Source organism: Chelonia mydas, chromosome 4 (assembly GCF_015237465.2).
Source record: "Chelonia mydas isolate rCheMyd1 chromosome 4, rCheMyd1.pri.v2, whole genome shotgun sequence".
Taxonomy (NCBI): Eukaryota; Metazoa; Chordata; order Testudines; family Cheloniidae; genus Chelonia; species Chelonia mydas.
The window spans coordinates 91,332,625-91,476,803 of NC_057852.1; the positions used below are offsets into that span (position 1 = coordinate 91,332,625).

The 144,179-nt window shown below is 41.2% G+C and overlaps 4 protein-coding genes and 1 long non-coding RNA gene across 14 annotated transcripts in view; 2 read left to right on the plus strand and 3 right to left on the minus strand.

Annotated features, from left to right (window-relative positions):
- Positions 1 to 1,105: 1,105 nt before the first annotated feature.
- CWH43 (cell wall biogenesis 43 C-terminal homolog) lies at positions 1,106 to 12,295 on the minus strand. The gene is made up of 6 exons (XM_037898575.2): positions 12,214 to 12,295; positions 11,544 to 11,679; positions 6,116 to 6,260; positions 5,403 to 5,464; positions 4,087 to 4,242; positions 1,106 to 1,291 (listed from the first exon to the last, which is right to left on the minus strand). Exons 1-6 carry the CDS (start codon positions 12,293 to 12,295, stop codon positions 1,195 to 1,197), a joined length of 678 nt encoding a protein of 225 aa, XP_037754503.1. The 3' UTR covers positions 1,106 to 1,194.
- Positions 12,296 to 15,904: 3,609 nt separating this feature from the next.
- On the minus strand, positions 15,905 to 19,231 carry LOC119566000. Its single transcript, XR_005225004.2, has 3 exons — positions 19,109 to 19,231; positions 16,975 to 17,054; positions 15,905 to 16,630 (listed from the first exon to the last, which is right to left on the minus strand). It is a non-coding gene; the product is annotated as an uncharacterized LOC119566000 (long non-coding RNA).
- A 22,055-nt stretch (positions 19,232 to 41,286) lies between these two features.
- Positions 41,287 to 62,820, plus strand: OCIAD2 (OCIA domain containing 2). Of its 4 annotated transcripts, none has more exons than XM_043544394.1 (8): positions 41,306 to 41,714; positions 45,946 to 46,094; positions 51,158 to 51,254; positions 52,112 to 52,165; positions 54,922 to 54,969; positions 57,308 to 57,413; positions 58,990 to 59,077; positions 60,835 to 61,045. In XM_043544394.1, exons 2-7 carry the CDS (start codon positions 46,035 to 46,037, stop codon positions 59,069 to 59,071), a joined length of 447 nt encoding a protein of 148 aa, XP_043400329.1. In that variant the 5' UTR covers positions 41,306 to 41,714; positions 45,946 to 46,034; the 3' UTR covers positions 59,072 to 59,077; positions 60,835 to 61,045. The 4 variants fall into 4 exon arrangements, with proteins under 4 accessions (XP_037753739.1, XP_027689064.1, XP_043400329.1 ...); XM_007071031.4 differs by having other exon boundaries at positions 41,308 to 41,599; XM_037897811.2 differs by lacking the exon at positions 57,308 to 57,413 and having other exon boundaries at positions 41,287 to 41,714; positions 60,835 to 62,820.
- A 3,218-nt stretch (positions 62,821 to 66,038) lies between these two features.
- Positions 66,039 to 93,115, minus strand: OCIAD1 (OCIA domain containing 1). Of its 6 annotated transcripts, none has more exons than XM_027833202.3 (8): positions 92,807 to 93,115; positions 90,735 to 90,819; positions 87,270 to 87,323; positions 84,286 to 84,333; positions 76,270 to 76,399; positions 73,674 to 73,879; positions 70,246 to 70,398; positions 66,039 to 66,217 (listed from the first exon to the last, which is right to left on the minus strand). In XM_027833202.3, exons 1-8 carry the CDS (start codon positions 92,867 to 92,869, stop codon positions 66,180 to 66,182), a joined length of 777 nt encoding a protein of 258 aa, XP_027689003.2. In that variant the 5' UTR covers positions 92,870 to 93,115; the 3' UTR covers positions 66,039 to 66,179. The 6 variants fall into 6 exon arrangements, with proteins under 6 accessions (XP_027689003.2, XP_037753734.1, XP_027689002.2 ...); XM_037897806.2 differs by having other exon boundaries at positions 70,246 to 70,380; positions 92,807 to 93,082; XM_027833201.3 differs by having other exon boundaries at positions 92,852 to 93,072.
- Positions 93,116 to 107,133: 14,018 nt separating this feature from the next.
- The window catches only part of FRYL (FRY like transcription coactivator), a 387,869-nt gene continuing 350,823 nt past the window's right edge, over positions 107,134 to 144,179 (plus strand). The window contains exons 1-2 of one of the 2 annotated variants that reach the window (XM_037897819.2): positions 107,134 to 107,338; positions 131,772 to 131,985. The gene's annotated coding sequence lies outside the window, so the exon portion shown is untranslated. Of the gene's footprint in view, positions 107,365 to 131,771; positions 131,986 to 144,179 lie in introns of both variants that reach the window. The other variant, XM_037897820.2, reaches the window with a different exon arrangement.

Sequence of the window (144,179 nt, forward strand, 5' to 3'; positions counted from 1 at the left end):
CAGTGGAATTTGGAAATAAGGTGAACACAGGGCCAGCCTTACGGGTGGGCGCTGTGGTCAAGAAGCAAGGAGTGGGGTGGACTTAGGGTATGAGGCCACAGAAGGGAGCTCAGGGCAATGCAGAGGGAGGCAGCGGGATCTCAGGGAAATGGGGGGCAGGGGGAGAATTCCTCCACCACTTTGGCCTTGCCCCCTCCCCCACTTTTACAAAGGTTCCAGCATCTTTGCCAAGCCTTCCCCTCTCAATGATTTCCAAATAGGTCTCCAGGTGCATCCACAAATGCTACACCTTATCCAGCATACTGTTGCCTGATAGGGTCACAGCACACTCTACACAAGCCCAAGCAGCCACATCGACCTGCCTAGCGGACATCTCATGGCAAGATATCTGTCATGCAGCAATGTGGCACTCTATACACACGTTCACGTCGCACTATGCCATCGCCCAGGCAACAACAGCAGACCATGTCAGGCTACACATTTCATTCTTCTCACATCCTTGGACCCACTTCCATGCTGCTCACTGCTCACCCACATTTGGAATACATGTAGGAACCACCACTCTCAGAAGAGGAGGACGTTACACACCTGTAACTGGAGGTTCTTTGAGATGCTCAGTTGGTGAAAAAGAAGCATAAACTAGCTTCATCCCTCTTGCTCATGATTCTCTCAGCGCAGGGAAGTCATTAGGAGGTACAGAGCTGGCATACCCACCCTCCCTGAATCCCCCAATGCAGGGGGCATGTCAGGACAGGGGGATATATTCAACTGGCAATTAGTCTCTTGAGAACCATTACCAGCTAGTGCAAGAAAAAAACGCATCAGGGGAAATGAAGGACCCATAACCAGTTCCCTGACAGCCACCATGCTCTGCTTTGATGAGCGTAAAGCAGAGAATCTGGCCTACATGTTATCCACTTAATGGACAAACTTGTCATTATAAAATCTAAAAAACCTTCCCTCCCTCCCACATTACTGACTATTTTGATTGGTAATGTCTTTCTTTAAAAAATTAAGAGAGTGAACCCTAAAGAAAAAGTTTTACAATTTCATAAGTTATTAGTCATCACATATTGCAAGACATCAACAATATTATGTAGCCTGGAAGATGCTCAGTCTCTAAAAGGTGTAGTTTTGGTTGCTTGGCAGTTTGATTTAAATCTACAGACCTCTCTTTCTGGTCACACTGATGTGTTATTTCCTCATTCTAGTCTGTTTAAAATACTTGGGGGTATTCATATGGAAATGATGAATATGTTCGTAGTTGTGTCCATCTTTGTAGGATCCAAACCTAAGAAAAAATAATTAACAAAGTAAAATCATTACAATGTAACAACAATGAATTAACCCATGCAATTAAATCACACAATTTTATAGTGTAATTAACATTTAATCTGAACAATTGTTTTTAAACTAGGCTTCATTTTAAAGTAGACTTGTTGAGAATACTTTTTTTTTTTAAAGTAAAGATGGGAGAAAAAAAGCAAGAATGTCTGAAAGGCAAATTACACAGAATGACAGGTCTGAAGCAAAAATAGAAAGTTCCATTTAGGAAAATAAAAAGTTTAGTCTATTACAGCAATATGTAGCAAAATAGACAAAATAGACAAAAGTCTATTTGTATCAGAATCAGCAGCTACATCCTGGTAAAGTAAATAATAATTACCTATATGCTCTAGTTATGAAGGAGTGAGTATAACAAACACATTTAAATATGCAGCATAAATGATTACATGATGGCCCAATACGATGGATATTCCATAAATGGAACTTCAGTTGAATGAGAGTTGCACAGATGCAGTGAACTCCTGGCCCCATTGAAATCAATGGGAGTTTTGCCGTTGACTTTAATGAAGACAGGATTTCACCTGTGTAGTGCCTGAAGGCTCAGACCCACTGTTTGTCCAGATTCCCTACTCTTAAAATTATGCCAAAAAGCTGTAAGCCCTAGATGAATGGAGAGAAGTATATTGCACATCACACTTAAACATGTAGCTTTTAATTACTGCTTGACTATTACTGAGGTTTTCTTTTACAAAAAGATCAGCATTGTTTATTAACAATGTCAGCATTAGCTAGACATATAAAAACAACAGAAAATTTCCTTTTAAAAATTATAGCTAAAAGGTAAAGCTTGTTCTTGGGAGCTGTCATTTTCCTGCTTTCAGGTAGGAGCAAAAGAAATTAGAACAGGAAGAAACTCATCTGCACTGAAATAAATGGACAAAGATCAGGACTTTGAATATGGATTTTAGGTAAGTTTCAACACATGGGACAGATTGTGGAAATCTTCAATCACATGCATAATCCAACTGACATCAATACCTAAAAAACAAATACTGAAATTTACCTCGTGAAACTTAAGAACTTCTCCCACTGATTTCAGCGCAGAACAAATTTCCTTTTTATCCTTATTTCTCTTACTTCCTGTGTATTAGCAGGAAAACTGCACCATCTGCTCCAAAAACTCGTTTTCTGTAACTTGTTCTGTTATGACTACATACTATTTTAGACAGATGAAACATTTAGAAATCTGTATGTAGTGCCTGTTTCACATTTATATTGTATTTTATAAAGCACTACATAAAATGTCGTCCTGAGAGGTGCGGAGGAACATGCAACTCACATTGACTTTAAAAGGAGTCATGAATTAATCCACACGTCACCAATGTGAGGTAGGTATCTTCACTTCACAGAGCTGTACACTGGGGTACAGAAAGGCTAAATAACTCAAGGCATATGGCAAATCAGTGGAAGAAATTAATTAGAAATAAGGGGCTCTGGCCTCCTAAACTTGTGCTCAGTCCAGCAGGCCATGTTGCCTCCCCTGTTATATTTATAAAGCTCAGTTTTGTTCCTGTGACCGAAAGCCCCCCTGTATTCCCCCCATACACTACTGTAATAATCTTTGTATAAAATATGCCTTGTTAGATATTATTTGAAAACTAATAACTTGCTGGTCAATAATATCATGGTAAAATATGTGTAGCAACATTAAATGCAAAGTTTTGAAATCCCCCTGCATGATGTTCTTAGCACATGTTCAAAATCACACACACCTACCCAGACAGAAGTATCCTGGATGAAATGTGTATTTACCTCAATTTACATATAAATAGTAAACAGGGTCCTTGAGACAGTAGGGGGAGGAGATGGCAGGAGACAGAGTAAACTTATGTTTCAGCAAACACAGGTGAGAAGAAAGAACATGGAGTCTCCTTCACCAGACTCCAGATCATTTCTTTACTCTTTGAATAAACCATTCTTTGAGGGGTAACTCTCAGAAGAATCCACTTCAAGGGTTAACTGAACTATAAAAGAAAGGGGGAAGAAAACCCAAGCGATTCGTCTCTCTCTCTCCCCTAAGAAGACAAAGGAACCAGCCCTTTGACTTTGAGGGGTGACCCTGACCAGAAAATTTGGTCAGCCGCATGCCTGGAAACATATGGTAAGGATTTTACCTTGAACCAAGTCTAGCGTGTTTAAGTTTTAGCTACTAGAAAGGGTTTTATCTTTAAACCATTTCTAACTTTAATACTTTATACTTATATTCGCTTAACACCTCTCTTTGTAGTTAAATAAACTTCTTGTATTTTTAATCTAATCCAATGTTATGTTTAAACTGAACTGTTTGGTAACTCCAGTTAAAGCAGCAAACTGTTGAATACAGGGGGAACAGACCTTTAATTACTTAATTGTCCAGAAGAGAGTAGGACAATGCAGAATACAGATTTTAAGGAAATTTGGGGTGGGGAGTGTGTTAGGGTCATCCTGAAAGGCTGGTGGAAGCCAGAGAGTGACTGGAACATTGCCGACAGGCTGCTGGGGTCCGAGCTGCTGAACCAGGGTTGCAGCTACAATCAGACACTCAGGGTGTAACATGCTGTTAGGCTGTTTGTGAGTGGCCCTGGTTGGGAGCTACAACAGTAAAGCCCTGTCAGGCACCCAAGGTTGCAGAACAGGCGGTGAAACCCCTCACTGGTCTGGAATACACCCTGGAATGTGACAGTTCCTCAAGTTTTCCCTTTTTGGTAATACAAATAAATAAATAATGATCATCTTCAAATATTTTTCTTATACGCTGACCTTGGGTTGAAATGGATGTCCTCAGGAACTTGGCTGGGGTCAATGATGATTTTGTCATTGTCAACGTAACTATCCAAGTCATCTGGGATCCTAAATTTGGCCATCTGAACTTCTGAATCACTTAGGCCAGCATGAGAAATGCGGACATAACCCAACCTATCACATCCAAACACAGAATTACTTTGAAGAAATAGCTCAAAGTCAGATCATCACATTAAAGCCTTTTTAAATCAGTGTCTTTAATAGTTATTTTAACCCACTAATATAATTCTTTTCAATTCTATAGCACCTTTCATCCAAAGATCTCAAAGCACTCTACAAACATAAGCTTCACAACACAATTTTGCACATGGAAAAACTGAGAAACAGTGTAAGTGCCTGAGATCACACAGCAAGTCAGATGTAGGACCAGGAATATTATTTAGAAAGCATTATGTTGTAGTTTACAATCATTAGAATATATTGGTATGTCTCAACAACTTTTTTCAATTAAACCATTTTGAAAGTTTCCAATAAACATTCAGGGAAAATGACTGAACTTTAAAATACAGGCGTAATAATAAAAGTTGTGTTATAAATGGCATCTCACTCAATACAGCTTTTCTCTGTGTGTATTCAGTCTCCTTATGGACAATATAGTTTACTACTTTTTATTCCTGTTAACACTGCAGACTCTACACTGCTATGTTAGAGTGAGCTGGAGTCTATTCTGGCTCATGAATCACCAACAGAATTATTTACTAGAGGCTCAATCCTGCAAGGTGCTAAGCATCCAGTCCTGGTCCAGCAAAGCACTTAGCATGTGGTTAACTTTAAGCACGAGTATTCTCATTAATGTCAATGCAAAGCTTTGCTGGACAGGGGCCAGAGTGCCCTACACCTCACAAGATCAAGCCCCAGGAAGATATTTCAGAATTTGTATCACTGGTGGTGATGAGTGATCAAGAATTCCAGGATGAGATTGCCAAACTGGGATTTAGGAAAATGGTCTTTACGTATTAACCAAGCAGATTTGACCTGAAGTCTTAGAAACACAAAGATGGAGCCCCATGATGTCATTTTTACAGAGTAACTTTACAAAGTAGAATCACACTAAGTCTGACATCCACTTATCAGGTTCCATATTACTTCATGTTATACCTGACTGCCTGCATGTAATTTAGTAGTTTGCCTTCAGCCAGTCAGAAAGTTTGATGTAAATTAAAGACAAGAAGTAAGCTCTTCCATTCAGAGGAGTTATACAGGCTTCTGTCATGAGATCTAAAAGTGATAATGGTAACATATCTAAAACGAGTAAATTATCCATTTTGACATACCATATTAGTCCATGATACATGATATAATCACACCACCTGTCATTATCCTTACTGTCAACATCCTATGGGGGAAAAATAAAGCAAACATGACAAGGTTTCTTCAAAGATGGACCTCAGGTCAGGGCATGTCTACACTAGGGGCACTACAGCTTCTTCCTACACTGACAGTGCAGATGCTTCCTACATTGACAGAAGGTGTTTTTTCCATCAATGTAGGTAGTCCAAGAACATGAGCAGCACTAGCTAGGTCGACAGAAGAATTCTTCCATCAATCTACCTGCGTCTACACCGGGGGTTAGGTAGACATAATTACAGTGCTCAAGGGTATAAATTTTTCACACCCCTGAGCAACGTAGCTAGGTTGATCGAAATTTTAAATGTAAACCAGGCCTCAGTAACAGAATCTGCATGTGGACACAGAACAAGGAAATGATTTGCTTGAGATGTAGTCAAAAGTTGCAAAGGAAACAGAATCCTGATGTTAGATCCAGGCAGGTAAGTAAAGGAAGACTGATTTTTTTAAAGGCATTTTATTTCTAAAATAATAGTTCATAACAGATAATTGAAAAATGGAACAGATTTTAAAACAAGTTGTTTTTTAAAAAGTATGTGTATTTTTAACCCTATAATCTGTGTAGGTTACTCATTTGGAATATTAAATTAATCTTTTCTAAATTAGTTAATTGTTATAGTTAGTAGTAGTTCTATATTACCTTAACATTACCATTTTCAATTACTTCTATGTAACCTCTGGATCCAGGAGCTGAAGTGATATATCCTAGAAACACAAGCTGTCGCGAGCTATTCTTCAACAGGTTTGAAATAGCAATAGCCTGGAGCTTCCTGTCCAAGACATCTCTGAAAGAAGTGGGAAACCATTACAAAAACATTTTTTTTTTAAAGGATCAGAAAAGATTCTCACTGATACAAACACAGAAAACCATGGGTTATGCAGTGGAAAACAGTGTGTGAAAGTTTACAAAAATAGGATGCTTTTTAAACTTTTGAAATGTTTGACCTCTGGTGCAAATTAGCTGCAAATAAGAGCTTCTTTCTCCTCAACACACTCCATGAATAGCTTGTTCTACGTTTTTATACTGAGCTCTAATCACCATGAATTTCTCATCTGAGTATCTTCTGCAGTTAAGACTTTGGGTCTGTCTAAATTATAAGTTTAACTGTGCCAGCATATAACAGTGTGGCACATTTTGGAACGTCCACATTCTAACTTGACCTTTTAATTGTACTATGGACAGGACAACCAGATCCTAGCATTGCATTACAGAATCATGATAAAACCTAGATAATGTAATAATTTCTCTAACACCATTCAAAAACGGTGTCCCACAAATATTACCAACAAAAATGGTGCTGGAACATGTACTGATTTAACAAAATTGATTTAAAGACTGATTTTAATTCAAACAATGCAGGTTGTGTGCATAGACAACACCAGAAAATCATTATTTTCCTGTATGCTTGTATTGTAGAGCCTTGCACTGGTACTGCTGGACAGATGCAGGTCAAAAGGCTTTATGCCAGAATATACCTTCCCAGTGCTCTTCTTGTATTTACTGAATTTCTAAATATACCTTCCCAGTTCTCTTACTGTATTTACTGGGTTTCTAAATGACTCCAATAAAAGTATCACTGATCCAAGTACTGTAGTTGGTTTGCTTCCTCCTACAGCTAATACACACTTAACACAAGCCAAACAAAAAAGACCTGCACTGATATAATCCCAATTTTTTAAAAATAATCCTTTATTAATTTAAAAGTTATGGTTTCTGATTACTGTTCCCCACTTTCAAAAGCAGCAATAAAATTACATTTTTAATTAACCCATTATAAAGCCTCCATTATGAATATGAATTCTCATAATTAGTCTCAAAACACAATTTACTTTGCACCTGCTTCCTTAGCAAGCTGACAATAGCACTATAAACTGATAAACAGAGCAATGCTTGATATGGGATGATCTTGTGCCCCTTCTCCAAAGGATCTGGTGCTTGGGTGGGTTGAAAAAGCAAGTTCCTCCCTCAAAGGAGGCTCTTGGCTTCCGAGACTTTTAGTTGCACTCAGGTCATGTTTTCAAACCTTTCTTTGTATCCATGAAGGCTAGAATTTTTTTTCCTTAAGTGAAAGCTGAGATCCCAATAATCACTTGACTCCTGGAGCTAGGGCTTTTAAGAAAAAAATCCATCAACTATCACAAGACTTGAGAAATTTGCAAGAATTGGTAACACTAGTATTCGCCCCTAAATACATGGAAAGCTGGGCTGGAGGCTTTAGGTCACTAGAGGAACACTGCTGAAGGGGAGGGCAGAATGGCCAGGGAGGAACACTGCTGGAGGGAACTTTAGGCTGGTCAGTAGGTAGGAATGCTAGCACTAAGCACTGAGCTCCTTCCATTCCCCATGCACAGCTACCAGGTGGGCTGCTTGTTTCTATTCTTTTTCAATTCAAATGAACCGGCCTCCAGGAGGTGTTTCCCAGGCCCAGAAACAGCGCTCAACCACGTCAAGGTGATGTGTGACTGTTGCCAGCAATTGCAAATTGCTCCATTCTATGTCTTCCATCAGGGCTGCTTGCATGGCAATGTTCTGCACAGCAGCTCCTGTATCGGCTGTGTAAATACTGCAGGATAAGGCACGAGGTGCTTGTAATGCTCACAACAGTGTACAGCTGAGCGGGGTCCGTGCTTCTCGTGCTATGGTGTCCGCGCAGGTAGGAGGTAAGCGCATCATGGAAGGCTAATGCCATGTTCCCATAACCACCCATGTCAGTGTTTTGGTTCCATAAGGCATTGCAAGCCCAAGCCAAAATTCCACTCAGCTATGTGCACTGTGGGATAGCTACCCACCGTGCAGTGCTCAGTGAGTCAATACAAGCCCTGCTAGTGAGGACGCACTCTGCCGACACAATGAGCGTAGTGTAGACACGCAAGATCAATTTGCTTAAATCGGAGGCTCGATGTTGCCTTAGCTTTCTAGTGTAGTCATGGACTGAGAGAAACACAGGTGCTTCCCCCTCTCCATGGCCAGTTCCTCCCACTCCCTTCTTGTTGGAATGTGCTTCTCCTCCCTTCTCTGCTACCCTGACAGCCAGATTCTTTGGGGGTGGGGACACAAAGTTGGACAGAAAAATGGAAGTGACTGGGCTGCCTGCTTTAAGCTGTCTTTTAGAGGCCAAATTGGGAGCCGTTTCAGACCAATTCAGTTTAATTAGTAAGACAGTTTCCAAGAAATACAGCTAACTGGGAATGAAGCTTCTGAGGTGGGAAAGGGGTGAGGGGGAACGTAATGGGTGGGCAGAAGGAAGCAAACTGATCATTTTAAACTACCTCCCACATGCCTCTGGATCCTGGCCATTCTTTAAACAGGTGGTTATGGCCAGACACTTTCAACTTGCTTTCTAACATGATTATAATACTTAGGGAGTTTATGGAATTGCCACCAGTAATTGCTTCCTGCTCCAGTACGACTCACATTTTCTGTGCTCTTATCCTGTGATCTCCTCAGGACAGAATCCTGTTTTTAGCATGGCCCATTCATTAGTTTAAAGTGCCAAGTACACCTTACAGCACTATGAATAACGTCTAAACACAGAGTAAACTGGAAGCTGCTTAGCTGTCTCTTCTAGGTTTTATGCCAAAGGCCCCCAAACTGGAAGAACATTTGGGGGAGGGGGGGACGCACAGCTCCCATGGGGGGCGGGGAGGGAGCACCACCTAGCTCTGCTCCTGGCCCTGACCTCACTAACAAACTCCAGCTGTTTTCAGAAGCTTTTTTGCATATTATATTCCTTAACTGAATGTATAGTTATCTCTGCATAAGTTACAGTAATTAAGAGATAAATCCCAAAATCTAATAATTGGGATCTTAATATTAGATACTGTGGAGAATAAAGCAAAATGAGTTATAGCGACTTAAAAGATTCACAAAACCTGCCCAACTATTAACATACATTACACAGCCATAACCAAGACATTCCAGGAAAGATTGAGAAAGACAATATATTTGTTAATCCCCTCAAGCTTTTGATTTATCAGCCCAGTTCTTCATTTCAGAAGCAGGAGGTCACATTTCACACCTCCAGTTTTAGCTGTCCAGTAAAGGTACTGAACTTGTTTTTTTCTTGCTGTTTATGCAATGTGTCTTAGAAGTCTCAGAATTGCTCTCTTTCAGTACAGAGGGGAAAAAAATAACACCCTACACTTAGGCCCTATAACTTCTTACCAAGCCACAATTTATGCCATCTACCTGTACCTGAGTCTATCCTCCCTGATGGAACATAATGGAACTCTACTGAGAGGGAGGAGGCTGAGGTGAAGGGGAGGAATCTGATATAGTTTCAAAGCCAATCTTGACTCTGTAGACGAGAGGTGGGCAAACTACGGTCTGTGGGCCACATCCGACCCACAGGATCGTCCTGCCCAGCCCCTGAGCTCCCAGCCGGGGAGGCTAGCCCCCCTCCCCAACAGCCATGCCGCTGCATGGGCAGTGCTCTGGCCTGCCACTCCTACTGGGCAGCGTGGGGAGCGCGGCTGCCTCTGGCTCGATTGCGCAGCTTCAAGCTCCTGCTGCTGGTAAGGGGGCGGGGAGCAGGGGGTTCTGGGGGACAGTCAGGGAGCAGTGGCGGTTCGATGGGGCAGAGGTTCTGGGGGGGCGGTCCAGGGATGGGGAACAGGGAGGGTTGGGAGTGGCAGTCCCGGGGGGCCTGTCAGGGGGCAGGGGTGTGGATAGGGATTGGGAGGAGCAGTCAGGGGACAGGGAGCAGGAGGGTTGGATAAGGGGGTGGGATCCCGGGGGGCAGTTAGGGGCCCTGGGTCCCGGGAGGTGGCGGTCAGGGACAAGGAGCAGAGGGCGGTTGGATTTATTCTTTTACGTAAAGACTGTCCGGTTTGGTCAATGTACATGGCAGAGGAGCATTGCTGGCACATGATGGCATATATCACATTGGTAGATGTGCAGGTGAATGAGCCTCTCATAGTGTGGCTGATGTGATTAGGCCCTATGATGGTGTCCCCTGAATAGATATGTGGACACAGTTGGCATCATGTGCCAGCAATGCCCCTCTGCCATGTACATTGGCCAAACCGGACAGTCTCTACGTAAAAGCATAAATGGACACAAATCAGACGTCGAGAATTATAACATTCAAAAACCAGTCGGAGAACACTTCTATCTCTCTGGTCACTCGGTTACAGAATAAAAGTCGCAATTCTTCAACAAAAAAACTTCAGAAACAGACTCCAATGAGAGACTGCTGAATTGGAATTAATTTGCAAACTGGACACCATTACATTAGGCTTGAATAAAGACTGTGAGTGGATGTGTCATTACACAAAGTAAAACTATTTCCCCATGTTTATTTTCCTCCCCTACTATTCCTCACACGTTCTTGTCAACTGCTGGAAATGGCCCACCTTGATTATCATTACCAAAGGTTTTTTTTCTCTCCTGCTGGTAATAGCTCACCTTATCTGATCACTCTTGTTACAGTGTGTATGGTAACACCCATTGTTTCATGTTCTCTGTGTATATAAAATCTCCCCACTGTATTTTCCACTGCATGCATCTGATGAAGTGAGCTGTAGCTCACAAAAGCTTATGCTCAAATAAATTTGTTAGTCTCTAAGGTGCCACAAGTACTCCTTTTCTTTTTGCGGATACAGAGTAATACGGCTGCTACTCTGAAACAATTTAGACTGTACTTACACCTGAATCCCAAATTCCCCAAGGCCAGAACGTACTGAAGAGAAACACCAGCTAGCTATAGTGTTTGGAGCACGGCTCTTCTCAGTCTAGCCAGACTACAAACCAGTAGTAATTCCCTTCATTTCGCTGCAGGGTAGAAGAATCTGGAGGGCAGACTTTGAAGATTGGCCTTTTCTAAACTGGCATCTTCTTTGCTGCATTCTGTAGCTAGGAACTTGGCATACACTGTTCTCAAAGTCTGCTGTCCAGCTTCCCTGATTTTACCAAGGTTCTGAGCGTCCCTCATCCACCTTTGGAAAAATAAGGGCTGTATTGTACATTAAGTTGCTAAGAACTTTTATAATTAAAGCTTGTCACATTTTAATTCATATTTTTAAAAATCCGTGTCTTTCCACACCGTCTGTTTCCAGAGATAACTCACCCCGACACGTGATCCCTTGTGCTTGGACCAAAATTGGTGTAAAAACCCAGTTTTTCTCCTAACCACATGGTTGGATCAATGTTCCCAATGAATGGCTTAGAGGTATCACTCTCCAGAATGGTAATAAAATCTGCACCTGGGAGACAAATTTTTGAAAAACTATAACTATCAAAAAGACCGAAAGTTATTCTTCTGATCACACAGAATGGATGCAGCTCCCTCTAGCACCAGTCAGTGCCAATTCTACATTGACCAGAGATTGGTCCATCCATTGGTTGTGTATGCTGTTTCTGAAGTGCTCCCAGCCCTTCCTAACCTAAGACCCCTCAGTATGGAACCCTTACACCAATAATTCAGCCCATTCCACAAAAGTGTTTGTTAATAGTGTACCTGAAGTCTCTCCTGCACCCCCACAAGATAGAATTGCAGCCTTACTTCAAGAACACTTTTAGAGCGATTTATTTAGTACAATAAAAATATGAGTGAAGGACTTGGTGGCTCAGAGGATTTGAATGGGACACAGAACTCTTCCTTTCTAGGGATCAGCTCAAATGCAGCTCACACAGGTAATGACTGAAATGGATATTATTTGATGACTGTTGATCTATGTAAAGTAAGCTAGTCTGGGTCCTGTTCAGAAGAGACAAGTGTTCACTTCACAAAAACTCACCATCACGTTCAGCACTTTTATTGGCTGTCTCATCAGAGACAAGAAATGAATGAACACAGCAACTGAGCTGCTCATTCACCATTAGAAATGTCCCCTTAAGGTCAAGGTTGAGGCATGTTGATAGCTGACAATGTGGGAGAAGTTTGCTCTTCCCTTAGACATGATGTTTTTATTCTATGATTCTCATAAAAATGAGGTAATTTTAATCAGAAACAAAGCAATGCTTGCTCCTTTCTCAAAGGGTGGAATCTCAAATTGCTACACTTCAATTATTAGTGAATTTATGAATTTCCTAGAAAGCCATGCAATATTTATATAAAACATAGAATTCTGTAATTTTATATTAAACCTATGTCACCAGTAGATAGAGATGTAGATTTCTTAATCTAAGGTTTGTCTTGAAATTTCTTACTACGGTTTTTGACTTCTGAATTGCTTCTTTTGGAAATAAGCATTTCATTAGCACAAAGAAACTTTCAAAGGAAAATAAGTAAATTACTGATCCTGTCATTTGTGCTTTTGGTTCATGAAGGCTTCAGTTGATGGGTTTTAATGTGCATGAGAAATAAATACTTTCAATATATTTCTTATATAGATACTTTCAGGTTAAAAACATGGGCTACACTGTTCTATCTGAAGGGAAAAAAACCACTAAGAGGACAGAGAGTAGCCCAACTTTCAACTCCTGGAGTTCTGAATTGGTTTTTTTAGAGGGTGGGGGTTGCCTACTGAATGGGCCAAGGTGTCAGCTCCCTAAACACGAAACCATCAGGGCACTTGAGGAGGTCAGAGCCGTCTGTGCAGTAGTCCAGTGCCTCTCGTTGCTTCCTAACCCCCATGTCATACGTCAGCATGACATGCTGCGTCAGTGCCTGCAAAAACTGCTCATTGACATGGAGACAACCCCTGCTCAGGGGAACAACTGGTTCCCTTAGTAGAAGGGGAACACACAAACCATAATGTTAACCCCAACATCACTCCTTCCTAGTGCCCTTTGTGCACCTGCAGAGGAGCTTGTCTGAGAACAATGTTACAAAGCCTCCCACCACACTCCAGTGCCACCTGATCTTGGCCCCTTCCATTCATGAGAGCAGTAGGGACAATCCAGACACATACATAGTGCTAGAAAAGCAAATTTCCTTGCTCATATATGTTAAAAACAACACCTGAGAGTATAAAATCAAGTATATTTTAATAAGAATTTCTCTCTCATACCACTATTTATAATGTTAACGTTATACATTTCTCAGCTTTTACAATGCAAATAGATGAATTCATTTTTCAAGTTTATAATTCATAGCTAGCCATTTCATTTTCAGGTGCTCAAGAAACGCACAATGCTGCACTATTTTGCTTGCAGACATTGTAAGGGAATGTTTATTTTAAAACTGTTTCCATTGAAATTAAAAACAATGGAGAAGTTAAAAAAACAAACTAAATATGGAGCCAAGTTTATCCGAAAGAGTCTTTAAACTTAAACTTTCTTTCAGTAAATGTACCAAATATTTTGCTTTGCAGTGTTGTTGTAGCCATGTTGGTCACAGGATACCAGAGAGACAAAGTGGGTGAGGTAATATCTTTAATTGGACCAACCTTTGTCGGGGAAAGAGACAAGCTTTTGAGGTTACAAAGAGCTCTACTTCAGGTCTGGGAAAGGTACATAGAATGTCACAGCTACATAGAAGGTGGAACAGATTGTTAAGCATAAGGAGCTCCACATGTTGCAAGAGGCCATTCAAGGTGAAGTGCGCAGTTAACACCTCTGCAGTCGTAGGACAAGAAGGGCTAGTGGGTTACAGAGTCATTCAATAAAGACAATCGATTTACAGCTCATTACAACAATTTTTTTTAGTGATTAACGAAGTGACGAATTTAAGCTCTCAGGCTCATCTTTTGGAAGAATTGTGCAGGCTTCCTTTGTGCAGGTCAGATATGGAGTGACTGACTTGTGAAAAGTGGCCTCTTAGTCCTCATCCTCAAAGGAAACCTGCACATAGATTCATAGATATTAAGGTCAGAAGGGACCATTATGATCATCTAGTCTGACCTCCTGCACAATGCAGGCCACAGAATCTCACCCACCCACTCCTGCGATGAACCTCTCACCTATGTCTGAGCTATTGAAGTCCTCAAATCATGGTTTAAAGACTTCAAGGAGCAGAGAATGCTCCTAACACAGGTAAGTAGATCACAGAGGTCTGTAGGTATTATTAATAGCACATTATTTCCACAGATAGAGAAAATCAGGAAGTCATGACATTTAAAATGTACCCACACAAATAAGGCAGGCAAATGAATAAGAAGGGAGGAGGGGTTACTCTCTCCCAATTCATGATGTGTCGTAAACCTGGATAAATACCACAAAAAAAGTTACCGACAGACATTCACTCACATTTTAGTGTATTTGCATAACCTTTATTCACACCCTTTTTTGTATTTGCCATCTGTAACTATTCTAATGAAAACTAGTAGGAACAGTTGTCATAAAAGCAAGTTTTGAGTAAATATTTCAGAATAGTCATAGAAAGCAAATTTCTAATTGATAATTGCAATTATTCACACCAGAAACTTGATTTTATAACATTCATCCAATCATGGAACAAAAGCATGTCATGTAATGTGTCCAATCAAAACAGCTCTAATTTAAAACTGAACCTATTGAATACTCAAAGCAAAACTAACATTTGTAAGTAAACTGCATGCTGAAATATGTTAGCATAAAACAATCTCTCTCACCTGAAGCTGTCACCGCAACACCCAGCTCTTTGGCCAGATAGGAAGCTCAGATCCCACCCACCCCCTTTTTAAAAAAAAAAAAAATCAAATCTCCTTAATGAATCGAGAAGGGATGCTTCTAATTCAGAATAGTTTGTCAGAAAGGCTCCATTCAGAGTGACATAGTAACAAGGTGGTTTGTCCCATTAAGAGTCAGAGGGCCTGGGGCCAGCAAGTCCTGTTCAGTTATCGGACGCAGCTGGGAAGGGATCAGGTGATTCCTATAAGAGCTTAAGGGGGGGCTGCAGGAAGCAGGGTGGCTCCTGTGTTCTGAATAGAGTTCAAGTGCAGCATTAGTCCTTCCTGGGCTGGGGAGACAACACAGCAGCCCTACAGTGACCAACCTGTTGTCATGTATCAGTGAATTTGTGGGGTAAGAGTCCCATGATCTTTTCAAAAGCTGGTTCTCCTTCATGGCAGCACAACAGGCCTGTCACTGTACCAGCTTCAGCTTTGATTTTCACTGTAGTTACCCTATACTGCTACGCATACTAGCAATGGAGCATTCCTCACTGCAACATCAGCCCAGTGACAAGTCATGGTTACGACAGCATTTCAAACAAGAAGCATGTGACTGCTTTTCAGATCAAGGATTTAATTCCAGCTAATAAAGAACTTAATACCAACTCAGCTGTTCCAGTTTTAAACAAAATGCTTGTTAGGTGGGTAAATCCTATAGTCTAATCAAAGCACTCCATTTCTGAACTGAAGACGGTAACCCTTATTCAGGACCAAGTGGAATAAAAATTTGGTACTGCTCACGAAGCGGGATGTATGAAGCTTGGAAATGAATCTGATGCAACGTCATACACACTTCAACACTGCTCAGCTCAACAAAATTTGAACAGACTCTACTATGACTCAGCCAAGTTACAGGCACTGAGTTTAGAGTCTCCAACCTGCTGGGTCCAAAACCACTTGCATGCGTCACTATCACACGTTCTTAGGTCATGAACACATGGGCAACTATTTGCATCAACATCAGTGAAGCAGGTGAACTCCCTCATTATCCCTGGAAATAAATTCTGCCCTGATTAAAGTAACTCTGCATCAGCCTACTTGAGAAAAAAAAAGTGTACTCACAGAGTATCTTATATAATAAAAGTTTTACTGCGGCTCTGGAAAGATCGCTATCATTCCCCCAATCAGAGTGTGGAAGTCAGAACAACCATCCACATTCATCATCATGGAAGGAGGGTGGAAAGAGTAGAAAGACACTCTCTCAAGAAGAGGCCATTTGAACATCTTTTCCCAATCCTGGAGATGCCCCAAAACATCTTTACACCATAAAAGCCCTTGGGTTTACATTATACTGTAAATCTACACTTCGCAGTCCATCGTGTTCTCATTTGTTCTCTCTTCCTACATCCTCCTCTTGCTGTGTCTAATTTTCCTTTCTTTTGCCCTACATTTTCTTTGCATCATTCCCTTTTTCCTACTTGTCTTTCCCCCCTCCTCAGTTTTACACCATACTAATAGTTTTTGGAGGCAATTCTAACTTAATTTTAGTCTTCATTTTTCCCCACCCATTATTTTTTATTTGTATTACAGAAGCACTTACCAGTCCCAAGCAAGATCAGAGCCCCATTGTGACAGCTGCCAAATGTATTCATAGCAAGAGACAGTTGCTGCACCAAAACAACTGCAATTCAAAGAGACAAGGCAGATAAAGGGTGGGAGAAAGGAAGTATTATCCCCCATTTTTTTAAAAACAGACGGGGAAGTAAGGCACAGAGATTAAGTGATTTACCGAATGCCATACAAGAAGTCTGCAGCAAAGTCAGAAACTGAGACCAGATCTCCCAAAACCCAGTCCAGTGACTCAACCACACGACCATTTTCCTCTGTTCAATACATATTCATATACTGAGTGACTTATGGTTGCGGTGTATTGCTGGAAAGATTTCTAAGGGATCATTTGCAGATGTTACAGTGTGTTTGAAAATATATTTCTTTGTTTAAAAAAAAATAAACAATATTACTCACCCGTTGGCCTAATTTCTTCTTATAAGCTTTATATTGCAGTCCTAATCCTAGCAAACCCACACCAACAAACAGCCACAAGACTTGAAACAGAAAAAACACAGGAAATTAGTTGTGAGAGAGAAAAAGGGATAGAGTGCAGAGTTAATTTCATGCTCTCAGTTAAACATGGAAGGGTATATTCTCTTCCTTGGGATTAATATTTAAGGAATGGGAGATACTGTCCGGTTATAGTTAAATCTCCACATATTTCAACAATAAGTGTAAGTACTTAGAAAGTACTGTACTGCCCATCAGTATACGTGCAGATATTTTTAGAAGAAGAATCTATCTGCCTTTCATTCATGTCCTCCAAAACAAAGCAGAAACAGCAGGCTTCATGTAGCACTTTCCTTTGTATAGCAAAGGCTTTGTATAGCTAAAATTATCTCTTCTGAAGAACCTGTTACAGAAATTCATAAAGGCAAAAAGAAAAATGCTGTTTTTCCTGGCTCTGTTCCAAAAATCCTTTTGAAGTATGGAAATATTAATTTGTTAATATTATCTTGCCAAGCAAATAGCTATAGTTTACTTTAAAAAATCCCAGACCTCAGAAAGATGCAGTCCCTACCAAACCTCCATAGAAGCACTTTTCTAAATGTACAAATTGGCAGATTCTTGAAGCACTAAAACCTTATAGAACGCAAATCATGGCTTTTCTGTTGCTTCCGAAGTCTGCCAAATCACAACAGTGGACAGGTAAGGACTCTCAGGGTTTGGCACTCATAACTCGTTGGTGATTAAATCACTTTGTGATTATTTCACATATACAAAGGCACATTAGGCCTACCAAAAAACTCAGGTAACTCTAGTCAATTCATTCATCAAATCCTTAAATAAACAATGATAAACTGACATATAATTAATTTTACATTAATATCAAACTCTTGTAAAACAACTTTGCGGCACATTTAAGCAAACTTTACCATGAATAGTGGCAGGAAAAAAAAAAAGACACATATTTACATGCCTTTATAAAACACAAAGGTGTTTGAGAGAGAAACTGACCGAAGAGCAGTAAAGTCTGAGAATGCTGGGGAAGTAAAGCCAGAGGTCAGTGTTGCATTAAGTTATAATATCAGCTTGGTAGGACAAGGCTAGAAGCCAGTAGACAGGGTATTTTACTTTTCCACTCTTCTGAAGTTATAACAATGCTAATAGCTTTGTTTTGGGGGTGTTAAAACTTCTCAATTTGACTATAAATATATTTTACTACTTATATGGCCCCACTACCACAGTTTCTGAGTCACAATCTTTAATAATATTCACAACATCCATGAGGGGTAGGGAAGTACCATCATCTCTGTTTTGCAGATGGTGAAGTGAGGCACAGAGAAGCTACGGGATTTGCCCAAGGTCATGCAGGTAGTGATAGGAAAGCAGGGACTTGAACACAGGCCTCCTACATCCTGACCTAATGCCCTAACCTTTAGACAACTTCTCTCTCTAATTCACACTGTAACTGAAAAGCTATTATTGGACTACGTGACCCCAATTCTCAACTACATCTCAGATGTGCTTAGTTGAGGTGGAGAATGGCAGCCACAGGGAGCTGGCTGCAGCTCATTGATCCTCACCAACAGAAGTTACAGCAGTGAGGCTAATATGTCCAGTTGTGCCACTGGGGTGAACAGGGTAGCCAACACACAATTTTATTGAAAGTCTCATGATATTTGGTATTATTTTTACTTAAAGCCTCAGCTCATAGAACCATGTTATTTTGTGAGCTGCTATGAAACCCAACACCAGTATGATGGTGTTGGCAGTCTGACAGCTCCAGATTGGGTTTAATGAAGTATACCAGATTTGGAGCACGAGTAGAAGAATCTTCCCTAGTATGAATCCCCAGATCCTTTTAATTATTTTTCAAATCTACTCTATATGTAGAGTAAGTACAGAATCAATTCTGTAAATACAGAATCAATTCTCGAGTACCTGGCGCATTTTGTAACAAGTGTTATAGTGAATATCAGGCCTTAGTTATTGCACAAATGCTACATTCGATTTTAAGCATTTTTCAACTGATATTTAGTTCATGAATTTGTGAATAAAGAGAAGCCATTTACAGTCATGTAATTTTTATAAATATGGACAATACCTTTGTAAACTGTTTCCTGACCACCATGTTACTGTTTGACCCACAAGAGAGGAATAAACACCTGGAGCCAAGATCAGTATTCAGAGTGTAGCATTTGGAGCTTGGGATGAACCTACGCTTCCTGCAAACAAACACACACACTGATTTTAAAGGGCTGTATTTTCAAAAGAGATCAAGTAATAATGATTTCCTATGCATTTGTTCAACTGAACATACAGATGTGCACAATACACGTTTAAAACACCAACAGAAATGCACGTTGATAGAAAATAGGTACATTTGTTTCCACCAACTTATCAGAACTATTGTTTACAGTGGGGGGAAAAAATGAAGAAATCACATGTATTTTCTTAGACTGCAATCAATACCTGAAACTAGGTGGGTCATACTGCAGAAATATAGGACTAAATATTCAAAAGTAGGTGCTTAATTTACATCTGTAAAATGCAAATATTTGGAGCCAGTTAACTGAGCATGCAACTATTCCTGAACATTTGGATTATGAAGCTCAAAAATTACTCAAGTAAATTCTCAAGTGTAAGCATGCACATGATGGAAAAAAATGTTGGTGCATCAGATTGTGAACTGGATTTAAGAAGAGGTGTTGGAGGAATGGAATCAGAAAGAGCAGTCACAAGAGAGCCAGGAAAGCCAATTCACTGTAATTCCATAATACAACAATACAACAGGGACTGACAGTATATTGCACAAGGGTATATGGCAGTAGGGACATGACACTGGTATACATAAAAAGATAGCTTTCACACATTTAGAGGAACCGGGAAATTCTTCTACTGTATAATGTTCCTTTATATAATTCATGCTGTACTGCAACTGAAATAAAGATGCCCCTAAAATACATGTTTTTTAAAAGGCCGAGATATTATTACACTTGAACGTACGTAAAACTTTGAATTACATCTTTCCCCATGAAAATAATAAAGGAAGAGGCATCTGCAGTATTGAGCTATACCAACCCCAAATTGGCCGTGACAACCCCATTATTACAGCCTGTCACATGACCAAATGCAAAATTGCTACCAAGTACCTCCAAGAGACTTAGTTATTATGTAAATAGCAAGGATAGCTTGGTTTGGAACTTCAGTACACAAAATAAATTTTTTGTTTAGTCAGCTCTTCATTAACAGTCTAATAGCCTTCACTCTAAGACATGGATTTTATCATACTGGTTTGCCAATTTGATTTGGTGCTTATCTGTTCTGCCATCTGCTCCATAAGCTACACATTCTAAAAATAATTAAATCTTGAGCTAGTAAACTCTAAAACAGCACGTTTAGGGCTTTCTCTGAAAGGGGTTACTCCATAGCTGAGCTGGACACAGGGTTTCACCCAGTTAGGGCTGCACACATTTCCATGCAGTTCAGTCATTTATTTTGTGAGACTGGCTTGGCGACACTGAAGCCCTTTTGATTGTCGAGCTCCTTCCAACACCAAGGCTGGCTGCACCTAGCATATTTATTCATAGGAGGCTGGTTTGTTCCTTCTCCCTATTATAACTACCCTCCCAGGCAAATCCTCCCTAGACTCACCTAAATCCACTCTTGGTCTGCTCTTCCCCTTTCTCACAGAAAGGCAACTTAATCTCTCCCTGTCCTTCTAACAGCTCTCCAAGGTCAGGAAGCTTCTTCACAGGACAGCTTTCCTATGAAAGAAAACTGAACATTCCCTGTGACAGGGCTGACATATCCACTCACCTTCTCTGGGATCAGCCCACTCCTCTTTCCCAGCAGGCAAAGCCTATTCATTTCCTCCCCAATGGGCTAAGAGTCCCCTGGCACCATCCCTACTCCAGGATTACCTCCTCCAGCCTCCAACCCTGCCTCAGTTCTTCTCCATCTAGAATTATTTACCTTGCCCAGCTCCCTCTAATGGCTCTGCAGATGTCTTCCACCACAGTGAAAGCTTGCCCTAATTGGCAAAAATTGCTCAACAGAGCAGGCTCCCACACCTGCCATGGAGGGATCTGTTTTATCTGGGAGAATTAATTAGCTCCTCTTGTCCATGAAAAGCAATACAGATTTAGGTAGATGTATGGATACCACAATACAGATTCTGACTCTGAAACACATTCTAGCTAGCCCAACAGTTTCCTTTAGTGTTCCCAGTTGGTGGTTCAGTAGGTGATGTAAGAGCATTTGAAATCTGGGAACACTAAAGGAAACACATAATGGAATAGTATAATCCTACACATTTGGCAAACTTCCATAGCACCCTGCATAATGCTCCCTGCTAATGCTCATACATCACCTACTGAACCACCACAGTCTTAGGATTTTAATTATTTTTCAAATCTACTCTATATGTAGAGTGAAATAAATAATTTCTTAGAGAGCTTTCAAAATGTTACATATATCTGCCTGCATTGGACAATGCGTCTTTGTTAATTTATCATAATGTTTTTAAGTCACCCTTAAACATGAGTGCATTGTTGAAATGAGGGAGGAAAAACTGTTTATCTGACAGGAATATCGCACCTATAAACCATATCTTAAAGAAAGAAAAAAAGTTGGATTTGATAAATATGCTCCCTACCCCCACCCCAACTATTTGCAGTATAGCAAAATGAGACTTCTGATATTATACAAATCAAACAGATATGGATTTCTGTAGATTTGACTATTAAAATTTATTGAATGAAGGAGATAAATATTGACCAACGCAAAGATATAGAAAGGAAGCATTGCTCTAGATCAGGGGTCAGCAACCTTTCAGAAGTGGTGTGCGAAGTCTTCATTTATTCACTGTAATTTAAGGTTTCGTGTGCCAGTAATAGATTTTAATGTTTTTAGAAGGTCTCTCTCGATAAATCTATATTATATAACTAAGCTATTGTTGCATGTAAAGTAAATAAGGTTTTTAAATGTTTAAGAAGCTTCATTTAAAATTAAATTAAAATGCAGATCTTATCAGTTTAGTGTGATCCATTTCCTTGCTTTTCCTTGCTGAGTTTTCCAATGTCTGGCATGTATTTGGATACTTTAAGCTGCACACAGGCTTCTGAGTGATCAGTTGTTAACCGGCTCCGAGAGGGACAGAGGACAGATTTCAAGTGTGAAAATACCTGTTCACACAGGTATGTGGATCCAAATGCTGAAAGCACTGCAAACGCAATTTTCTTCAAACAGTTAAATTTCACTATCAAATCACTTGTATTTACTTGTATTTACTGAGGGACAGACAACCTATCCTAAATTCTCAATTACTGAGGGACAATCTACACTTATTGCTATATTTGCTTTCCACAAGCTTCTTTTAGTATAAAAACAACAAGGAGACCGGTGGCACCTTAAAGACTAACAGATTTATTTGGGCATAAGCTTTCGTGGGTAAAAAACCCCACTTCTTCAGATACATGGAGTGAAAATTACAGATACAGGCATAAATATATATTGGCACATGAAGAGAAGGGAGTTACCTTACAAGTGGAGAACCAATGTTGAAGGCCAATTCAGTCAGGGATGTGGTCCACTCCCAATAATTTTAACACCATCAATTCGGGCTTGAGTAGGGACTGAGAGTGGCTGCCTCACTACAAAAGCAACTTTGCCTCTCTTGGTATTGACACCTCTTCATCAATTATTGGGAGTGGACCACATCCACCCTGACTGAATTGGCCTTCAACATTGGTTCTCCACTTGTAAGTAACTCCCTTCTATTCATGTGCCAATATATATTTATGCCTGTATCTGTAATTTTCACTCCATGCATCTGAAGAGGTGGGATTTTTACCCATGAAAGCTTATGTCCAAATAAATCTGTTAGTCTTTAAGGTGCCACCAGACTCCTCGTTGTTTTTGTGGATACAGACTAACATGGCTACCCCTCTGATACTTTTAGTATAACTTTTTATGAGTGATGTACCTGAATATTTGGATGCTAATATTTAAACTGTATTGTTGAATCTGTTAACCTTAATTTGGGATATAGCAGATTATGTACTATATGTATTTTATGACTTTTTAAACCAAACTTTGTACTTTTGGATATTTTAAGCATTACATCTAGATGCATAGACACTCTTTCCTTGTGTATTAGATCATTTTAACATTTGGCTTAATAAAAAAAAAATTAAATTTGACTGCAGGGGTAATGAAACGTTAACCTTATTGTATGAGTAAAGGGCAGCAGAACTGTGCTTTACCTGTTCTGATTGAGGGGGTTATCCTCATTTGAACTGAACTCACTAAGGAAGGGGCTCAGATGCCAGACTCCTGTGAAAGAAAGAGGGGGTGGAGACAGGAGTTCCTGCCTAGAGGTGTAGGCTCTGCCCAAGAGTTCTTGGGATGATCTAACCTGCCCATCCCCACTGTTCAAAGATGGAACTAATTAAGGCTCCCTTAGGAGTCTTTTGTTTTGTTAAGTGATCACTACAGCTGAAATCACCTGTTGTGGGACAGGGTTTCTGCTCAAACTGCTTCAGCAATGAAGTTCCTCCACTAAGAGCTGAAAATCAGTGAAAGTTGCATGGAACCTCCAGAGACTAACTCACAGAGGTCACAATAGAGAAGTAGGTGGCAGCAGAAGGTGATGGTGTGCATCGGTGACAGCTGGCAGGGCAGCTGATGGAGCAGAATGGCAAGCACCCAGTAGGGTGGCTACTCCAGAGAAGCACTCAGATGGCAGAGTGAGCCAGGTGCCTTCTCCCCTGTCCCCAGGTGGGTTGTGAACTCACACAGATGCACCTCTGACCTCTGGGTCTTCACTGACCAAGGACAACCCCTGAGAGTGGGCTGTGGTGGAGGGAGAAGAGAGGGACCCATTAAAGGAATTTTGGTTGTTGAACTCAAGAACCTGAGGCAAAAGACACTGACCAACGTACACTGGGGTGGGTGTTTTATGTTTATGAATCCTGTTTGCAGTGTTTTCCCAAATTAATGCCGGGGGACTTTCCTCCTTTCATTAAAAGTTTCTTTTCTACACTCAGACTCTGTGCTTGCGAGAGGGGAAGTATTTCCTCTTACAGGAGCCGAAGGGGTGGTGTGTAATTTTCCCAAATTACTGGGTAGTAGCTCAAGCCAGTTATGTGTTGTATTGTTGAAAAAGAACCCCTAGATATTGAACCTAGTCCTGGTTGCTGCTGACTCCACCTGGCAGAAAAATTACAAATGCAAGATTCCTAAGGAGTCTTCAGAAATTGTTTTACAATTTATGGGATGACCCCAAGGTGACAGGAAAAAGAATTATGGATTACAAGTGGCCTCTCCTTTCCTTTCTTCCTATATGATAGAGAGGCAGCTTGTGAGCTCTTGAGGCCCAAATCTCTGACAGCATCAATGTAATTTAAGAAATAATTACGGTTGTTTTACAATATCATGTAAAGTGTGTGTATGTGCCCTTGTCCACATACTACTTTATGTCATAGGCCCAATATTGAGATAAAAGCAAATGGGGATTCTCCCTTAGCTCTACTGGCCAGGACCTCTGTTTCGGAGCAGGAGGATCTGAGTTCTATCTCTGCTTTCACTGGAAAGTTCTCACTTCATGGTGTGCAGCAAAGTGACAACCATGAAATCGTAGGTGGCAATAGATGTTACAACAATCGGTTTGACAAGTCCAAGCACTTGGGCCAAGGAGGTGGTGTTATAGTCACAGCCAAAACCACTGATTTACTTATGGGCTCATCCAGTTCACCCTCACCTATAATTCCTGCTGCGACTGTCTGTGAGGAATTAATAATAATATCTAGCTCCTAGATTGCTCTTGGAGATCTATTAATGAAAAGGAGGCCAGTATCATTAGCTCCATTTTATAGATGAGGAAACTGGAGCACAGAGAGGTGAAGTGACTTGCCCAAAGTTACTCAATAGGCCAGTGGTAGAGCCAGGAATAGAACCCAGGTCCTACTCCAGTGCTCTCCCCACTCCTTCCCTTCTTTTAACGTAAAGCCTTACTCCTACCAAGAGAACCATGTGGGTGGGGCCTGGGTTGACATCAACTGGGAAAGTGCTAGTCTTTGCCCACGCTGTTCTCTTTGCAGGATCAGGTCCCAGGATTACACTAATATTTAACAATATTTTCTCCACTCCAGCACCTTTCCTGGGTCTCTGCACATTCATTTTCTCCTTCCTCTCCTCAATTTAGCTCCCCTGAACATTTCTAATCTCTTAAAAAATAACTTTATCTCTTGAACCCCAACCACACAGGTACCCTCCTCTCCTATTGTTTTTATATGTCTCTACACTCTGGGTCCCTACTGTGATGTTGCACTCCATATGTTTTATGGAAATATGCTTATGAATGTGAATATGATGTATCTGGAATATGCTTTATGCAAAAGGTCTCTTGTAAGGTATCATAACAAAGGTTATATCCTACTGAATATATTCGTCCTATTTGTATGTATGTATCATTCTTGTATCTGAAGCTAGAAATATGAATTATAACTCCGAGGTCCTATTGTAATTATGTAATTATGCAAAAGTGTGGACCACTGTGGCTCCCATTGACTAGGACAATTGGTTGTAAATGGCTCTGTTTACTTACAAACCTTCCGGTGTACGTGTGTGCCAGCCCAGAACGAATGGAGGCTGGAGTCTCACACGACATCTGATCATGTCACCTGATACTGGAATCCATCTTAAATTTGGTACTTTTCCATTTAGAAGGAGGGGTGGGGACCCAGAGAGACAAAAGATTCCAACCTTGTGCCAAAGCTATAAAAGGGGGTGGAACAGAACAAATGGAGCTGCCAGTCATGAGAACACCCCTGAATTACACCTAAGATGTCTGCTGGAACTAACAAGGACTGCACCAGGGAAAGGATTGGGCCCAGACTAGGAAGGAGTCTAGTCTGTTAAAGAAGCTTATTGGAACATCTCTGAGGGTGAGATTTTACTTGTAAACAGTTTCTTAATGTATTAGGCTTAAACTTGCGTGTTTTTGCTTTATTTTGCTTGGTAACTTATTTTGTTCTATCTGTTATTACTTGAAACCACTTAAATCCTACTTTTTATACTTAATAAAATCACTTTTGTTTATTAATGAACCCAGAGTAAGTGATTAATACCTGGGAGAGCAAACAGCTGTGCATATCTCTCTATCAGTGTTATAGAGGATGGACACTTTATGAGTTTACCCTGTATAAGCTTTATACAGATGAAAATGGATTTATTTGGTGTTTGGATCCCATTGGGAACTGGGTGTCTGGGTGTTGGAGATAGGTGACCTGCTGAGCAGTTTTTGGTTAAAGTCTGCAGCTTTGCGGGTCTGGCACAGACCCTGGGTCTGTGTTGCAGCAGGCTAGCGTGTCTGGCTCAGCAAGGCAGGGTTCTGGAGTCCTAAGCTGGCAGGGAAAACAGGCTCAGAGGTAATCTCAGCATGTCAGGTGACTGTCCAAAGGGGGTTTCTATGATCAAACCCGTCAGACCTACATTTCACCCATTTTTAATAACTTGGCTTCACACACTTCCCCCAACTCACAGTTTTACTCCCCATTCAGCCACCTCCTGTAGCTTTTTTCTGTAGAAGGGGGAGATCTGGTCCTTAGAAAACTAAGGTTATTCACAAGTTACCTGTGGTAAGGCCTACTGTACATTAGTAGCTTTCATTAAAAACACAGGAAAATAGTTTTAAATCATAAAGGCCCCCATATTGCAAGATGACCTGTGTGGTTGTGAGCCTCTGTAGCCATATAGAGTCACACTGACTTCAAGATGATCGGTCGGGGCTTGAGGGTCAAATTACATGGATAGGCTTGCAAGATAGCCTAAGTATGAAAAGTTGCTAGTTCTCCCAAGTGTGAAGTGTTACTAGCTCTTGGGCATAGCAGGACTCAAATACCACAGTGAAGAACATGGTGTAAACAGATGTGCAGATCATCATGCGCATGTATTCAGGAAGGTGTCAACAGCAATCAAAAACCTGGAAACAAAGGACCTGCTCTTGAAAGGCTCTAAGCACTCACTAATACCATTGAAGTCAATAGGAGCTGCATCTTTTAGGATCAGGCTCAGAATTTTGATCTGTTGGTAGTGAGTTTAACTTCAGAGTGAATCTTTAACTCGTTTACCATTTGTAACTGGCACTAATTAATCACAAAATGAAAGGTTCCACAGTTTCATTACAACAACTAGGTCACTTTCCCAGAGGAGGAAATGAGATATGATTAACACTTGGTTGTAAAACTATTATTTTGTGGTGATTCATAATTTTTAAAAAAATTGGTATCTCATCTTGATAAGGCTTTTGTGAATATATCTTCAACTCAAATATTCAGTTATTTTATGACTATGACATTTGACTTATTCCTTTTTTCCTCTGTCCTCATTCTTACTTGTTTTTATCTTTTACATTAATTAACATTCAAAGAGTGCAGGTAGATTATTTTTATCCCTGTGGTTTAAGACTGAGGAATCAATAAGGAAGCTTTATAGGTTGTCCGAGGCACTGAGCCCCCACAGCTCCAACTAACTTCAACAGGAGTTGTGAGTGCTCCACACTTCCGAAAATCAGATCCTAATATGTTATTAATGTTCTTATTATCCATGCCATATGATTCTCGCAAAGCTGGTATATTTCACTGATACTATTATAATCTTCTGACATTCTTATTCCTAATACCTTTTCTCCGATTTTTGCTATTACAGAGATGCAGTAATGGCACCACAGTTTGGATGTGAGAGCAATCTTTCTCAGCTCCTGTTTCCATCCTCTTCTGCTCTCCACAAAACAATCCTTTGTGGATTGAAATTTCTCATATTTCCATTCATTCCAAATTTGCATTTTGGGAAGGCTAAAAATAACTGGTCCAGCCAATTTTGAGTTATGTTGTAATGGAAAAAAACTAGGTTACAAAAGGAAAACCTCGTGTGCATTTATACTCAAAACCCTGAGTTTTTAATTACATTTTGGCACAGAGAAAGAGTTGCAACTATGTGCACCAAAAATGTTTACAATTGACATATATAGTTTACTTAAGTAGTATTAATCTGTATATAATCCGCCATATAATCTGTCAGTTTTAACCTCTCATTTGGGGTAAAAAAAATCTCATTCTAAGTGCCTTTACAATATACATTTCTAAGGCAAGGCAAAACCTTCATATTTAGAGAAATAGATTAAAAACACCTGAAACGTCTTGAAAATGAGATATTATCAGCAGAAGGGCATATTAAATCAGTTTTGTGGCTGCAATACTATGGACAAGGTTGTTCCATACAGGTAAAATACTAGTCTCACAATCAAGTGTTCCATAACTGGGATCTGTTCTGGGTTCACTGTTCTTTAACATCTTTTAGTGACCTAGATGTAGGAATAGAGAGCACACTGATCAAATCTGCAGACGACACTAAGCTGGGGGGATAAGAAATTGCAAACACTTTAGAGGATAGAACTAAAATTCAAAGGCATCTTGATAAACTGGAGAACTGGGTTAGGCAATAAAATGAAGTTCAACAGAGACAAATGTAAGGGGCTACACTTAGGGAAGAAAAACCAAATGCACAAATACAGAATGGGAGACAACTGGCTTGGCAGCCGCTCTGCTGAGAAGAATCTGGGGACTGTGGTAGATGACAATCTCAACATGAGTCAACAGTGTGATGCTGTTGCACAAAAAGCAAATGGAATTTTGGGTAGCATTAACAGAGGCATAGCATGCAAGTCACGGAAGGTGATAGTACCACTCTACACAGTCTCAGCTGGAGTACCGTGTCCAATTTTGGTTACCACTCCATAGAAAGGATGTAGAGAAACTGGAAAGGATCCACAGGCGAGTGACAAGGATGATCAAAGGTAGGGTGACCAGATGTCCCAATTTTATAGGGACAGTCCCAATTTTGGGGTCTTTTTCTTATATAGGCTCCTATTACACCCCACCCCCGTCCTGATTTTTCGCATTTGCTGTCTGGTCACCCTAATCAAAGGGATGGAATGCAAGCTATCTAAGCAGAGGCAGAAAGAACTGGTTGGAAAAGAGGAGATTAATGGGGGGACATGAGAACAGTCTTCAAATACTTGAAAGGCTGTCATAAAAAAGATAGAGAAAGACTGTGCTCTCTTGCCACAGAGGGCAGGACAAGAGGTAATGGGTTCAAACAACAGCATAGCAGATTTTGACTAAATCTCAGGAAAAACTTCCTAACTGTAAGAACAGTAGGACAATGGAATAAAACTGCCTAGGGAAGTAATGAAATCCCCTTCATAGGAGGTTTTCAAAAGGCATCTGGATAGCCATCTGTCTTAGATGGTTTAGACACAACAAATCCTGCATCTTGGCACAGGGTTAGACTAGATGACCCTTGTGGTTCCTTCTAACCCTATGGTTCTATGATTCTATAATCAATTTGTGGACAAGATTAATTGGTCCATAGTATTATGGAAATATCCTGTAGAATGTTAAAAGGAAAGAACAAATTATCTAAAGCAGTGTTTTGCAAACTCTATGGGTTATGATGTATCTCTGAGTGGGAGAATCACAGAATTTAAATTTCTAACATTTTAAAATGGAAATTTTTATATTATAATTATAATACCTGGTTCTATACAAAGAGAAAGTGGTTGCTGTCTAAAATTTACAGACAGTTACCACTGGTATTTGAGATACCACAACTGTTTTCTACTCTACGTATTTGCAAACAGTGCAGTATCTCAGAAAAAACTTTGCAGTATCTGATGATAAATGATAACTTTTCACTGACAAGCATCTCCTGTGAAGATGTGAATAGGTTATACTTGCATAGTGGACACGTGAGATGGGGGCAGAGAGAGGAAGCGCTGTTTATGAAGCTGCCAGTAGAACCTGTTGTAATGATTGGGCCAAAAAATTTACTCTAATTGTGAGTTCAACTGTGAGGAGTGAGTGAAAGTTCATAAAATGTCACAATAAACTTTAACAACAACTATTGATGGGAAAATGTGCAGAAAGGAGACAAAGACTGAGTCTAAACAAAGGGGCATTACTGATACAACTCAAGGACTGTGTTGAGACCATACTTGGTAAATAAATAAAGACCGGAACCAGAAGTTAACGAACTAAACTTGTCATGTTGGAAGTTAGGCCCAAGAAGCTTTGGGAAGGCAAAGGGAAGCATGGAGCTGGATGACTGAAAGAAAGGGAAGGAGTGAGCATCACCATCATGGCTGCCACCTCCACCAGCTCCTGGGACCCTAGACCTTCTCTGTCCTGATCCTGAAAATTATTCTGATTAGACTTGGGCAGAGACCCCAGAAGAACCAGTTGAGGTTCCCTGTTTTCACTTGCATAATCTCAAACCAATCAGCCTATCATAGAATATCAGGGTTGGAAGGGACCTCAGGAGGTCATCTAGTCCAACCCCCTGCTCAAAGCAGGACCAATCCCCAATTAAATCATTCCAGCCAGGGCTTTGTCAAGCCTGACCTTAAAAACCTCTAAGGAAGGAGATTCCACCACCTCCCTAGGTAACCCATTCCAGTACTTCACCACTCTCCCAGTGAAAAAGCTTTTCCTAATATCCAACCTAAACCTCCCCCACTGCAACTTGAGACCATTACTCCTTGTTCTATCATCTGGTACCACTGAGAACAGTCTAGATCCATCCGTTTGGAATCCCCTTTCAGGTAGTTGAAAGGCTATCAAATCCCGCCTCATTCTTCTCTTCTGCAGACTAAATAATCCCAGTTCCCTCAGCCTCTCCTCATAAGTCATGTGCTCCAGACCCCTAATCATTTCTGTTGCCCTCCGCTGGATACTTTCCAATTTTTCCAAATCCTTCTTGTAGTGTGGGGCCCCAAACTGGACACAGTACTGAAGATGAGGCCTCACCAATGCCAAATAAAGGGGAATGATCACGTCTCTCGATCTGCTGGCAATGCTCCTACTTATACAGCCCAAAATGCCATTAGCCTTCTTGGCAACAAAGGCACACTGTTGACTCATATCCAGCTTCTTGTCCACCATAATCTCTAGGTCCTTTTCTGCAGAACTGCTGCCTAGCCATTCAGTCCCTAGTCTGTAGGAGTGCATGGGATTCTTCCATCCTAAGTGCAGGACTCCGCACTTGTGCTTGTTGAACCTCATCAGATTTCTTTTGGCCCAATCCTCTAATTTCTTTAGATCCCTCTGTATTCTATCCCTACCCTCCAGTGTATCTACCACTCCTCCCAGTTTAGCATCATCTGCAAACTTGCTGAAGGTGCAATCCACGCCATCCTCCAGATCATTAATGAAGATATTGAACAAAACCAGCCCCAAGACCGACCCTTGGGGCACTCTGTTTGATACCGGCTGCCAACTAGATATGGAGCCATTGATCACTACCCATTGAGGCCGCTGATCTAGTCAGCTTTCTATACACCTATGGCATGATACAAATGAAAGAAATAGGGCCAAATCCTCAACTGGTGTAAATCAGTGCAACATCATCATTTCTATAAAGTGACTACTTCTATAAACTACAAGCAACAGTGAAATGCTCTCAGGACACAACCAGACAATAAGAATTTGTTCTGATTACATAATGCTTGTGCTTCTGAGCTCAATGTTACATATGCAGATATTGTGAAGACATGAAGACTATATTTCATCATGAGATATTTCAAACCTATTATTTAATTCTATCAACATTTCCACCAAGACATTGGGCATAGGTCTATTTTCTCAACCTTACACATTGTTAAATGGAAGAAGATAATCCTGACTTATAATTAATTGGCTGAGGATAGGTCAGCAAGTTTTGCTTCTCTACTTCCTTCTAGCCAAAAATTACTATGATCCACATCAAGGTCAGCTGGTTGCAGTAGAATATATTTAGATCTGCTCCCTGATTGATTCAAAGGTGATTAATCATTCTTCTGGGACCTCTAGACTCACCTCATTTTTACCACTTTAGTTTTACTAAAACTGCTAACCACTAATGAAATTCCTGGTCATGACAACGAAAATCCTGGACCAGATTGTGCTAGGTTGCTGTAAGGATGCCCCAGGGAAAGGAAGCTTTCCTTGCCCTAATGTCTTCCATTTAGGGGCCTGTCATAACCGTAAGGGAAACATAATCAAGAACACTTAGGTAATTTTGTGCCTGTTCTGTTTATGCAACAGCATTCATCTCCTTAGTCTCTAACCTCACCACTTATCACAACAAAAACAAATACTTACTGGATTTGGACTGTCATTTTGTTAGGGTTATTGACTATTACCTGCAAAGAAATTCTGTATTTGCTACACTGCAGTTGATACATAAAACTACTGGCAACCAGCCATCAGAAACAGGATTAGTAAAATACTGAGAGATTCACTGAAGGCTCATTCAATTAAATGTAGCATGAGACTGATTCTTTTCAGTTACATCAGCATAATTCCATTAACTTCAGTGCAGTAGCTCCTGATTTACACTAATATATGCAAGAGGAGAATTAGGTACTGTAAAGCTTGATCAAAGAATAGAAGATTGTCTGCTTCTCTTTGTTCTTAAATATTGAGAACTGAAAATCCCAAAACCTGAATGCCTGTTAGTTAGCAGACGTTAATCTCTAATGAAGGATAGTGCAGGTACCAAAGAGAAATAAAAACATACCCAGGAAACAGAGAATACCCCCATATGTAGAATAGCTGCTCTCTGATTTCTCTAAAAAGTTGACTTTAGTGTTTAATATTTTATTCAGAGATTTATTGAATAAATTGGTAGTATCGCTGCTATTCCTTTTGGCTGTCTTATCACTGAATTGGTTAAGCTACCGTTATCATACACTGTTTTATTGCTTTCTTTTGATACCCGAATTGCTTCTGTATTGATCACTTGTTTGTACCATGCTGTGTCTGCGTTACTTCTTCTGTTAGTATCTGTGGAATTTTTATTTTAGTTATCGTTTCTTTGTATTCTTTTAATAAGTGAATCACTTCAGTTTCTCTCACTTTTGTAGCATTTCCTCTTTTTTACTTCAGTTCACTCATACTTTGAGTGTTTCAGCTATTTACACATGTGGGAAAGGAGAGGAATTCTGCTGTCATTTACAATGGTGTGACTTTGGACCTATGTAACACAGCAGTATTTTTAACGAGGTGCTCTACAGAGACTCCCAAAACACTCTCCAGCAGATCCTCTGCAATAGTCCTTGCTTTACGAAGTAAAGTTTCAGAGAGTTGATCCTTCCTTCCCCGCAATGGCAGTAGTAAACTCCTCCTTTGGGGTTGTTTCTTTTCAATAATTTACCCTGCTCTTTGGTGGGATGTGAGGGAAAGGGGTTGGATTTTTTTCCTTTTCAGGGGACGGGGGGTGTTCTATATTCTGGCTTTGATTTATTATTTTGAAGCACTGCATCTTGCTCCTGTGAATTGGCATATGCCCACTTTCATGGCTCTGAAGTACTTTCAGGTAAATACTGAGAACAGAATCTTTGAAGAGCCTATTAAGTCAAGTGTGGTAACCTACTTTCCCAAGGAACTTCAAAGAAAAAAGAAATCCAAGTTGATTTTCAATAGGCCCTCCTGAACAGGGAAGCATAAAAATTCTAGTAACAACCATTCCAACATTAACACTACCTTTACTGGAAGCTTCCAATTCAGGTGCTGGTTTATTTGATGAATGATTATTTTACCTCAACTAGTTAGAAGAGTCAAGTTATCATGTACATAACACCATATAGGACATGCAAACAGCAAAAGGGTGGAGAGAGAGAAACAGAACTGTAAGACAATGTATGCATTTCAGTTGATGAAGTCAAAGTCCACTCTAGCTTGCACTACTTCCTCATTCATTTTTAGTTCCATTGATATTTGTCTTCAGAGAAACTCCAAAGGGATAACAATAGTCAGCCAGATTTAGATTTTCCTGGCTGTCCTAGTGGGATCTTGTTTTTCCCTATGGCACTAAATGACCCTTCACATACTAATCTGTTTAAAGTGCATAAGTTACCGCAACCAGCTCCAGCTGGTGCTAACTAATAGTAGAAACAAAGTATGCTTTAACTATCTTCAGAATGGAGCTATTGAAAAAAAAATCACCAACCAGGATGAGCAGAAAAACTGTCTCTTTTTCCAAAGTTCACACAGAGAAAGAACGACTTATCTTGTAGTTGATGAGGGATCTCAGAAATACTAGCAGTATCAGGCAATGGCAGAAACAACTCAATACTATTAACAGCAAAAGTTGATCAAATTGCTGTTTGAAGTGTAATTTCCTGCTTTTTAAATCACCCATGTTTTTAGTTATTTCATTTTAGTGCTTTAAGCACATACACTTTGTTGGATGATAGAGGAAAGAATATACTTACAACATCTGCAGATGACACCAACCTAGGTGGGATTGCAAGTACTTTGGAGGAAAGGATTAGAATTCAAAATTATCTTGATTGGAGAATTGATCTAGAATAGGTGTGATTTCCCACCTTCCAGCATAACAACGCAAGTGTGTAGTACCTACATTTAAGAAAGGGAAAAAAAAGTGATTTGTGAAACTACAGGCCCATTAGTTTGACCTCAACTGAATGCAAGATCTTAGAACAAATTTTGAAAGAGATAGTAGTTAAGGACAAAGAGGTAAATGAAAATTGGGATAAAATACAACAGTTTTACAAAACAATAGATTGTGTCAGACCAAACTGATCTCTTATCTTTGAGAAGATAACTAATTTTCTAGACAAAGGAAATGCAGTTGTTCTTATTGACCTAGATTTCAGTAAAGCATCTGATACAGTGCCACAAGGGCAATTAGTTAATTTGGATAAGATGGGGATTAATATAAGAATTTAAAGGTGGATAGGAAACTGGTTAAAGAGGAGACAACAGTGGGGTCATGCTGAAAGGTAAATTGTCAGGCTGAAGGGAGGTTACTAGTCAAGTCTTGGAACCAATCTTATTTAACATTTTCATTAATGACCTAGGCACAAAAAGCGGGAGTGTGCTATTAAAATTTGCGGATGAGACAAAGTTGGGAGTTACTGCGAATACTGAGGAGGACCGGAGTACCACACAGGCAGATTTTGACAATCTTGAGAACTGGAGTAATAAAAATGGGATAAAATTTAATAGTGCAAAGTCATGCACTTAGGGACTAACAACAAAAATTTTTGTTATAAGTTTGGGGATTTACCAGCTAGAACTGACAGAGAAGTAGAAAGACCCAGGCGTATTGGTCGACAGGATGACTATGAGCCACCAATGTGATGTGGTAGTGAAAAAGGCTAGTGCAATCCTAGGATGCATTAGATGAGGTACTTCCAGTAGACAGGGAAGTGTTATTACCTTTGTACAAGCAACTAGTGGGACCTCATCTGGAATACTCTGTGCAGTTCTGGTCTCCCATGTTTAAGAAAGATGAATTCAAACTGGAACAGGTGCAGAGAAGGGCTACTAGGACGATGAGAGGAATGGAGAACCTGCCTTACAAGAAGAGACTTATGGAGTTTGGCTTGTTTATCCTAACAAAATGAAAGATAAAGGGAGATATGATTGCTCTCTATAAATACATCAGAGGTATAAATACCAGGAACATTTGGCAGAGGATTGCAGAGTATCTGCAGGAAGTTTCCTAGAGATCGCTATGGAGGATTCCCAAGAGATTTCCGTGTGCATTAACAGACTTTTCCACAGGGCCCCCATTGCAAAGCAACACAGCGGAATGAGAAGCAGATGCAAACAGTACCTAGTGTTGTTAATTTTGATTCCTTCTCCCATGTGCATCATGCAACAAAATAAAGGACACCTCTACCTCATGTAATTGTGTAATATCAAAGCAAAATGGAGTATTATCACATGCTCCCTTCTCCTGCTTCAGGCACACCAGAGCGGGACTGCTAGACCCCTCTGGAGTCAAAAAAGAGTCCCTGGCTCGCCACGCAACCAGACAATCCTGCCATCTGTCCCACATCCTCCTCCAACTTGATCTCCTCATCCACCACTTGGTTCTCGGGGTTGACTCCGCTGGCCGCTACCTCTTGTCCCCGCACACACCCTCAAAATATCCACAGGGCTCCTAGCAGTGGAGGTGGGATCGCTGCAAAGGATAGCGTACAGCTCTTTGTAGAAGGAGCATATTTTTGGTGCCACACCAGAGTGACAGTTAGCCTTCCTTGCCTTCTGGTACACCTGCCTCAGCTCTTGATCGTAGAATGGCACAGCTGCATGTCCCTTTTGTGCCACTTCTCATCCATGTTACTGCTCGTAGGTGTCGAAGTTCCTATGGCAACTGCGCAGCTGCCTCTCCCCACAGACCCAAAAAATCCAGCAACTCCGATGTACTCCAGGTGGGAGTTTGCTGCAGAAAGACACAGGGCCGCACAGAGGATTTAGGGGGCCTGGGATCCTCGGCGGCGGGGGTCCTTCTGCTCTGGGTCTTCGGGGCATTTCGCTGAAGACATGGAGCGGAAGGACCCCCACTGCCGAATTGCCGCCGAAGACCCGGAGCGGAAGAAGTGGCGGCGGGTCCTTCACTCCGGGTATGTTCGACGGCACTGAAGAGGGCCCCTGAAAACTCTTGTGGGTGCCCCTGCAGGGCCCGGGGCAAATTGCTCCACTTGCCCCACCCCAACCCCCACCGGGCAGCCCTGGAAAGACAGCATGGTCAGTTGGGAAGATGTGATGTGAGCTGTCCAGACCAAACAAACAGGAAGTGCAATTTCAAAAAAATTCCTGGGGCTTTCAAGGTGGAGGGGCGTATGCCTGTGTACCCAGCTGCAGGGCAGTGGAGTAGAAACTGCTTACCAGAGTAGTCATGAGAGCCATTGTGGGACACCTCCTGGAGGCCACTTTGGGTGACATGAGCAAGCACACCATCTACACTGACACTGCATAGCTCAAACTTTGTTGCAAAAAGCTCTATGCCACTCATCGAGGTGACTGTATTATGCCAGCATAGCAGGAGTTTTAAATCAGTGGGAGGAGCATTGTTGTGTATATACCTCCACTGTTTTGTCAACAAAACCTGACTTTTGTTGACAAAACTGTATAATGTAGAAAAGGCCTGAGAAGACATTTTTATAGTTACAGAGCAAACACTACCTTAGAAGATGGGATACAGATATTATAAGTAGGATTAATACATGCAGCATCCTACAAGCATTCCACAAAATCTAAAAACATTCTTATAACTCTATTACTGTAAAATAGATATGAACTCACAGGTAAGCCAGCCTGGTTTCCGGCTATGCATCTGTCAGTGTTCAATGAGGCCCAAGGCTTTGGCATGAGCTGGCACTGGGTTTGCCAGAGTTACAGTGGGTTTCTTTTTTTCCTCCTTCTTCCAAAGGATCAGAGATGACCAAAGCTGGAGATGGGCTTTGGACGGGAAGGGTTTGTACTCTGGGATAGCACCCAACTTTCTCTTTCTGAGATGCTTAGCTGGCTGGTTCTTGCTCACATCCTCAGCGTCTAACTGTTCATCACATGTGGGGTTGGGAAAGAATCCCCCCTCCCCCCCCGGGGTCAAATTAGCAGTGACCTGGAGGGATTTTTGCCTTCCTCTACAGCATATGGGTGTATCCACAGGGTATCATTTGCATGGATCATTTGGGTATATCTCACTTATTATCCTGCCTTTGCAGGGCCCTCATTTGTTGGGCACCTTGGTCCCTCCAATTCTCGGCCCATGGCACATAAGAGCTTAGTCTATGATGGGCTGTAATACTTTGGTCTAATTTTGGTTGCTGGGTTTGGTTTGGTGTGCAGGTGCTGAATGGTGTTGGTGGCCTGTGATATACAGCAGGTCAGACTAGATCAGCGGTGTGCAAACTTTTTGAGTCACACCCCCCTTCACCATTAAAAGAATCTGTCCATGTCCCCCCTCCATTACTGCACAGCCAAGGCTTCCTCAGCAGTGCAGCTTGACGGAGCTGAGGATGGGGGAATGGTGCTCTCTTCCTGTCCTCACTGGGCGGTTGGCCTGGGCCTAGAGCCAGAGCAGGACTGGGGGCTGAACAGGGCTGGGGGAGGACTGAGACTGGGGACGGAGCTGGGTTAAAAACATTGTGCTCCCTCCCACACCCCCTGCTGCGTGCACCCTTGAATAATCCTCCATTCCTCCATGCTTCCTAGGTGCAGGCACCCCACAGTTTGAGGACTAGATGATCTTGTGCGCCCTTCTGGCCATTCCTTCCCTAAGCTATTACTAACTTCCTGCTGGCAAGTGTAATTATCAAAATAAATGTTCTAAATTTTATTTAGAAAGTGAAAAACCTGTAAGGAGGACTCTGACTAGCAAGCTTGGTATTTGCTGTTCTCCTAGAGCAGCCTTAAGGCCCTCAAAGGTTGGGGGTTGGCTCAGTTTAGCAACAGACATTAGTACATGCTCCAGAGGACAGTGTAGGTTCAGGCTCACCTACCCACCTCTAGTATAAATGAGTCTGTCCTTTTATTAAAGAGTAGGTAGGTGGGAACTGTTCCCTGCCCCCCCCTTTTTCAGCCAGAAGTTTCACAGTGTGTAAGGCAAACCTGAAGCCAGACCAGGGGTGCCCATTCAGCTGCCATGACTCACCACTTCAGCAGAACCTGCAGTGACTTATCACCAGGGATCCTAGTTTTCTGTGATAATTGCCCCCACCTCCTCCACAAAGTTTTCCAATAAAAAACCCCAAACAAAAAAATCCACATTTTTCTGTGATAAAAATGAAATCTGACAGCCTGGAGCCCCACCACGCAGTGCTGACAGCCCAAAACCCAAGCCCTGCCAGATTCTTTATTTAAAAAAAACAACAAAAAACAAAAAAACCCACCACACACATGTTCAATATTTTTACATGGCAAATGCATTTCCAGGATACCTATTAATTACTAAGTCATGCTGCACCCACTCATCCCATAAGCAGAGCCTGAGCACTCAGATATGCTGCAGCAGCTTATCCCTGGACAGAACCTGGGTCAGATGACCCCTAGGCACAGGTATTTTACTGAGTCTGCCAGACCTGTAAGTTAGACCTGGTCTATGCTAGGAAATTAGGTTATTATAACTATATTGCTCAGGTGTGGGAAATATCCACACCCCGAATGATGTTTTTAAATTGACCTAACCCCTAGTGTAGATATAGGCTGATCAGATAGCAAGTGTGAAAAATTGGGATGAGGGTGTGGGTGGTAATAGGAGCCTATGTAAGAAAAAGCCCCAAGTATCAGGACTGTCCCTATAAAATCGGGACATCCGGTCACCCTATGTAGACACAGCTAGGTCGATGGGAGAATTCTCTACCACCTCTTGGGGAGGTGAATACCCAAGTTGATGGGAGAACCCCTCCCACTGGTGTAGGCAACATCTTCGCTGAAGCACTTCATTTTTGTCACTGCACTGTTTTAAGCGTAGACAAGTCCTTACTCTGTACAGCAGCACTACTTGGCTAGGAACCCTGCTGCTTCACAGTGTTACAGACTCCCTAGGCTTTCAGCCTGCCCTTGATCCAGTTCCTGGTCCTGCTCAGCCCCAGGCTTGTTGCTGCTATCTTCAGTCTTGCCCAGGCCCCACTCAGACCATACTCCAGCCCTGTTACTGAACCACTCCAGCCTTGCATCTGCCTCCAGACCCTTGGACTGACTCCCACTTGGCATTGACCTTTGGCCCACTCTAGACTCTAACTACGATCCTGATTTCGCTTGTCTGTGGACTCTGACCTTGGTTTTGATCCATAGCTAGTCCCCTACCTTGGTTTCAATGCGGCCCTCAGCCCGGTCCTGACTCTATGGCTAGCTTCAACCCTTGTACCTATTCTTGACTATGGCTCTGACCACTTTGAAATGGGAGACTGTCACAGTGTTGCCATGACTCAGTGCATTTAAGGAGCAAAAATGTACAGGTCCTGGATAGTCTGCCCACATCTTTTCAGAGGTATCATTTGTTACAGGGAAAAGCAGACAGTTACAACCCTCCCTCCCCCCCAACCTTAGTTTGTGCCCCCTTTTCATAGGTCTATATGCTCCATTAAGTCTTCCACGTTTTGTCCTACCCCCTGACTTTGCAGGATATCATAATCAAATGCAAGGTTCTTTATGCTGACAACTTTGCCTGCCCACTCCCATTTTTCTGAAGTGACAGACCTGAACCTTGTCTCAGAAGAAAAAGAAATCTCAGTTAATTTTGTCCAAAGTTGCAATTCTAGCTCCAAACTTATACTTGGAAAGTATATATTTTATGTAAGTTACAGTGAGAGTTATCTCAATATTGACAGAAGGCAGATGCTCAGTTTAATTGCCCCACAGACATAGCTGTTAATCATTTCTTGGTCATTGCACACATTGCTAGAGCTATTTGACGCTACATTTAGCTTCTGTTCAAGGTAGATTCTAAATGAAATAGTTGGAATTTGCCTATCATGGGGCCTGATCTTGCACCACTGAAGTCTATGGGAGCTTTGACATTGAGTTCAGTGGACACAGGATCAGGCTCTTGTTGTACTGCCATGGTGCAATGTTTTAACTAATTTTAAATAAATTCATTTTATGAAAGCTAGAGGGGATTCTTACAAGAATCTCACCCATTTTCTCCCCCTTTGCCTTGATACCCATCTCAGTACCTCTAGCTCCACTTTTAAGCAGCTAAAATCCTCTGTCGACGGCATAAATTTGTTTATTATAACTATTTTGACTGCCATATTTAGAACCTTCTCTCTTCCCTTTTCCCTGTGCAGAGCCCTCTTCTAGTCTGCTTTTCGTTTCTCTGTACTCAAGGCAGTGTGGTTTTTTTAACTGTCTATAATTTACTAGAAAATTATTATACAGTGCCCTGGTGCTTTGAGTGGGGGGTGCTTTAGTGTAAATAAAAATCCAAACACCCCCTCATTCCTCTCCCACCCCAACCTTTGGGGAAGATCTGCCATAGCAGACAGGTAGATTTTAGCAGCCTATAATAGGCAACCCTAAAACAAGGGTGGCAAGGGGTGCTGGAACAATCTGTGTAGTGGGAGTGCTGAGAGTCACTGAACCAAACTGTAAACCCTTGTATATGATGGAAACAACTCCAAGCCAGGGGCCGCGGCCACACCCCCAGCTCCACCACCTAGGAAGGGTGGGGTTTATTGCACAACAAATACAAAGGGTAAACGCCGTTTTAGGTACACGACAGCCCCAAAAGAATCACGTTCCTTTGCACATGGGGATGGGTATTTAGTACCTGCCTTGGTGTGAGTTACACACCTAAATTATAGCTGTGTAAACTGTCTGAGAGAGAAGAGACAATATCCCGCAGTGGACAAAAACTAAATTCTGGTATGTGATGTGTCCAGAGGTTTCAGCCCAGGAAAGGGCAGCAGCAGTACAGGCCCCTTTCCCCTTTCCAGGGAGTTACATTACACTGGGCAGAAAACACTGGCAGCCCGGAGCTCGCTAAGAGCCCCACGGACACAGGCAGCTTCCGGGAGCGAGGCTGAATCGGTGCTTCTTGCAGCTCATCTCTGCCTCTTCCTGGCCGGGCGGGCCCCTCAGTGAAACAGGAATTGAACACAGCCTGCGGGTACCGCGTCTCCGCGCCAGAGAGCACGGTACCGCCAGCAGGAGTCTGCGCGGTGGAAGTACGAGCTGGGCCCAGTTTTAGAACTAATACAAAATCAGTAACTTGCCAACTAGAGTCCGGAAAGATCGTAAGTTTTTTTTTTTCTCCTCTTTGTCTCTGCAAAGTTGCTCTTCGCTCTGCTGATTTTCTTTAGTCTGATCTCCTGGGTTTTCAAACACGAGAGCTGCGCAAAGAGTGCTCCGGTAAGCCCCTGCACTGATGTGGGTTTGGGCGTTAGCGGACGGGGAGTACGTGCTGTGCTGAGGCAATTTCCTCATCGTTGCAAACACAAAAAGATTTGTTTTGTTCTAATACCCCCTGTAAGGTCCAAATTTGACAGCATTTTTTCCCCAAGATCTGTTTGCTAGTGACCAAGGTCTTGCACGTATATCACAAATTGCAGATTTTGTGGCAGCTGGTTTTAATGAGAGCTTGTATATCCTTTGTGGAAAGCATGTTTAAAAACCCCACCTAGGTTTTATATTGAGAAAAATACTATAAAATGCACATAAAATAAAGGGAACTAAATATGGAGGGTTAATTACATACCAGAAAGTAACAAGACACTGGACCAAAGTTCTGCAATCAAAAATACACAAATGTCTTAATGAGGTTACACTAGAACTGAGGGCAGGATCAGCTTCAGGGGTAGGCAATCAGGGCAGTCACCCTGGGTGCCAATTTGTAGGGGGCAGTGCATTGCTCATGGGGTTGGTCTCTTTTTTGCTCTGCTGATGGGCTAGCATTCCCCACCCTCCTTCACTGCTCCTGGGTGGTGCTAAAAATCTTCCACATGACCAGGAAAAGATCTAGGGCTTTTCCTGGTGGACGGCAAAATTCAGCTTGTTGGGAAAAATAGAAAATCCCCACCCCCACCCCCCATGAGCCAAATTTTGCCCTCAGTCATGCTAGTGTATAGTGAAAATAACAACAACAAGTAATAAAAGTTTTAGGTCTTGCTCTGTATAGATTTTTCTATCTAACAATCTGAAAGTATGTGACTTCCTATGCATTAATTAAGCCTCACAACCCAGCTGCAAGGAGGGTATTTTACTTAGGAGGAAATTGAGATTTAACAAGATTGGGTGACTCACCCAATCTCACACAGGAAGTCTGCTGCAAGGCCAGGAACAGAATCCAGATTGCCTGTGCCTAAACCCCATGCCATCCTTCCTAAGAAAAAGAGAGTGATCTAATTTTTTCCCAAATATTCTCATAATCCCTTCAAAAACATCCAAGAAAATAAAGTAACAGTGCCTCCCAGATTATTCCTCTGTAAACTTTGGAAATGGATGTCAAACATCTGAGCTCACACCTTTAACAATAGTGTCCAGTCACTGTTTCATTTTAATCCTGTTACGCTTCTGGTGACATTGCCTGAAACTAAACTATGTACCCTGCACCAAAATAAGAGTCCCATAATTAAAATAAAGATTCTAATTTAGAGGCTCTTATAATAACTCCTGCAAGTATTTCCCCTTGCACCCCACTGGATGTCAAACATCTGAAGTGTTACTATAAGCGCTGGGCTAAATGTCACTATGATTAATTAGTACTTTATTCCAGAAGCACCCACACAATAAGACAAAGTCTCTGGCAATTAAATTTTTCCCCACTCTCAAAAATCTGTTTTTTCTCATCTGTTTCTCACAGTAATTTCACAGAGTGGTGTGGTCACTATCAACAACTGAATCAAGCCTTCTCAGGGTGGATTTGATTTAAATCACTAGTAAGGAAGACTCAATTGAACCATGGATTTCTACATAAAACTGCATTCTTGTTGGTTGTTATAACCTTAATACATATTCTTCACAACTCAGAGATAGATGTAGGTTTCATTTTTAGAAGGTACACACTATACACATTTTTTAAGTGATTTTGAAAACTTTTCAGATTACTTTTTCAGCTATATCAGAAAATGAATGGTTGGTTGGTTGGTTATTTCATTTACGAAAGGTAATTGAAGTAGTTCACCTCCCAATGATTTCATAAATATCTATCTCCAATTCAACAGGTTAATCATTAATATTTGGAGGATTTTTTTGCCATGCTGTATTAAGAGGAGACCACCACCAGACAGACATTTAAATTGTTTTATTTAACTAAAACAACAACATTACGTATTCTGCATTTTTTTCCTTCAACAGCAAAACATACAATATTTTAACAAAACAAGCATATGAATTTTTGAATTAATTAAACATTCACGTTTTTTAAAAATCAGGTTTGTTTTTGTTAAAAAAGTAAAAAATAGTTAAATGAAATATTTTTAAAAAACCAAAAATTAAATAGACTGACAGGCATGTCAACATGAGAAACTTATTGGCTTCTGCAGCTAACTCAGTCATCTTCACCCATTTCTGGGATTCTTCATTATGTTGAAACTGAAGTTTAGCTTAGTAACATAGGAAATACTTCCAAGATTTTGTGGGTGTAATAAAAGATTAATTACAAGCTACACGTTATTAGAACACATTACAGAGTCCTAAAAAAGCCTGCCTCTCTTCTTATTTACTTTTCTGAATCTGGAAAACAATGATGAAAAAGTGATGCAGAGCTTAAATTCTGCTGCAGTGGTAAAGGAGCCAGGTCAGATTCTACAGCAATCTCCTGTGATGATCTTTTTTTAAATACAAGTTCCTACACAGCTAGGTTTATTGAACAGAATATGAATTCCAAGATTTAGTGCCTGTGATTGGCAAACTGCTCTAAAGTTCCCTCCCCTTTCCCTAGATCTTTTCTAAGTGACAAGAGACTGACAGAGTGAGACAAACAGTGAAGAGTTTACAGTTTGCCCCACCTTCCACAGAGCTTCAAAATTACATTTTTCAGAGAAACAGTATCAATATACAGTTTGAATGTGGTAAAACTGAGCACAGGAAAAGACTTACCTTACTACAGATTTGTATCAACAGTGCTTTACCTGAGTCTTTTTAGCAAGGAGAAAGGTCAGTTCTTCAGCGCTGCCATTAAAAACCAAACAAAAAAAGGTTATTTGAATTCCCAATGCTAAATAAAAATACAGGGCTTCTCGTGAGTGTTATAACTTTGTAACCGTCTCAGAACTAAAGCACAGTACAGAGAAGAGTTGGAACAGTTCACACTTTGAGTACCAGCAACCACTTAGGAGAACAAACTTTTGAAGCTGTTCTGTTTGTATAAATACATAAATAGAAATTGGGCTAGAGAGAATGGATCTGGAGCCTGGGGGTTAGAGCACTAATCTGAGAGGTGGGAGACCCAAGGTCCAGTCCCCCTGCTCCAATGACTAATTATTTATCCAAAAAGTGGAACAGCTTCAACACGAGAGACTGAGGGGCACCTATACAGGAATATCCCAGAGCCCATTTGTTATGGCAGTCTCCTGAGAGGTGGGAAACAACTGTTCAAATCCTCTCTCCCCATCAGGCAGAGGAGGAAATTGAACCTGGGTCTCCCACATCCCGGGTGATGCTCTAACCAGTGGGCTAAAAGTTATAACGGAAGCACCACCACCCCGTCATCACTTTTGAATGGACCCCAACAGTGAACCAGGCCCTGAAGCCAAAAGGGGTAGGGGAACATCTGAGATCCCACTGAGGCTTAGGCATGAAAGAGGTATCCCGAGGCCGAGAGGGAGGTGGTGTGTTCATGACCAAAGGCAGAAACTTAGGACCCTTTATAACAAAAAAATTTAGATGCAGAGAGTTTACAAGCCTACAGGTTTATGCAGCAGCCCAGTGGGGGTTTTGTGGATTGCAGTGGCACCTAAATTTGGGGCTTAAGTAACTAAATCCCTTTGTGGGTACCTTTGAAATATGATTTTTTTTAAAAAAAAAAATCAGAAAAATAACTAGGTCATGATGGATCTTGGTCTGAAATACAGACTTAGTTCATGTTAGGCTTGATGGTTAGGTCCTGTGGTGGAAAAATAAGAAATGTGCGTCAGGGCTTAAAGGCCGGGCATGGCTAGGAGGGGGTAGCCCTCTGACTGTGGGAATTCTGGCCACCACTCAGAACAGGCTGCTATAAATTAGACCAACTCTCTGAGCCATCTCATTCATGCCAGGGGCCATTTTGGTTTCCAGTGCAGTCAGGAATCAGGAAGGTGCAAGGTGGCTTGAAACCACATTTGTCCTCACTCCTCTCCAGCACTGAGAGTTTTGTGCTGCACTCCACAAGCCCCAGCACATAATCCTTCCCTGTACACGTGCCTGCTTGACTCAGGACAAACCCAATATTTCTGATAACTGAAAGGGGATAATGCATTGTGTGGCCTAATATAATTCACTTAGAGTTCAGCCATTGTATCTTTTTTAGTTACATTTAATATCAGGTTATTCAAATAGTATCTGCAATAAAAACAATGCTTCTTTCAAAATGGTGTTTTCTCTGGGTAAACAGTTGGGTATAACAATGTAATACTTTTACTCTTTTTACCTTTGTACCAAACAGTGAGAGGAGGAGCCAGCTGTAAAAGACGGCATTGCTGACTTTGCTGCTTACCAAGATTGTTAGGAGGAGAGGGGGAAGGATAGACAGACATGTCTTCAGAAACAGCCCAAAGTAAAGTTCAGGCATCTTCACAGCAACAAAACAAACAGGTAAATTTCTGTTGAATGCTATCTTTAGCCAATGACTGGCATTTTTGTATTCTTACTATCAAATGGAATCCAGGTGAACAGCTGTCTGAATACAGGGACTTATACATATAAATGAGGAGGAGGGGAGGCTTGCCAGTATTCCTCTGTGGAGTTCCTGCTGATCCATTTGCAAATTATTAATAGATTGCTGGTCTCCAGGTCAGGTGTCTGCGTCCACTATACTCATGGCAGCTTTCTCAGGGGTATCTGGCTGTTTGGGGCAAGGTTTCAGCTCTTCAGGAGTTACTTGTCATATATAAAGCTTTTACATTTTCCCAAGAAAGATGGCCTCATTTGAGATATTTTCTTCATGATATAAGCAAGATTCTGGGAGGCATTTTTTCACAACCAAATGAAAATGCAAAAGGCGGTAATACAGTATTTTACAAAGTCAGTGGGGTTGCACAGGTATAATTGAGGGCAGCCTTTGGTCTTATGTTTAAGTTTAGTTTAATACAAACTGACAAAAACAATAAATCTTATGGCTTAAACTCCACCCTAAAATAGCTACAGGTTGGCCCATGCTTCCCTTGTATACCTGGAATATGCAGCATTTATGGTGTAAAATATTAAATGACAATGTCCAGTCCTGAAGACCACAGATAGGTTAATTACAGCATTGCAGCTTTCACTTTGTACTTCCTTGAATAGCTCTTAATTTTTAGCATGATATTTTTCTACACAATTAAATATATAAAATTTGAAAAAATAAAGCCTGCATTCTGTTAAAATGTCTCCTAATGTTAATAATGGATCTAGTCCATGTCATTAAGTATGTTTCAGGACTTCTACCCCTTCTGCTGTGCTGAGATTTTGCTTTTCATATTTCAATCCAAAGTAAATTTTTACACCTGAGTTAAAAATTTCTAAAAAAACTAAGTTTATAATAAAATGTGTATTGATGCTATATAACTGTAGGTAGTTTAAATATAGTTTATAGTATCCCATACAATATTAAAAATAGAGCACATTTGGTTTTAGAATCATAAGTTCTTGCACAATTTTCTATATATACACACAGTAACTCCTTGCTTAACATTGTAGTTATGTTCCTGAAAAATGCTACTTTAAGCAAAGTGATGTTAAGCGAATCCAATTTCCCCACTCCCCCACTCTCTGGGGTTTGCCAGCCACTCTACTCCCACCTCCCAGGCACAACTGTGGGCTACTTCCCTCTATAACTGCCAAACACACCTCCCTTCTCCCAGGGAGTGACCATAGACTAACTTTCTGCAGCCCCTTCTGCTTCCAATTTCCTATCTTTTGTAGAAGCCCCACCTGTCCTTCACACATGAGCTTCTCTCTAATTAATTGCCTAAAGCTCTCCCTGTTCAGAGCCTAATTAGATGATTGGGCCCACCTGGCCCAACCCAGCTCTTGCAGGGCCAGTGTGGGGAGCACACCCCGTCACACAGTGCTATGAAACTTGGTTTGTGATCAATTTGAAGGCCTTCCTCAAGCAACACTCCCACTAACTTTAGTAGGAGTTGTGTATGAATGAGGACTGGGGCATTCACTACCTGAAAATGTAATAATGACTGCAAGCAATAAACCTATTTCATCACCAGGATTACAAAACTAACAGGGCTCACATTGAGGTGGTACATGTCAGCATAGGTATATCTCCAGCTGGAGCTGGGGGTGCAATTTTCCACTGAGGAAACATACCCACATCAGCGGCTATTGAGTTAGCATATTAAAAGTAGAGCATAGCCATGGCAACAGGGCTGGCAGGATTGGCTAGCCACTCCAATTATGTACCCTCCCAAGATATTGTAGGCACGTACTCAGGGTGGCTAGCCCACCCACTCCTCATGCTGCCATGGCAACACTATTTTTAGCGCAGAGCTAGCATGGGTATGTGTACTTGACCTAGAAATCACATCTCCAACTCCAAGTGCAGACATACCCTATGGCATACCAACATCTCTACTGAGGTGGCACTTGTGCTACAAAATCTGAGCTTTCATTTTTTTAAAAAGTACATTTTCAGTTTTTGTGATTGTAAATAAAGCCTTGGAAATGTGAACTGCGTGTAATTGAAACAATGACATCTGCCTGAGTCTGCACAGAGCTTTCAACAATAACTATGAAGTCTAAACTGCCCCATTCATCTCAGTGAGATGCAGTGGCAGAAGTAGCCTCCTAAGTCAGTAGGTGCACTCAGCCTCTTCCTCGCCCCACTGAGGGGGCACCGACCCCCTGCAGTAGTACACTCCTCTCCAGCACCACAATCCTAATCCCAGCTCGGTGTGGCGGGAAGGCCTAGGGGAAGAGGGGTTGGCCTGGAGACCAAGCCCAGCTTTGACTCACCCCACAGCAGCAGCTCCTGTCCCCCGGGACTGGGGTTGTGCTGGGGCTGGCTCCGACTCCCTGCTCCATGCGTTGTGACCTGGCACATGGAGTCGCAGCGCCATTCAGGTTTGGAAGTGTTGAAGTTTATTGGTAAATGGAATAAAAGCAAAGATAAATGTAATAAAATCATATCTAGAGTACAGGGTAGGCCACAGCCTATCTTGGTAGGTTAAACCTTAGAGTTATAGTCCTGGTAAATTGAAGACTACCTTCCTAGCATTCTATGTGTCTGTCCCTCCAGCTATCATGGGCTCTGCCTTTATCTCACCATCCCAGTGCCTGAGGTCATAATTGCCAGTCAGAGTCTATTCCAATCCCCTCTTCACTTATACTCAGTTCCTTTGAAGACTAGGTATGAATGCTATTACCTGGTGACTGCTAATCCAGCACAGATGAAGCCAACATACCCTCCCCAGTATATGTACCAATTTTATTTAGTAATGAAGAGGATTTGCTTTCATGAGCAAAGAGTTTTTCCATTTCCTGTTACTTAGTATACATCACTTCACAGTAACTCCAGGAACTTTTTACAGATCACGTATTTATAATGACATCTAGATACCATATTGTAGGTCTGTTTTTGTAATGAGGAATAAAGAGGGAGGAGTTGGGGGGTCAGAGAGGGCCCTTGATAGTATCCCCAGGATATTTACACCAGGTATTTCACATTATTACTAGACACTTAAAGCAGCTATGAAACCTTTCCTGGGCAGCCAGATAGAAACATAATAAAATAACAATTTATAATTGTCTTCTTACACAGAACTAAGTCCCTGCCATGTTGCTACAACTGTATACATGCACTGTACAGGAGACTGATTATGCCAAACTCTTGTACAGTGCATGTGTACAGCTGTAGCAGCACAGTGGTGAGTTAGTTCAGTGTAAGAAAACTTATTGATGAGTAAGGTTACGATTTAGTCATGGATATTTTTAGTAAAAGTCATGGACCGTGACCCTGTCCATGACTTGTACTAAAAATACCCCTAACTAAATGTTAGGTGCTGGGGATGAGGGGGCGTTCCAGCAGATGCTGCTATTCCGGGGGGTGGGAGGGGGTGGCCTGGGGCCCTGCCACCACTGCTGCTCTGGCCAGGGAGCGGCCAATGGCCTTGCCACTGCTGCTGCTCCTCTGGGCGGGGAGGCAGTCTGGGGCACCCAGGGAGTGACCAGTGTGGCTAGCCCTGGGGCTGCCTCAGCTGCTCGGGCAGCCCTGGGGTCAGCCGCTGCAGCTGCGGAAATCACAGAGGTTCCGGAGTCATGACTTCCGTGACCTCTGTGAAAGACTCGTAGCCTTAATGATGATTATTACAATGGTTAGAAATCCAGGAAAGCAGAAGCCCCTACCTTCCCTCTCCACATGATTCCTATACCCACCCCCTCCCAGTAGCCTCTGCCCTCAAAGGAAACCCTCCTACTGTCCCTTCGAGGAGCCCTGCCTGCCCCCACCCTGCTCCTTACCCCTCTTGGCTGGCTCAAGGCTTCCTTGGGGGAAGGAATTTTAGGGTCTTCCCCTCCGTGCCCCATATCCAGCCCTTCTCCCTCCCCCCGGGATCCCCAAAAGGGAGTTGCCTCATAACCTGGAGCGCCACCCCTGTCCCAGAAACACCATAGACCCCCCTATTGCTGCCCTACCCCATCCCCTGCACTGCTGCTCCCTACCTGGCCGGACAAGGAGAACAGGCTAGCTTGCTCCTCCACCCTACCTAAATCCTTTCCCCTCCATGCTGGCTTGAGGATTCCCACTGGTCCCCATTGCCAAGAGAAGTTGTTGTCGTTTTTGGCAGACAGACCTGAGTGCCAGCTGCACTCCCAGCCATGCACATCCAGACCCGATTTCTGTGGGTGCAGTTCAACCATGGACCCCAGCTAGAGCCAGCCTTGGAGAGATGTTAACTCAGATGCCCAGAGATGGTACTAAAATATCAATATTATTAACTATTTCACTGCTCAACAAAGAAAAGAGAGGGACATACACAATCTATTGTGAGTGACATTTTACTGCCATTACTGGGTGGGCGTCAACAGAATCCAGTAGGACAACTGAATCCTTCTGAGGAGAAACCCAGCCAGAGGAGCCCAACAGAGCCCATACGTGTATTTGAATTGCATGGAGTGGGAGTTAAGACTGCAGTGCCTTGGAGGGCATGAGAGATTATAATTTGAATTTCTGCACAACCTATTACAAGAGTAATTTCTCATTTGGCATCTCAAGTGGTTGGGGTTTATTTTGTGGGAGGACCTGAGAGTAGCATTGCCTTTTTTTCCTCCCAGTTCAATCCCTGAACATCAGCTGAAGGAATGTGGCTGATCAGAAAAAAAGAATTAAGAGAAGAAACACCAATTTACTGCCTGTCTAAAATTAATACCTAAACTATTGCAGGCAAGATGTTCCAAATAGCATGACGTTTTTTCACTTTAAAACCTGAACAGTGCTTCACATTTCTGCTCTTGAATTATCAAATATTTGATTGTTTTACTAACTAGAGATGGGGTGTGTGCGTGTGTGTGTTTGTTTTGAGACTGGAGGGGGGGTTGCATTACTTATGAAAGGAAAATACCTTTCTCCTCACTTTACATGTATTAGTAACTATTTTTAATCTTAAATGATCTAAAAATGATCTTATAAGATAAAAATCAGTAAGCTAACAGAAGATTGCTCTTTTCAGTCTGGTCTCTACTGTCCTATCTCAGATGCTCACATCAATAGAAAAGAAGTAGAAAGGATCAGTCGAGAATGTAGAAATGAAAGTTTCTGGTACAGAGGTAGGTAACTCATGTTAATTCTTATCCAAGTGAGAATCAGCACCTGATGTATTTTTAGCTGAACTACTGCTTTAAATTCTACTGCATGACTTGCCAGTTACTTTAACATTTAAATTTATTTGAGAGAGGATTGTTATTAGGGCCTAATTCTGTCATCCTTACTTATGCTGAATAGTACTTACTATGAAATCAGTGGGACTACTTACATAATAAGGTACACTTAATGTAAGTAAAAGTGGCAGAATTGTTCCCTTAATTGTTAATAGTTAACTATTATTATTAGCTGATTTCACTATTTTTTAAATCTATTATTACTCTCACCCAAGAGACACTTTTCATTTTCTTTCATGTGATCTTGATTTTGAATTTTTTCAAGAAATAACAAAATTTCTATTTAGTTTCAACAACAAAAACAAAAGTCATTGCAGAGTGAGTGTAAAGTTGGCCAGATGGCAACTCTCACTGTGGACATTCTGAAAGGAAAAGATTTGAAAAGCTTCTAAGGGTTTCATCATTTAATCAAACTGCTATCAAGGTCAGATACATTTTAGTTTTGCTGTCTTGAGGGGATATACTACTATGGTCATGCAAGTTTTTGTTGTTATTTATACTGCAGTAGCACAAAAAAGTCACAACCAGGTTGGGCTCCACTGTGATAGGTGCTGTACAAACATAATGAATGACAGTCATTGCCCCAAAGAGCTTTCCGTCTAAGAGCAGGCATAATAGGTGAATGAGACAAGCAAGCTGGGATGGAGAAGGCAGGATAACAAATACAAAAAAGATGCACATAATTCTCAGCCAGTCAGCAGTAGTGAGCAAAGTGCTGAATTTTTTTGTTTGCTTGTTTTTTTCAGGTCTTCCATTGTCTCTAGGAAGCATGCTCATCACTCAGGGACTAATTTACAATGGTAAATGGAAGATATACATGTATCATTTTATTTATATTAGAAATGAACCTAAGTCATGCTGATCTGGAATCAGCACTAAATGAGAATTCCTCTAGAGCTTGCTGCTTTTCATATTTGAATGTTCTTCCCACTCAGTGCCATCACTGTTATAATGATTGGTAATTAACTATGCATTGCCACAACTCATTCTGAATACAGTAAAAGCTGTGTTATCTGGCACTTTATCAACCAGAAAGCTTTATTATCCAGCATTTCTGATATCTCCCAATACAAATCTTCAGTCTAGTAACCAGGACTGGTATACTGCCTAGAATTGCACATTCTGCCCTCTACTTTTATGCGAAAGAGGCAGAAGACAAGTAAGCAAGCTGATGATATGAATTTATTCAAAAAAGCAGCTTCCAGGGTGTGTCATAGGGTCATTACAGATTCAGCCCAATCTACTACACCTTCTACATCTACAATGATAATTGATGTTGATAATGATGACCGTGAGGCACTGCAAGAGCCTGAAGTATCTTCTGAATCATCAAAGAAAGATCAACTTATGTTCAGTATAGTTTTAGTGGTAAGTGTATTTGTAGTGATCTGGGTGTACGCCATGTGCTGCCCATAGTGATACGTAGTGTCAAAAGATAGAGTTTTCTATACAGTAGGTTACCTGTATACACCTAAGTGCTTCAAGAAACCAGCCACTCTGCAGTGCAGTACTACTACTGCATTGGTGAATACCTGTATACTATACTGCTGTATTTTATATTTTATTCATTTTATTGTATTCTAATTCTTTGAAAATTGATATTCCATTGGTAAAGTATAACTCTCAGTTAACTGGAATATTTGATTAACCAGCACCCACCATTCCCCCAACATGCTGCATAACAAAGCTTTTACTGTATTTCCTTTTGAATTCAGACCTTTGCAAATACTAGGGGCCTGAATATGTCACGATTACATTCTGTAATCAAGAAGCATCACTGACTTCATTGGGACGACTTGTGGAATAGGTTACAAGTCCATGTAAGTCAGGTTATCAGAATCTGGCATTGTAGCTCTAAATTCTGGCTCCTAGAAAGCATTGGTAGCGTTTCTATGACTGTATGCCAACATACATAGTGGCTCAATGCAAAGAGTACTGGCTAAATGGGAGGACAGGGAGATCTTAGACAGCTGCTGTCTAATCTGCACAGAGGAGTATCACATTACATTTCTGTAGTGAATCAGCCTGGTTGTACTCTGCATGCCTATGGAGGAGATGCAGACTACTTTCTGGGTTTCTCACCCCTTGGCAGATAACTCTCCCCACATTTCTGCAATAGCTGGATATTTATGCTAAAATGATCAGCAGTGAAGTAATTAAGAATGCCAATTTTAGATGGCCATTATTGTGCCTTGACTTATTTGAGATGAATGGGGCATCTTGTATCTCTTTTGAAACAACTGCTGAACACCTGGACAAAGTGAAAATAAGTGGGCTTTGCACGGAGGACCTAATAGGGGCTAGGGGAAAAGAAATCCTCCTCCCCACAATCTAACACTTGGAATAGAGTGGTTGCATAACCACTCCACTGTGTATACTACAGCTCATTGGCTTTAGAAGAAGCTGGGACTTCTGTGCATCTCCTACATTATGTGACTCTACAGTGGTGCATCTGCTGGTCGCCACTCTATGCTCCCTCTGCCACCGAACTCTTCTGTGTGGAATTCGCCTGCATAGCCTAGCACTGTCACCCCTACTTCCCTTCCATACCCTGCCTCCCCCTGACATCCCACCCCAGAAACACAGTGGTTCCACTGTTTAGGGTCTTCCGTTTCATTGAAGGGGGTCATTATGTAGCTCTTAGAGCTACTGTCACACTCTCTTTAAATTCTGCAGAAATGGATGGGTCACCAGACAAGTGCTGGTACAAAATACAATGGACTGGCTCATTCTGATTCCTGCTCCTTTGATTGGCTGAGATTAGATATGGCAGTCACATCACACAGTTGTGATCAGTCATCCTGCCTGGGTATTTTGAACAGGTTCTATACAATGTCCAAAATGGTGGTTGCAACTTGTGAGCTCATGGGTGAAGGGGATGTAAACAGGAAAATTGGAGGGATCCACAGGCATTTGGAGGATTATATGGAAAAATCCTTATGCTGCATTTTGATTTGCTGTCTCATGGCATCAGTTAAGCATCCACAGATACCAATACATGATGCTACAAAATTGAGATTAGAAACAAGCCACTATTGTCATATTAGTCAATTTGAGGGGAGGGGGAATTTTGGTGGAGAAGGATGAGAAGCTTTCCATTTTCTCCTCTGTTCATGAACTACATCTTCTCTCCTCAAAAGCCCAAATGTCAGAGTGACTCCTCCATTCCTATTAAAGAGGATAAACATGACTCTATCTGGTGACAGTTAACACTGGGCTGATTATTGGCAAAAAAGGGTCCTAGGAGCTATCTCCCAGTTTGTGCTGACCCAAAGAGCAAGAAATTGAATGAGAGACCTGGACTCCAATCCCCCACATGACAGCACAAAGTATTTTCCCCTGACGCTTGTGTGCTGCTGCACAAATAACTGCATTGGGAATTACCAGAATGCTTTGGAAATTGTGTATTTTCCTAAATCAAAGCTACCATACTTGCAGGTATAGGCCTTGCTCTGAGAAATGAGAAAGGCTTATTAGAAAAAGACCCCTTTTGTTGTTAGATGTTGATGAGTTTCTCAAGTGCATAGGCATTCTTAACTATTGCGTTTTATTTTAGGCTTTCTCTCATCAAACCCAAGATTTGGATCATTACCTAAAATTGCATGTAAGTCAGTACTTTTATTTTAAAAGGAAAGAAAAGGTTGGGGGAATCTTAACGGTAGAATCTGAACTTTCCAAACCTCCACTATCCAGACTTCCTTTGTGTGCTAACTGTGTGTCTCCCTGTTCTAGTGAATGTCAATTATCCAAACTTCTGTTTATCTGAATCTATAAGGTGTCGGCATAGCAGTTTAGGTAAATAGGATTCTACTAAGTTTACAAACTAATTTATTAAGTAAAGCTTGTTTAATGAAGACTTTTTCAGTAAGAGTGTATATTCAATTTTTAATTGCCCTATCTGCACTATTATATTATTGCAAGGTCAGCCCTCACCATGGTTCTGTCAATAACACTATTCTCAATGGTCTGTTTGTCTGCTTCTTCCACAAGCACCTCTCCCATACTACCTCTTTCTTGTGGGGAAAACTTCCAATCAAAATCTGTACCTCCCCACCTTAGCCTCATTAACTCTCACCTTGAATCACAGAATCATAGAATATCAGGGTTGGAAGGGACCTCAGGAGGTCATCTCATCCAACCCCCTGCTCAAAGCAGGACCAATCCCCAACTAAATCATCCCAGCCAGGGCTTTGTCAAGCCTGACCTTAAAAACTTCTAAGGAAGGAGATTCTACCACCTCCCTAGGTAACGCATTCCAGTGTTTCACCACCCTCCTAGTGAAAAAGTTTTTCCTAATATCCAACCTAAACCTCACCAACTGCAACTTGAGACCATTACTCCTTGTCCTGTCATCTTCTACCACTGAGAATAGTCTAGAACCATCCTCTTTGGAACCACCTCTCAGATAGTTGAAAACAGCTATCAAATCCCCCCTCATTCTTCTCTTCTGCAGACTAAATAATCCCAGTTCCCTCAGCCTCTCCTCATAAGTCATGTGTTCCAGACCCCTAATCATTTTTGTTGCCCTTCGCTGGACTCTCTCCAATTTTTCCACATCCTTCTTGTAGTGTGGAGCCCAAAACTGGACACAGTACTCCAGGTGAGGCCTCACCAATGTCGAATAGAGGGGAACGATCACGTCCCTCGGTCTGCTGGCTATGCCCCTACTTATACATCCCAAAATGCCATTAGCCTTCTTGGCAACAAGGGCACACTGTTGACTCATATCCAGCTTCTCGTCCACGGTCACCCCTAGGTCCTTTTCCGCAGAACTGCTGCCTAGCCATTCGGTCCCTAGTCTGTAGCGGTGCATTGGATTCTTCCGTCCTAAGTGCAGGACCCTGCACTTATCCTTGTTGAACCTCATCAGATTTCTTTTGGCCCAATCCTCCAATTTGTCTAGGTCCCTCTGTATCCTATCCCTACCTTGACATAATGCACACACAATTCTGCCATCTGATCATAGATAGGCCAATGATGAATTTGGGCTGCTGATTGTGCACATAGCTAATCTGTGATACACTATCCTACAGTTTTGTTCTCATGTTCTCTCCCTGCTCTTACAACCTTGCTTATTTTATCTGCCTGTTATGTCTAGTCTTTTAGAGTATAAGCTTTTGTGGGGCAGGTCCTGTCGTTTATTACATAACATACAGCAGTAAGGCCCTGGCAATGCCATATGACTACCATAACGAGTTCTCAACATGGTTACGTTCTCTAAGTATTACAGGAAAATAACTACTCAAATAAAGAAATATAATACAAATTCAGTTTATCCTACGTGTCTAACTTTGGAACATTTTGTTAACAAAGTTGTTTGCACAGAAATTGTTTTGTATTGCATTTACATAATGCAACCATGCCATTTAAATGACATAAGCTCGTGTGTTTTCAAAAGCCAAGCAGGTTGCATTTGGTGTGTACTTGGATTTGAGATCTCCACAGAAAATTCAACGTGTTGCCAGAAGTAGCTTTTCTTTTTGAATGAGTACTGAACCAGAGCCTAGTGGTATTAAGGAAGGCTGTGACGTAGGAAGACAAGACTTAAACTGAGGTCCTAGCTATTGGTAGTCATCAAAAATACCATGGGCCATTTTGCAAAGGCAGGGGGAGTCAGCTCTTATGTCTTTGTCAGATTTCACCTTGCGCTATTGTTACACATCTAAATTCCCCCCGAAATTCCAAGTATACACAGTATTCTTTTTCACATCTAAACTGTTGTGCAGTGTTGCTGTGTATTAACCAGCTGCAGTGTTTCACTCCACAGATGGTTGCATTTCAGTGACAAGAGAACTTACACTATTACAGTATAATCTTTGTGTTTATAAAGCACTTTCTGATTAAAAAGTCCCACATAAGTGCAATTTACTGTAAAAAGGACAAATGATAGTTCAAGAGTCTAACTCAAGATACTAACAATATTTTGTGATCTGTTTGTACAGTTGCTGGTGCCTTTGGTCTTGCCATTGGGACAATGTCATACATACGAGCATGCCAAAGAAAGTTCCAAAGTATAGGAGTTCAGCCATTTGGTCCAGAACATAAAAGGTTTGTCTTGAATATAGATCGCTCAATCTTAGATCAAAACATAATTATTGACAATAGAATGAAGGAGAGAGGCAACTACAGAGTACATTTAAACCTTTTGCTTTAGTTCACAGGGCACTCTTGAATGCTATACCTAAGGATATATATTGCAGTTATGCAGTTCCAGATTATGTGGTAATTATTAGAAAGAAACAAATTAAATACAATGTAATCTGCATTGTTTGGAAGACATAAATAATCCTATAATTTAAAGGATTAAATCCCCAGCCTCTCCATATACTAATTATAAAAGATCAACAGTTAGCAATTTACCTTCTGTCTGGTGCCCTTAAATATCACACCATCTATCCTGCCTGTAACTTGAGGTTCACCTTTGAATTCTCCTTTGCTCCGTATGTCCAAGATGTATGTATCCAAATCCTGCATCTTTTTCCTCCACCACATCTTCATATCCCTCAGTTAATCGTTCTCTGCCATAATTAATGCAGCCTCCTTTTCTCTGGCCAATCCTGTCTCTAGTCCATACAAAATGCAGCTGCTAAGATCATTTTCCTTACCTCAGACCATGTCATCCTCTTTTGAATCTCTCTACTTGCTCCCTGTCCAGCACATCAAGTTCAAGTTTTTTGTCACTGCCTTCAAAGCCCTATACAAATGCTGCTCCCACCCACATCTCATTTTGCATTAACTCCCACCTCCTTCCCTGAGCCTATGATAATCTCCCTCAGTTTGTCCATGTCTACTACACTGCTCCCCGCATAGGAAATGCATTTCCAAAAGCTCATCCACAAGGCCACCTCTCTGTTTTAAAATCCCTTCTGAAGGCCCACTTGTGCTGTGATGCCTATGTAAATTAGCTGACTGATAATGGGAAATTGGAAGGGTATTTTGAAATAATTTAAATATCCTAAACCAAAATTTTTTTTAAATAAAAGTCTTCCCTCCCCCACTTAACCCCCCACCTCCACCCTCCCAAACCCTGTTGTGTTAATACAACACTATATTACAAAGATGTGGCCAATTGGCCATCTATATCTTGGTCACCCTTGCCTTTACCCAGTGGTCTTGTCTAGATTGTGAGTTCCTTTTGTCAGGGATCATGCTTCCTTTTCCTGCTTGAAAAGCTCTACTATATTTTTGGGCACTACTGAAAATAAACAATACATAATAATAATAAGGTTGTTTTGCTGGGGCATTCAGACATCATCCCATACCATAAGACATCTGGAAGGACTGAAGAACTGGGGGGAGGGATAGCTCAGTGGTTTGAGCATTGGCCTGCTAAACCCAGAGTTGTGAGCTCAATCCTTGAGGGGGCCATTTAGGCAAAAATTGGGGATTGGTCCTGCTTTGAGCAGGGGGCTGGACTAGACGACCTCATGAGGTCCCTTCCAACCCTGATATTCTATGATAAGAACATAAACCGATGAATGGAAAACAAGAGATTCCTTCTATAAAGCCTGTTCAACAAATTCCTTCTAAAAGAACACATACAAATATGCGTCACAAAGATGACAGCTGTGTTAGAGAAATATGAGCAAAAATTTTGAATGCTCTATTTTCCTCCTGATTTTAGGCACTGTCATCATACCTGCAAGGAATGTGAAGCAAATTTTGGATCTAATGGAAAGGAAAACTCAAAGCCTTCAGCTTCATAATCCCAGGTACACACATTTGAAGCTTAAGGAAGCTTTTGATTTTATTCTTTATTTTGAACAGTATTCTAGTTTAAAACACTTGCCACAATACAATATAAACAAACTTCATGAGATGAAAGCCTGAGAATCAGGAATTCTGTTTGATTCTGAAGTTAACCTTGATTCTTCATTTTCTCTTTATATACATTTCACAATTTTAAATTCCCACTTCCGAGGAACTCCTAATTTAGCTCCAAAATTCTCATGCAAACAGCACTATTTTTTTTTTTTAATCCAGCAGGATTCTCTGGCTAGTTGTAAGTTAGAAGAAAAGAAATAAATATTTCTTTCCTAGTTTGAATGCCGTTTTCTGTTCCCAAATATTTTTTTTTTTAACTTGAACATTTATGGACTGGTCATTTTTGGTATGTCAAAAATACAGCTGAAATATTGATGTTTTAAGAACGTGACCAGTAAATAATGTCCTTATTATCTGCATGTAATACTACATGCTAGCTCAAACAGGAAGTATGGGTTTGATGCAGAAATTACTGGGTGAGGCTCTTTGGCCTGTGTTATACAGGAAGTCAGGCTCGATGATCATAAAGGGTTCCCTCTCGCTTTAAAATCTCTGAGAATGACAAGGAGAGGGATATTTTAGCAGATCCTGTTCATTGACCCAAAACTGTGTGATTTTGATGGATTTTGTCAGTGCATGGTATTCACAATGAAACATGTTGATGTAACGTTGTATTATCATTGAAGAAACCATTAGGCTGAAGTGTGGCATTATTAGAATGTCCCATTGGATCTTTAATAGTCCGGAGGAATTTTGTTACACCTGTGGCCTTTTTTTAGCGGCTACAGGAGTTGGCCAGTGGAGTAAGTAAACGGTGAGGCCTCATTTGAGCCTAGCCTACATGATTATTGCACTCCAAATCTGCAGTAATATAGGGACGCAGTAAGATTCTCAAAAGCACCAAACCAACTTGAAAACCAATGGGACTTAGGTGCCTAAGTCATTAAGTGTTTTGAGAATTTTGCCCCAAATCTTGCTTGCCTCACTCACATATGATTATTTCCATTGACTTAAAATAAAGATGCCATAGTATGTTTAATTAAAGATTGCCATTTGTTCACTGACAAGTTGTTTGAGTCTAGTTGAGAGCAGGAGTTGGTGCATATTTTAGTTTGCTTACTCTACTGGTCTGACAAAGACTGAATATGTTAACCCCTGGATCCAAAAGCAAAGACCATCTCCTTTCTCAAGCTTTTGACAAAGGGATTATTGTGAACAGTGTTATTTAATATACAAGTACTGGCTAGCTTTGAAAACTATGTTTTACATGTACCCAGAGTCAGTTCTGATGGAAGAATTTTGAAATTTAGGAAAAATGTTAAGCAGGTTTTTTTAATACAATTCAACATTAAAAAAACTGAGATTAGAGACTGACTGAACATTTCAATTAGAATACACAAAATAGTATTGTTTGATCACTTTTTTCCTTTTTAAAATATGTACAATCAATGAGCTAAAAGTGTGACATATGGTAGATATTGCTTTTCCATCATTTCTCATGCTAAAAACGTGCATCATGCTCAAACTTTCTTCTCATATTACATCTAATTAAAATTACTGTGCTGCACACACATTCAGGACCAAAAATTCTTACCTCAGATTTGTGCAGAACTCCCTCTGAAGTCACCAGATGCACATGTACATCTGAGGAGAACTTGGCTCTCAGAGCTCAGTATTTATAAAATGTGATTTTTGTTTGTTTCAGATTATGCCTCTTCTTTTTAAGAAGTTACTTCATATCTTGGTATCTGAATTGTAGAACTGACAAAGATGACAATCCTGCAGAAAAAGTTTCTTCCTTCAATAGCTTATTCTGGACAGAAGAAATTAAGCCTACAGTCCCGTGTAAATCAGTACACTGTGAGGACTGGGTTGATTTTTAAAAAGTTTGCCTATGTAATAAATGCTAATTCCTAGAACTGCAGTTTGTTTTTTTCTGTTGATATCACACCCCAGTATGTTTCTTTTTTCCTTAGATGCATTTTAGCTCTTGGCACTGAAAACTTAGATATTGCAACTCTTGTAAGTGGCAATGACCTGATCTCAGTGCAACCTGCAAAAGGCCATAATTGGAAGCATTTGTCTCCTGCTTGAAAGAAAAAGAATTCAGGAGTATTTAAATGATGTTGCACTGCTAAGCAACCCACCAAGCCCCTGATACTGTGATCAGTTTTGCATAACTCCTTGTACTGGGCAAGGACTCCATGTATCACCGTTCTTGACAATAGGTATCCTCTGGGTACTATTAGAAAGAATCCCATTGACTTCAGTGGGCTTTGAATCTGGACTTAAGAGAGGACAGTGACATTTTATTTATGCCCGTCTATTCAAATCTCTTTGGAAGGAGTTCTGAACATTATTCCTAAATAGACAACTTAATAAAAAGAAGTTTTCTTTCTCAAAACATGAACACTGGGGAAAAAACTGACAGTGAGCTCAGAAACCTATGTTATTTAGGTTTGCTCTAATCTGACCGTAACATTAGAAAAGATAAAAAATAATGAATTACAGAAAAGCCAAGTTAATTACTGTTTGCATATTAATAAAAATGCTTTAATACTTTGTTCTCTTAGAATTTAAGTTCAAAAGTGTTGTGCTTCTGCCTGATATCCCCTCCTCCATGATCACTCTCACTCAGAGGACCCTCTCTGTGTACAGATCCCACAGGACAATCCAGGCCTGTAGAGTGTTTGATATTACTATTCATCAGATGTGTCCACTGAGGTATCAGTAGGCAGCTATGCAGGTTAGCACATGGGCAACTTCACGTATCGCCTAGTAAGTAACAAATGGTTTTTCTATATGCAAATTTCAGTAATACTATTTCATTTACTACAGCTGGATGTTTAGTCATAGCAGACTATGCTGAGACCTAACTGATACAATCCCTAACTTGTCTATTGTTAAATGCTGAATCATCATACATGCATGTGCATCATAAACCTTATCCTGAGGCAAATGCTTGTGGCTTAACCACTCCCATGTCATTTATTAACTCTCTAAAATCAAGTCAATTGTAATATCTTCTGTAACTGCCTTATGCCTATACTATGCACGAAGCTGCACATGGCCCTGTCCAGCAAGAGGCTTCACACAACCCCTGCTAAACAGTTGCCAGGTCTAGAAAGACCCCTGTCAATTGACAGCTTGCTCTCTCAGCAGTCTATTTTTTTTCTTGCTTAGCATCTATTGCTTCCCTATCTGTAGCCTAGGCTTGCTTAGCGTGATTGCTGCCTAAGGCATCCTTTGAGGAGTTCCTTCTGCTTCACTTGCTGCACTCCTTGCTTGGCAATGGCTTTGTCTATACAACAGTCTCCAAACTCAGTTGGCAGCCAGTGGAATGTCTGGTACGCAGAGGTCCAAGGGACCTATGAAGAGGAATGAACCTAAGGAAGGCTCCATAAAGTGTAGGGCAAGCCCTAAATACCCTCTGTGGTACACAAGAGCAGAACCATTGCTATATAAACTGAAGCAAAAAACAACTGTATTGTACCAAAAGGATTGTCTTGTACTTTTCCTAGCCTAGTTAGAACATGCATAAAGGAATGTCTTTTGCTGTCAGTTAAGTATTAATACCTGGAGTGCATTGATGTCAATCTAATACGAACAGCAGGGACACCAAGTTCACCACTGGTGTGTTTTAGTGTGAATTACATTTTTTTAAAATAAAAAGACCTGTAATCTAATGAGATTGAAATTAGTGTGTGCATTCTGTTTCAAACTCAGAAAATAATTAAACAATACAACGCACTATATTTCCAAGTTTGGGTCATTATTGCATTATATTTTTGCAGAGCTGATTTTTTAGCTCCATCTACAGGTTTTTTTTTTTTAGAAAATGCACTGCAAGTACACTGATCCACTGAAAAAAGCATGAGTGAGGAGGATATGTATACTGTACAATGCAGGGAATATTTAAAAATATCTTTCATTTACTGCAGTGCAGGATTAGAGAAATCATCCAAGCAAGGGCTTTGTTGTTTTTATGTTTTAGAAAACTGTCATTCAACAGGAGGTAATGATTTGTTTGTAGATTTTAACATACTTTCCAGGGTATGGTGCATGTAAAAATGGTGCAAATTTAACACACAAATTTAGAAATTTTGTTCCATTTTGCAAATGTGTTTGAACAAATTTACAGAAATAGGAAAAGCAAGTAGTGGGCATCGAAAACAAGATAGATATTTGTAAGTAAACTGAAGATTTACGAGTATTCATATCCAATAATAATTTAAATGTCCACATTAACTATTTCATTCATGGCTGACCAAATCACACAAGACAGGAAATGGACACTCATAATATGAAAATCTGTCTCATCTGTTGAGCATGAAATCTTACCTTGGTGCCAAAAGTGGGTGAAGCCTGGGTATTAAGAAAAGCTTGAGTACACCAGCAGTCCCCACATTTGATTCCTAGAGCCAAACAAACTATGGGGCTATCTGAGCCTCACAGAGGGTAAGCCAAGCTTGCAAAGCCCAGCAGGCAGGTGAACTCTATGAAGAGAGTGCCAACCCTGAGAAATCCAGCATCCAGAAGGGTATCTGAGCCCCACTGAGGGGAAGCTAAGACAATGATCACACTTTGATCACGCAGGATCATACTTTGAACACTGCACAATATACTGTGACATCTTATTTTTGCATCTCAAGTAGGCAGCGTGATTTATGGGTGCAACTTGGAATAGTACCCACAACTCCATTCCCCAACAATTCAGCCTCTGCCTGGGCTTTCTTTGAATGAGCACCAGGAGTTATTTTCTTTTGGGATTATCTGTTGTTTAACTGGGTTCCAAACAGATCTATGTAATATGAATGAACATTTGCTGAAAGCAATTGCTGAAGAATTAGACTGTTTCCTTACTTTGGATTATGAATCTTGCTGTTGATTTTGGAAGACAGCATTGTAAACTCAATTCTCCACATATCTGCAATACAGAAGCAACTGACATTGTAACTTTTAACGAGGCTGTAAACAAATGTGAAGGAGCTGGGCCAAATGCTCACAATACATGTCAACAGCCCCCAGTTTCAGGCCACTACCTTTATTTTTTAATAATTTGGCCTTGCAGCTTAAAAATTGGAAAGATTAATATAGATGCAATAAATCAAACCGCTGAGTGCTCTCCTGTTGACTCCGGTACTCCATCAGAACGAGGAGTGCAGAGTCGATGGGAGAGCATCAGCTGTTGAGTTACCGCAGTGAAGTCACCACGGTAAGTAGATCTAAGTACGTCACTGAAGTTGCGTATCTTAGATCGACCCCACGCGGTAGCGTAGACAAGCCCTTATTCTCTCCTTTTTTGTATGGTGGGTATAACAAGGAGAAATCAAGACAATTTTGTATGCATTTCTCCCATGATAAATCTGACCACTTTCAGTATTCTAAAATGTCCCCATCATTCAACAACAGTACAAATCCTGCTGATTTCTAGTACTTTCATGGACCTCTCATTTCAGACCTGAAAGCCGCCTCTCAATGTAAATAATTTTTTTTTTTTTTTTTTTTTTTTTTTTTTACAGTTAGCTTCAAGATAACCTGATGCCAGTCATCCACTTACTGTTCCGAAGTAGTTTCCTTTCTCTGCAAACAGACCTGTTATTCAGATGTTCTTAAACATGGTTTGGTTCTTTAAGAACTCATCTTCTCTACATTCATTTTTCATCGTCATTTCAGCTTACTCTGCACTACCCTGGTGAATCTTTTGTCCATGTTGCTCTGTTGTTGGTCCATTGAATCAATGAGGTCCTCAAGAGCATTTTTCTTGGATGGTTATAGAATTCTTTCTCCTCTCTCATGAAGTTAGGGTTGATATTGATCAGTTTCAGCACACCTTTAACCAAAGACCCCAAACCAGACAGGGACAGTGCTGACAGGCTAAGAATACAAGTAGAGCAGCTGAAGGTCACAGCTTGAAGATGAGATTCTAGTGCTCATGAAAGAAAGACTGGTGGCACTGTTTTGATCCAGATATGTGGGAGGTAAAGCAGATACTAGGAAAATGTGTCAGAACAGCTCTGCCAATGTATCTCAGTCCTGAATAGAAATACTAATGCTATATTCTGTTCAAGGGGATCTCTCCTCGAGACACAGAAAGTGGTGACAAATTGCGGTGGTTTTGTGACATGTATAAACATGGGAATAAGAATAAGACCACAAGATTATTTTTCAATCCAGGCCAGAATTTGAACCCAAGTCACCAAAATTAAAGTGACTAATACACTTACCCCACTATGCCTAAATACAGATGTTTTTTAATGTTTCCTTTTTCTTTCATTTAATCATTTTCTGTGCTTCTGATAACTTGGATATTGTCAGAACAATTACTCAGTGGTGGATGAGTCAGAATAACTCACTAAAAATGTGCATGTTATTCTGAAACGTTTTTGAAGAGCATGAAAGGTATACATTTATTCTGGTACCTAGTTCCTCATCACTGCCTTTTTTTACTGTTTAGTTGTAAAGATTTATTGCGGGTTAATAAGATCTGACTTTGAAGTCCCAAAAATATGAGAGAAATGAAAATCTATTTTAATACCTTACTAATCAGATGGGGGTAAATACCACTGGGATTTTATGTCACATTACTTTCAGAACAAACAAACAAAAAAAGAGGGTAGGCTTTACTGAGTGACTTTTAATGGGAGTCTTGAATAATCTGAAAAGATTGTTTTTTTTCCCCTCTCAACACCAGTACATCTGACTTAGTCTGTTTACATATGCTAGTGCCTTATCTCTCACTACAAATTTATAAAATTAGTGCAAGCTATCCCTTTTTCATTATTTCTAAACAGTATCAAACTGTTTAAAATCACTGTTCTCATAAATAGTCTAGTTCCCCAATGGTGCAAAGCTACACAACGTTAAGCCTAAAATCCATAATTTTTCACTCTTCTGGAAAGTCAAAAATAAAATCTAGTCTCCTTTATTAGAACATATTTCAATTTGGCAGAATACACCAAAGTGTGTAGATATTCATGACCAACACAGATGGAGCTGAAGTTAGCTGATTGAAGATAACTTCCTTCAGTACATGCAAAGATTCAGTTCTCACTCTTCCCAAGCATCTCCATACTTGTTTACTTTAACTAGAAAAAAGAAAAAATATCATATATAACTAAATAGTTTAAATACATAAGTTTAATTTACATAGTGCTTTGAAACTGTGGTGAATGTGTTGTGTTTTTGAAGTGTGAAGTTTAGGGACAGTTACACTTTAGTGTGTGTCTAGTACTTTTTAAAATGAGGGAAAGGGTAAAGATGGCATTATTAGTTTTTATTATAGCAGTATTCAAAGGCCCCCAGTCAGGTTAGGGACCAATTACATTAATCCCTACCCCGCAGAGTTTATAATTAATTTAAAACAAGATGCAACAAGTGGGTGTACCAAACAATTGGAAGAAACAGGGAAAGAATAACAGATACAAATATTGCATAGTCTTGTTATATGCACAGTTATGTGGCTACAAGGTAATTAGTTATATGTTTAATTCATATTTGTTTTAAAACAAAAAGGAGACATTCGTAATCCCCACTGGCCAACTACCTAGCCTTTAACAGTTGGCAACTGCCTACAATATAGAAGTGGGTCTTGGAGACAGACTTGAAGGAGGGGAGGGTAATGGTTTTATGGATTAGTCCAGTGAGGAAGAAAATGAAAAGGTGCTTGTTTGGGAGAGACATGGACAAACAGGATATAGAGTTAGGTTACAATAAGATACAAGAATAAATATAAAGAGAAAGAGGAAAGATGGACCAATGGTTATGACTGGAGAGCTGGGTTCCCTGCTCTGCCACATATGTTTTGTGGGACCTTGAACCAGTCACTTGGTCTGTGTCTCAGTTCCCCCTTTGTAAAATGAGGATAATAGTACTTTTCTACCTCACCAGGGTGTTGAGAGGGTAACTACATTAATGATTGTGAGGCCCCCATTACTGTAGTGTACAAGTACCTAAGATAGACAGTAGGTGCTAAGTTGTGCTGGTCCTTAAAGGGAGGGGAAGCTTGAATTGAATGCATGAGAGAAGTGAGAGCCAGGAGGAGGATCTGGGCTGTCAGGAATTGTGTGTAAGAGAGCGCAATATGGTCAGACCCAGCCAAAGATTCTAAAGGAGAGGGGAATATCAGGAGGCCAGAAAGGACGTGGTCAGAGAAGACAAGACAGGATGAGAGTTTACGTGGTGCACACGGAGAACTGGACCTTACACAGAAGGAAGAAGCAAGCTTTGGCTTCAGCCTGAATGTTTGGGGTTAGAGAGAGGGTGGATTCAAAGATGATACCCAAGTAATGGGCTTAAGTGACTACGAGGACGGTAGTATTGTTAACAATGACAGATGGCACATCTACATGAGGAAGTTGCACTGACTTCATCTTAAAGTGCAATTTTAAATGGATTTGGTTAAATCCATGCATGTTGTGTGGACTCTTATTTTAGTTTAAACCAGGTTTATTTCAGTTTAGCTTGAGTTGATTTCTAATTGACAAGCTAAACTGAAATATGCATGGCTTAAAACCAAAGGAAGAGGGTCCACAGAGGTCTTTCCACTGGTTTAACCCCATCAGTTTACAACTGCACTTTTAGTTAAATCAGTGCACTTTTCTTACATAAAGGCCAGAAAAAAGGGAGATACATCTCCAGGGAAAAAGGCTCTCGTGGGCACTGGGGCTTGCCTCAGGGTTATGTGTGGGTGCACAGAGTGATAAAGGACTCTACTGGAGGTGTCTGAGGATGGCTTGGACAGGAGAAGGGTGTTGTAGATGTTCCTCCTACCCTCCCAATATAGTTTCAATTTTGACGATTTGTGCAGATTTCTGCTCCCATCCCCAAAAAACTGCTGTAAGGGAGCCCCAGTGCTTATCATTTGACTGCTGCTGAAGAGCATCCACTCCTCAGCAATTTAGCAGGAATTATGCAGGCACACTAAGAGCACAGAGATTAAACCCAAAGCAGGCAAACCCTAAATTTTAGTTCCTGTTCTTACTCATTATTATAAAGCTATCTAACATTTCAAAAGAAAAGTAGTAAACAGGCTGAAAAATCACTGAGCTCGGCTATTGAACCATCTCCGTTAGTGACATCAGTAAGTTGCCTGAAATTAATTTCAGACTTTCATGCACTTCTGTCATTTATTATCCAGCAAATATTTACATTTATTTTAGTTTTGCTTTTACTCCACTTTCCTAAACAGTGCAAGCAACCACATTTACAAGTTATTTGTAGAAAGCTCAGTGAACTACTCATGTGCCATTTTCAAAAGCTGATAAGTAACATAACATTCTATCTGTTGTGATCCTATGTTATGTTTAAACATTGTTCCATAGTGAAAAACATCCTAAATTAAAAAGTATAAATAAAATTGTGAACCTTTGTATTCTGCAATCCCATAGCCATAGACTTTGCGGTGGAGTTTACTCCTTGCCACAAAGTGCTGGTCCAGAACTTTAGCTTTCATTTAAAGAAAATATGATTCTAGTCTCTATGGCTGTGGAGAAAACCTTGAATAAGAAACTATGCACACAGATGAAATGTCAGTTGCCTGAATCTACAGACAACCTGGAACAATAGCTAAGAGGTGTGAACTTCCTCATTCATCTTAATCATGGCATCATGAATTCCACAGCCACAGGAGTTGGCATTTTTCCCAAGAATCCATGTAATTCAGAGGGTCTGCCACAAAAATAATCATTTTGATCCAAGCAGGTGCTCAATATTTTATCCCCTTGCCCTGCTAGGACCAGCCTGCAGCTACATTTGCTCTACAGCTTTTCCCACAAGGGGGAGTTAATTGTATTACAGGCCCCATGGAAAATAGAGTGAAAAAACTCCTATCTTTGAAAATAACCAGTGTTTCAAATGTTCACCCAAGAATTTTATGTCAATTGATATTTTCAGCTATGGGCTAAAACTGCATATGTTCGTATGCGGGTGGGCGGTGTAGAAATGTAGAGTATTTCACAGTGATAGAATAAATTAACATTGCCACAAAATTAAAGGGTTGTTGCTGCAGAATTTGGTCCCATTGTGATGCAGAGTATATGGGGGCCTGAATATAATGCCTGAAGATTCAAAGTGACAGATCCTGCAGTGCATTAAACAGCAAAATAATTTTTTTATTCAAAATAAGAAGCGTGGTTCCCAAAGATAGCTTTATACTGATTGAATGGCATTTCATTTTGAAGGTCACTTCATTCTTTACTGTCTAAAGTTCTGTTTTCCAGCGTGAAAACAAAAATCTCAACATTGGTGCCAAGTACTAGTTCCTTCCTTTAAATTTTAACATAGAACAGTAAACATCTGCAAACAATGACACGTCCCTCAAAATTCTACACTACAGAAATCCCCAAATTCATAAAATATGTTTTAAAAAACAGGTATGTGGTCTGTTTTGAGAGAATGCTAACTTAACATACATCCTTTCAAGAGCTAAAAAACTCAGTCAGAAACCTTAGTTCTCGAACCCTTTGCTAAAGAGCGGTGATGCAGTAAAATTATTTATTTGGATATGTCTATACAGCAACTAGACACCCATGGCTGGCCAATGCCTGCTGACTTAGGCTCATGGGGCTCAGACTGCAGGGCTGTTTCATTGCTTTGCAGACTGCTGGACTCAGGGTCCCTCCCACCTCTCAGAATCCTAGAGCCCAGGCCCCGAAATCTACACAGCAATGAAACAGCCCCACAGCCCAAGCCCTGCAAACCTAATTCAGCTGGCACAGGCCAGCTGCAGGTTTTTCTTTGCTGTGTAGCCATACGCCTAAAGGCCTAGGCAGCCAAGCACTAATCAAGCTTTTCACAATTTGTCTCTAAATGGATAACCTGATCGCTCTAGTACCATCATTATAATCTTCTACTGAAACTTCTTATGTTGGAAAAAACATTGAAGTAATTTGAAATATGAAACTATATAATATGCTGTACATAAGCCATACATAGAAAGGAAATCAGTTCAAATGTGAGCTAAGTCAGAAAATACAATTCTGTCATTTGCCCCTCAAGACACTGTTTGTTTATCCTTTAGGGATTTCTTAAAGGAAAGCACAAGACTCTAACCCTTTTCAACGCTACTTTGGCATCCATGTTCACTACGTAGTGCAGCAATTCAGCATCAGATTACCTTCTTTTTTAAATGGTCTCTCCTGTGAAGACTTGACTGGAGTCTCTGCCTTTTGTGTTAATGTTACTTCATATGTCTCTCTGTTTCTATTCCTTAACTCCTCGTATGAGACACTTTTTCTCTTAGGACTTTCTTCTAGGAATGGAACAGGCTCTTTTAAAAAAATATATATATACATATATGCAGTGAGAAGATTTAGCAACATCCAACTACACTTGATTACAGCTGCAATTAACTGAACATTTTTTTTTAGCATGCCAATCAATTGTAGCTCAATTGAGACTGAAATGGGACACATTACAGCCACAATCCTAAACTGCAATTCAGTTTTTTAAAGGTATTGTAAAAGCACTCTATACATTCAGAAGGATCCCTCCCTGAAACTTTTCATTTTATTCTCAGATGCCACCAATGTTATGAAGTAGGTGTGGGCTGGGAAAACTGAGTAGTGACACACAAATAAGAACATAAAGCAGAATTTCTATGTATAGCACTGCCACAAACAGCTTTTCAAGCAGATAGCAATTCACCTAGATCATGACTGACAGCAGAGACATGTTTTGCTCTGTTGGGAGTACATCAGTATGGTACAGCAGTCATAGTCTGAGCAGATAGCGCAACCCAAAGCAAGAGTTTTCCATATTTTCAGACTCTAAAGAATAGAGAAGAGAATTCTGTGCATTCCAAGCACAGCAAAACTTTTTTTTAAAAAATGAAGGCTTTGGAGAAGGGAAAATCAGACTGGTCTGAAGAGAAAAGGATGTTATGGATCAGCCACCTAAGTATTTATAAAGTGCCCAAACTCCATGGCATCTAAGCACTATTAGGCTTGTGGGTTTGATTTCATTCATCCCCCCCGCATTTTAAATCTGTCAAAAATGTTATTGCTCTTAGGATGGAGAAAGGCTTTTTCTTGGATAAAATAAGAAAAAAAAACCTAACCATCCCCCAATATTAAAAATGTCATATCTTTGAGGGACCCTGAATAAAAGTAAGAATGTCTAGTCCACTCATGTTTAGGAAATAAGAACATATTCATCTATTTAAGCACCATGATTTTGTGCTACTACTACTGACAGAGCATTTCAGATAATATATAGTGGTGACTAACAAACAAAACATTTGGTGAACAGAAAAATCAGATGCATCGTGGGGGGGGGGGGGGGTTTGGAAGAACCAGAAATTTGAGCTGTTTTACATCTTCAGTTGTTCTACAACTATTAGAGTCACTTTGCTAGGTTGGCTAGTGAAGTACCTCAGTTTAATTATTATGGAGATTATCAAACAAATTTTAAAAAATGATAAATAGGTTGAACTCTGTGAAATAAGACTCAAATTTCATATGAGTTAATGCAAATGCTTGGGCTCACTTATTCCTTGGGTCAAGTTCTGGCTCCACTGACTTCAATGGCAAACTCCTATTGACTTCAACTGGGCCAGGATTTCAACTCATGATCTAAGAGGAGGAGGAAGATGTCTAGACAAAATGACAAACTGTTGATCTTGATATACACCATTAATGATGTTACAATCTGCAAGATTTCTCCCATCCAAGAAACTGAGCAGTAAACACTATCATGGGTGGCTGCAACTATGTGAATGATCAACATATCTGGGACTATGAGTTACAATTAATAAGGGAAAGGGGAGAACGCTATTTTAGGGTATGATGACTCTTCTAGGGCCTGATTACATTTTCTTTTTGTTCTTCCAGTTTTTTTGGCTGAACTATTATTAATTTTGAATGACACATGGTCAGCTTTGTAAATCCCAAGAAAGTAGCTAAATTTATAAATGGGATCACAAACAGAAATGGAAATGAACAAGAGTTTTTTTGTTTTTTGTTTGTTTTTTTTTTTAAGATCAAGATTGATTTTTTCTTATTTATGCTTGAGATAGACAAACTGTCAGTCTCTGTGCACACGTGAGAACTGGAAGATACTAACTAATTTATGTTTTCTCATTCTGATATTGCTAAATTACCAGAAAGATTTAAGCTGTTTAACACTTGGTGGATGAGAAAGTTTTGGTCACTTGACAAAAGTATAACAAAACTAAATAATTTTGGAATAAATTTAAGTTTATAAATTAGACTTTTCAGAAATCCAGATAAGTTTATGATTTGCATACAGGCTTGCGGTCCTTCCAGAAATAGCAAAAGCATGTACAGCAGGTCCTTCAATAGAGCAAGATATCAGTCTATCTGTATGTTAAAGGCAATCATTTCTGGAGAGACCCTCAGTCTGCATTAAATGGTAACGGTTATCAGGATTTTTGATAGAATATGACGTTTTATACACTAAAATGCTGCTGTTATCAATAGGTGGGTTGTTTCTTAGACTTATTGGGATAACTGTATTTGGAAAAACTCCATATTGGATTAATTACATATTTATTTCATTATTCTTTCATGCTATTCCTTACTGTCCAGTTTTATAAACCCAGTTAATTAAAAACAGTTAAAAATCAAAATCAACCTATGCATAATGTTAATATGTGTACTTTGCCAGCTCCAAGTTCACTTCTGCAAGCATTCATTTCTGCACACATTTCCTCCTCTGAATATCACTTCTATACTTCATTTTGGATTTTTTTCCCCTTCATATATTATCAATTATTGTATAAATTCAGCACACATGGAGAGAGCAACTCCTGGATTCTGTTAAAATTGCAGTTTTCATGTGCTTCAGTGTAAGGAGCCATAAAGATTATGAATGTGTCTAAAATGTCAGCCCCTAAATCTGTTAGCAAAAATTAGTTGTGTGAAGGGGCTTTTAGAGTCAAATAATGAAAAGATTTTTCACAAAAATTAAATTTAAAAATCTAAAGTACATTAAAATTATATATATATATATACACACACACACGGAAAATCATCATATTTATTTAGGTACCATCCAAGACCTGAGTTCACGATCTTGTGTTTCCCCTGCAACAGTCCAGGACATCATTAACACCTAAAGCAGCATGAAGGATGCAGGAAATTTTAGGCTCAGTGATGTCCTCAGTTGTTGCAAGAGAAAACAGAACCCTATATTGTAAATTAAAATTTTTACTTACAGTTATCTTTTTAAAAAAATATAAGTTAAATTTGTTTTAAAAAGACAAATGTTAAAACAGAAACATACCGTAGGTCGATGTGCTTTGTGTCAACATACAGGAATGTGTTGAAGTTCCAAAAAGAAAAAGTATCAAAAACCACTGCAATCTAAAAAATACTGTATGTTTGTACAGGTGCTGAAACAAGGCAATTTGAATATACAGAATGTATACATCCAAGCAAATTAAGGGGATATACCATATTTATCATCATGACAAAAGAAGCTTTACTTTCACATTCTTCTCACCTCTAAAGTCAAGAGACATCCAGGACAGAGACAAGAATTAATGTACTATGAAGTTATAAACTTTATTAAGACAAGCCATACCTGGGGCATTATGTTCAGTAACTCCAGTAGGAGAGGATTCATTCAGAGAAGAACTGAATGGAACTGGTGCATAATTAGAGCCGGACTGATCTGTTGAACTATATTCATGTGAATAGCTGGAAGAAAGTGGGGCTTCAGCTGCTGGAGAAGATCCAAAAGGTGACTGAGAAGGCAAATTTGCAAACTCTGATTTTTGAGGAGCATATCTGGAAAAACAACACAACTGGATATTAAGATTGGAAATATTTAATTAAAGCACATGACACACGATGGGTTGAGGAATAAAATTTCCTTGATTAAAGGTTTTAATTTTTTAAAAACTTTAAGTATTAACAGATTTTAAAAGAAAAAGGTAATTGATTCTGCTTACACTGTCCAAAAAGATCTATATGTCCCCCTCCTTAACACAATACACTTTAAAAAAGGAGCATACATGAGAAACTTGAGTCCTATCTGAAAAAAAAAAAAAAAAATACAGAATATAGACAGAGTACCAGCCATGGACTTGGAACTTTACAAGATAAATACTGTAAGACACAATCCCTGCCCCCAAAGACAGTTCAGACACAGACAAAACACATCAGACATATAGAACAGGGTGTGCCTGCATGAGCTAGTGGTGGCATAAGAATCTAGCAGTAGCTGCTATTTTTGAAAGTTTGGGGGAAGAAGTGTGGTTTGAGAAGCCAAGATGCAACTTAAAACCCTTCATTAGAAGCTGCTATGACTTATCAATACCAAAAAAAATGTCACAGTAGCTATCCTGGGGACAAAAGAATTATCTTGAGGAAACAAAAGTCTTATGTTCCTCCCTCCTATATGGATTTGCTGAATTAGTTTTCCGGCACAAAATTAACATGGGGAATGATGATTAGAAACAAATTTTTTTAAAAGATGACGACATCAATTGGTTACATGCAAAAAAAAATTGTCTATTGTAGTAATTTAGGCCTGATTCAGCACAGCACTTAAGCACATGCTTTAAGTATATGCTTACATGCTTTGCTGAATAGCGAAGGATTTAAGCACATAGTTCTAATGGCCCTGTACACTACTGAATTATTTACTCAGCTGCCCATCTCTTACTTTTTTTGGAGCAGAAGGGAGAGAAGGAGATTTTATTTATTCATATTTTCGATCACTTACAATAAGACATTACAGTTACATTGTCTTTACACATATAGATACATATATCTTATTACAGAATTAACAACATAAAAGCAACATCTTTTATATTAACCATATATTGTTATTTTAACCTTTCCCTTTTCCCGCAACAATTATTTAAAACACCACCTTAACATGGCGTGTACATATGCATTTAAGCATTCATATTCACTTTTGGGGGTGGTGGGATAGAAGGGAAGCTGAACGTTTTATAAGGGGGCATGGAAGAGTCTCAGGAGAATAGAAAAAGGAAAGCAAAAAGTGGTGGGGATGTAATTCAGTTATCCTGTGTATATATTTTTCTTGACTGTCCTATAGGTATAAGATTACCACGTTTATAGGTAAGTCTACACTTAAACTGGGAATCCCACTCCTAGCTTGACGAGATATACTTGAGTAAGCACACTAATAGAATGAAGCACAGCAGTGTGAGCAGCAAAAGGGGATAGCTGCTGAGTGCATGCCCATCAGATGCTAGGAACTTACTGGAGGCAGCAGCTTGCACCGCCTCCCCCCACCCCGCCCCCTTGTGCTGCCCTGGCTATGATCTATTTTTAGTGCACTAGAGCTTGATGAGAGCCAGTTTGGAAAGCAGTTAAGAGATTAATCAAGTCCTTGTTAAAAGGTTTTAAAAAGTATGTCTGTCTATGTAACAGTAACCATTACATAAACTAGACTACTGCTCACTGCTATCCAAATAGCATTTTCTGAGCAGTGAATTATATAAAGATTTATATAGGTCAGAGGTTACAAAACTAATGTTATTAAAAACCACATCAAGTGGGAAAACATTTCTGAAACAAAACAGGAAATGTTTTAAAGAACTTGATGAGTTTTTCACAAATAGAGCATAATGGCGTCATGCTTCTCCACTATTATAGATTTTAAAGTTGTGAACAAAGGAAAGTAATAAGTTTGTCCACCATACGTCTTCCTTAGCTAATATTGCTTACTGATCTCTTTCCTTTTATTATTATTTCCACCCTCTTTCTATTTCACCCTCAGTCAAACTAAACTACTGGAAAACTTCCAACAAGTGAAGCTATTTTATTTCAGTTGTCTTCTAAACTATCAAGAGAAAACTTGTGTAAGGTCATATTATCATGAGTAAATCCCCACAGGAAACCAAAGTCTTAGTGTACACTCTAGTACATTTTTGCTTACAAAAGCACTCTTTGCTTGACTCGACAAAATACTCCGTTGTACATAACAGAGCTCAAACTATAATTTTCAGTTGATGCTGCTGCTTTGTGAATTCACAAAGAATGAGTTTCCTGGAGGTAACAAGTTGCTGGAAGGGAAGGAAAAATTCAGCTCTCAAGATCATTGCAAGTTGCAAACGCAGCCCTGATCTTTCTATGAACTTCTTACAAGAAAGAAAAAAAAAAAAATTAAGAACTTAAAGAAAGTGAAAGAATTGAAGTCTTACTCATGTGGAAGAGGTCTGCGCCCTTGTCGTATACTTTCTCCTATTGGGGAATTCTCCAGTCTCTTAAATTTCTCCTGGCAGGCCGACATGTAAGAAATCTTTCCAGCAATATATCCACATATACCAGCAACTTATATGTAAAGAAAAGAGCAACTTTGACATACTCTGCACCATAACATCAATACACTTTACAATAAAAGTAGAATCATTTAAAAATGTAGTACACGGTGCCATAGTATCAAATGAAAATAAGTTAGTCTTCAGTTTTGATTTAAAGAACAAAAAAGGCAGCATCTTTAATATTTCTTTGGTACTCCTGTCCGGAGAAGGTACTAAAAGAGTAAGGTGACAGCTGAACAAAGTCATAATGAAGTACCTGAGACAAGCAGGCAGCCATCAGATGTGGCAGTTGAGAGGAGAGAAGGATGACAATCATAAAGATCTCTGGACCAAGACTCCCAAGGGTCTCAAGCTAGGGTTCTCAACACTTTGGGTTCCCTGTTGCACAACAGTAGGCCTGGCAGCCCTGGAAACTGACTAGAGCTAGGGCTTTAAGGTTTCCAACTGAGCAGCTCAGAGAGCCTCATCAATTTCATTCAGAATATGTAGAAACAGACTTTATTTTTCAAAACAAAATTTAGACTCAATAGGAAATCTGGAAATTGTAGAAAATTCTAAAATTAAAAAAAAATAATAAAATTGTTCCACATTGGAACAAAAACTCACAGAAAAGTAATTTCAAGTTGTTAACAGCCCTGCTTCACAGGTCAAGAATGTCACTTTTTGACTTTAATAAAAGATTCTGGCTGGCAATAAGTCATTAAGGCAGAGAAGGTATCTGTCTAGTCACTTCATTTAATGCCTTTTTTTTTTTTTTTTTTTTTTTTTAAAAAAGGGGGACAGTCTATGGTTTATTAAAGGGAAAGTCTTACATCAATGACCCAGTAACTTGCCTAGCAAAATCAGTGTTTCTTAAGGAACTGTTTCTTCAAGCACTTCAAATATAGTCAAGAATATCCATTTATATTTCTTTCTCCATAACCCCTTTTAAAAGAAAACTAGGTAAATCAGAATATATACGAAGTTATTAACGTTTAACACACAAAATCCATAAATAAAAACCTAAATTTCTTTTTATCCCTTGCCCACTTTTAAAATGTGTTGAATATCAATTTTAAGCGTATACAATAAAATACAATCTATGTGGAACATGGATGAGTTGGTTAACATCGGAGCCTTTATTTTTCATTACCTGACTTGAGTTTTAAGAACAGTAACAAAATAAGACACATTTTCATATTTCAATATATATTACAAGTGACCCTCCAAAACAGCTCTCAATATATTAAAGGGACACAACTTACATCATTTTTAAACAGACTTAAAAAAATCAGTTTTTCATAGAGCATCCTTTAAATAATATGCCCTGTATTGATTAAAAATTCTTTTCACTCCTCTACTGATGTTCAGAAGGCTCTTTTGGGCATGCCCAAGACAACCACCAAACATGCTCAACACACCCCCTCATTCCAGGGTGAGCAAACTTTTTGGCCCAAGGGCCACATCTGGGAATAGAAATTATATGGCAAGCCATGAATGCTCGCAACACAGGGGCTGGGGTGCGTAAAGGGGTGAGGGCTCTGGTTGCGGGTGTGGGCCCCGGGGTGGGGCCAGAAATGAGGAGTTCAGGGTACGGGACAGGGCTCTGGGCTGGGGGTGCATGCTCTGGGGATGAGGAGCTTGGGATGCAGGAGGGTGCTCTGGGCTGGGACCGAGGGGTTCAGAGGGCGGGAAGGGGAGCAAAATAATGGCAAAAGGTGATCCGGGATTCAATCAATACATAATTAAAGGTTAGGAATAAAATTAATGCCAATCAACACTGTTTTATGGACGATTGATCTTATCAAACAAATTGGATTTCATTTTTTAAAATGAGATTACAAGTTTGATTGATAAAGATAAATGCTTAGATGGAATATACTTGTACTTGAGTAAAACGTTTGCTTTAGTACTACGCAATATCCAAAGCACTATACAGCATCAATAAAGAACACATTACATCAGTTAAGAACTGGCTAACTGACGGATCTCAAAAAATAGTTGTCAGTGGGGAATCAACACAGAATGGGATGTTTCTAGTGGTGTTCCTGAGGGAACAGATCTTAGGAGCCAGATTTATTCAAAATTTTCATCAGTGATCTGGAAGTAAATATAAAATCACTGCTGATAAAATTTGCAGATGACACAAAGACTGGAGGAATGGTAAATAAGGAGGAATACAGGGCAGTCATACAGAGTGATCTGGATAGTTTGGTTACATGAGGTCGTTCAAAACATGTTTTAGTACAGCCAAATGCAGTTATTCATTTAGGATCAAGGGATGCAGAACTAGGAACTACACAATGGGGGAATGTATCTGAAAAGGATTTAGGGGTCACAGTAGACAAGTAACTGAACATGAGCTTCCAGTGGAATGCTCTGTCAAGAAAAACTAAAGTGTTCCTTGGATGTATAAACAGCAGAGTAGTAAGTAGGAATAGGGAGGCGATTTTTACCTCTATATGTGGCACTAGTAAGACTGATACTAGAATACTGCTTCTAGTTCTGGTGCCCACATTTTTTAAAGGATGTTGAAAAATTGTAGAGGGTGAAGAAAAGACACACATTATTCAAGGATTAGAAAAAATACCTTACAGTAAGGGACTAAGAGTTCAATCTGTTTAGTTTATCAAGAAGAAGACTGAGTGTGGACTGAATTCCAGCGCATAAATACTTTCATAGGGAGACACTATCAGGTATCAAAGGGCTTTGCAATCTAAGAGAAAAACATAGCAAGAACCAATGGCTGGAAGTTGAAGCCCAACAAATTCAAATTAGACACAAATTTTTAAACAGTTAGAGTGATTAATCACTAGAACAAGCTAGCAAAGGAAGTGATGGATTCGCTATCTCTTGAGGTGTTCAATCAAGACTGGATGCCTTTCTGGAAGATATGCTTTGATGATCCAGGGAATCAATGTACGACTTAGAAATTCCAGTTTGATTTATGAACTGTGTGTATCCTTATGTCTTACAGCTGCCTTTTACTGTGCTAAGGGACAGGGGGTTGGCACTAGGGCATTTGCCTAGGAATAGGTTGGTTGTTAAAAACCATCAGCACCTGAAAAGATCTTGCCTGGGCAGAAAAAAGGAGTAACTGCATCCTACTGAAAAGCAGTTCTCTCTAACTTCCCTTCAAAGGGCTAGGGTTTGAAGGAATGGAATTTCCCCAGGACAGGGGACAAAGAAGGTGTTGATACTGCCCTTTAGAAACAAAGATAGACTCAGAGAGGAAAGGAACAAAAGGGACTGAGTACCTGTTGACTGCAGGACTATTCCAAGTTGAAGAAAACTGACTGCAGAGGTGAGATTTTCCAGGATTTGGAGAAGACGACATAAACTGGAGAAGTGAGGCCAAGGAAAGGGGACCTGTAACACTGAAAGGACACTGACCAGAATGCTTGAGTAATGGGGAAAGCAAGGCAGGGGTTTACATGCAAGTGTTTCTTTTGCCTAGTTCCATAGACTTTACAGACCATAATAGATAAAGGGAAATAGTTTTTAGAAACTGCTTTTGCAAAGTAGTGACTGCATCTTACCCTTCTTTGGAGAGAGATTGAGAGGAAGAGACATCTCAGACTGGCCTTCTACAGTTGCTTGACTATTAAAAAGTTAAAGGAGGTCCCTGCCAATATGGAAAGATTATCCAGGGATTAACTGGGGACAAAAGAAAGGAATCACACACCACCAAGCAGGTCACTGAGGAAAAAAAATTAGTAACACCTGAAGAAGAGACTGAACTCACCAGAATCCAAAATGCCATTATCCAGGGAACCATTACAGTGATCCTCCTATCCTCTCCCAAATAGTACCGAGAGAGAGATGGAAAGACCCAGAATTAAGGCTCTGGAACAGAAGATTTAGTTACATCCTCTGGATTCAAAAGAGGACTCCACCAGATCTCTGCAACAAAGAACATGCACTGTGCAGAACACAGAAGTGTGCTGAAACCAAGGGACTTGCACGATCTCCAAAAGAAAAGAGAGTCAAAGTCCAAGAGATCAGTGATATTGGAATACCAAGAATTGCCTTAAAAGTCAGATCTCTACTATGCTCTCATGCTTCACGTGACAGCACTGAGCTCTCTATCATGGAAGCTCTCACTGAGCTCTGCCTCACATTACCCCTTTGCTTCATTGCAAAGGAAAACAGAACAGATGCGTCCACAACGTCAAGCCCAACAAACCCTAGATCTGAGGGGAGATTGCCCCAGTAGCAGCTTAGCCTGAGGCTTCCCTTGTACTGAGACTGTCTTCAGCACTGAGGGAACTCTGCTGGTCAAACCAGCTGGTTCACCTACCACCCCATACTAGAATCCATATGGGATTATCATCAAACAATTACAACCCATCCTGAAAGACACCATCCTGAAAGAAATCTTTCCTGAACCCTTTCTTCTAGCCTTCAAACAACCCCCCAATGTCTCCAAGCTCACCAGAAGCAAGCTCCCCACAGACCAGCATACGCAAACTCAAAGGAACACCAGACAAACAGATGCAAGACCTGCAGACATATCTCCACTGCTACAACACACCTTTCAAGATTCACGGATCCTATATATGCCTATCACAAGGTGTTATACCTCATCCAGTGCACTAAATGCCCCAATAACAACTATGTGGGTGAAACCAGACAGTCACTACACTCTCAGATGAACTCACACAGGAAAATGATAAAAGACAAAATACCTTATCACCTGTGAATGAACACTTTTCACAAAGTAATTGCTTTATATCTGACCTCTCAGTCCTCATCCTCAAAGGAAACCTGTACAACACTTTCAAAAGATGAGCCTGGGAGCTTAAGCTCATTACTCTGCTAGACATTTAAAAATCATGGAGTAAACAGAGACACTGGATTTATGGCTTATTACAACAATCTGTAACTCACTAACCCCATCTTTTTGTCCTATGACTCCAGAGGTGTTAATGGACCACTCTATCTTGAATGGTCCCCTATAATATGTGCTCGCTACTTATGCTAAACAATCTGTTCCACCTTGCATTTTGCTGTGATGTTGGAAGTTTCCTTCCCAGACATGAGGAAGATCTCTGGGTTTGTCTTCGCATACAGTGCTGCACTGGTGCAGCTGCACCGGTGTAGTGTTTTAGTGAAGACACTCCTATGCCGACAGGAGAGCTCCTCCGAACAGTGGGGTTAATCGACCTCCCAAAGAGGTGGTAGCTATGTCAACGGGAGAAGCTCTCCCACTGACATAACACTGTCTACATGGGGGATTAAGTGACTATAACGACATATGCTTTGAGTGACGTAGTTATACCAATATAGATCTGTAGCGTAGACCTGGCTTGAAAACTTGTCTCTCTCACCAACAGAAGTTGGTCCAATAAAAGATATTACCTCACCCACCATGTCTCTAATGTCCTGAGACATAGATGGCATAGTTGGATTGACTTAACCCCCAGTATAGAAGCAGCACGGTCAATGTAAGAATTCTTCCCTCGACATAGCTACTACCTTTCAGAAGGTGGACTAACTGCAGCAAGGGAAAAAACTGTTCCATTGCTGTAGAAAATGTCTACAGCCACAGCTGTGCCCCTGTAGCATAGACAAGCCCAGTGTAAGCCTTTTGGCACTGAAACAGCCACAAGACCAGATACGCAATATTTTGCCAATCTGAAGCAGGATCAAGATGCAAAGCCTAGGACCAAAGGCTTCTGTCTGAAAACTTTAGGGGAACTTCAAGTCAATAACCACCCTCTCCCTGACCAGAGTATGGTTCATGGGCCTCTGTCAAGAGGAAGGCATGGAGCAGAATGTATCTGTTCTTTTAGAACTAACACATAAAAGACCAGCAAGCTAAACTATGATTCAGGCTATCATCAAAGCACATCAGGCTGCAAGTCTGTGCGTTTAACCTGAGAGGGGGACACTAAATACATCACTTAACTCTGGTCTTTTAGGCTCTGACCTTGACATGATGTCCCAGAACCAAGCCAGAGACAGTCATAGATTTTAACTTTGCAAAAACTACATGAAATTACCAATCCAAAAAACAACCAAAACTACAACCAAATATTCTTGGTGGAAAGTTTTCTCAGTACAACGTGAAAGTCTGTATACCCACAACCAATCATAGAAAGCAACAAATGAGGTAGTTGGGAACTTCACTGTTTATAACCTTGACTTCTAGAATTCTGTGCTCTAACGTGATGCTTGTGTAGTCCCAATTAGCCCTATGTTTCTTGAAGATTCCCAAAGTTCAATTGCACCAGGTCAGGAGGGATACATCTCAGAACTAGAAATATGTGGCGGTCCCTTCAAAGTAGCAATTATTATTTATTAGAAAAGTGTGTGTAGTAGTATTGTTCAAGGCACAAAAAATAAAATATAACTTGCCTTAAATGACTGATAGTTTTGTCTCATTCATTTATATGTTTGAAGCAGCACTTCCCTTATCACAAATCGTAGGCCTGTTCCTGTTCCTATTGCTATTAAAGTCAACGTGAGTAGGATCTGAACCTATGTGGGCAGAGCGGAGCGATGACAACTTCCCGTTTTACTGCTATTTATTCATTTTTAATTTTACTGACTTTTTTAAAACAGTGATTTATATTTCTGATTACACAGATTTCAAAATCCTTCACATAAAATTGCAGGTTTCCTTTAATTGTGCATACACAGAGACCAGGAAAAAAGATATTAAGATAGCATGAAAGAAACAAATTAGACATGAATTATGACCTTCAAATCAGGAAGCGTGGGATGGGTATGCTTTGGCAAAGTTCTTAAGGCAGATTTCACTGCAACAGGAATGTGTGATTAAAATGATATATTAGACAGTTGGACCTGTAAACTTCAATAATGCTGAAAAGTTACATAAGCCAAAGAGTCATCAGAAATTTAAATTGGCACTATCAGCTGGAAATATAGTCATTGTCAAAAGAGAGAAGTAATTTGGTCAGGTTTGTACCTGAAATCTCCTGCAAATGTTTGTGATTTAAAAAAGAAAATAAAGGAAATGTGATTATAAATGTTTCTTTCTTCCCTGTTGCAGCATGAAAGACCCTGCACAATAGGAGAAGCTGCCTATATACAAACTGTTAACTGCAGAAGGCAAACTGAAAATACAGAAAATTTGTATTTCTTTAATCTTTCAGTTACAGTACTCTTAAGTATTACTTTTAATAACATCAAATAAAAAATTCATACTGTACTGTGATTTTAAATTGAGAGTGTCCTTTTACAATGACTTTCACCACATACAAAGAATTACTGCTGGAAGGCCATTACTGCAAGTTAAAACCAATCTCCACTCATTTCTTAAAAGTTATGCACTGTTTTACCATCTTGGACTACTGGAGTCTCAGAGGATAATTATCAAGAACTTCTGCAATCTTGCAGGGTTTTACATGAATGCTATACACAGAAATTTTGCAGAGCCTGTCATGCGAATTCAGAGTGCAGAGGACTGATACTTTTCACCTGATAACAGTCTACCCAATTTGTGGGTGAAAGGATACGGTACATTAAACAATCCCACTTCTCAGAATAGCCACTTTATTTAAATTGGAGACGACTTCACCACTCAGCCTGAATAAGTTTTAATTATTTCTGATAGAAATAATATTGAAAGAGACGTTTAGTAATTATCTATTATAGTTCTAGCTGTGCTGTTGGGAAGGAAAAATGAAAGGAAGTTACTGACTAAAAATGAATTTGAAAGTCTTGCTATTTATGATAGAGAAATAATGAATTTGTGAATATTAGATTGCCATATAGGGAAGTCTTCTGATCTCAAATTACACCAATATAAATCCAGAGAAAGTTCACTGAGATACATCTGAAATGACTCAGCTGGCTTCAGTGGAGTTGCTTTGGCTTTTTGGCAGGGTAACTGACGCGCTTCATGAACTAGATTCTGGTAAGTTGAATTAATATGTGGTTTATACTTACATGCAACTTTGGGAAGAGAGCCAAACCTTGAATGAGTGGTGAGAATTCCTGAAAATAAGCAAAGTAAGTAATTACTTACTAAATGTAAAATAATTATTTTAGTAAGATCACAAAGATGAATTTAAATAACCAGATTAACATTTAATTTTTCATGTGACCATGCCATAGTAGTTAATCCTCTGCACTACATGAGCTGTTTTAACTTTTTAAGAAGAAAAATCCCAACAACATTTCTGACTTATAGCCACAAAACTAGAAAATTCAAGAGTTAAAATTCCGGCTTTATCCCACCTTGTGCAACTAGGTATTGCAGTATATATGGGATGTATAATCACTCTCTGGAGAGCGCAATACCTCAACACAAGGTGAATGAGGCAATTTCAGTCAATTCTAAGTTCCCCTCTTTCCGCAGTTTCAAGTGCTGCTGAAGCTATGTGACTAGGAATTTGAATTTTTCTTAATCATTTTGTTATTCTTCTCTTAACTCCCTCCATTCTGTTACACCTTTCTGGAATTGGGTTACTCAGTACAGACTGCACTATTTCCAGTTGTGGTTTTACAAGCTCTCAGAGACAGACTATCATAGGAACATAAGAATCATCATACTGGAGCAGATCTTGGTCTACCTAGTCCAGTTCCTGTCTCCTACTGAGGTTAGCACATGCCTCAGGGAAAGTCCAAGAAACCCCATACAGATGCAAGGTAATCTACCTTCCCAGGGAAGTCACCTTCTAACCCTTAACAGCTAGAGAATGGTTTAAACCAGCGGTCTCCAACCTTTTTATGCCAAAGATCACTTTTTGAATTTAAGGGCAACCCAGGATCTACCCAGCCCCTTCCCTGAGGCCCCGCCCCCTTCCCCAAAGCCCCACACCACTCACTCCATCTCCTCCCCCACCATCACTTACTCCTCCTCCCCCCCCCCCTCACTTTCACTGTGCTGGGGTAGGTGGTTGGGATTTAGGAAGGGTGCATGCTCTGGGCTGGGACCAAGGGGATTGCAGTGTGCGAGGGGGCTCTGGGCTGAGCCTGGGGCAGGGGGTTGGGGTGCGGGGGCGGGGGTGAGGGGTGCAAGCTCTAGGAGGGAGTTTGGGTGCAGGATGGGGCTCCAGGCTGGGGCGGAGTGTTGCGGTGCAGAAGGGGATGAGTGGTGTGGGCTCTGAGAGGGAGTTTGGGAGCAGGAGGGGGCTCCGGGCTGGGGCAGAGTGTTGGGGTACAGGAGAGGGTACAGGGTGCTGGCTCTGGGAGGGCGGTCAGGGCTGGGGCAGAGGGTTGGGGTGCAGGAGGGGGGGTGGGGTATTGGCTCTGGGACGGGGGTCAGGGCTGGGGCTTAAGGTGGAGGAGAGGGTTCTGGGTGCTGGCTCCGGGAGGGGGCTCAGGGCTGGGATGCAGCCTCCCGCCAGGCAACACTTACCTCCAGCGGCTCCCGGTCGGTGGCACAGCGAGGCTAAGGCAGGCTCCCTGCCTACCCCGGCCCCACGCCACTCCTGGAAGGGGCCAACATAGCCCTGCAGCCCCTGGCTCCACACACTGCCCCTCTCTGCAAGCACTGCCCCTGCAGCTACCATTGGCCACAGCTCCCCGTTCCAGCCAATGGGAGCTACGAGGGCGGTGCTTGCAGGCAGGAGCAGTGCACAGAGGGAGAACCCTGCCCCTCCACCTCCACAATCAACCGGTTGGTGACCACTGGTTTAAACCCTGATGCGTAAAGTTTTACAGCCCTTCCCACTTATTTTTTTAAGTACTTGATATTTTATGTCTAAATATTCTTGAAATCCAAAGAAATGTCAAATACGTTTTGAATCTTGCTATGGTCTTGGTCTCAGCAACATCCTATGGCATCCAGTTTAATTACACATCGCATGAATATGTACTTCCAAGTATGAGTTTTGAATGTGGCACCATTTCATTGATGGTTCCCTTGTTTTTACTTAGACATGGAAAAAAAGACGTTCCCATTCTACCTCATTTATAACAATTAATTTTGTAGACTTATATCCCCTCTTATTTGCTTCTTCTCTGAGATAAACAATCCCAGTCTTTTCAGTTTCCATAAGCAAGTTTTTTCTATGCTTTTTTCCATTCTCATAGCCCATATCTGAACCTCTTCTAGTTACACAACATCTTTTTTTGATATGGCATGACTAGGGCTCCGTGTCTGTCACAAAGATCGCAGAAATCACGGATTCCGTGACTTTCCACAACCTCTGTGACTTCTGCAGGGGCCAGAGTGGCTGACTCCAGGGCCAGCTGCTCAGGTGGCTCCTGGGACAACCACACCGGCCACTGCTGGAGCGGCCCTGGGGACAGCCACACCAACAAGTGCTCTGGCAGCCCCCAGCAGCGGTTCCCGGCCGGCCGGAGCAGCCGCGGTCCACGGCCCCGGGCAGCGGTTCCCGGCCGGCCGGAGCAGCCGCGGTCCACGGCAGTGGCCTGCCAGCCACGGTCCCCGGCGCCCCCCGCAGTCATGGCCCCCACAGTGTCTCCCCACAGAGCCTCACTCCCAAGATTTAATCACAGGCATTTTTAGTACAAGTCATGGACAGGACACGGGCCATGAATTTTTGTTTATTGCCCATGACCTGTGACTAAATCATAGCCTTAGACATGACCACAAATGAATACAATATTCTAGATGAGGGGAAACCCACATTTATATCATGATATTTTAATATTAAAGTATTTTCCATTCCAATCCAATTCCAAAATCTACTATCATCCCTAGATTTCTTTCAGAGTTACTGCTTTGGAGGTTTCTCCCTACCACTGAGTATTTCTTTTACTGAATATTTTTTCTTCCCCACATGTACAAAAGCTTGCATTTCTCCACTCTTCAAGTTTTCACAATATTTCCTATACATATTTCTAATCTACTTACATATTATGATTTAAAATCAAACTTATGCATGACAACCTTGTTGAGAGCACAAGTAAAACTTATCTGAGCAACATGAAGTTAAACCAAAAGATGTTTTAAAGTTTACCTTTCTTAATTAAGCCCTGAGTGACAATCATGCTTACTGCAGAAATAGGAACAGCTGTGGGGGGAAAAAGTAGCTTATCAATAGAGAGAAAAAAAGAAGAATTATAATGTGCAATCTTTTCAAAGTGGCGGATTCTCTCTCTCCTGATATCTTCAAATCAAGATGCATTCCCTTCTGGAAGATGTGTTAGCCAAACACAATCAAAAGTTATTGGCTCAATACAGGGGTACTGGCTGAAGTTTAATGGCCTGTAATATAAAGGCGGTCAAACCAGCTGATCTAATGGTCCCTTCTGGCCTTAAACTCTATGAATAAGATAACACTACACTTACACTTGAAAAATCTGGTGGAAGGTATCCTCCTAAAATTGAGTAACTGAGTGGAAATATTGTGGAAACTAATTTAGAGTTTCAACAATTTCACTTTTCAATGTATATATAAAAATAAGATAGCAACTACTCTGCTCTTTTTAAAATGTCAACCATCACCCCAATCAGCAGCAATGTCCTAGTTAAAAAAAATAAAAATCAGATGATCGTTAACTGAACCCACAATCCTCCCATCACATCATTACCTCGCTTTCCCAAAAGCTAGGGACCAAAGAGGATTCTTGCTGTATGACTGGAAATTCAAGATTCCAGCTATTTCAAACCATGCTGGGAGAGAATCCCAAAATTGAGGGGAAATGAGGTTTTTCCAGAGAGATAGGAATCTACCCCAAACCAGACAGACAGTTAGTTCAACTCACAGGGTGCCAGTGCACTATGTTCATATAAAAACATACTGTTCAACAAACAGACTGCTAAATTCTACATTAGCTTCAGTTTCCACAAAGAATTAAGATGCAGCCTCATAAAAACCATAGTGCAGCAATCTACTCTTTAGATGACAAAAGCACAGATGATAGACAGAAGACTCATATCCGAAAAGATAATTTCATAATCTCCAGGCCATCCCTAAATGAAGAAGTAGTGCTGGCCTTTTGGATGGGGGGAAAAAGTGTAAAGTAATAATGCAATCCATTTTGGTCAAGAATTCTTCAGTATTTTGTGAAAAACATTGTTTTGATAATTGAAACAAATCACATTGTATATTGGGCAAGCATCATTCTGTTAAGACAATGCATGATCACAGGCCCCATGTATTATGATTTGCACGATTCAGTTTGCTGTAGAGTCATGCTCCAAAGTCTCAGCCTTCATTAAATAAAATATTTCTAGTGCTCATGGCTGCAGAGATTTCCTCTGATGGTATGTCTACAGAGCAACTAGATACCCATGTCTGACCCATGCCAGCTAACTCAGGCTGGTGGGGCTCAGGCTGCAGGGAGAACCCCAGGCTCTAGGATACTGCAGGGTGGGAGGGTCCCAGAGCCTGGGCTCCATCCCAAGCTTGGAAGTCTACGCTGCAATGCAACAGCCCCATAAGTTGGAGTTGGCTGGCAGGGTCCAGCCTGGTACGTGTCTAGTTGCTATGTAGACATACCCTGAGAGGCAAATTGAATGTAAAATATGTTTATTGATGGTTGTTCTCTTACTGAAGTTGCAGAGAGACTCAAACAATGGTTCTAAGAGGTGTGAACTGTCCCATTTACCTTAATGACCTATGAAAGATAATCTGCACAACTCAGAACTGAAAATATGAGGACAGTGTAAAATAAACTGAATTGAATTTCATTTTCATATTCAATTCAATAAAAACCTCAATTTAAAAAATTACATGAAGCTGCTGCAGAAATTCAAAAATATAGAAATGCCTTATCTCAGTCTTTTGCATGTTTCACTAGCATTTACATGGTTTAAAAAGCCATCCAAATCCTACAAATCCTTACTCGCATGGTCAGACTAATTTTGAGGGCCAACTTGTATAAAGGTTTGCAGGATGAGGCTGTGACCCAGGGACCTCTTGACGTGAACTGACAGAGGACAAGGGGCGGGTGCGGGGGGGCATAGGCATTTACAGGGATCTCTAAGGTCAAGCATATGAACACTAGTTCACCAAAGTGTGGCATGTAAGGTCTCTACCAAGAGCCAGTAGCTTACAGATCATCAACATCACTGAGAAACATGTGTATGGATAATATTTAGAAACAAACTTACAAGCTTCAGAGAGATCTTCTTCAGCTCAGTGTAGCTCAAAATTTCTCTCTTTCACCAACAGAAGTTGGTCTAATAAAAGATATTCCTTCACCCACCTTATCTCTCTAATATCCTGTGACCAACACAGCTAAAACAACACTGCAAATGATGAATAATATTTAAGAAGTATCTATACCAAAAATTATATTCTTAAAAGCCTTGAAGTTAAAGTCAGGTCACAAGGATGTGATGTGCCATGGAGAGGTTCTCTTCAGGGAAAGGACTGCAGATGCTTCTCTCTCTATGTCTGGTCACTTATGTATCATTCATCGTATGCATCACAACGGAGACCTATTTGCATTATTGATCCTGATGCTAATCAAGAGACTGTGAAATCAGAAGAGAGGAAAGCTTTAAAAAAAAACCAACACCTAAAACAACAGTGGAATATCCTGTTTACAAGTAAAAATAATGGATTCTGGGGGTACAACGGTGTACTGATATACACCCAGGATCCTTCATGTAGGAGATGAACAATCATCATGGTCTGTCTTATGAAAGGAGGGTCACAGTCAACCTCACTGGAAAATGCTGCAAAGACTTTGGGTGAGCTAAACTTCATTAGACAGGAAAGTATCTAGTTAAGTCTAGGCTCTAAAATATGTATTATGATTTTATTTTACGTGTAACCATTTGTTGCCAATACTTTTCCTTGCTACTTCTCAAATCTCTATTCTTGTTAAATAAACATACATTACTTGTTTTCACTATAAACATTTCTAAATGCTGTGTGTAAAGTGGAGCTATGACCTAAGATATAACTGGTAAGCTGAGGTGTACTGTTCCTTTGGGAACAGTGTATCTGTCAATACTGTGGAACAGGAGCTGAGCACTCCAATGAAATGCTCAGAGGTTGTAGTGTGTCTATCGCTAACCTGCAGAGGGACAGCAGAGTCTGTGTAGGCTGAGGAGGGAGTGTATGTGTTGCCCCGTGGTGGTGGAGTCAGGGAGCTGACCCCAACAAGCACAGAGGCTCCCTCACACTAACAGTAGATTGTGGGGAGGTGCTTTACAAGCCTGTGTAACTATGAGAGGCAAAACGGGCCCTATGACTGGATCTTAAAAACAGTTAGTGTAAATGCCAATGGATCAAGTATTCAGGGAGATGTGAAAAGCATTTTCCTTCCATAATATTACTTATCTTAGTGTATAATTTGATTTCAGTGAAGCTTCTCATACAAATGGTCCTTACTCATGAGTAAGGATTTGTAGGTTTTGGCTCTCATTCTTAAATAGCTGTGATAATGGCAAAAACAACACTACAAAGGAGGAAGAAAGAGGAGATTAAAATGGAGACAAAGGTGGTTTATCAGCAAACTTGACTCACATCTATACCAGAAGCTCTCTTCGTTGCATTCCCTGAAAATTCTTCTTTCATCCTCTGTTGGTACGTAAGCCATACCTACAGGATTCTTTCATTATGAAAATTGAACATTAAAAGATATGTATATGAAAATATTAACAGAATGAAGCTTTTTAAAAATACTTTTCCTAATCTCTACACTGTCACATGAAATAGCTGTAATTTAATAAACTGTGGCCTTTATTCACCTGTGAATGCCTCATCAGGCTAGCAATATTAGCTATTTAATTTAGTTAGATTATAACTATACAGGCCTCTTGCTGCCTTAGGTATAATTTTAAAGATACAACAACATTGAAAAACAAATACACAGCAGCTTATCCAGACATGAGAAAATAACCAAAAACCCTGCCACACACTTAAATACCAACCCTTATTGTATTCCTCCCATCACAAAAGCCTGGGTAAAAAGACAGATCTTGAAGGTCAACAAAGTCTAACTATTCACAGAGCACAAGGATCATATTGGTGTTAGTCACTATAACTTAACACAGTAAAAAAGTCCTAACCACATAAAACATTTCAGTTATCTATAAGATGTTATAAGGTGAAGGCTGGCCAATTCCTCCACTACTCCCCCCATGAACTTGGAGTGCCTGATCATCACCATTATTGTGAGAGAGCCAAGTGATGTTAGGCTATGGTGAGCACCTAATACTATGAATAAAAGATAACATTTTTAGAGAGAAGTCATTCTACATTATCAATTCATGATACATTTCTCTCATTAACTGGACCTCGCAGCACTGGAAGAGCAAAACTTCAAATTACAAAGGAACATCCATAATTAAGGATGAGTTTTTGTCACAGATATTTTTATTAAAAGTCATGGACAGGTCACGGGCAATAAACAAAAATTCACTGAAGCCCGTGACCTGTCCATGACTTTTAATAAAAATATCTGTGACAAAACAGTGAGGTGGGTTCAGCACCCATTCTTGTTGGGGCTTCCAGATCCCCCACTGCTGTGGGGAGTGGGAGCTCTGGGGTCCCCCTGCCCACAGGGGCTGGGCTGCTGTAGGGTCCACTTGTCATCCCCCTTATCGGGGTGGCTGGGAGCTCAGCCGGGGGTCCCCCACCATGGCTGGGAGCTGCAGGGTCCCCAGCTGGGCAGCTGGAGGGTCTCCCCCAGTGTCCACCATGGCCAGGCTGCTTCATGATCCCCCCATTGCCTGCTGTGGCTGGGTAACTTTGGGGGGTCCCCCACCATGGTGGAGGCTAGGAGCACCAGCCCCAGGCAGAAAATGTCACAGAGGTGAAAGGAAGTCACGAATGTCGTGATCTCCATGACACATAAAGAGTTAGCCCGTAGCATATTCCATTTATTCAACATCAGTTTGTATTTTAGGCTAGGCTAGTTTATTACTTATGCCTCCAAAAGAGAAGCCTGGGTACCAATAGCACGTGGGGACAGAGGGAATATATAGACAACAAATCTCCACTGCAAGTAATTTTAAGAAGGTGTTTAATGCACCCTTTACTGAACAAAAAGGGGTTGCTATGTGTGTTTCAATGACACCTCAGGGGCGCACTCAGATAACATTTTCAGATATTTTAGTCAATCGTCCTGATTTAAATGATCCCAGCTTGAGAGGCCAGCTCTGAAAACATAGCAGAGACGTTTTGCTACAACAATCTCCGTCGCCCCAAACTGCGGCTGCCACCAGGCCAGAGGTTGCCAGCGCGGACACAGGCAGGCCAAGGGATCAGGCTATTGCCCCTCTACGCGAACCGCAAGCACAGCCCGGCTGGGGCGGTCGGGGTCTCACACACAACAGCTGCCCCGGGGGCGGGCGGCGAAGGGGCAGTCGCTGAGTGACACCAGGCGCAGTCGAGCCCTAGGACCCCTCGTGCCCTGCAGACATACGGGGGAAGGGGACCCCGCATCACACCGCAGCGCTCGCAGAGGCCTCCCAGGCTTCACAACAGCTCCCCTCGCGCCTGCCCGGCCCCAGCCGTACCGGCACCCCGGGGGCGCCTGGGCAACGGGCTCCCCGCAGCTGCTCAGCCCCAAGCCAGGGGCAGCTCCTCCGTACCTGGCCCGGTCCGCCGGGCTCCCTTCCTCGGGGGCCCCGCCCTACCTGCCCGGGCGGCTCCATGAGGGCAAGCACGGGGAGCGGGACTAGAAGAAAGCAAAAAAAAACGGCTCAACGGCGGTGCAACCGCACCGACACCCAAAGCTCCCTGGGAGGGGGAGGAGGACCGGAAACCCGCAGCGACACAATGACCCCGCGGGAACGGGACCAGGGGCGATTTCACCAGAATGACCCGGATACGGATACCGACAGGCAGTAACAACAGGAAGGCACCCCTCCGTGAACTCGCTTAATGCGCATGCGTCTTGTAGGCTGGTTCCGCTCGCCTCGCCCCGCCCCCTTCGCTCTGCTGCTGGGGGCGTGGCTGGGGCGCGGAGGCTTGTCACTGGGACTTGCGGACCTCCCCTCTCCGACCCTGCCCAGCTACTGCGGGTGTGCGCGAGAACCAGACGAGTCGGGCTCTTTCCTCACGAGCCAGTGGCTGAATGATGAGTGGACGTAGGGGTTCGGTGCCTCCCCCTGGGCAGCCACTGTGAGTGAGGGTGGGATTTCCCTGCATCTCTGAAGAAGTGGATTTTTAGCCACAAAAGCTTATGCCCAAATAAATCTGTTAGTCTTTAAGGTGCTACCGGACTCCTCAATGTTTTTGTGGATACAGTCACAAAGTAGCACAGCTACCCCTCTGATACTTGAGCAGGATTCACTCATGAAACAATCCGGGCCGGATTAAGACCTTTAAAGGCCCTAAACACTGAAAAGATTATGGTGCCCCCCCATATGTAATTCAAAATAAAAACAATACTATACCATAAAATAAAATTTATTTTTCGAAATGACACAAAACTTACATGTATGCTGAAATTAAAATAGCTTCTTTCTAGATTTGCTGATTGCAAGATTCTGGATAAGTTCATCGAAGCTGACTTGACGAAGCATGTCCGCTTCCATACACAATAGGGAAAATGAATCAAGTCTGTTCTGATGGTTTTTTATTCTTTTCAGCTGAGAAAAAGAGCGTTCTGCAGAGCAGTTAGTAATAATCAATGTTAGAAAAATACATAGTGTGATCTCTACATTTGGAAATACACATTGTAGTCCATCTTTCAATCTTGTGACATGAAAATCAATGTGACTGAATTTCATTTTTCCTGTTTCATTAAACTTTGTGCGCATATAACAGTGGAACTGCCGTACTTCTCCACAAAGATTCATGTTAAAGTCAACAGGGTATAGGTCAACTAGCTTTTGGGAACCTTGTGACTATTGTTCATCAGATAAGTTCATATAGTTTAGAAAATAAAATCTACTTGATACTTCTTTGTACACTTCACCTCTCCTTTTCATATGAGCTTCAAGTGTATCAATTATAGTGTAGTAAGTAGTTACGCAAAATTTGTTTCTAGGATTCAATGCTGTTTCTGTTGCACTGCTGTCATTTGCTTGTTTTTTCCTGATTCGCTTGCGGGACTGGGCAAGATATCTTTTGATATGTCTTCAAATCTTTCGAAATCATTCCTCAAAGTGTATAAGTGGTCTGCTAATGATTTGACAGAGGTCTGCACAAGTTTTCAAATCCAATTCTTTTTCTTGGAGAGCTTGACTTGTGTGGTAAAAGTGTTGTAAAATTTCATTCCACATGGTCAACATGAATACAAACTCAAGTTCTTGCATCTTGTTTGCAATGTTTTCTGCCTCTCGTATAGTTTCTCCCTTTTGTGATTGGTCTTCAGCTATACTTTATAATGCATCCACAGTCTTTGAGTAGGACTCCAGAATTGCACTTGTTGCCACTGCATGTGCCTCCCAGCGAGTATTAGAAAGAGATTTCAACAAACGATCACTGCCCAAATATGTTTTAAGAACTGCCCATCGGTGTGTTGAGGCAGAGAAAAATGAATAAAGTAACTGGACTGTTGAGAAAAAACTTACTGCCACCGGACAACAATCAACAGCACTGCGGCCAACAAGATTGAGAGAGTGTGCAGCACATGGCATGAATATGGCATATTTGTTCTGTTCTAAAAGCTTCTTCTGCATTCCTCGATAACGCCCTAATATGTTAGCAGCATTGTCATAAGATTGACCTCTGCACTTTGAGAAATCTATTTTGCAAACTTGGCACATATAATGCAGTACTTGATTTGCCATTTCTTCACCAGTGTGGCTTTTCAAATTGAGGAATGTTATAAATCATTCAACTGGTTTTCCATCTGTGGGAGACACATATCTTAGTACAATACTCAATTGATCAATATGTGAAAGATCAGGTGTAGAGTCGACAGATAAACTGAAGTACCCAGCAGTACTTATTTCATCCACAATAGCTGAACAAACTTTGTCACTCATTAGACCAATGAGTGCATCACATATTGTCTTGGATAAGTGTGATGCGTTACCTTTGCCAGCATTCCCATATTTTGAGATATGGCCTGCTAAAAATGGGTCAAACTGAGCCACAATACATGACAGGATCTGATTTCCTCGCATTATTTCAATCTACGTTAGTAGGACGCCCCCCTGGTTTAGTTGGGGATAAGTAATAAAAAGAGAAGAGAAAAAACAGGGGAAGAGTGTGTAGTGGAGTGTAAGGAAGTCTAACAAAGTTCTGATTTTTCCCATGATAACTACTTAGATGCTTTTTTTGAAATATCAAATATCAATTTTTTTTTAAATATTTTTTTTGAGCCCCCTGCTTTGCTGGTGCCCTAAGCACGTGCTTAGTCTGCCTATTGGGTAATCCAGCCCTGGAAACAATGAAGAGAGGAACAACGCACGCTCATACATGTGATGTATGCTCGCATAACTCGCTGTGTCTACGTCTTACTTAACCAGTTGTGCTTGTGGAACATCTGCGTACAAGATCGAGCTGGTGCTGGGCAGTGACAATAGTGGCTTGTACGCTGTACCAGTGCTTTTCTCATCGACTTGTCAGTTTCTACAGAAACTGATTGCCTTTCACCTAAAACAGTGGTTCCCAAACTTTTTGGCATCGTGCCCCCTTTTTAATTTTCGATAAACCCTCATGCCCCCACCTCTCCTTTACCATCATCCAACCCCCCTGCTCCTTGTCCCTTGACCGCCCCCTCGCGGGACCCCAACCCCTATCCAATTCCCCCTGCTCCCTGTCTCCTGACTGCCCTGACCCCTATCCACACCCACACCCCCTGACAGGTCCCCCTGGGACTCCCACACCTATCCAATCCTCCCCTGCTCCCTGTCTCCTGACTGCCCCCCCAGAACCTCCGCCCCATCCAACTGCTCCCTGTCCCCTGACTGCCCCGCCCCCAGGACCTCCTGCTCCTTATCCAGCCCCCCCTGCTCCCCACCCCCTTACTGCTCAGAGCGGCAGGACTGGCTTATTGGAAAGCCTGGGAGGTGGGCAGTCGCAAGCCGTGCTGCCCGCGTGGCAGTGTACCTTCAGGGGAGGGGAGGGGCTGGGGCCTAACCTCCCTGGCTGGGAACTCAAGGGCCTGGCAGCCTCATGCCCCCCCAGGGGGGCACACCCCCCAGTTTGGGAACAAATGACCTAAAAAGAAAGCCTGTTGTGGCACTCTGGCTGCAAAGAAAAACTTCCAAACTTAAATGGGTCATGGTCTATCTGCAGACAAATAGAAATTATAGCCCTCCAAGGTGGGAATTAGTCATTTCTATGGATGGAGTGTTAACAAGGGGAATTACTAAAATTGACATTCAAGGTCCCAGTCATTCCTTTCAATGCACAATGTGTTTCCTTCCTGTGCTTTATCTGCCTGCTTGCTTACAGGAAAATTGCATTCTCTAATAAATTCAGGAGTATTCATAGCTACAGAATTCTCAAGAGGTAATTCTTACACCATTTATTTTTTTAAATGGTAATATATTTTTGGTATTGTAACTGACTCACTGTCTGTCAGGTGTTACTGTATGAGCCATATGCCAAACATTTTAAATATACAGTAACATGTCCTGTGTACTGTATTTAGCTTTAGAAACTCCAGGCATGAGGCAGGTTACCAATAAACACATCTATTAAGTAAAAGATTGTTTGCAAGAGCTGGCTAAAAGGAAAGGATGCCACTAAATTAGGCTCAAGTTTTGTTAGTTAGTTACACACAAGAGTCCAGGTGGGGACTCAGAGCAGCACCACTGGGATAGTTTGAGTATGGAGAATTTGGAAGTTAGGGGGCTGTGTTGGAGAAGGAGGATTATGATGGGCATGCTAGGTTTGCATTCTGCTAACAGTAAAACAGGAACCTCAGAGAACTAACTATTATAGGTGAAAGCAGTTTATCAATGAACAGGAATAACTTTAAAAAGGACACTTTATGGTTTTATCTGCTAGTATGGTGCTTGCTGTAATAGCTTCCACATTGAAGACAATGCTACTGGTTTAATTCACCATATGCTGCTGAGCTGTTGCCACTCACCTGGAATGCACTACTCCCTCATACCGTTGCTGGAGGGGGCAAATCATTGTTTCTTAGCCCTCAAATTTAGGTGAGGAGACTTTTAAGCCTCTGCGTGGAGGAGGGAAATGGCAGGCATCAGGGAGCCCTGAAATCTGTAGAGTGGAGGTCCATTAAATAAACAGTGTGGGAAATGCGTTTTGGAAATGTTAGCGTGGCAGGGTCACTAAAATGAGATGGATGGTGGTGGAAGGGTACATTTGGTTACATCAGGTGAGTGGAGAGGTATGCAGGGAAATCAGTAGAAGAGAGAGATTCTGGAGTACTTGGGACTCCTGAAATGAGCAGGGAGGATGGAATAGGGAAGGGGGCATCTAGGGGCAAGAATTCATAAGTGTCAACATCTTGTGACAAAGAAATAGATTGTTAATTTGCATAGTTACACAAATTTGCACAGAGTACTGCCTAGTGATACAAAAGGCTCCAGTTTCTTCCAAACCTCTGGCTAATTAATTGTGCCCCTCCAGCCCCATATCAATTAATTTTGCATTTTGTAGTATCTTAACGTCAGTGTTCTGCCTCCCAGGCCCCATCAATTAATCCTGGCCCTGTCAGTCCCACATCACCCAGCCCATATTAACAGAGATTATGGGGGTGGGCGAAAGCAGATTCCTGGTACCACTAGCTAAAATCCATGTGGTTTGGAAAGTGTTTTGACTGTGTGGGTAATAAAACACCACCTAGTTGACCTGCTCCTTGGTAATGATTTTTTCCATGTAGCTCAGGTTAAAGTATTTGCCTGCAGCAGGAGGGAGTTTTATGCTGGGACCCCTGAGGGAAAGGGTAAGGTCTCAGGAACTGCTGAGAAAATGGGAGAGAGTTTCCTTGATTCTTCTGCAGCAGGTGAAGCCACATGCTTCCAGGTGGGAGTGTGGTTGAGACCAACTCCTGCACTGCAGCTGGAGGCAACACCACATCAGGAAGCGATGGGGGTATAACGCCTGCCAGGGAGAGAACTGTCCAGGTTTTTAGCCACAGCAGGTTGCTGGTGAACCAGAGATAAACCTGGCTCTAGGGAGCATAGAGAAATGTGTCCCAGTGGAGAGCCCAGAAAAGGGGCAGGGGATTTCAGAAACCACTGAGGTGGGTGAGGATTCCTGCAACTCTGTAACACAGGGAAGCAGTGTGCTTCCAAGTATGGGAGGACCTGAGACTAGCTCCTTTCCAGCAGAAGGCAATATGCCCTCAGGCGCAGGGGCAGGAGTGGTATTGTCAGTGATTAAGGAAACTGTCCCAGTTGTTAGCTGGCAGAGTTTTGCAGATGAACAAGGGACCCTTCCTAGGGAGCAGAGAGAAATGTGTCTTAGGAGGGGGCCTAGAGGAGGAAACTGGGGAAGGAATAGTGGGGGTACAGGAATGTCTCCTCACTAGTCACTTGGAGCAGGATGCCCAGGACACTTGGAGGATGGCTGGGTCAGCATCTGTGCACCCAGGTGCTCAGCCTGTGACTCAGGTTTTGAGAAGAAACCATGTAATTGACCTCCAGGAGGGGAGGAGTCACACAGCTGACTTTTCAGGCACAGAGAAAGGTGTGGCAGAGGGTATCCCAATCCAGGTCCCAGTTTTTCAGGTTGCTATTTCTGACAAGTTTTTGGCATGTAACTGTGTCTCTTTACATCAAGATGCAGCTCCAACACCTGTGACAGCAGAGGAGTTGAGACCAGGAAATGCCAGGTGGTAGTTTGTGAGAACACAAATGACCCAACTGACAGAGAAGGGGGTGTTTTCCACCAGGCTAGTAAGAGACAGGGAGCTGTTATGGAAAAGCTGCTGGGAAAAGGTGAATCTGATCAAAGGGTAAACACACCTAGCCCAGAGAGCACGGATCACAGCCCTCTAGGGGGCAGGGAAGGACTCAGTGCTGGGAGGGGGAAACACAGGGTAACCCCAAAAGGGGAGCTGGATTTTCTACATATGTATAGTCCCAGGGTTGGGAGACCGCTCCCCAAAGGGCCAGCCAATGTGCAGGATCCCCCTGAACACCTATCTTGCCAGACCCTGAGGCACCAAAATTCCAGAAACATGGTTAAATTAAGAGCCCACACAGAGCAGAACACTGGAGGGAAAGAAAAGCCAGTGACTGATTACATGGGAGAGAGTCAAAGGACACCATGGGTAATGAACAAACTAACCTCAAACTAGAATATCTGAACAGAGGGTGTGGTATCTTAAAGATATTTGTAAACGCACATCTGAGATAAAAATTTTGGTATCAATGTTAAGTTTTTGGGTTAAGAACTTTGACATGGATATTAAACCTTATGAAAATGCTACTTTTCAATTAATACCTGTAAACTGGTTTAAAGCTTACCACAGCAGAGAAACCTGATTTGCTGTGAATGGGGAAACTGAGGCACACCACCTCATGACTTTGATGGCTGGATGCCAAAAGAACTATAACACAAACTGCCTTTGAACTAGTCAGTGACTAACCCTCTTGCAGTAAACTAAGAGGAGAGGTGTGACGTTCTGTACTTCGGGGGAATACCCTGCACCCCTCTGTTCATCCTCGTAATATGATTGTGTGGTATCCAATGCAAAGTTTGTCATGTCCAGTGTCTTCAGAAGGCTCATGATGCACTGAGCATTGTTGTTATAGTAATGTTATTCGTTGTAATTTCATGCATATAGTTATGAGGCTGAAAATGTGTCATCATCGCTTAAAACAAGCCCAGGCAAAAACTCTCCAAGAGCAGAGGGGCAGTTCACACTTTATCAGGGCATGTATGGGGCAAACCCAGCCTAGTCTCACAGAAACAAAGGACACTGGCCTAGGCAGCAACAAAGGATCTGTTGGACTCTCGAGTGAGTCACCCCCCTTCCTTTGGTCAGTTTGGGACTACGATGAGGTAATGCTCACCTGACTCTGAAGTGGGGGGGGCAAAGCCAAGAGGGAAGAAAGAACATGTTAAAAGGGAGAGACGTTTGCCATGCTCTTCCTCTCTCTTTCACCTCCATCTATAGACATCACTACCAAGGGATTGAAGAGCTGATCAAAGGGGAGAGCCTAGCTGAAGGGCAACCAGCCAGCCTGTGGTGAGAAGCATCTAAGTTTGTAAGATCAGCTTAGAATGTGTTTTGCTTTTATTTCATTTGACCAAATCTGACTTGTTGTGCTTTGACTTATAATCACTTAAAATCTATCTTTGTAGTTAATAAATTTGGTTTTTTATTCTACCTGAAGCAATGTGTTTGGTTTGAAGCATGTCAGAGACTTCCTTTGGGATAACAAGCCTGGTGCATATCCATTTCTTTGTTAAATTGACAAACTGATATAAGTTTGCAGCATCCAGCAGGCATATCTGGACGCTGCAAGATGGAGGCTCGTAGGGTTGTGTCTGGGACTGGAGATATTGGCTAGTGTCATTCGGTTGCACAATCCAAGCAGCTTACATGCCAGAGGCTGTGTGTGAACAGCCCAGGAGTGGGGGTTCTCACAGCAGAGCAGGGTAAGGCTGGCTTCCAGAGTCAAGGATTGGCGTGACCTAGCAGATCACCAGTCCAGATAACACAAGGGGAATGTGACAATCTCACTGAGATGTTTCCCCCATCCCAGCCTCCAACAGACTTCCTAAAGTCTGCAAGAGGAAACATATTATAGGCCTCATAAGATATTTTGGAGCACGACACCCCTCCCGTGGGTTTTATATGCCAACCCTGTTTAAACCTTTGGTATGCATTTGAAAAAAAAAACCTGGAAATTTCCTAAACTAAACTCATAATTAACAAATAGTTTACAATAGAAGTGTTTCATTGGAATCCACCTAACCACCAAATTATTACACTTACTGTACCTGAATTCTGCACTTAAAACCCAAGCGTTAGAATGTCTTGAAGTGAACGCTTAAGGAGAACCAGTTCACCCCTACCATATAATCCTTCTTTCACTAGTCTCCCCCACCACCTTGCCCTCCAGGACTTGTGCTACCTACCCAGCCTTAACTTTGTGGTATGCTGATTATCCTTTAGTCTTTGCAATCACCATTTAAAGCGTTCTTTTATCAGACAATAAGAACGGCCATACTGGGTCAGACCAAAGGTCCACCAAGCCCAGTATCCTGTCCTCTGACAGTGGCCAATGGCAGGTGCCCCAAAGGGAATGAACAGACAGGTTATTAATTTTATAAATAACTCACTCTTGGCTCACTGTGCTGAAATAGTTTATCTGTGTCAGAATTTGCAACTATTAATAAAAATAGTAGCAAGATCAGCTAGTACAGTACTGACAAATGGACAGGAAAATGTGGAAATTCCATAAGATGCAAGATAGACTTTCAGACTCATCATCTCTCTAATATGATGTTCTTTGTTTAAAAAAAATTAGTGCAGTAGAATAATTCTTCACAGATGTGAAGGTCTCCTCCTGGCACCTAGGTTTTAATTTAGGCCAGTTGTAGGGCCTTAACCAGGTTCTCCTTCCAGCTGATCCCTTTTTCTCAATTAATCCACAAACTCAGAGAATCTACCAGGCAAGCCTTCTGCTATGAATGATGAAGCAGCATGTATGATGCCTGGACCATTTTGTAAAGCTCATCCCAACTGGGTGGGAGAGAGGGCAGCCTTGCAAGGCTCCTGGTCCCTTTAAGAAACAGTAACAGGGTTTCTTTCAAACATTACTTATTTCTGGGACTGCTTCCTCCCTACGAACATCTCCTAGGTCCTTGTATATGTCAGACTTCCCAAAATCTTAAAGGATCACTCTACATTACATTACTATACCGGGACCTCTAAGTGCCATATAGTCTTAAGGGGGCAGACTACCCTGTCACAGGTAGGGACCAACTTTTTGTTCTGTTTATACAATGCCTAGCAAAATGGCGTCCTAATAATGCTAACAATTATTATTAATAATACTTAATGGGTTAACAGGAATGCAGTTGAATGATGAGTCCATCCCTAAAGTGGAAAAAACACATTGCTTTGTACATAAAAGAAGCTCTTCAGCCTACGAAAGAAAGTAAGGTATAGCATCATCCAATGGCTGGAAGTCAAAGCTAGACAAAATTCAGACTGGAAATAAGGTGTAAATTTTTAACAGCAAGGGTAATTAACCATTGGAACAATTTACCAAGGGTCATGGTGGATTCTCTATCACTGGATATTTTAAAATCAAGAATGTTTTTTTTCTAAAAGATATGCTCTAGGAATTATTTTGGGGGAAGTTCTGTGATCTGTGTTATACAGGAGGGTAGGCTAAATGATCAAAGTGTCCCGTCTGGCCTTCAAATCTATGAATCTATATTATAACTACTACAATAGGCAGGCAAGCAAAGAATCAATCACTGCCCTAAGGAGGTATGGCACATCAGTAAGAAGCCAGAGAGGCAGCCTTAGTTGTTGCTCAAAGCCTCAATTAGTAAGGACTTGGTCACTCACATTAATAACTTCTTAATAATTATTACTTTTATATACTTTACATGTTCAAAGTACTCTACAATTTAACTAATTAACCATCATCCTATCCCTAACCCTATCCTCCATGAATGTATCTAATTCTTTTGTGAACTCAGTTATACTTTTGGAGTTCACAGTATCCCCCGGCAACAAATTCCACAGGTTGACTGCATTTTGTGAAAAAGAATTTCCTTATTATTTTATTTTGGGCCTGCTGCCTATTAATTTAATTTGGTGATCCCTGGTTCTTGTGTTATGTGAAGGGATAAATAACACTTCCTTATTCATTTTCTCCACAGCATTTGTGATTATGTAGACCTCTATCTTATCTCCCCTCAGTGATCTCTTTTCCAAGCTGAACAGTCCCAGTCTTTTTAATCTCTCCTTGTATGGAACCTGTTCCATACCCCTAATCATTTTTGTTGCCCTTCTCTGTACCTTTTCCAATTCTAATATATCTTTTTTTGAGATGGGGCAACCAGAACTGCACAAGTGCTCAAGGTGTGAGTGTACAATGGCTTTATATAGTGGCGTTAAGATATTTTCTGTCTTATTATCTATTCCTTTCCTAATAGTTCTTAATATCCTGTTAGCTTTTTTGACTGCCACTGTACACTAAGCAGATGTTTTCAGAGAATTATGATGACTCCAAGATCTTTCTTGAGTGGTAAGAGCTAGTTTAGACCCCTTCATTTTGTATGTATAGTTGGGATTATATTTTCCCATGGGCATTACTTTGCATTTATCAACACTGAATTTTATCTGCCATTTTGTTACCAAGTCACCCAGTTTTGTGAGATCCCTTTGTAACTCTCTGCAGTCTGCTTTGAACTATCTTGAATAATGTAGTATTGTCTGCAAACTTTGCCACCTTACTGTTTACTCCTTTTTCCAGATCTTTTATGAATATGATGAACAGCACATCTCCCATTACAGATCCTTGGAGGACCCCACTCTTTACCTCTTTCACTGTGAAAACTGTTTATTTCTACCCTTTGTTTCCTATCTTTTAAGTAGTTACTGATGCATGAGAGGACCTTCCCCCATCTCATCCCATGACTCCTTAATTTGCTTAAGAGCCTTTGGTGGGGGATCTTGTCAAAGGGTTTCTGAAAGTCCAAATACACTACATTCACTGCATCATCCTTGTCCACGTGTTTGTTGACCCGAATTTTAATAGATTGGTGAGGCATGATTTCCCTTTAAAAAAGCCATATTGACTCTTCCCCAACAAATCATGTTCATCTATGTGTCTGATAATTTTGTTCTTTACTATAGTGTCAACCACTTTGCCTGGTACTGAAGTGAGGCTTACTGTCCTGTAATTGAGCAGGATTGCCTCTGGAACCTTTTAAAAAAATTGGTATGACATTAGCTATCTGCCAGTCATTTGGCACAGAGGGTGATTTAAGTGATATGTTACAGACCACAGTTAGTAGTTCTGCAATTCCATATTTGAGTTCCTTCAGAACTCTTGGGTGAATACCATTGAGTCTTGATGACTTACTACTGTTTAATTTATCAATTTGTGCCAAAACCTTCTCAATTGATACCTCAATGTGGGAAAAAGAAAAGGAGTACTCGTAAGGTGCCACGAGTACACCTTTTCTTTTTGAGGATACAGACTAACACGGCTGCTACTCTGAAACCCAAAATCAATCTGGGACAGTTCCTCAGATTTGTCACCTAAAAAGAAATGCTTAGGTGTGGGAATCTCCCTCATGTCCTCTGCGGTGAAGACTGATGCAAAGAATTCATTTAGCTCCTCTGCAATGGCTTTGTCTTCCCTGAGTGCTCCTTAGCACCTCAATAATTCAGGGGCCCCACTAATGATTTGGCAGGCTTCCTGATTCTGATGTACTTAAAAAAATTTAGTGTGAGTATTCAACTTGAAATACCTAGGGCCTGATTTTCATTGGTGATGAGCCCCATCAGTTTCTTTGACGTCATTCAGTTGTGAAAACCAACTTCAAGGTGTCTCAAATTGGGCTCTCAAAATCAGAAGTCACATTAGAAAAAATTAGCCTAAGCAACTTCCTCAAGACCATACAGCATATCAGTAGCAGTGAACCCTAGTTTACTGACTCCCAGTCCAATATTTAATTCAGTAGATTATGTTGCCTCAGAATAATAAATATTGGTTAGGTGTCCTACTACCAAAACACTTAGGGTGCAATACAACATTTGAAAATAGAAGGAGTAATACAACAGATTAACATCTTTTCTTCCACCTAAAAAGTCCCAACATCTTATTGGAAACAGTTTACTTGAATGCTTCACAGCCACTGGCACATCAGGTATCTGATCCCTTCCTGTTTTCCTTTCTGTCACAGCTTCTGGAAGACTATGTAAGTTTTTTTATCAAAAGAGTGTATGGATTCTAGAACACTTACAGACCAAACAATGAGCATCAAATGGTGTAGCAAACTTTGTTGTAAAGTGTAAATATAAGATAACTGGGGCTTCCCATCATCATCTTGATAACGGTGGACAATTGCTGTCTACAATATGGATGGTGCCTATACAATGTATTGATTCCAATGGCATAGCTCACTGTGGTAAAATAAATCTATTCCTGCATAAGTGTTTGCACAATCAGTGTTTATATAATTGAATGACAATGAGAAAGTCAATGAATCTGGGACTCTTCTTCCTGAGGCTTTTTTACAATCCTCTTTATTTTGTATGGTATCTAGCATATTTTTTCCTTTCGGCTCTTTTTATTTCCAGTAAAATTGCCGCACTTCCACACAGTGAGAAGATTTTTATTGTTTTGGCAGTAAATTTCCCTGCAACTAAGATTTATATTCTTAATTTTTGTTCTGTTTTTTACTATCCTCATCTTCCCAAAGGCCTGTAACTCTATATTGATATATTAATGTAACAGATGTATTAAATTTTTGAAATCCTGACCCCCTTAGACCTTACGATGCCTGCATCTACTGCTGCCAGGATATAAAATTCAGTGTCTGTCTAGTCTTTCTATGTGTGTGTGTCACATCTTCATTACAAAGAGATCTTAGAATTTGTTTTTGTAAGGGTCATGAAAAGTATCAAAGTTGTAATTAAAGCGGTAACAACAGCAAAATTCTTTCCCTTTCCCTGTGTTGTGAAAGCCTTCATGGAAAAAGTAAAGATAAACAGTTTAAAATGGGTCTTGTGTCCCTCACTATGATGTCTCCCAAAATTCAGAGCTTCAGTAGTTATGTTGAGTGAAATTCAGTGGTTTGCTGTGGTAAGAAAAGGTGAATAATTTCTGGCAAAAAGTATCTGCACATTTGACATGAAACTGGAAAAGAGGCAAATATTTGCTCATTTTACTTTAGGGAGAGGAAATATGTTATTAATTTTTCTATGGGTGAAATTGAGATTTTAAGCAATGGTTCTGCTAATCCCAATTTTTTTAAATCCAAATTTATGAAGAGGGAAAGAAAATCTAATTATGGAACAAGTTTCTTCAGGTAAAATGACATATTTGACCACCAATATAACTCATTAGTTGCACTGAAACTTCTAAATGATCTTGGTCTTTTCAAACTCAGTGCAGCAACTCTGATGCCCCTCCTCAAAACTCCGCATGACAGTGAACATCCAGAATGCAGTGTTTTAGTTTGAATCTCAGAGATCTAGACATTTTCATTATTAGTTATTATTCTTATTCATGTATATGGTTCCCAGAGTGTGGCTGGTGGTTGAAAGGTCTGAACCCCAGATGGAATCCAATTTCAAACTGATCCCAGATGGCCAAGCAGGTTTTGGAACTTTTGGTCTAGTGGTTCCTTGGGGCTGCTGCACCCCTCAGCTTAGATTCAGTCTGCACGCCTGAGAGAGAGCTGCGGATCAACGGGATCCGGGACGAGAAACGAGGAGAGAGACGGAGTAAGCAATCCAGAACCCCCACTCTAAAATTTGGGGGTAAATAGGCTCCAGATACCTGGAGAGGGATAAGGGATTAGAGCTGATACCCGGGGGATACAGAACAGGCCCGGCTTTCTTCAAGGGAGGACTCTGTCCACCCGTTTCGCGGTCAGAATGGCTCTTGTGCGTTTTTCACATATGGAAATTGTACCACAGTCCCTTCGCGCAAGGGAAGTGTAAAGACTTTTTACGGCGTCCCTAACACTTTGGAAGACATTTAAAGGGCTAGGTACTCATTTTAGTTTAGAAGCTAATTTCCCAGCCTCCTCCCACCATGCACAAAGACTGGGCGGTCTCTGAGCTCTCGGAGAACTTCCCATAATGGGCCGTCCAGAATCTAGGACCGACTTCCGTCTTGGCCACTCAGCTCTGCAGGAAGCTGGTCTACGTAGCCAATAGGAAGAGCACAGTCGCCACATGGCGAAGTGATTGGTTGAGACGATTGGCCGCCTCAGGGAGGGATTGACACCTATGAACCAATCAAAATGAACAATAAGGGCGGAGACAGATGAATGTCGTCCATCTTCACCAATTAGTGTTTGTTCCTGTTTGAGAGCCGCTTGCCAATGGGGAGGGAGAGGAGGCGGGAAGAAGGAGCCGGACCGTCGAGTTATCGAGGGGGGAAGGAGCGATCGGGATAAAGCCGGGGAGACGCCGATGGAGATTTAATTCACTAAGCGGTTCCTATCGGACTAGCCCTTAAAGGGGCCGTAGTAGCAGGTTGAGGCGGTGGTGCTGTGGAGTGCGGGAGTTCTCAGCGGTGGCGGAGGTAGCGGTGAGAGAAACATTTTAATTGGTGGGGTAGGTAACTCGGCGCCGGGGTGTGGGTATATGGGACTCATTCATTATTGGAGCGTGGAGGCCGCCTGCTCCCAACGGAAATGGAACGGTAGGGGTCGGGGAACCGCCGTCGCGCGACGCGCTGTAAACCAGGCAGCGCAAGCGATGGTGGCGCGCGCGCGGCGTCTCTGTAGCTGGCCCGGCCCCTGGCTCGCGCTGCTTTGTTTACAGCTTGGGGGCGGCTGTGTTGGAAGTTACCCAACGGTGCCTTCGGGCTGGGCGCCGCGCCAGCTCCCGCTCCCCGGAACAGGGCAGCCTGAACCCGTCTTGCGCCCGGTGGGTCCATCTGTGTCTGTAACGGGCTGCTTGGAGTCTGGGTTGCGGGGCGCCCCTTGGGGCTGATCCTCTCCCCCGGGCCGAAGCTCTTCTCTGGTGCGAGGGGACCCGGTGTTCTCTGCCGGGGTGGGGCTCTGCGCTCCCTCGTCCCTTAGTAGTCATAGCAGAGCCGTGACCGTCGGCCTCTAGAAGTGGCTGCCCTCGCGGCCTCCCCCAAGCAGGGCGCTCCCCAGAGCATCGCTGCCTCGCACATCAGCAGGTTCTGTGTCTGGGCTGCGAGCAGCCAGAGGCGACAGTGGTCCCTGGCGGCGGCGCGGGAGCTCGCTGGCTGGTATCGCTGGCACAGTAGGATCCCCCCACAGAGCGGCTTGTGTTCGGGGCTGCTGGCCTCCGCCTGGCCCCACAGGAGCGGACGGCGGTTCAGCGCCTTGCGGGCTCCTCACACTGGCGGGGCCTGTTCCCAGCAGAGGTGGGGCAAAGCGGAGAGAAACTGCTATTGGGACCCCCCGGAACACCCCCATTCCCATGCCAGGCTGGCTCCCGCTCGGCCAGTGCCAGCCCCTCAGGGGCACCTAGGAGGAGGCCCGTGCGCTGGGAGTGAAACATTGTTTCCTGGTCGCTCTCTAGGGTTTGGTAACAAAGTTAATTACCTCCGTTCGGTGCGGTGTGTGAGAGGCCGCTGGCTCTAGCCTGGGGCTGCGTGCAACTTCCAGTGTGAAACTGAGACTGCGAAAAATGGCTTGTTTTGACAGACTTCGGGGGCGGGAGAGACACTTTCAAAGCCCAGTTCAGACTCCCTCTGCACATTTAACTGTAGTAGGAGGTCCCATTTAATGAAAGCTATTCAATTTGATAGTCAAGATTCTAAACTTGTATTAGTATGCATGCTTTTTTTTATTTGTATCTGCTACTCTTTCAAAGAGGTTGTCGAAATTGCAGTGGTGCAGGTGTACCTGTGACAGCTCATCTATTTATTTTTTGGCGATTCGTCTGTTCTGGTGCCTCTCTTAGACAAATGTAACATTTTTAAAAACACAGAATTCAGAACAAACAACAAAATAATAATCAACCATCCAGGGCATGCATATTTCCTTCTCTTAATTATTAAAAAAAATTAAATCTAAAATACACTGCTACCCAAAATGATACTGCTAGAGCCACCAATACATATTCAGCTAAAATGCCCATAGACTCAGCAGCAGGGTCAAGACCTAATAAAACAAACTAATTAGGCCTTCCAGAATACTGTGATGACCACCGAAACTGGGTTCTGATAGCTGTTGCTTCTGGAAACTGTTCTCCTCAACAATCTATCTATTTATTCAGTTCTAAGGACTGAAAAATCAATCTCGAGACCAGACAGCAAGAGCATCAACTGAGTGTGAGCCTATTCAATATCTGACATCTAGAAAAAATGTAAACCATAGCAGCAAGCATGTTAGAATTCTGTAAGTTGAGTCTAATCAGTGGTAACTAAGACAGGACCAAATTACCATCTTAGATGCTTCTCCAAAACTCTACTGTTGTGTAATGGAAATGATTTTTCATAAGACGTTCATGGACGCAGTTATCTAAACACTGAAAAAGTAGTTAATTGATAGATAGAAATGTTTACTGTAGGTGTCCTGTACATAATGCTCTTGAGGTGGTAGAATGAAGAGCCATTCAGTTCTGGGAGAGAGTGAGGAACAGGGGAATACAGAGTACTGGATTCAACAATAAACTAGCAGTTATTGTAAATTGATTAAAGCAATGGAATTATGCTGCAATTCTTCTTAAGAATTATTTCCCCGATATATTCTTCTTTCAGTACTTTTGCTACAGTGTTACACTATCAGTGGGAGTGTAAACTGTAACTTTAATACTTTAAAATCTCTGTGGAAAACTACAAAGCAAGTGCTGGAAAACCACATACTGATTCTTATCTTGTCATGCTGTTACAGGAAGGAAACAGAATATTTTGATAAAACTTACACGGCTGGTTAGTAAGCAAGGTATTTTAGGACAGAAACAAATTTCCCCTCCCCTCTGAGAAAGCTTGAGTTTAATTCAACACCACTTTATAGTGATAAAAAGTTATTGGCATTTGACGTCTAGTGAGAGTCAGCTTGCCAGTGGATGTGTGGTCCTCATCACACAAACCACTATCATAGTTGCCACTAAGTGGCTTCCAGGTTAGTAGCCTAAGCAAGTGAGGACAAGGTCTCTTAGGGGTAAATACTAATTTCCTTACTTCTGCAAGTGGTCTCTCAGAGAGCAGGGTGGAGGCACACTGCTTTGGTGATATAGTGGATAGGTGTATTGGCAGTCCCCATGCTGCAGGTGTTTATTTTTTAAAAAAAAACTTTTAAGAGTTGTTTTCTCCCCCCTTGGTGTCCCGTCCCCCCTGGTTCTTGCCTAGCGATTTAAAATTTGAAATTATTGTAAGAAACTAGTTTTATGCACTGCTTATGGTGACTAACGTTATGTTTCTGGTCATCTTGGACAGCTAAATTAGATTAATCTGAGTCTCCCTGCAGTAGCAAAACACAGTTGTGTATTCGTTTCTAGCAGTGCAGGGTGATGTTAAAATTGCCTCCACTCAAAGCTCTTGTTTTGATTGAGGTATAACACTTATTGCAATACCCAATGTTGGGCCTGAGCATCTTGATAGCTTTTCTTAACTTGAATTTAGTATGAGCATACACATAGGTACAGTTGTGTGTGCTCGTGTTAAATTTACTTTTCTGTATATGTTCATTAATATTCTCAAGGCAGTTGCTATTATGGCCCATGTGCAACTATCAGTATTTATACTTTCCTAATATGCTGGGTAAGATGTTCTGTGTAGGTGTAGTCTTTTTACTAGGGCTGTCGATAAATTGCGATTAACTCAAAAAATTAATTGTGATTAAAAAAATTAATCACTATCAATCGCAATTTTAATTGCACTGTTAAACAATAGAATACCAATTAAAATTTATTAAATGTTTTGGATGTTTTTCTACATTTTCATATATATTCTGTGTTGTAATTGAAATCAAAGTGTATATTATTTTTAATTACAAATATTTGCACTGTAAAATGATAAAAGAAATAATATTTTTCAATTCACCTCATACAAGTACTGTAGTGCAATCTCTTTGTTGTGAAAGTACAACTTACAAATGTAGATTGTTTGTTACATAACTGTTTTGTTTTGTTAGTGTAATGTAACCCTTCTGAGCCTACAAGTCCTCTTAGTCCTACTTCTTATCTCAGCGACTGGCTGAACAAACAAGTTTGTTTACATTTACAGGAGATAATGCTGCCGTCTTCTTATTTACAATGTCACCAGAAAGTGAGAACGGGCATTTGCATGGCACTTTAGTAGCTAGCATTGCAAGGTATTTACGTGCCAGATACACTAAAAAAATCTTATGGCCCTTCATGGTTCAGCCATCATTCCAGATGACATGCTTCCATGCTGCTGATGCTCGTTAAAAAAAAAAAATGCATTAATTACATTTGTGACTGAACTCCTTGAGGGAGAATTGTATGTCTCCTGCATTGTTTTACCTGCATTCTGCCATATATTTCATGTTATAGCAGTCTCGGATGATGACCCAGCACATGTTCATTTTAAGAACACTTTCTCTGTAGATTTCACAAAATGCAAACAAGGAATCAGTGTGAGATTTCTAACCGACTCAAGATTTAAGAATCTGAAGTGCCTTCCAAAGTATGAGATGGACAGGGTGTGGAGCATACTTTCAGAAGTCTTAAAAGAGCAACACTCTGATGCAAAACTACAGAACCCGAACCACCAAAACAGAAAATCAACCTTCTGCTGGTGGGATCTGACTCGGATGATGAAAATGAACATGCGTCGGTCCGCGCTGCTTTGGATTGTTGTTGAGCTGAACCTGTCATCAGCATGGACGCATGTCCACTGGAATGGTGGTTGAAGTACGAAGGGACGTATGAATCTTTAGCACATCTGGCACGTAAATACCTTGCGACACCGGCTACACAGTGCCATGCGAACACCTGTTCTCACTTTCAGGTGACCTTGTAAACAAGAAGCAGGTAAGCATTATCTCCTGCAAATGTAAACGGACTTGTTTGTCTTAGTGATTGGCTGAACAAGAAGTAAGACTGAGTGGACTGGCAGGCTCTAAAATTTTACATTGTTTTATTTTTGAATGCAGTTTTTTTGTACGTAATTCTACATTTGTAATTTCAACTTTCATGATTGAGATTGCACTACAGTACTTGTACTAGCTGAATTGAAAAATACTGTTTTGTTTTTTTACAATTCAAATACTTGTAATTAAAAATATAAAGTGAGCACTGTACACTTTGCATTCTGTGTTGTAATTGAAATTAATATATTTGAAAATGTAGAAAACATCCAAAAAAAATCAAATAAATGGTATTCTATTGTTTAACGGTGCGATTAATTGCGCCATTAATCATGTTTGCTTTTTTTTTAATCGCTTGACAGCCCTACTTTTTACTTATTAGATCTTTGCTTTGGTAGATCTTCAAGGAAAGCAAGTTATAAAGCAGTGTACCCGTCACTTAGGGAAACTGGTTGTATTCTTTTCTGCTTAACACAGGGGGTTATTAAACTGACTACAGCTCCTGTAGTATTCCATGGGGAGAAACAATAGTCTGTCAGCTAACCATTAAACCATTTATGGGTTTATAGATCAAAACCAGCACCTTTACATTTCATTCAGCAGTCAACTGGTAAACCGTGCAGATCATGGCTCATGGGTATAACATGCTCCCTGTGGGAAGAAACCAAGCAGAGGTATTAGTATCCAATATTAGTTTTAAGGTGTAGCTCCATTTAAAGCACATTGCAGTAATCCAGTATTGAGATGACAGAAGCATGGATATTTATGCTGAGATCTGCATCCAGAAGATCATAATCTTTCCAAGCACATATGATTATCTTGAAAAATAAAACAATAATTTAGTTGCTTGGAGTGCTGCTGAATTGCACAGAGCGCTGTTGAGTGTTCAGAGGCAGCTGATATTGAACATGACACTCCCTACTCCATTGCATTTCCAAAGTTGTAAGGGGAAGCAATAAATGGTAGTCAGATTTCCTCAGCTGGGATGCTCATGTTTCTGCCATTTCTTTAGATTGTTTCCCCATTCTGTAAGCGTTATCTCAACCGTATCTGGTCTTTTTGCTGCACCAGCTGGGTTGGAATAGATGGACACATGGAGATGGGTATCTTTCCTATACTGCAATCCATAATTCCCCTAATGACTTAAAAAGAGATTGAATAGGAGGGGTGACAGAATAGAACCCAGTAGAGAAGTGGTGGGCAACCTGCGGCCTGCACACAGCCCATCAGGGTAATCCGCTGGTGGTCCACCAGACAGTTTGTTTACATTTGCACGGCTGCCTGCAGTTTGCCGTTCTCGGCCAATGGGAGCTGTGGGAAGCGGCGGGCAGCATGCTCCTGCGGCCCACACCACTTCCCACAGCTCCCATTGGCTAGGAACGGTGAACCACGGTCACTGGGAGCTGTGGACAGCCATGCAGATGCAAACAAACTGTCTGGTGGCCCACCAGTGGATTACCCTGATGGGCCGCAGGTTGCCCACCACTGCGGTAGAGCCTTGCATGAGAGAACAAATAGCAGTTGCTCAGTACTTCTCACTGGAATCCCTCAAAAAAGGGAGCAGAACCACTCAAGCAATTCTGTTCACCCTACTGCGGTCTGCTGTCACTCCAACAATACCTTTAATTAAAAAAAAAAAAAAAAAAAGACTCATACATATCTCAGTATTTTTTGTGACAGATTTGTCTTTTTATAATCAAAGATTAAATGCATAAGGTTCGAGACTATTAGAAACCCAACTTTAGTCATGCAGTTTTAAGTCCATACTCTGGTGCCTGAATAAGTGGCCTGACTTAGTGTCAAATGCCCAGTACTTTTACTGACTTCAGTGGGAGCTGTTGGTTGCTCGTTGATTTTGAAAAGCAACTTTAAGTGCCTGATTTTGAAAATCTTGGCAGTGATGTATAAGAAAGCACAGTTCCTTATAGAATGTATTTATAACTTTGTAACAGCAACAAAAAAGCTGAATGAGGTACTCATTTTTAGCAGGAGTTCCATAGGAATGTCAGTAAACCAAATCTGCTCATGAAGTTTTTTCTTTTTAAAACAAACTAACCAACCACTCCCAAACCATGTTAAGAGCTGAATTCTGAAATTCATGATCTGTTAATAAAATGGGAAGAACACCAACAGCCAAATTGCAGGCTGTTCCATACTGCCCTGAATGTAAGGGGTTCAAGTTGTGAGACACAGTTAGTCACAGAAACTACCTCTTATTCTTGACTTTTGCATCAACAAGAGATTTATGCATAGACTAGCCCGGGGTGGCCAACCTGAGCCTGAGAAGGAGCCAGAATTTACCAGTGTACATTGCCAAAGAGCCACAGTAATAAGTCAGCAGCCCGCCATCAGCTCCCTCCCAGCACCTCCCGTCCACTGGCAGCCCCACCAGTCAGCGCCTCCCCCTCCCTCTCCACACCTCCCGATCAGCTGTTTCATGGTATGCAGGAGGCTCCGGGTGGTGGGGGAGCGAGGGTATGACAGGCTCAGAGGAGGGGGTGGGAAGGGGTGGAGTGGGGGCAGGGCCTATGGCAGAGCCAGAGGTTGAGCAGTGAGCACCCCCTGGCACGTTGGAAAGTTGGCTCCTGTAACTCCAGTCCCGGAGTCGGTGCCTATACAAGGAGCCGTATATTAACTTCTGAGGAGCCGCATGTGGCTCCGGAGCCACAGGTTGGTCACCCCGGACTAGCCAATCATGTCAAAATGGCTAATAAGGCAGATTTATTGTCTGTGCATGTATCTTGCAAGCACAGACCTGACATGACATTTCAAAAAGGCAGTCCTGTATCTCTCTGGGTTCCAAAAGTAACCTAGTAGTATTCCCCGCCTGCCACCCCTTCAGCTGTCTAGATAATACCAATGGCCTTAGAAAAGTATTAGTTAACAGTTCTGAAAAGCAATGGAATTACTTTTCTTATGTCTCTCTATACTAGATATTATGGTAGTATTTTATACCAGTCTGCTTCAGTCAAAGTGTATATTCAATTTATAAAACTCTAGCAGATATTGGCAAACGTTTGGGGAATGGAGGTAAAAATCCCTACAATTTAATAAATCTTGGAAAATAATGCTGCTTCTCCATCAACTTTCAGCAATTCTGAAACAATATAGTGAGCTTGTGTGAATCACTTCTTGGCTTGGCTTCATCTTGCAGATGAACTAGTTTGTTTTTGACCTTCATTGGTGGTGGCTTTTTTCTCTGTACATTTTTTTGATTGGGACTACAATGCTTCTAAGTGCAGTAGAATCTGCTTAATAGCAAACTGGATAATAACTTCTGGTTAATAGCAACATTTTGCCAGGAACTGAACCAATCCCATCCCATGGACTTTAATGTTAATGGAATTTGGAAAATGGCAACAGCATGGCACTTATTGAGAATGTTTTTTGGAGGAAAGGTCCCAGCAGCAGGCAAGGTGCTGAGATGTGCATTCTCTGGCTGCAGCCCCGCAAACCTGCCTGCATGCAGACACTGCATCCGAGGTAAGGGGCTGTGGTCTGGGAGGGGAGGCTGTAGCCTGGGTGCTGGACCTGCATAGTACTTCTCCCTGTGCTATCCAGGCTGCCCCCTGACAGGGGGCTACACCCAGGGTTCCTTGTGCTGGGATGTGCTGAGCACTGGAGAATTCGAGAAGTCCTGTGCAGCTCTGTGGGCTCCCAGTGTAAACACTCCCATAGAAAGCCCCAAGGTCCAGGCTGTAGCCCCCTTCCCTGCCCCTCCCTCCCCCCCTTTTCTACTGCTCTGCCCACAGGCAGTTGGGCAGGTCTGTAGCCAGGGAAAACGCATCTAATTAGTAATTAAGATAATGATTACTTAATCTGCAGCAAGGAAAATTTAGGTTAGATATTAGGAAAAACTTTCTAACTATAAGGGTAGTTAAGCTCTGGAATAGACTTCCAAGGTAGGCTGTGGAATCCTCATCATTGGAAGTTTTTAAAAACAGGTTGGACAAACACCTGTCAGGGACACTATAGGTTTACTTGGTCCTACCTCAGTGCAGGGGGCTGGCCTAAATGACACCTGAGGTCCCCTCCATCCCTATATTTTTCTGATTAATGGACTAAAAAGGTGTGGGGTGGGATGGGGAGGGGAGAGTGGGAGGAGATGCGGAGGGCTAGACAGCAGGATAGTGATTTAATGCACTATCCTATAGAGACCGGATTTCATGTTTTGAAGTTGACAAGGTAAATTTAATGTTTAGTTCTGCAGGCCTATTCCTTTATAGGCAAGCGGCAGACACAACTGATTTTGGTCAACTTAATACACCCTCTCTCTCTCTCTCTATATATATATATATACGCACACACACACACACGCAAGCGGCAGACACAACTGATTTGGTCAACTTAATACACCCTCTCTGTACGTACATGTAACACACACACACACAATTAGAAAGTTTATGTCTGCTTTATGATTGGAACTGTCAGGTGGCCAGGAAATAGGGATAAACAATGACTCCATCAACTTGTTAAAATGACCACTTTGAAATATTTGCATTAGTTTAATGACTGTGTATTTGAAAACATACAATTGGGTTTCCTTGACCTCAGAGTATCACAACAGTCTAAAGGGTAAAAACAACAATCCTTTGATAAATTTTGTAGAGGTAACTGTGCTGGTGACATTTCGAGTCAACATCATGATCATCTTGTTTTTCATTATGATCTCTGAGTGCATGGGTTACCACAATCTTCATTGTCTTGCATGTACACAGTTCTGTGTAGAGAAGATGGTTCTGAGTACAGACACAGTTAATTGTCCAGCAACCCTACTAGTACATGCACAAATAAGGTTTTATAAAAACTCAGATGCCGTTGGGTTTTTGAAGAATACAGGAAGTAGTTTGTCATCCACATTTTTTCATCCATGTTGCAATGGTGATCCCATATCCGGGGTTTACCTGTATGCAAAGACATCCAAGTCTTTGTATGCGAAGATGCTTTTTTGACATGCTCTTCAAAACTGTCCTCATGTGGTGGGAGCTTGGCCAGTGACTTGTCCTTTGTGGTGGCTAAATGGAGGTGCATGCAATTCAAGTCTTTGTGGGCCTCCTTTTCTTTCTTGCTCTGGTCATACTGCACTGCTGCTAACTTCCTTGCTGCAGAAATTGTGGCTTGTCTATCACTCTCTTCCAATTCGAGAAGATATTTATAGTTGTAAGCTCCCTTTGTCTCAACATTAATCCCCCCCCACCCGGTATACATCTTGTTACATCTTGTTACAGTATGTACAGCAGGAAATATGTTGCAGGAGTGAGTGTATCACAGATTGCATGGACAGGTATGAAACGATGCTCGTCAGTTGTGATGGTGAAACTACCTGTTTCAATCCGCATGTTATCAATGTGTTCCATTTTTTGTAAAGTAATGAACAGCGAGGTCCAAAACATCTGTATCAGGTGATCTAATTACTATGGTTCCTTTGATACCAAGATATCCAAAAGTCATATTGGGACATACAGAATGCAGAAGCATCCTTGTGTCTGCTTCCTAGATAAGTTCATCAAGTATAGGTCAATCAGTGTCTATTAGCCAGGATAGGCAGGGATGGTGTCTCTAGCCTGTTTGCCAGAAGCTGGGAATGGGTGACAGAGGTGGATCATTTGATGATTACCTGTTCATTCCCTCTGGGGCACCCAGCATTTTCCACTGTCGGAAGAAAAGAAATTGGCTAGATGGACCTTTGTTTTGACCCAGCATGGCTGTTCTTATGTTCCTCTTGAGTACAGTGCAAGTTTTGGGCTTCTTCAACACTTCTACTGGTGATGGACTTTGCTACTTCTCTATTAGAAAGGCCTCCAGCAGGAAGGAGTGTTTGTGTTGGGTGTGCTCCTACATTGTTGGGTACATTTTGAACCATACATTCACATAGGAATTTTCCTAGTAACTTCTTGTTGGATGCAACGTTTTGAATTTTTTTTTTTCACCATGGAGTAGCAGGGCATTTACCAATCACCAATGCATCCAACATTAAATCTGGTCTGGCACTGTCTTTCCGCAATTTCAGTTGTTGTCATATCTGTTGAAGACTCTGATTACAGAATTAGCTTTGTCAAATCCTTTTAGGATCTTCCTCAAATACTCAGCAGCCAATTTATTGGATGTGTGGAATTTGTCCCCAGCCATTATTTGCATGGCGTCTCTGATGTACAGTGTAGTTTCTTTGTTGCATGCTCTTAGCTCATGGGTTTTTTCAGCTTGACCTTCCAGCTAATGCCCTAATTCATCTTTGTCCATTCTTCTCATTATTCCATCAGCCTTGAAGAGGGACATAGGCAGAGGTTCTATTGGGTGACTAAGAACGGTTGCTATTGAAACATCTTCTTGCTCAGGACAGGTCTTTGCAGAAAAAGATCTCTGGAGTGATAGCTACTGTGATTTGTCCCTCTCTTGTCAGACTTAAATTTGGTCGTCTTGGCTATGTCAGCAAATGTTTTGATGCTAGATTTCTTAACTGGGCAGAAGAAGCTAGATGTCCCAGCAGAATCAAGTTCACCTCTTACAAATCTCTCCATTTGTTCTTCACCAGCATCTGCTATTTTCAGTAGAGACTCTTGTACATCTGATGTTATGTGCTGTCCCATAGATATGTTAAGTACCTCTGGATGTGATTCAAGGTCAGATGGGTTTGTCATGTTGAAGACATGGTTGGTAAGAGCTGTAATATACTCTTCATCCCTCTTCAGTACAGAGGTAAGGTATTGCATATATTTTCCCTTTGCTATTTCTAGATAGGCCACTTCTTTCTCTCATAGCTTTTGCATATTCACTCAGGATCTGACTTGTGAGAGTCCGTCTGATCAGTGCTGGCTTCTTTCTTGTCAGTCCCATACTCCCACTTCTGCTCTTTGAGTCTCTTTGGCAGTTTTCTCTGTTTCCGTGTCATTCCAATTTCATTGAAAGAATCAGAAGAATCTGATGCACAGCAAATTCCCTAGATTCAAAGGCACTATGTACTACTTCAGGGTGATTTTAACATGTCAAGAGCAAAGAGTGGTATTCGCCTGGAATAATTGAGCTTCTTTACAGTAGAGCAATATGGAAGCATGGTGCACTGTGTGTCAGTAAAGTTTCCAATGACCCTCTTGTTCTGCATTGACATCTGGAAGAAGTATCTGCATAACCTAGAGAAAGTGATCCTAGAACATGAATATTGGAGACTGGGCATACTTCCAAGGCTGAAATTTCTCCAGTAGTAATAGCATATACTGGGTTACAGCACCATCAAGCACTTTAATGACATGTTGTAAGGACTTATTGTCTTCAGATTCCAACATCTTTAGAGTGTCAGCCGAACTTTGCCAGACAAATGATGGAACTACATGATACCTCCTTCCTGCTCACACTATTTAACAAATGAATAAAGTTTCAGAGCACTCAGGACCTCGGATGCTAGACTCAAGCCACAGAGCACAGTTGAATTGCTTATCCTCAAGCATTTGATCTACGCTACAAGCTGCAATAACATTAGAAACAACAACAGGGTCTAGCAGTCCTGCATCTCCCCAGAATTTCTGAATATATTGAGTAAAACAGGATAGGGTGTGAAAATTACCCAGGCTGATCACATTGGGAGAGAGTTCATTTCATTTGCTGAGCAACAGCATACTGCTGCTGATTCATGGCTGAAGACATGCTGCTGTCCTAAAGCTGCTGACATTTCCTTACATTTCAGCATTGTAGCAGAGACTGTGGCCATGTTAGGTGGTTTGGCATTCATAATAGGTGCATATGCAAATGCTGTGTAGGTTCTCTTCTTTGTTGCAAGCTTGTGATTGAAACCAGTCCAAAATGGAATCACTTGAGTGGAAACATTATCAATGTCATTTGGTATTGGTAGAACATCACAGGGTAGTAGTCTTAAAAGACATCACGAGAGATCTCTGACAGTGTATACTTGTAGGTGACGAGTTTTTTCTCAAGTAAAAAGAAAAGGAGGACCTGTGGCACCCTAGAGACTAACAAATTTGTTTGAGCATAAGCTTTTGTGAGCTGCAGCTCACTTCATCGGATGCATGTACTCAAGTACTCTTTCATGATGAGTTGGTTCTGGACGTGTTCAAGGTTTTTCAAATGCTGCATGCTACATAGGAGACTCTGATTGCCAGGGGGAGAGAGTAAGTGACTTTTCTCTCCCATGTTTCAGTGATAGTCTAGCATTACAAGAAATATCTGCAGAATGTTCTTGAAATACCATGCTCTAGCCATTGACTGGAAGGTATTCTTTTCATCAATGGCCTGTGTTGATGTCTATGCTATAATCTTCTTCATGGGTGACATTTCCATCAGTATGAAGTGGTACAATTCCATTTGGAATTAACACACTTCCCTGGAGTTTTTTTTACTTCAGTTTTTGCAGCGCTAGTGATGAACTGCCTCAATTCATCATAATTGATGCAGAATCCATGAAGATGTAGTATGTTAATTGAATTGCTGGAACCAAACTCATGTAGCTGTGCAGCAAGGGTTATGTGCAGTGGCTTGATGATTTTGGAACTGTTAAATACTATGCACTCTGCAGTTGAAAGGCACCTTCTTTGAATGTCTTCTGAAGGATGATACTCATTGCTTGCTGAAGTATATTCCTCTTTATCAACCAATGGACAGATTCCTGCACTGGTTGGGGCACAAAAATAGCTGACCTCTAAACTACAATCACTCAGGCTTTGGATAATATTGTCAGGCTTTAGTTTTGGCTGTTTCACACTGAAAGATTAAAGTGGCATTATATGAAGCCACTTATTCATTTGAAAGCTGTTCTTCAGGCTCACTTGTCAGAAGAACAGTCACAAAACATTTGGATAATTTTAAGTTCCTGCTTCAGATTTATAGCAGCTTGGATAGCATCAGCTAATGTTGTTGTGCTGCATAAAACAGTGGTTGACTTGCTGTGCATGGAATAAAATTGCAGAGTTGTTTTTCTAATCTTGCCTGTAACTTGCTACTGGAATATCTTGCATTTTTTATAACTGAAGGGAATAGGGCTTTGTACAATAAGAATGCTCTTCTCCTGTCCAAGCTGCTACAAAGACAATCCGCTGATAAAACATAGTGTTACAAGGTGACTGTGTTGTTGCAGTGTAATTAGGTAGTTTTGCTTTAAGATTTATTTTACTCAGGTAAGAAGACAGGCAGTGATAATCTACATCCTTAGCAGTCAAGTCTTCCATAGATATTCTGCTCAACATGTCATCTCCTCTTTGAAGTGCTGCCTCCCTTACATTGGTTGGTCTCTCTCAAATGTTTCTATTTTATAAAGTTTCTTGTGTGTGTTCTCAAGCAAAAAGTGCAAAAGGACCAGTTGCTGGAGCACATGGTCGCTCTAGTTGGTTTATAAGGAAGCGGGTAAATGGGATGCTTTCTGCTTAGATTGAGTCTGTCGTCTTTCCTGGGTTGTTGTCACGCTGTCTGGAGTGGCTCAGGTTTGTGAGTGCCTTCTTCAGGACAGACTGTCAGTAAAGAGGGCAGACACCCCAAACTTAGATTTCACCAGGCCAGTGACAAAAGTGAACTCCTGGACCACAAGCAGTCCCCTTAGACTCTCCAGTCTATCTTGCCACCCAGACAAACTGGACTTTGTGATAAAATGGTTACTTACACCAAAAATCACATAACATTTAGGTTGCTTCTAGTCCCAAGAGACTAGTCACTTACCTCAGATCAACTGGTTCTCTAACTCTTACACAAAAGACAACACAGGTAGCCAACTCTATAATTAACTAAAGGTTTATTAGCTAAGAAAAAGAAATGAGAGTTATTGAGAGGTTAAAGCAGGTAAAATTATTTGCACAGGTGAGTCATAGTTTGTAATTCCAAATGGTTGCAGTGATGTAATAAACTGCCAGTTTCCCAAAAATCTTTTCAGGGTACCCAGATTGTCTCTGAGGATCTCCACTTTGCATCTGGTACATTTCCCTGTAAGAGTCCAAACAGTCCAGAGATGCAGGATCTTTCCTTGAATCCATACTTACAGCTGCTTCTCACAGAAAACAAGTTGACAGTCACTACCCACATAGGCTTTTCCTTTGTTAATGGAGAGTGAAGAATGCATTTTGACTTCAGATCATCACACACTACTACTTGCTTTGAAATGAGCACTTTTCTGTTTAAAGTTCTTCATTTGCATTCAACAAGGCTTCTTTCTTATTTGATAGATTATCTAGTTACAGGGGTATACACAATGTAAATGTACGCTACTACATTATAATGGCATAAAGATAAGTGGAAAACAATGCAAGTGACATCCCACTAGTTTTCATGAAGTTGAAACACCAAATACACTCATACATTTAACAATCATTTTGATCTATATTAATACACGAGTGACTTGGCCTGAGGATTTGACATGAGCTGGCACCTGGTCTGCCAGTGTCACAAGTACTACTCTGACATGCTTGTGTGTTTCTGAAAGCAATCCCTGTGACAGAGTACTGGTGACACATCATCTAAACTAGAAAACTCATCCAGGAACTGCCAATACAATTAATCTGTCCTGGTTTAGCAGCATCGCAGAATTCTGTCCAGCACTGGTGGCTTTTGACATTTTTTGCATTCTTTTGATTTCTTCTTTTGACAGCATATTTTTTTCAAAGTTTGAAGAGTCTCTTTCTTGTTAATGTGAGCTTCAAGGGGCTAGTATCCTCCATGTCTTCATACACTGTAACTTCCCTGCAGAGGTAAAATTTGCAGCATGTATTGTTAGCATGTTGTTGTCTACCATCACCATCTTTCATTTAGTGCCCTTGTACAGACTTGTGCTAAACTAGCTCTACTGTAGTATCAAAATTGCCGTTTTTATTTAGTGAGCACTTTGAAGTCCAATATGAGATTGTTTGTTGTTCTCTGTAACACTAATGCTGGCCTGTGTATAGGTGTCACTGAACTAAAAAGCTATTTTCTAGAATATTTCAGAGGCTAGTGCTGCATGCATGGGCAATTGCAAATTAAAACCGTCTACCAGGCACACTAAATACTACATTATATGGAGAAACATTACATTAGGAATTCCCATACATTTATATTTACGCATTATGCAGTACAAACTATAAGCATGCAATCTACTATTATTGGTGCACCGCCTTCAGGGTCAGACTGATATGGCCAAAAAATTTCAATTGAAAATATGAAAACTATTATAATCACTTGTGAGATAGTTTGACAAGAGTATGCAATGCAAAAACTTTTCATATTAGTATATTGCAAAATGTTGATATTTGCCATTTTTTCCACATGCTAAACAGATTAATTATTTCTGGAAAAAAAACCTTGCCCATGCAAAACCAATACAAATCTTCTTAATACATTGTCCTTTGGTAGCTTTGGCCAATAAACACCAAAGTAAGGTGTTGCAATTAACTTAAATTGTAGTCCTAGTTATGTTGCACTGTTTCTGGAATTGCAAAAAATGATACTTCCTCATTTTGGGTACCTACGGGCTTACAGCTCCACATCATACCTTGTCTAAAGGTACATAAAATAAACTTTCAAATAACATATGTGGATGTGTGTAGAGTGGGTACTTTAAACTCAAAAAAATGAGCCTTTTTGGAGAATTGTTGCATGACTATTATGTTATAGCATTTGATAGCATTGACAGTCTCTGCTTAGAAAAGGACCAGAAGTGGGCATCGTGGGGACTTTCAGGTTAGGACTGTAATTAAGAGCAGATCTGTAGAAGGAGGAAAAGCTTATGCATGGTCTGCTCACACAGCCTAGCTCTGGACAGTCTGATACAAAATTATCCAGTAAAATAAAAATATTGTTAGAAAAAATTGAAAACACTAATTAAAAGTACCAAAGAATAATTAAGTAGGACAAATAAATAATTTGACATGTGAATTGGAAGAGGAAAACAGGACTACACATACTGTCATAAAATTCAGGAAAAACTATTGATTCTTTATTGTCTGTAGTTGAACATTTTGGGATATTGCTAAATAAGTAAAAACTATTTCCCCTGCTGATTTTTCCTCTACTGTTACTCTCTCACCTTCTTGTCAACTGTTTGAAGTGGGCCATGCTGATTATCACTACAAAAGTTTATTTTTCTCCTGCTGATGATAGCCCACCTTAATTGATTAGTCTCGTTACAGTTGGTATGGCAACACCCATTTTTTCAGTGTGTGTGTATCTTCCTACTGTATTTTCCACTGCATGCATCCAATGAAGTGGGTTTTAGCCCACGAAAGCTTATGCCCAAATAAATTTGTTAGTCTAAAAGGTGCCTCAAGTACTCCTCCTTTTTTTTTTTTTTTTTTTTAAACTAAAGAATGTTTTCTAAAAAGCGTAATTGGGTTTCTACCTTTGTATGTTAAGCCACAGTAGTATCAGTTCAGGATTATAGCCAAGCAAACTGTAGCTTGTCCTCACTTCTGTTCTTGCAATAAGCAGCTAATTATTTCAGATCTCTAAACAGGCCATCAAACTGGCATTGAGTATCAATTGAGAAGTATTTCAGAGTAGCAGCCATGTTAGTCTGTAGCCACAAAAAGAAAAGGAGTACTTGTGGCACCTTAAAGACTAACAAATTTATTTGAGCAAAAGCTTTCGTGAGCTACAGCTCACTTCATCAAATGCATCCGATGAAGTGAGCTGTAGCTCACGAAAGCTTATGCTCAAATAAATTTGTTAGTCTCTAAGGTGCCACAAGTACTCCTTTTCTAATTGAGAAGTGTAAATTATTGTACTCAAAAGCACAATGAAGCACTTAAAGGCAAAATCCACTATGCAGTCTGTCTTCAAAGGAGACTTTACATCATTGCATATTGTGTGTTGCAGGCTGATAACTTTTGTGCAGTTCTGCACTTGATCTGTTTTCCCGTTAGCATCTGCTTTGCCGTCATAATTAAATAATTGTAGCAATCTTACAAGGATTTTGTGGTTGTTAGTTTTATAGACTTTCTTTTTTTGTTATATTATTATAAAATGTTACCAAAGTTTGTGTCATTTGAGATTTTTAAAATCTTCACCTGTTTCAAGTCTAAATGAACATGAGGGTCTTTAAATTTTTACGAATCGGAACTCTACTGACACATTTTTCTGATCTGGCTAAACACTCTCAAGCATGTTTATAATTTTTGCAGTGCCTTTGTTGGAATAAAGTGGAGGCTAATGTGGATTTGTGATTAGAGGTATTGGGTGTGTGTCGGGGGAGGAATGAATGATTTGGAATAGGACTTCTTACCTTGCCTTCAACAGTGATGTATGAAAATTCAGAGAATTTCAAACAGCTTCTCAGAAAACCGTTACTTCTGTGTTTTTTAGAATGCAGAATAACTTATTTTCTGGAATTCTGTTAAAATGAACCAGTAAATCGGCCTATTACAATTTGACCCAAGATTGTGAACATGGAGTCCAAGCAGAAAATGGCACAATAGATTGTAAAAACTCCTCATTTTAAGGGCGATCTCTCCCTGCTTATTTGTACAGCATCTAACACAGTGGACCCCTGATTATGACTGAGGCCTGCAGATGCCACTGCAGTGTATACTGATATTTTCCAGTCCAATGCTAAGATTTGTGTTTTCTCCAGTGTTCACTATGCTCAGATTTTTTTTCCTCACTGAAAATTATGTTTTGCCTCTAAATAGTATCTCTCACGTAAAGTTCTCAAAGTACCTTAACTATAGTATTTGCTCTCTAGAACTACTGAGCATGGAGGAAGTTTGTCTATTGATGTACTCCAGGCCAGAATGGCAAAGTGTATCTTGTCAACAACAATTGTGTTTTTATTTATAGGGTTTGAAAACAAAAAAACTCCGATTGACTTCAGTGGGAGCAGAACTCGGCTTGTGGTTTTGGTTGTATCTTGCAGTGTTTTGATATTAAATGAGTACATTTTACATCTAGGGAAATTACTATGTGTAGTTTTCTGTTGGTTCCTACTGGTGTTGTTACGAGCTGAAAAAAATTGATAACATTTCCATTAAATATCTTTTCCTCTTTATTCAGGGCTAACATTCTGGATGACAGATGACCTGGTCATTTTTGGACATTAAATGGAAATGTATTTTGTTGTCTTTTGACTTATCAGTCACACAATCTAGAATCTTCTAAAGGAGGATGAGGATAAAAGAAGTGCATGTGTCTTTTTGTTTGTTTGTTGCTTTATACCAGTAGCTTTATGTTTTGGACACTGGCATTCTTATTCAGAAAACTGTTAAAGATGTTGAAATGTCTGATCCTACTAACTTCGGTGAGAATACTTTCAGTAACTCCAGGATTGTTTCAGAGATGAAAGAATGTGAAGCTGTAAAATTGAAATCTGCATTGCTGGACAAAATATATCCTTTATGCAAACATCGTGTACTTGAATCGGTCTCTTAAAAGTAGGAAGTTGTCAAATGTAACTTTTTAAAATTTAATTTTCCATTTCACAAGTTCCTGGATGATGCAGTATTGGTTTAAAATCCTGAATATATATTTTCAATCCCCTTAAGTTGTTTCATAACATGTTTTAATACACAACGTGCATGCTGATTAACTTCTTAATTTTCTGTAAGCACATCTATATTCCTAAAGGACTAGAAACTGAGTTTAGACTCTCGAACTGTATCTACAGCTGGAATTTTCTGAAGTAGTTCTGCCATTGCTCTAATGATGGTGCAGCTTCATGGGTTCTAGCAGCAGCGGTGGTACTAGGCCTTAATTACACTAGACATCTTATTTACTTCTTAAAATTCTTAGCAGTAGAGCTCCAGTGGTAGGAATGCTGTTGTAGACCTGGTGGTTGCTGGCATTTTGATTGCCAGGTTATGCACAACTGCTGTATGTTTAGACAGTGATATGGTGTTTTAGAACACTAGTATGAGAGAGTGCTGTCTAATACCTAGATGTAGTGCATTAGTCTACCAAGTAGGTTACTCCTGTGGGAATTCTATGCCACTGCGCAATGCAGAATTTGTGCAGAATTAATGTTCCCTGAAGAATTTTACTTTTTCCTGCAGCATTTGTGATTTCCACAAAAATGCTTTCTTTTGGTGGAAATGACAAATTTCAGCTTTGTGCGTGACTGGGCCTGTCGGCTGGAGCCCCAGCAGAGCGACACTTCCTGAATCTTTTTTGTTGTCTGTATTGTTACAGACCTACTTGTTGACAGGTATTTTGAAATAAATTACCAATATAATGGAAACTGGAGTGATAATATTGTGGTGTTTTGACAAAAATATGCAGACTTTTAAAATTTGGTGTGCAGAATTTTTAATTTTTTGGTGCAGAATTCCGCCAGGAGTAGTAGGTAATGCTGCTTGCAGGGGAGAGAGGATCAGCGATGCTCTATTTTGGTCTCCCTAATGTATAGTAACACTTTTTTGTTTGACAGGAAATATTAAGAAAATCATTGTCTCCAGATGATGAAAGTTCAACTGGACTTAATGTTTTAATTATTTCCCTTGAGTCATATTTGCATCTTAAGTTTAAAAAACAAACCAATCCTCACATTTTGGGAAGAAGGATCACCTGAACAGTCTTAATTCTGACTTTGCATCACCATCCTTTTGGTTGCAGGGGTAGGGATGTTGAGTAATTCTTATTAGTCCGTGATTTACCTACATTCATTCTTCCCAACAGAAGGGAACTCTAATTGTATAGTGGCAGTTGAAGACTCAAGCCTTAACGCCCTGAGACTTAGCTGTGATTGAGCTAGCATTCTAAAAACAGTGTAGCCATGATGGCATGATTGGTGTATGGGATAGGTCCCTGAGTACATACCTAAGATCTTGGACAGGATTATACTTGGGGCTGCAAGCCTGTGACACCTTAGCTGCCCTTGTACTTTCAGCAGGCAAGCTCAATCAGAGCTAGAGCGGGTATGTCTGATTGAGCTAAAAATGTCACCTTCCAGCTCCAATGCAGACTTACACTTAGACTTTAGTCTTGTGCAGATCCACTTGCAGGTTTGGGGCCTTGCTATCTGGTTTCTTAATAAATGGAATCCTAGCAAAAGTAAACCTTACCCATTATTCCTAAAGAGCTCTAGGTTCAGTATTGCCCTATGCTACTTTTGTTTGGCTCTGGCTCATTCTGCTTATTAGTTCCTAGACGTTCCCCTATGGTTTTTAGAACCCTCCAGGCCTCTATGTTTCAGTGACTTCAGGCTTAAGCATCTAGCCTTCCGAAAACACTTAATAGCACTGTTTCTTATTGAGGTAGGAAAGTCTTGTGGCTAAGGCACTGGTCTGGGACCTGAAAGACACTTATTTTATGAATAGACAAATAAGTACAATTTGTAGCATCTAAGAACCCTGGTCAAGGATAAAGGCCCTGTCATGCTAAATGTTGCATGGAAAAATAACAAGTAGTACTTCCGCTCCTGTTTCAATTCCCACTTCTTCCTTGCACAGGTTATTTTAAGTTCTTTGCCCCAATTCCTCGTCTGAAAAATTGTAACAGTACTTCCTTTTTCTGTCTTGTCAGTTTTAGATTGTAAGCTCTTTAGGGCAGGGACTGTCTTATTATGGGCTTGTAGTGTCTAGAGTGGGGACCTCTAAATTCTACTTCCACACGAAAAAGATGATTAAAATAAGTTCCCAGATCTAACTATACCACTCATCACTTCTCATCTTAAAAAAAAAAAAAAAAAAAAAAAAAGAAGATTCCTTGAAAGGTGAAGACCTTAAGCCCCCTCCCCCCTCTCAAAAGTCGCTCCAGATGTTTTCCTTCGGAAGAAAATAAAGACATTAGAGATTTCAGGTGGCTTTGGCAAAGTTTCCAGGGCAAGTGAGAGTCAAAATTTGTCTGTTGTACACTTACGAAAGATGTGCAAAATTCACTGAGTATCCTTTTAACAGTTAAAATTTCAAAAGATAAACACTCTCTCCATAATGACCTAAGTGGAGGTGAAACTAGTGTAGTGTGTGGGATCTTGTGTGACTGAATTTTGCTAACTTCATGTTCACATTTTATGAATCTTACGTGGTCTCCCAAACTTAATGAACAGACTGAAGCTTCTGGGCTTGGCAGTTGAAAAGATAATGGGTGGTGGTGGAGTTTCGTCATGTTGGATCTCCTTTTTCCTGACTGGGTTGAGAAGAATTGCAATATATGTACACTGTTATATCTTTGAATTACTTTGGTATAAATTCTGGCACCAGACCTCCCTTTTGACCCTTCTGCCTTTCATTCCAACTTGTAGTGTGAGAAATTTCTGCAAAATTATTTTGTGGGTTTGTTCCTGCTCCACTGAAGTTAACTGGAGTTTTACTGTTGACTTCAAAGAGAGCAGGATTAAGCTCTATAATGGGAAGATACTTTAGTGAACACTGTAAAGAGAGGCTGCTCTTGCATGGACTTGCATAAGTCAGTCACACGTTCAGGCAAGATGTGTTGATTCCTAGTGAGTCACTTTTATTTAACCATTGAATCAGTGTTCACAACTAAACGGGCTCTGGATTGTTGCCTGCATTTTCTTGATGCAGTCTTTAAAAGCCTGTATTATACTTCTTTCCCTTCCCTGTGCTCTCATTTTGCACCCTCCCAGAAACTGTGTAACGGACTGTAGTTTGTCCATGGAACTGTCAGCATCACAAGCACAATTCCTAACACTTGAGTGAAATTAGTATCTATTATTGCAGGAAGGCTTTCACAATAGGACACGTCTTGTAAAATGCTCTGAAAAAAGTCAGTATTAGGTTTAATCTTATTTCCTCCACTAGGTTGTTCAACATTAGGGGCTCCCAACCAAGAGTGCCTCCTGTCTGACTCTTACTAACTTTGTTCTGGATGTAGTCCAGGAGAAGTACATCTGTCTTGATAGGATATTTTGATTATGCTGTACAGAAGAAACTCACAAATAGTGGGAACTTAGGGCTTGTCCACGTAAAAAGGTGACCTGCATGAGAAGCCACCTAGGGTGACCAGATGTCCAAATTTTATAGGGACAGTTCCTATATTTGGGGCTTTGTCTTATATAGGTGCCTATCCCTCTCCACCCTCCCCCCCCCCAGATTTTTCACACTTGCTAGCTGAGCACCTTAGAGCCACTGAATGTGTGAATTTAAACTATTGTAAACCCCTTTGTGGACCTCTTATATCTATTTTATGTGTGTGCGTGCTCGGGGGGAGGGAGTGGGGTTTCCATATCAACTTAAAACAGAAAAAAATCCACTCCCACGGTGGAGATAAGCATCCACTCAGAGCTTTGCACCACTTTAACTTTGTCTTTTAAAAAACAAACCAACAATTTAAGTTAAACCAGTGCAGTTTTGCTATGTAGACAAGATGTAAGGATCTGTTCCGGCTGCCACTGGAGTAGAATTTTCCAGTTGTTTTCAGTGGCTTTAGGATCTGGTTCTGACTGCAAGGAAAACAGTGAAGCTAATTCTACATTAAGTGCTATCAAATGTACAAAGTAAACAAACTGAAAAATGGGGAAACTTTATATTTTATCTGAAAGAGCAGTTACAATAACTTTAGGCACAATGTTAGTAGGTAAAAATTGGACAGAAGTCAGATTTAAGATAGTGTCACTTTAATGTTTTATGAAGATGTTCAAAACTTTTTTTTTTTAAAGAAATATGTACTAGTAACAACTTGACTTGTTTTGTTAAAGCATTACATTGTATCTTAGTTTATATAACTTGCTTCTAATGTTGCAAAACCTTAGCTTTCCTCTGGGCAGCCTGCTTCCAATCTTTTTGAAACCTAACTCTTCTGGGTGTAGTTGGCTCTTTCGTTTTTAATTCTGTGCATCTTAACTAGATTTTTATCTTGTGCTCCTGGAAAACACTAATTAGGGAAGCAGAACCAATTTTGTGTGTGTGTGTGTGTATATTTAAAGTAGATCATGTGTCATTGGGAGTGTTTCCCCCCTGGCAAACTGGTTTCCCATTGTTTACCTCTAAGAGGAAACCAGTAAATGCTTGTTGCATCAGAACTCTGATAAAATGGTTCTTTCAGTACAGCTCTGTTTATATGCCTGGAGTCTTTTTTTCATAGAATGAGCAAAAGAAATTCTGCTTATGAGAACTAAATGAACAGGAGATGTAGACTGCTGTTGCATGTTGAGACTTGAATTGTTGAAAGTAGTTAAAATTGCTTGATCTGCCTCCAGGGGAAAATTAATAATTCTCCTAAATATTAGTGTTTGCTATAGTTCGGTAGTATGGAAGGAGAACAAAAAAAGCAAACCCTGCAGGGTAGGCAAGTTGCAACATGAGTGTAACTTACAAGCAAACTTCCACAGTAGGGGAATCTCTTGTTTAAGCTCATGATTTTTGTGGTGCCTCATTAAGGAGGCACAGCTGCAGCCAGCGGGGGAGTGAGGTGGGAGGAAGTTTTGTTTCATGGTCTCTGTGTGTATATAATGTCTTCTGCAGTTTCCACGATATGCTATGCATCCGATGAAGTGAGCTGTAGCTCACGAAAGCTCATGCTCAAATAAACTGGTTAGTCTCTAAGGTGCCACAAGTACTCCTTTTCTTTTTACGAATACAGACTAACACGGCTGTTACTCTGAAACCAGTTAAAATGGTGAATTTGTCATTCTTATAAAGTGATTGGTTCCACAGAGACAGTATAAATATTTCTGAATGGAATTTCTCTCAATAGTGAGAGCTCATATACATGTGTTTGAAACAGAAAAAGTTATCAAGTTTAAATATATATAAAACTCAATAGGTAAACTCTCTTAATATAAAAAAGTATGCCTTTGCTTCATGTATGTACACATTTCCATAAAATATGAAACAGAATCTGACTCTGAGATCTGATCCTTTTAAGCAGTTGGGATCTGGAAAGATCAGTGTCTAATTTTCTGTTCTACGAAAGAGAATTTACTAACTAATTTCTGAATAAAGATTTCTAATTCTGATATCTAAGATCTATGTTTGTTTTATTGTGGCTTTTCATTTTTAAAAAGTTGTGTTTTAAGGTGCTTTGTGAAAAATTCTGGATATTGTTGGCCACTTTCAGTGATTAACTGTCTCTTAATTGCAAACTGCTATGAGAATTGACTAAGCTATTTCCCCTCTCCCCCTTTTTTTCTTTCAGACATTTAAACGTAATTTCTTGGTACTGTACCTGGAGACCTTTTGTCCTTGTTCAGCTGCATACCAAGTGACTCATAGCTGTATACGTCTTTTTGTATCTACTTTCACATCCTTAAAGCACAAGTTGGACTCCTGGAAAGAAATGTCATGATGGATCCGTCTTAAGTGTGGTGCACTAACAATTTATATTGTTGATCAACAATGCCTTCCAAGTGGTAAGACCATATTCAAAAATTATCATATTACAGAACAAAAAATACTTTTAGATGGATTGTCTGAATACTTTTCCCTACTCATGTCCCTGCTACCTGTGCTATTGTACGTGTAACTTCATGCAAGAGCTTCAACTAATACTTCAGATATCGGCTGCTACTTACCTGGCATTAAGAAATTAGTGTAGATAAAACATTGAAAGGGACTATCCCATCTCTCATTACTTTTTTCATGTATGCAAGGGTACCAGTTTAACTAAATCAGTGCAACCCTCTTGTGTAGACACCTGTTTTTGGAAGAGTGCCTTATACAAATTTTAGCTCAAGTTGATTCCTTACTGCTACTGAGGTGTCACAAGGCATCCTTATTGTTACTAATAAGGCACTCTTAATCCGAAATAGTTGTCTACAGAAGGGGGTAGCATTAATATAACTCAATCGGTGTCTAAACTAGTTCTAAATCATCCTTTTTGGATGTTGTGAGTCATTCATTTAATGACTCTGCAATACTGATAGGCTATGTTGCTTTTACTGGTGGCCTTTGAAAACAGGGTTGAGAAATGTTGTTGGACCACAATTGGGAAATCTAGCAGTTCTGTTGCCTCTGCTATAGTGTTTATCCACGGAAACAGGATTATTTTTTCAGTGCTGGTCCCTATGTGCATTCCACGCATTGGATATGCATGTGCACCACACTCATGAGTCTGGAATTTTGTTAGCAAGCAGTCTCCGTTGGTTGTGCATGTGCCTTATATCTCTTTGTGCTCTAAACTGAGGTTATAAAGGAGGATGCAGATTGATGCCTTTCCAGTTCCTTCTTATTACTGTATGGTCTCCGTTGGAATCTTTGGTGTCTTTGGCTCCTCTTCTACTATGTCACTTCTGTAAATATATTGTAAATAATTTTGGTTTTTAGTGTTTAGTATATTGTAAATAGGTCTATCTACCCCACCTCCAAGTAAGCTGGTATTCTGCCCAGCGTTTCTGGATTCAAAAACTGTTTCCTGCCCTCACTGTTTTTCTGTGAGTGATGAACATCAGTACTCCCTCTACTGCCTGGGTGAGGCTCACATCTCCCCCACAAGTTCTGTACCTGGCTGTCAGGAACTGAGATTTAGAAAATATCTGATGAAGACCATGAGACCCCAATCAGATGTGGGCTGCCCCTTTCCCCTACCCCCATCAGTCTGATCAAGCAGGCAGCACCCCTTCAAGCATGAGCTTGGGAATAGAGGCTAAGATTTCTAAAAAGAGGCAGCTTCCTGTGAGAGTAAGGGGCACTCTCATAGTCATAGAGACAAACTGTTTTTGTCAGACTGTCCTGAAGAGGGGATCCTCCCTGGTCCCGTCAAAGTCAGAAAAGCCTGCACAGATGGGCACAAAAGATTTAGGCCCAAGTAAATCTTCTTGGCAAGAGAAAGTGGCACGAAAGGGTATGGATCTGCTGGTTCTGGTTCCAGTTTCAGTGTCTAAGGTAAAGGACAAATATCACTTCCACTGCTAGAGTGGACATGGTGCTTGTAATGACACAGCCCCAGGTGGATCCAACTTCCACTGTGACCAGGGAAGCTCTAGATCCGATAGCTCCACCAATGGACTTTCTCCGCACCCCAAGGCAGTCAAACCTGTGTCTCCCCAGAGGACCCGTTTTTGCATTCCTCATCCTCATTCAGCCATTCTGTAAGGTCAGTCTCTATTCCAGGATGCTGCTGTTCTGGAGGAGGAAGAGGCAGCTATTCTGAGGATGCAGAGTTGTTCTTCCCTCTCACCTGCCAGGCTTGGTATGTGGCCATTGGTACCGTCAGTTTTGGTAGTAATCTAGGATCTAGCCTTTTTCTTCTGCTGAATCAGAAGCTCCCCAAGAGTCTTTGCAATACCAGGCAGAGCCCATCCTGGACCAAAAACCCTAGAAGATCAGGGTTTTGGCCTCTAGCCACATGTGATTGGCCAAGAGACAGGTGATACCCTGTGCCATAGGGTCTTCTCCCTCTGACTGATCCCTTCTGCTGGTTCTACTGTGGGCCATGGATCCCTACCCTAGATACCTGGGTTCCATACATGAACCCTACTTACCATCATTTGGCCAACGTCAGCTGGCCCAGTTGGACTATTCAGAGGAAGAAGACAAACTGTATCTGATTGGTTCCAGTGGCGATTACATGATCTTCACTGGATGGGGTGGTTACTCCATCTTATCTGTCTCCACCTGATGACTTTGGCACTATAAGGAGCACAGGGTGGCATCCAAGCTGCATATTCAGTTTGAGGAAGTTCAGGAGCCTCAACACAGATTGCTGGACAGTTTTGCAGCCTTCCAGTCCCAGTCTGGTGGCCCTCCCTATCAATGAGGCCATCATGGACCCAGCAAAGACTGTGTGACATATTTCCGTTTCTTGTGTTCTCACCCCAAAGATGGTTGAGAAGTGTTGTTTGAGAAGAGTTTTTATTCTTGGTAGAACAAGCAGCCACAGAAAAATCTCAGTAGCAACACCTAAAGCTACTCCTTTGGATGTGTGGTGTGTGTTTTTTTTTTTTTTTTTTTTTAAAGGACAAGCTCCTGGAAGAGGATAGAGCCCTTTTCTGGGCCTCAATTGACGAGGGCAAATAGATGCCAGAATTTCGCTCAAGGCTGCTGTGGATGGTGCAGATGCTGCGTCCAGATAAATGGTTATGGCCGCTGTTGTGAGGAGAGACTCATGATTACAGTCCTCAAGTTTCCTACAAAAGTGTCATGCCATCCAGGATCTGCCCTTTGATATGATCAATCTCTTCCATGAGAAGCCAGATAAATCTCTCCAAATCCTCAAAAATAGTTCTTTACTCTCCAGTCATCTATACCCCTTTCCCCACAAGAAGACATCACAGACAGGTATAGGATAAGACTGCCTCCTCAACTGCCTGCCTTTTTATTATAAGTGTCCTCAGTAAACACCACATCAAAATCAGAGTTTGTAGGCTCAGAAATGCAACTTCTGCAACATCCCCCACATCTCACTCTAACCTCCAGACAGAGAGTTCCTTTTGAGACTGTAAAGATCTATATCCTTTTATTGATGCCATATTATTCCCCTTCTCCAGGTTTTTGGTAGTCCTCTTACACAATTTGCCTGCAACTGGAGGGCCCTAACTACCAACAGATGGGTACTGGAAGTTACTTGTGGAGGCTATCTGATCTTGAGTTTCTGGCAACTCCAACTCCCAAACCACTTTCTGGGTTCCTTTTCAGTGACCACTCTCATGAGGAGATTTCCACTCCAGGAAGTGGATTCCCTTCACTTTTGCAGAGCCATACAAAAGGTTCCACCTCCCTATTGAGGGAAGGGATTCTACTCTTCTTACTACTTGATCGTCAAAAAGAATGGGGGATGGATGCTGATTTTTGACCCGTGGTGACTGAATATATGGATCTGAAAACATATTCCTCATGATCTTTGGCACCAATAATTCCCTCCCTAGAAGAGGGTGTACAGTTCACTGCTCTTGACACGAAAGATGCATCCTTTCTCATAGACATTCACCTATCCCACATGAGGTTCCTCTTCAGTCAAGGCCATTACCAATTCAGAGTCCTTCCGTTGGGACTAGCCACTGTACCCAGGGTCTTTACAGAGGTTTTTTTCAGTAGTGGCAGCTTGGAGGAGGAGAAATGGGAAGGCTGCGAATCCCAATCTTGATGATTGGCTTCTGGCAAGCAGCTCCTCTGATGGAGTCTAGCGGGCAACCTGATTCCTACTCCATCTGCTGCCTTCCCTAGGTGTTTGCATCAACCACGAGAAATGCACAGTGACCTGTTCATGAGGTCTACAAACTTCATAGGACCAACATTAGACTCAACCCACAGCAAGAGCGTATCTACCTTTGGAGGTTCCAGGGTGTTCTTATAAAACTATAAGGTGCCACAGGACACTCTGCCGCTTTTATAAACCAGGTCATTCTCAGACATGTGACTTCAGTTTGAACTTGTCTTTCCTTCCGTGGCCACGTAGTCTTATGCATATATGACGCCATTTGCCAGGCTCTATCTTTGTTGTCTGCAAGCCTGGTTTCTTTCTGTGGGCCCAGAATCAATGACAAGATGGCAAGTCTGTCCAAGGTTTTGGACACTTTTGTCTGACTGACAAAGCTGGAGAAAGTTTGGGAGGGATCGCTTTCCTCACACCAACTCCCAATGCAACTATCGTTATAGATGCCTCTCTCTTAGGTTGGGGCACTCATATGGGAGATCATACAGCACAAAGCATCTGGACCCCTCAGGAGTCTCAAATTCATATGTTTACTAGAACTCAGAGTGGTCCATTGAGCCTGCAGTGTCTTCCCTCCCACTCCTTTAATCCCAACATGTCTGAAATAATATCTGACAAGATGAAAGCTGTCTTCTATATAAGCAAGTAGAGGGGAACAAGAACCCTTCCTGTCTGTATGGAATCAGTCATCCTCTGGAGCTGGTGCATCAGCCATCACATAACTCTTTCAGCAGCATACTTACTTGGATGCAGAGCTCCCTAGTGGACAGTCTCTGCAGACATTTTTTTTTGCAAACCACAAATGGGAGATTCACAATTTGGGTGAAGAGAACCAATAGGTCATGCCTCAGAGATGAACAAGAAATTTCCACTATACTGCTCCAGAGCAGTTCTGGGCAAGGGCTTCATGGGAGATGCCCTCCTCCTATCATGGCTGAGGTATGCTTTCCCTCCTATTTCATTAATACCACAGGTCCTAAGGAAAATGTATCTGGACAGAGCTCAAGTCATCCTTATTGCTCCCAGCTGGCTGAGACAGTTCTGGTTTACAGATATGCTGAAACTCTCTCAGCTCAGCTGCCCATAAACATCATCCCATTTCCGGACCTTTTAACAAAACATAAGGGCTCTTTAATGCATCCCAATCTGGAACCACTGCAGCTGAAAGCCTGGAATTTGGATGGGTATTGGATGAAGAATGCCCAAGTTCCAGAATTGGTTCAATCCATCCTCACCCAAAGCAAGAAAGACACCCTCCTAGGAGTTCTTATTCAGCAAGATGGAGGCATTTCTCCTCTTGAGCTCAGCAACACCAGTTATCTCCAGAATTTGCTAGGATCCCTTCTATCCTGGAAATATTGGCTTACCCTTATGTCTTACGGTGTCTCTCTGTTCTCTGGTTCATTTAATAGCCATCAGTGCTTTTCAGCCTCCAGTGAATAACGGCACAATCTTCGCTCATCCTTTTACAACTAAACTTTTAAAAGGCCGCCTTAATCCTCTCCATCACCATTGGTGAAGATTGTGTCCCAGTGAAAGCTCAATTTTGTTCTTTTGTCTCTGACCAGATCTCCCTTTGAACCTCTAGCCACATGATCTATGGCCCCATTTACCTATGAAAGTGGCTTTTCTAATCACTGTAACATGAGCCTGAAGAGGCAGTGAGTTGGGGGCACTCATGGCTGACTCTCCATATACTATCTTCCATAAAGAAAAGGTCTTGCATGCCCCCACCCAAGATTCATCCCTAAAGTAGTTTGTGTTTCATATGAGTCAAACCATCCACTTGGTGCAATTTTTCCCTAAACCTCATGCCTCAGCTGAAGAGAGGAGAATTCATTCTCTGGATGTTTAAAGGGAACTGGCCTCTTATCTACAAAGAACAGAATTTGTTAGAAAGACACCTCCATATATTTGTTTCTATAGCAGTGAGATTAAGGGGTCAAGCCATATCTGTGCAGACTTCGAAAATGAGTATCTGGTTGTATTATCCTTTGCTGTCGCCTAGCTCCCATCTGTGCGCCCCTCTCTCTCCCCCTGCCCTACTTGCTGGAGTGGGTGAGAGCTCATTCCATGAGAGCACAAGCAACCTTTGCTACATCTCTGAGACATGTACCTCTACTAGAAATTTGTAGGGCAGCTACTTGGAGCTCCATGCACACCTTCACAAGACATTATGCCTTGGTTCAATCTTGAACTGCAGATACAGCTGTGGAGACAGCAGTATTACAATCAGCTATCACTTCTGCGTCCTCACACCCACCTCCTGTTTTGACCACTGTTTGGTAAACTCCAATATGTGGAACACACTTTGTAACCATCGCTCTAAAAAGAAATGGAGGTTACTTACCTGTCACTGGAGGCTCTTTGAGATGTGTGGTCCATATCCATATTCAGCTACCCACCCTCTGTCCCTTCTGCTGCGTATCAACTGGATTTGTGGTAAGAATAGGAACTCGAGAGGTGTCAATCCGCACTGCCCTTTATCTCCTCGGTTTGGAGCATGAATAGAGTTACGGCACATATGCAGACCAATGGACACTGCTTTCTTAAAAAAAAAAAACAAACAAACTTGACTCATACGCATGCTGCACATGCGTATCTCATTTGTGGAATATGGATAGGAACCACATGCCTCCAAAGACCATCCAGTTATAGGTGAGTAACCTACGCTTTCTGTCTTCAGTGACTTAAATATCCTATGATGTCAGAAAATCGTGCTTAGAACTGGATCCCATTGCCTACTCTGTTACTACAGTACGTTATATTGCAGTGCAATTTTTGTTTTTTAAACAGGAGAAGTATACTACCATATGGAATTCATTCCAATCTGTATTGTTGGTACCAATAGTAAATAATGCCTCAGTGTACTTTACTCCCAAAACTTGCTTTGGACACTGGTCTTCATTCCTCATCTGGTGATGAAGTTTTGACCCTTGTATCTTCCCTCTCAAACCTGCTACCTGCTGGATTACTGACTCATTTTCAGAGTAGTGAATTCAGAGGTATAAAATATGATGGTAGAACTTGCTACCTCTTGTCTAGAATCATAGAAATGTAGGACTAGAAAGGACCTTGATAGGTCATCTAGTTCAGTCCTATGTATTGGGGGAGAACTATATATTGTCTAGATTCTAGACCATCCCTAACAGGTGTTCGTCTTACCTGTTCTTAAAAACTTCCAATGACCTGAGATTCTACAACCTCCCTAGGTAACTTATTCCAGTATTTAATTACCCTTCCAGTTTGGAAGGCTCTTCCCCCCACCCCCCCCCCAATATCTAACCTAAATCTCCCTTGCTGCAATTTAAGCCTATTACTTCTTATCTTGTTCTCAGTGGATAAGGAGAACAATTTATCACCCTCCTCTTTCTAACAACCTTTTATGTACTTGCAGACTGTTATCAAGTCCCCTTCCAGTCATATATTCTCTAGACTAAATAAACACATTTTTAACAGGATTGTATCCAAAAATTCTCTCAAGCATGGGTACCTCTGTTGTACTTCTCCTTTAGCACTTCTAGCATGGGAATGAAAGTTTCAGATCCCTTTCTTTTTGAAGCCACATAGATACCAAGATGATAAATGTCTGACATATCATAGCTGGGTAGAAACCTTCTCCAAACATATGCGCAAAGATCACTGTGCAGAGCTAAGAAGCATGTTGCTTTGGTGGCTAAATTTTAGTCTTTATTAAACTGCCAAATCTGAGATCTCTAACTTGTTTTGCTACTAACTGCACCAATGAAAGAAAATCATACGAATGAGTGGTAGAGTGGATTGGATAATGTAGTTCCCCATCAAAGGATTTGCTCAGAGTTAAGGATATCAGATTTTCTATAGTATGACAGTGCTGCAACACTGTTGACAACACAAGCAAATTCTGCAGGCAGTGAACTGGTGGAGCATCAAGTTTTCTGTTTTGAGCACTAAAACCATGTTTAAAAATAACTTTAGACACAAATGTATACAGGAACACTGGGGTGTACTGATTAAAGAAATATACATGTTAATAAAAAGCAGAATAGGCTAGCTGTTGTATGAAATATTCAAATATTTAGGTAAGAAATAGATCTGACTTTAGATATTTATCTTTTCATAGGCAGCACGTCTATTTATCTGATTCTGTGTGTTCCTGAGGAGAGAAAACTGGTAACACACATTGTCTCACTAAAAAAAATCACTTAAAATGTCAACAGCAAACATTTAGGTTAGTTCTCCTTTGGGTGACTGTGCACATATATATATTCCACTACAGGTGTATGAGCTCCCAGTCCACTCAGGTCAGACACTTTTGCCAGTAGTACTACTAGGCAGCGCAGGTGCCCATACTCTCCTTGTGCTCTCGGATGGGGGCATGAAAGGGGCGTGTCCTCCCCCTCACTCTCAGTTCCTTCTCACTGGTTGTGGCTAGAGTTGAAGCTCCCTGTAGCATTTGCTTCGGTTAGCCAGCATCTTTTAGCTTTGAGCATTTATAGTTGTTGCTGTTAGTAGTTTGCTTAGTTAGTTATGGTTTAGTAGTTACTTGGGAATTTTTCCATATTAAAATCATCCAAGAGCTAAGCAGTGTGCTATGTGCAGGGCTGCTCTCGCCATCACAGATAGGAACAAGAGCTGCTTGATTTCTCGTGGTAAGGGACAAATGCCCGACCTGTACCTCTTGCCCCACCAGGACTAGAAGACAGAGGGATTTTTGTCTTAAAGTTCACCTCAGGAAAGAGGTGATGTGTCCTGCATTGGAGCTGAGCCCCAACTGTGAGGCAAGGGACTTAGAGGGGCGCTCCTTGTTGTTTCTAACTGCTTTTGATTCGAAGCACAAGTTTGTTGACAAATGTCACGCTTCACTGTCAGCCTTGTCGATGCAGATATTCTGTGCTGACATGAGCATGAAGTATAGGTATTCTCCCTGGAAGTCTTCTGGTAAGGCCTCTAGTACTGCCGGTCTCATCTGAGACCGCACCAATGACTCTGGTTCATTCAGGGCGGTTCGGACTGGTGTCTTCACCTGTCCTCCTTCCTCCTTTCATCTGATTCGGTCTACTTCTGCACTGTTGGCATTGTTACACATACCCGTGGTGCCCCTTCTCCCGCAGGGCTTCTTGTCAATAAAGGATCTTCTTTGCCTTTCTGTAATGGACTCTCCTTTGCTGCAACCAACACCAATGTTCTCTGCTCCACTGATACATCTGGGCACTGTCGATGCACTCGGGCATCGGCGCTGTCAGTTCCATCTCAGAATTCTCTTTGACCTGTTGTTCTGGCACCAGTCACTTGCATGGGTTCCAATCACCCCAGTCTTCTCTTTCCTTGAAGCCCAATGTGTCTTCTATACCTAGACCACGTACATCCCCACTGGGGACTGCTCCTCCCTATTTTGAAGAGACTTGTATTTCTTCTTCAGACTCTGAAAGGGATGAACTTGTTTCACCTTTGAGATCTTTTAGACCACCTTATATGGCTTCTACAACTAGGAAACCTAAAGGCCAGAAATGGTTTTCCTATCGGGAAGCTCCATCATGGTGTCTCCTGCCATAGATTGCTCAGACTATGTCTCTTCCTCTGATTTTACTGATCTTGGGGTACTCTGAGAGACCCTGAATCTCCACCATGGTCACTCTCTAGGAGGAAGTCTCATCCAGCGCAGGAAACCTCTGCTCAGGACCCTGGACCCCATGGAGGAGAGGAGAATTAGTAGAAGAACCCTTAGATGTTCTCCATATTTCTTCATCTTCACCAGATGCTGACATCCTCCAGAGGATTTCAAAAATTTTCAGGATCTCATGAGGAGAGTAACTACTTCTCTAGGAGTGCAGGCAGAGCTTGTGCCAAAGAATCCCCACACCCTCCTTGATTATTTTACTGTCCCAAGAAGAGTTGCCATTTCTATCAATGAAGTCTTTCTGGAGCCAGCAAAAAATCTCTGGCAGACCTCTGCCTCTATACGTCCTATGGCCAAGTGAGTGGATAGCTGAAATCGTGTTGCTCAATAAGATTTTGACTATTTTATTTTTAAATGCATCCTGCGCCTGATTCCTTGGTGGTCATAACCACTAATGAGTGGTCTCATCCATCCTGTCCTAAAGCCTGTTACAGGGATAAGGAATTAAAGAGGCTAGATTTATACAGCTGAAAGGCTTATTCCACCACTGCTCTCCTGACAACAATGTGAGAGTTGCCTCTTCTTTTTCCCCATCAGTTTAAATTCCATGAGCTTGGGGACAGAATGACAGACTTTAAAAATGCTTTCTGTTTCAGTGGAAGAAATCTGATGTGGGTTCTTCTACAAACATTATGACCCTCCCTCCTTTGGAAGTGCTGTTACAATGTGCAAAGACAGCTTGTGCTACTCCTCAATTCAGCCGGTCTACGTCAAAAGAAACTGTCAAGACACTGTACTGGCTGCCTCATGAAGGATTTTCATTCTTCCACACTTCTCATGCTCCTAGTTTGCTGGTGGTGGTTGTAGCAGTATTGAGTTCAAAAACAGGCCAAGTTCACTGCATGTGACAAGGAAGGCATAAGGTGCATACTTTGGGCAGTAGGAGGTTTCTCTTCTGTATCACCTAAGCATCAGTAACTCTGAGTCTGTAATGTCCAGGTACCAGTACCATCTATGGGAGAAAATGGCTATATTCGCTGTGGCCCTCACTGATGACCGAAGAAAGTTAACTAGGTTCTGATAGCAGAGGGACTGTTTAGTGGCCAAGCATAATCTGAGATTATCATTTGACTCCTCTGATGTTGTACCATCAGCCATAACCTTGAGACAGCACACATGACTCAGATCATCTGATCTTCTACCAGAAACTAAGACGAAGGTGGTGCCTTTCAAGGGTGATTATTTGTTTAGTGTGAGAAATGAAAAGGTCCTAGGGGGGAAAAATGTGACCACCAGGTGAACAGACAGATCCCTAGTGGTCTACCAACCCGCAAGAAGGCCTTGGGTGTCAGATTTTAGACAGTATAGATAGCAGTGCTTGTCCTCATCTTTGTATTTCTCACAGTGATGCCAGTACCAGCATCACAACCTCATCTTGTGCAGCAACAATGGATGAAGAACTTTAAACCCATTATAAAGGGCAAACAAACACCTTCTTTGTCTTCTGCCTTAAACCTCAAGTTTTGATGCGTGGCTCAAGTGCTTCTGACCAACTTAGAATCCCTCCTTTTTTGGAAACATTTTGCCCCTCATTCAGTACCTGAAGTAGCATCACCCCAGACAAATGGATTCTGGAAATTAGTTCAAAGGGGTTATTCTCTGCAATTTGAATCCTTCCCTCTTTCCAACCTGCCCTCCATCCCTATTAAGGATCCTGCTCAGGAAAACCTACTGAAATCAGAGGTTTACTCACTCCTGGACGTGGAAGGGTATACAAGTGGTACCAAGGGAACTGGAGGTAAAAGTTTTTTTATTCCAGGTACTTTCTGATCTTGAAAATAGATGGAAGTCTCAGTTGCATATTTAGATGAGGGAAATCCATTGAATCAATGTGGACAATCTCTGAAAGAAAGAATTTACCTTACAGTAACTGTGGCTATTTGAGATGTGTTTTCCACATGGGTTCCACTATCTGCCCTCCTTTCCTACTACTAGTCCTAATCCTCTGGGATTCTGTATTTGCAACGGATCTGTCTGACTGTTTGGGCCCACTCTGGGATCTGACTGGTTGGGCCCACTCTGCCTTTAATGCTCCCTGGTGGGGGGGGGGGGGGGGCATAAGGACATCTAGGGCACAGACATGGCCCCAACAAACACTGCTGGCCAGAATAATTTAATTTTATGCACATGCACCTCTGGTGGAATCCATGTGGACACTCTAGGAACCACAACTACAGTAAGGTAAGTGTCCATTCTTTTCACTGTATCTCAGGGCTATATCACAGGCTAATACAGATTCTAATTTATGTGGTGGATCCATCTTTTTGATAACTATACCTATAAATTGCCAGTGGCTTAGTTGTGGCTATTTGGTTGTTGGCTTTCTGGAATGCAAAAAACAGTGCATCGAACAAAAAATCTGGATTGCAAAAAACAGTGCATCGAACAAAAAATCTTAGTTGTGCTTGTCTCTCTCACATACAGAAGTTGTTTAGGTAATATCTTTTTTATTGGACCAATTAGAGACACAAGGCGGGTAAGGTAAGACATTTTGAATTTTTAATGACAATACAGTATTGTTGGTTTGCTGAATCATGTAATCAGGATTCCAACAATATCTCATGCTTGTTGAATTGGAAGGATTTTATTACAACAAATTCCTTTGAACCAATTTTTTTCTGCTGAAAAATTGCTTAGAACTTCATAGGACTTATACTAAGGTTGCCTGGATAACTTTTGAATTATTATAAAATTTAAAATTTGAATGTATGAGTTCCATGTACTCTTGACTTCGGGTTGCAGAGCTTACATTATCTGCCAACAATTTTACATGTGTACTGGTGAAGACTGTAACT

What these genes read in the sequence shown, in the direction of transcription:
- OCIAD2 (XM_037897811.2), top strand. Translation starts at nt 46,035, where the DNA reads ATGTCTTCAGAAACAGCCCAAAGTAAAGTTCAGGCATCTTCACAGCAA. An exon ending in TGAAAGTTTCTGGTACAGAG is followed by an intron (nt 51,255 to 52,111) that starts GTAGGTAACTCA and finishes TGTTTTTTTCAG; the next exon opens with GTCTTCCATTGTCTCTAGGA. An exon ending in CTTCAGCTTCATAATCCCAG is followed by an intron (nt 59,078 to 60,834) that starts GTACACACATTT and finishes TGTTTGTTTCAG; the next exon opens with ATTATGCCTCTTCTTTTTAA.
- OCIAD1 (XM_027833202.3), bottom strand. Translation starts at nt 92,869, where the DNA reads ATGGAGCCGCCCGGGCAGGTAGGGCGGGGCCCCCGAGGAAGGGAGCCC. An exon ending in TACTGAACATAATGCCCCAG is followed by an intron (nt 70,399 to 73,673) that starts GTATGGCTTGTC and finishes TTTTTTTAAAAG; the next exon opens with AGCCTGTTCCATTCCTAGAA. An exon ending in GAGACCATTTAAAAAAGAAG is followed by an intron (nt 66,218 to 70,245) that starts GTAATCTGATGC and finishes TCTTTTTTCTAG; the next exon opens with TTAAAGTAAACAAGTATGGA.
- CWH43 (XM_037898575.2), bottom strand. Translation starts at nt 12,295, where the DNA reads ATGGTGAATGAGCAGCTCAGTTGCTGTGTTCATTCATTTCTTGTCTCT. An exon ending in ACAAGGGATCACGTGTCGGG is followed by an intron (nt 6,261 to 11,543) that starts GTGAGTTATCTC and finishes CACTTCTTTCAG; the next exon opens with AGATGTCTTGGACAGGAAGC. An exon ending in GACATCCATTTCAACCCAAG is followed by an intron (nt 1,292 to 4,086) that starts GTCAGCGTATAA and finishes ATTTTTTCTTAG; the next exon opens with GTTTGGATCCTACAAAGATG.